The sequence below is a fragment of the Garra rufa genome, chromosome 1, assembly GCF_049309525.1.
Source record: "Garra rufa chromosome 1, GarRuf1.0, whole genome shotgun sequence".
Classification (NCBI taxonomy): Eukaryota; Metazoa; Chordata; class Actinopteri; order Cypriniformes; family Cyprinidae; genus Garra; species Garra rufa.
In genome coordinates this window covers 21873762-21990790 of record NC_133361.1, presented here as the reverse complement: position 1 = coordinate 21990790, position 117029 = coordinate 21873762, and the positions used below count along the sequence as shown (strand labels likewise).

Below are 117029 nucleotides of genomic sequence, written 5' to 3'. Positions count from 1 at the left end.
TCTTCATGCTAACAGAAGATTTATCTTGGTTTAGTGGCAACCGCACATCCTCATACTTAAGTATTGTAAAGTGAAGTATCTATCTCCAGCAAAGGACCAGCATAAACCAGCTAAAACCAGCATCCCAGCACCAAACCATACCTAACCAGCATATGCTGTTTTTTTCAGCAGGGCTATCTATCTACCTTTAGTTCTACCTGTTGGAAATGACATCAGGTAGCTCTGCTTCAGCTCAGAGCTTACATAATACTAGAAGACAGGTAAAGAAAGCCAAAGAGGATGGCAAAGAATATTAAAGTGAGAGAATGGGAGATCTTTGAGCCTGTAGCCTGGCTCTGATTTAATCCAGCTCTACTACATGTACTCATGGTCAATGGGTTGGGTCAGAGTGACTGTGTGTGTGTGTGGATAACTTTTACCAAACATGGTCACACAGAGGCTCACTGAAATCTCCCCTGGTACCCTCACACACACAAAACACTACATATCATAGATCTACAGTACTGCTGCCTGTGACATTTTGATTGCCTCACACAGAGCTCAAGCATGTACTTTTCACTTTGCTATGAGCTGCGAGAGATGGTTTTCAACTCATCGTGTACAGTATAAATTTACTGTATATGCAAAGAAAACTAAAACACTTCAAATTTCAAGTGTCTGATCTGATATTAATTCCACTGTATAGCACAGATCTTTAAAATAATGTTCATATGCAAACTGAACTGCACTCAGATATTCATCTTGAAGTTGTTCCCAGACATAGATTTGCATTCCAGACGCTCTATGATCTTTATATAGCTGCATTTATGAGGCATTAAAGTTGTTCGAGGGTCGTATTGTCTTTTCTAATCAGCGCTGTACAGAACATCAAGCAGCTTTATGATGGCATTTGCTTGTTTACAATAGTCGTCTGTACATTTTGGTTTGTGGGTCCAGGATACGGATGACTACTGTGTGCAGAAAACCTGCCCGTGGCTGTTATATCTCCAGAGCAGCCTACTGAATTCCTTTAAGCTTTGTAGGTTGAATGAGCCATCGACCATAAATAGGCAGACAGACCTATCCTAGAAAGGAGAGAGGGAATCAGGGAGAGCAGGGAAATCTCTGGAACTGGCGCTTTCAGAAGCTGCTGTAAATTTTCTGTTTTTCTCACAGTTTCTCCGTCCTTCTTGACTTTTCTCTGGCTCATTTGAGTCCATAAACACACATACAACCATTTCTGAGTCTGACACTGATGAGTGCCAAATGCTCATTCACATAAAACTGCAGCTGTTTGTTTTTTTACAATCAATATTGTCAGCTTTTCCTTTGACTCTTTTTTTTTTTTTTTTTTTTCATTCAGGAGTATTTTTGTCCCCCTTTAGTTAGAGTTTTTTTCAAAATCTCTAAGCAAAGTCCACTGTTTCTAAATGTAAGTCATTTTATGATGCCCACTACATGTACACATTAGCAATAGTCTAATGCCTTAGTAACTAGTAGAATAGATACACAAAACTTTCAGCAACTGCCTAGCAACACCTTAATAACCAGTTTCGCAAACCTCTAGCAACTGCCTTGCAACACCAAGCTTCTAAAACGTCTTGCAACATTCTAGTAACACCTTAGTAACCATCTTCACAAACCTGTAACAACTGCCTATTAACACCTTAGTAATCACCAAAACACCTTTGCAAACCTCTAGCAACTGCCACTGTCCACTGTTTCTAAATGTAAGTCATTTTATGATGCCCACTACATGTACACATTAGCAATAGTCTAATGCCTTAGTAACTAGTAGAATAGATACACAAAACTTTCAGCAACTGCCTAGCAACACCTTAATAACCAGTTTTGCAAACCTCTAGCAACTGCCTTGCAACACCAGCTTCTAAAACGTTTTGCAACATTCTAGTAACACCTTAGTAACCATCTTCACAAACCTGTAACAACTGCCTATTAACACCTTAGTAATCACCAAAACACCTTCGCAAACCTCTAGCAACTGCCTTGCAACACCATACTACCCAGCTACTGAAACCTCTTGCAACTTCCTAGTAACACCTTAGTAACCAGCTTCACAAACCTGCAGCAACTCCCTAATTACACCCTAGTAACCAGCTTTACAAACCTCTAGAAACTGTCCAGCAACACCTTAGTAACCACCAGAAGACCTTCGCAAACCTCTAGCAACTGCTTAACAACATCTTAGTAATCACCAGAACAACTTAGCAATCCTTTAGCAGCTGCCTAGTAACTATTTAGAACACCTTGACAATTTTCTAGCAACATCTTCGTAACCGCCAGCTTTGCAAACCTCTAGCAACTGCCTAGAAACACCTTAGTCACCACCAGAACACCTTAGAAACTCTCTAGGAACTGCCTAGCAATGCCATAGTAACCACTAGCTTCATAAACCTCTAGCAACTGCATAGAAACACCTTAGTAACCAACAGAACACCTAATAAGCTCTCTAGCAACTGCCTAGCAATGCCTTAGTAACCGCCAGCTTCACAAACCTCTAGAAACTGCCTAGAAACACCTTAGTAACCAACAGAACACCTTAGAAGCTCTCTAGCAACTGCCTAGCAATGTCTTAGTAATCACCAGCTTTGCAAACCTCTAGAAACTGCCTAGAAACACACCTTAGTAACCAACAGAACACCTTAGAAGCTCTCTAGCAGCTGCCTAGCAATGCCTTAGTAATCACCAGCTTTGCAAACCTCTAGAAACTGCCTAGAAACACACCTTAGTAACCAGCAGGACAACGTTGCAAACCTTCAGCAACTGCCTAGCAATACCTTACTAACCACTAGCTTGGTAAAGCTCTAGCATATGCCTAGTAACACCTTAGTAACCACCATCTTTGCACACCTCTAGCAACTGCCTAGCAACACTTTACTAACCACCAGCTTCACAAACCTTCAGCAACTGCCTAGCAATACCTTACTAACCACTAGCTTGGTAAAGCTCTAGCAACTGCCTAGTAACACCTTGGTAACCACCATCTTTGCACACCTCTAGCAACTGCCTGCCAACACCTTGCTAACCACCAGCTTCACAAACCTCTAGCAACTGCCTTGCAACACCTTAGTAACCACCAGGACAACGTTGCAAATCCTTCAGCAACTGCCTAGCAACACCTTACTAACCACTAGCTTGGAAAGTTCTAGCAACTGCTTAGTAACACCTTAGTAACCACCATTATTGCACACCTCTAGCAACTGCCTAACAACACCTTACTAACCATCAGCTTCACAAACCTCTAGCAACTGCCTTGCAACACTATAGTAACCACCAGGACAACGTTGCCTAGCAACACCTTAGTAACCAGCTTCTTAAACCTGTAGCAACTGCCTAGCAACACCTTAGAAACCACCAAAACACCTTAGAAATCCTCTAGCAACTGCATAGCAATGCCTTAGTAACCACCAGCTTCTCAAACCTCTAGCAAGTGCTTAGCAACACCTTAGTAGCAAACCTCTAGCAACTCCAAAGCAGCCATTCAAAGCAACTTAGCAACTACCTAAAAATGCCTTAGAAATTACATGAAGCACACCTCTGCCAAGTGCCTGGCAATTACTTAGAACCAGTCCAATTGACACTTCAAAAATATAGGCAGTTTAAACGGCAGCTGCATAATAAATAATCATCTGCTGCCATCTTTTGGTTATATATTGGTTAATTCCCTATTATTTTAGCCAAAAAATAGACGTTGTTTTCCGTGAAAAGTCATTTTTTCCGATGCCGTTTTTATGAATGAAAAGTGAGTCCTTGAAGTACATTTTATTTGACAGCTGTAGAGTTAGAAAATAATAAAGGCTTTAAAATATTGCAAAATTTTAAAAATGTGTTCATGACTATGAAGGCAATCAGTGATGATCAAGAATACGATAGCGGTTATGCGCAACATTCTTCCGGGTTCTACAAAACAGCCGTAACTACTTCCGGCCGTCAGCTACTGGTACAGCGAAGTTTTTGGCTGTATCCGAAATCGCCCCCTATACCCTCAAATAGGGCACTATTTGAGGGGACAGCCATTTTTAGTGGTGTTCGAAACCATAGTGGACATTCCCGAGTGCACTCATTCAATCCCACAATGCACCGCAAAAACAAGTGTACAACCCATAGACATAATAGAGATAGACGCCACATTGGCTGCTGGAAACGAGAAATGCGGCCGCCATCTTGGACCGGTCATACTCTGGAATTCATTACATCGCGTAGCAGCAGCAAAAGTGAGAGAACATGCCTGAACACTGTGTAGGATAGGTGTGTGTGTGTGTGTGTGTGTGTGTGTGTGTGTGTGTGTGTGTGTGTGTGTGTGTGTGTGTGTGTGTGTGTGTGTGTGTGTGTGTGTGAGCGAGAGAGAATGAAATACTCCAAGTAGACTCTAATGTAATATAGTATTTCTTCAACTCATTAAAATACCTTTACCGTCACTATCTGTTTCTGCTTCTCTATCATATTTATAGTGTGTGATTTGCAAAATTCCTATCATAGCCTACACCTCATATGGTTATGGTTGCGCTTTTGTCCAAAGTGACATAAATACAAAACAATATAATACTTAAATTTAACAGGGAACAGATTGAGATGTCAGATTATAGGCTAGCTAATAAGGAGAATAGCAAAAATGAACAACGTCAATTCAGTCAATAGCATAATGAAATAAACAATAAAAATGAGGGAAAACAGCAATAATCAACAATGTCAATTCAAGCAAAATATTAGTGATGTGACGTTAAACACCGAAAGCTTCGAAGCTTGTATCAAAAGAACGAAACATCTCACAGTGAAGCACTGTACCCACGTGACTGCTTCATATTCTGATTAAAATAACGTGTTTCAAGTGTCATTCGCTTTTTGTTAAGAATGCATCATAATACGAATAAATATGTTATTTACAGATTAATTCAAGTAAAATTACATTTATTTTTTATTTTTTATTTCTGACAGTTTTCGTAGCACAAATTGATGTATTTGATGAAACTGTCCAAAATCGCTTTGAGATCTGGGACGCAAAGGCAACTTTTCCCACCTTTGAACACAAGATGTCATTAGTGTGCAACGTGTTGAAAAGCTTCGAGTAATGAATCTTTTTACGATACAGTTGAGGGGAAAGCCTCAGTGCTTTGAAAAGCTTCATTTTACCATCACAACAAAATATAATAACAGCATGGTAAGACTACATTAAGGAGAATATCAGTAATGAACAACAATGTCAAATGAATAAACAGCCAAGTGAAAATAGAATAAAACTATACAAACCATAACGCATTAGAAGTGCTTAAGTCCATGTTGTAAGTCTTTAGACCCTCTTAAAAGACCTAATACTATCACAAGAACGGAGATATTCATTATATTACTGTTAAGCTCACTATCAATATTAAAATATGCCAAACCATGTGTCATGTTTCACAGCTATATTTATGACCTTTGCAGCTAAAAAAAACCGCGTGAAAATCAGTTCGATATTCCGTGAGGTATGATTAATTAAATGCGTTGACAGCTCATTACACCTGCCAAACAGATTACACTGAGTGGAGCGGGTGACCGGTCCAAGATGGCGGCCCCACGTCTCGTCAGCGCCAGTAGGGAGTATCGGTCGATGGGGCGTCTACTCTCTATATATGTCTATGGTACAACCGATGTACGCTCAACAGCTAGAGATAACCCATAATGCACTGTGAGAGTCGTGCGCCGACTGAATTCCCGCGTCTCGCCAGACGATGGCGCCCGCAGCTGAATCACCCATCTATTAATTTTACAACGCGCTCGTCCACTGCGTAATACAGCGTACAGCACAGGTACAAATTTGTTGTAAATTGATTATTAAATTGTTTAACCAGGTTTTATACGTAAACTCCTTGACATAGTTCAAAATAAATCCTTTAATCTTACTACTCCAACTGTCCGTTTTAAATTATTGTTAAACAATAAGCAATACTATGCAAAAGCTGCAGTCCTTCCGGTGCACTTAGTGCCCGAATTCACTCACTCGTTTTCATTCACTCCTTCAAGTGAACTGTACGAGTGGACTAATGTAGGGAATAGTGAATAGGGTATAGGGGGCGATTTCGGATACAGCCATGGTCACCTTCTAAGCCGGTGTTTACAGGAGCTACCACAAATAACAATTTCGGATGTACACCTTATATGCAAACGGACGTCCGGAGCCCCGAGTACTCAGTTAGATAAGGGATTTAACTCGGACCGCAAAAAAAAAAAAAAAAAGGAAGAAAATATGTTTAATATTTGCGACTGACAGCAGCGATTATATGTGGCTATGCGGTGGAGATGCGTTCACTGTCAAACATCATTCGGCATTAATTAGGTAATTTTGTCAAAAGAAATGTTCTTGATTACAAGAAAAATACAGATTGTTCTTGTTGTGATTTATTTTGTCTTTCCTTTATACAGATTTAAATAGTTTTGTTTTCGAAGTACTCTAAATTATGTCAGTGATTCTCCGATGTTAAATATCAAGAATTATTTTATTTCGATCTACAGTGTAGTAAAGGTTAACAAAAAGATTAGCCTATAGCCCTAAATATATATAGACTACAAGCTAATTCCTTTTTTTCCTTTTTTTAACCTCTTCTAAAAATTATCAAGAATATTAAATCAACTTAATAGGCTTTTCTTATACAAACATAACGAATGCACTTCAAAACGAAGTTTTCATATATAAATTCAGGAATCACGAATATGACAAAATAATATTATTTTATATATAAATTAATTGTATAGCTATAATAGTTGTATCAAATGAAGGAATGAGGCAAATGAGGAAATTATAGTTCCTTGAATTTATTAAGTAATGTTTAATTTCGTTCGGTTCGCTCTCTGGAAATGTGAAGAAAAAAATACAATTTTTACTTGGAATTCGTTTAAACAAGCATATACATGAGATAATTTATATATTATTGCTTGAATAAGCGTTTAAAAATAGTGCTAAGAATTGTATAATTAAGGAAATGAAACAGACCTAGGCATTTGAAAAGACAGAGTGAACTGTGTCTAATAATTCCAAAAAGAAAGAGAAGCATTGGACATAATCTAAATATTCGAGACATTTATTAGGAATACCATTTTCTTAACAATCAAGATGCTGCATGTGTTTATCCAGTCTAATCGAAGTGTGCGTCTTTCCCCCGACTTTCCCAACAAAAATCCCACCCCCTCTCAGAAAATACATAAAGCTGACATTACTGAGCTATATGCGTTTAGAAGTAGCCAATTACAATGGTACAATGGCGTTGCTCAGTTCAACGTGTTGGAAATCGGGCATTTTGTCCCACATCAGCATTTATTCAACCGTTAATAACGCTCAACATTCAAAGGGTAAATATTATTCAGCCAATAAAGTGTAGGTCTATGTATTTCATAGAAAATTGTGTCTAGTAGGCTACTATATAAATTACAAAGGTTTAATTAGCATCTTTATTTCAACCGTCGTCGACCCCTTCAATTATATCTTCTGTCATAAAATGCCGAATGCAGACAGTGGTGTGTCTCCTTATAACGAAATTATCACGTCTAATATTTTGGACCCAAATCGTCCTGACTAATTCATCCTTTGGGAACTGGTGGAAACTTACCCCTGAGTTAATTTTCCCCGAAACAGAGCATCTCGGCACACAACAAAAACTGCTGTTCGGATGTTCCCGTTTCTGATATTTTAACATTCGTGACATTTTAATTAAACCAAATAGCCTACACAAAAGTTTGATCACAAGTAAGAAGTGTATTAAGAATTAAGCGAAGCGAAATTTAACAGTAACATCAGCGATCACCTAGGCTACTGCTGCAGCTGTGTAACGTTACAGAAGTGAGAACTTGAGAAGCGGAAATGATTAGTCCTGTTTTCCGGTTCGAACGCTGGGCGCTTCGCATAACCCGAATTAAGATATCCTTGAAGAGAAGTATGGCTAGCTAGCTAAAGTTAGCATAAACAGGTTATGATAGTGTTTAGCTGTCAGCATTTAAATGTACAACTATGCAGATACAGAGAGTACGGATTACCAGGCTTTAAATTATGTTGTTAAATAATATGAAACTGAATGTTCATGCCGCTAACATTGTTTATAATGTTGCAATTATAATTTTCCTCAGTTTCTGATAAGAACAAGGCAGTAGATGAGTCTCAATTTCCACCTAGTATATTTCACATGTAAAATGAGCTTCAGCGGAAGTTTACGAGCTGGCTTATCTTTATGCGGAAGTTCTAAAGAATGCTCTGTGCATAAGGTCAATTGCTACTCAAAACTTCAACCAATCTGTGGACTAAAATAAACAACCCACAGCAACAATGTAAAAGTAGCCCATTTCCACAGGAAATATGCTGAATTAGCAACATTGTTAGGAATGCCTTAGTAAACACCTCTAGCAACTGGCTAGCAACTCATTAGCAACCACCAAAACACCTGCGTAAGCCATCACCAAGTACTTTTTTTCTAGTTTGAAACCTGTCTACCTTTGTGTCTTTTATTTGCTTATCTTTGCTAAAGCTGTTTGACAGAGCAGTGGGCGATTTACATCTCACGCTGACATGTGCGCTGAGTAAGTTACTATGGATGAAGAGTGACAAAAACAACCCTTTAACACAGAACAGATCACCAGATCTAAAAATGGATGCAGCTAGTTAAATGACACCAGCATTACAAAATAATGAATTAAGAAATATGGAGATAGATGTGTTTGGATTAATTTATTGTGTGCTTCGTGAAGTCCAGCTGAATGTGAAATCCTCTCATGAAGTTGTGAATGTCAGAGCTGTGCAGCATGAACACCTCTTCGTCTTGACCCTCATAGCAGGGTGATTGTCTGCCTCAGTCATGACCAAATAAAGCGTCCAAATTCCTCCCCTGCTCTTTTTCAACCCCTAGAATGTTTACAAGAACGTTGGATCAGGCTGCACTCCGAGTGACTCCCTGCCTGGGACTCTAGCTACTGTATGAGAGCATCACAGAGCTGCTTTTAGAGATGTTACACACTAATCCTAATGACTAAATGACATCATCCATATACTCCAGACTGTCCCTTTCAGTAAAAGTAGATTTGGAGATAAAATGCCATTTTTGGATTACTACATCTGGTTTGATTTTTACTGATATGGAAAAAAAATGTTCAAATATGTTTCAATGATGTCTTAGATCAAACAAGATCAGATCATTAATAGACTTAACCGTGTAAGGCATGGAAATTGCCAAAAAATAAAACGTTTTGCTTATATATTTTGTTTAATAACATTTGTTTCTTCCCCCTATTATTTCTATTTCTGTTCAAATTTATAGAAGAGCTAGATAGATAGATAGATAGATAGATAGATAGATAGATAGATAGATAGATAGATAGATAGATAGATAGACAGACAGACAGACAGACAGACAGACATACAGACAGACAGACAAATATAACTATATATTTTAGGTATCCAATAAAATAATTCCATGTCCTTTTCGTGTGATAATGATTTTAGTTATCATGACTAAAGGCCATTTTGTCCTTTATTTAAATCTATATTTCACTCAGTTTAATCAACCTTCACACTGATCTTTCATTTCAGCACTTTTAACAAATCTTAATTAGCCATATTTCTTACCGTTTGTGAGTCTGCGGTCAGATAAGCAATGGATTACAGTGCTGGATGACAAGCACCTGTGTAAATGTTAGCACCATCATTCAGACCCTGTTCTTTCGTATCAGCACTTAGAACTATGCTTTATGGGACATTTTTACTGAGATTTGTTGAAAAGAATTCAAGATCCAAAGCTGCGCTTCTGCTTTTTTTGATTGAGCACTCAGAGTACAGTATCTGATGTAGAATATTCCAAACTAGCCTAGCCTGTTATTAAAATACCATCTTTCATAACTCTGAATGAGTGTGCGATCAAATAACATTAAAAACAGATTCTATAAACTGTCAAAACATCAACATCATGCCGAGTTTCATTCCTATGTGCGATCTCATGATGACATCATAGAGCTGTGCTGATGGATCAGGAGGTTTTACCAGCTTATGTTCTCTGACTGGACAACAAACTCCTGGCCCCACATTCCTACGGCTTGTCATCTGTTTCAGAATAACACAGTGGAATGAAAAAGGAAAATCAGCTCATCTGCATCAAAGCATAACAGAGACACTAAAAAAAGTTAATTTCTTTTTTTCTTAATCCTTTTTTTAAAATTCATATTTTAGTGTTTTATCCTCACGCTTCTTTACATAATCAAAATGATTGGAGATATGTGACCCTGGACCACAAAACCAGTCTTAAGTCGCTGGGGTATATTTGTAGCAATAGCCAAAAATACATTGCATGGGTCAAAATTTTTGATTTTTCTTTTATGCCAAAAATCATTAGGAAATTAAGTAAAGATCATGTTCCATGAAGATATTTTCTGAAATTCCTACTGTAAATATATCAAAATGTAATTTTTGATTTGTAAAATGCATTGTTAAGAACCTAATTCGGAGAACTTTAAAGGTGATTTTCTCAGTATTTTGAATTTTTTGCACCCTCAGATTCCTGATTTTCAAATAGATGTATCTGGGTCAAATATTGTTCTATCCTAACAAACTATGAATCAATAGAAAGCTTATTTATTGAGCTTTCATATGATGTATAAATCTCAGTTTTGTAAAATTTTACCTTATGACTGGTTTTGTGGTCCAGGGTCACATATATAAATAATTAATTTCATTATTAATCAGGATGGACGGACAGACAGACAGATAGATCTCAAAAACAATATTCATACTTTGAAATCTGATGAAAAGATGCCCACGGACGGACAGACGGACAGATAGATAGATAGATAGATAGATAGATAGATAGATAGATAGATAGATAGATAGATAGATAGATAGATAGATAGATAGATAGATAGATAGATAGATAGATAGATAGATAGATAGATAGATAGATAGATAGATAGATAGATGACTAGGAAGATGCCCATTTTGTGACGGATGGACAGATAGATAGATAGATAGATAGATAGATAGATAGATAGATAGATAGATAGATAGATAGATAGATAGATAGATAGATAGAGGGATGGATGGATGGACGGACGGACAGACAGACAGAAAGATCTCAAAAACAATATTCATACTTTGAAATCTGATGAAAAGATGCCCATTTTATGGCGACGAACAGAAGGACGGACAGACAGACAGACAGACAGACAGACAGACAGATAGATAGATAGATAGATAGATAGATAGATAGATAGATAGATAGATAGATAGATAGATAGATAGATAGATAGATAGATAGATAGATAGATAGACAAATGGATGACTAGGAAGATGCCCATTTTGTGACGGACGGACAGACAGACAGATAGATAGATAGAGGGATGGATGGATGGACGGACAGACAGACAGAAAGATCTCCAAAACAATATTCATACTTTGAAATCTGATGAAAATATGCCCATTTTATGGCGACGGACGGACGGACGGACGGACAGATAGATAGATAGATAATATTAATTCTTTAATTCAAAGAATCATTTGTACTGTTTGATTTTTGCACTTTTTGACATATTCAGTGCTGTGTTGTGTCGGAGCTTGATGTCCACTGTCAAATCAAAAAGCAAAACCAGCTGAGATTGCCTGATCTAGACAAATCAGAGGCATCCCTAATTCACTTCAAAGTGGAAAAAGTGACATGGGACGCGTTTAATGCCATGCCGGTGACATCATTTTAACAGAGCGGCGTGACGTCGCAATTGGACGTCGGCCCCGACCAATCAGCGCTCGCTCCGCGCACGCACAGATGGGAAGAGTTTAAAAAAGATTGTGGAAAAGAAGATGTGGCCCAAACCTTCCCACATGATCGGACAGTTGGACTGGAGATTCCAGATCTAACGTTATATCGCCATCCTCTCGTCTGAATCTGGTGAAAAGCGCAATGTCAACGCATTTCAAGAGCGGACCTGCTTTCGGACTTTCTGCGGAGGTCAAGAGCAAGGTAGGCATCTGTTTTGATTGACAGCTGTCAAAGATGCGCAGGCAGCACCTGCGCTACTGAAGCTAAAACGTTTACAGAATCATTTGTTCTGTATTTATAGCCTACACAAGGAACTTTTTAACTTAATTTTTAAGTGTTGACATCATTTCAAATGTCAACAACAGGCTGTGAATTATGAGAGGTTTATGGGGATCCAAACCAACTCATTATAGTCTGCACCAAAGTGCTCAAAACAAATGGTTAAGAAGGAAAAGGGCTCTTAAAAGTGTAATCCTTCCAACATCTATTCGAAAAAACTTTATAATACTTTAAAAGTGAATACGGTCGAGTGTAAATAAAATACATTTCGTCAAAAAATGTGCAATAATAAAGTGGTGACATCCGTAAACAGACTGAAAACCACAAACTCGCCTCAACTTCCAGCTAAACTTTACGAACTTAGAACTTTATCAAAGCACAAAAATATTGTCATTTTGACATCTAGCATTCATTATGAATAGTCATGAATTCAAGTACAAATTGATGTTTAGTTGATTTTAGTCAAATTTGCACATTGTTTTGGTGAAGTTGCATCTATAAAATGGCAAAAAAAAAACATTTTAATAATATGGAAATATTTGATAGCTTGCTTGTAATCATCCCTCAGTTATAGATTTGTCCTTCATCATATGTAACCCTGGACCGCAAAGCCAGTTATAAGGGTCAATTTAAGCTTTCAAAATAAGCTTTCCATTGATGTATTGCTTGTTAGGATTGGACAATATTTGACCGAGATATAACTATTTGAAAATCTGGATTCTAAGGGTGGAAAAAAAAAACATCTTTGAAGTTGTCCAAATGAAGTTCTGATATATTTAAAAGTTTTGATATATTTAAGGTAGGAAATTTACAAAACACCTTAATGGAACATGATTTTTACTTAATATCCTAATGATTTTTGGCATAAAAGAAAAATCTATAATTTTGACCCACACAATGTATTGTTGGCTATTGCTACAAATATACTTATGAAAGGTTTTGTGGTCCAGGATCACATATAATTCTGTTCTAAAGTAATGTACTGATGTGCCTTATGTTATAGTTGATTCCTCATTTCTTCCCATCATAGTCTTCGTGGTCCACTTTTAAAAATAGGCTACCTGAAATTTTGGCTTTTTGCCTTTAGCTGTCATTGATATCCCGCTTCCTGCGTAGCACACATATCTGTATTCTCTGGTACACCAGAAGTCATGCTGCACAATTTCAGTTGTCACACTGTGAATTTTGTGTGTCATTGCTATTATGTCAGGAGTGTCTTCCTGAGCACTAGGTATGCAGTTTTCGGACCCCATATAAGGAAGAGTTGTGTTCACTTACAATATCTGAGAAGAGGAGCATGTTGTAAACAGTTTAGAATAAGGAGGAGCATTGTTGGACATCCTACCCTAATACTGGAAGATCATCCTTGTTCCAGGCAACAGGGAACATTTGCAGAACTTTCTGGCAAGGTTCTCTTAAAGTTTTGAACAAACAGTGTTGTAGTTACATTAATAGAACACTAATTCAGTTATCTGGTCTTTCACAACATTCTTAAAATGTTAGCAAAAGGTTTATACATTTTTCTAAAACATTTTAGTTGGACGTTTATCAAAGATGGTTTAGAAAATGTTCAGAAGTAACATGTCTACAAAATAATAAAATAGAATGCTAAAACATTTGATGTTTTAAACATTTATAGAACATTCTGAATTAATGGTTTTATAACTTAATGAGAACATTAACAAATCACTCTTAAAAATGAAGGTTCTTTTTGGCATCTGTAGTTTCATGAAAAACCTTTAAGATCTGTGGAACCTTTCCAATAAATAAAAGGTTTTATAGTGGGGGAAAAAAGATACAAAGGTTCCAAAAGATGCCAATTTTTTTTTTTTTTTTTTTTTTTTTTTTCTCATAGTGATGAAATAGAAGGACCATTCTCGGTTCCCAAAAAGCATTCAGTTAGTTCTTTAAAAAGCATTTGACATCTGAAGAAACTTTTTTTGTGCAATAGAAAGGTTCCATGGATGTTAAAAAAACCATTGGATGTTCATTGAGCCACTGATGGCAATAAAGAAATGTGACCCTGGATCACAAAACCAGTCTAAAGTAGCACAGGTATATTTGTAACAAAAGCCAAAAATACATTGTATGGGTCAAAATGATCTTTCTTTCTTTTATGCCAAAAATCATTAGGATATTAAGTAAAGGTCATGTTCAATAAAGGTATTTTGTAAATTTCCCACCATAAATATATTAAAACTTAATTTCTGATTAGTAATATGCATTGCAAACTTCACTTGGACAACTTTTTTTGTGCCTTCAGATTCCAGATCTATTTCTATGTCTACATCAATGGAAAGCTTCTTTTTTCAGCTTTCAAATTATGTATAAATGTCAATTATAGAATGGTTATTTGAGGGTCCAAAAATGTTTTTTCTATGGCAAAAAAAAAAAAAAAAACACTTGGAACTTTTATTTTTAAGAGTGTGGAATATATTTTTGGTAGCTGGTGTGTACCTCAGCTAACCATTGGTCATTTCAGCCAGTGCTGATACTAGGACTATGGCCTTTTCTTTATATAAATATCAGAAAATTACATTGCACTTTTGTCTTTTTGTCCCTCTTTATGCGTTAATAAAAAATAAAGGTTTAAAAAAGAGGTTTTTGTTGCAAAGCCATAAAAGAACCATTTTGGGTTCCAAAAGAAGAACGTTTTTCCTGAACGCAGAAGTAAGTCCGACTCTTAACTGAAAGAATTCTTTGCATTTCCGGTCTCCAGTGTTTCTAGTCAAATTAGCGTATATTCCGAGTTTATAATCTAAAGTTAAACATATTAAAATGTTTTTAAATAGCACATGGCTCCATAGCGCCATCACTTTGCAATGTCGCAATGACCGTCATTTGTCAGTGCCTCACTTTAATGAGTGTGTAGACGACACGAAGCTGCAGACGTTAGCTACATTAAAAACAGATGGACGCTATTTGAATGGGTTCCTATGGAGACCGGAACAGAAAAGCATTCCATCTGACGTTAGAATGCTAATGGCGGCGCTCATCGTTTACTCCGGAAAAAGGTCTATAGCAAAAAGATTCCATGAATCTTAAAGAAACCATGGAATCATTGGATGTTGGTGGCAAAAAAGAACCATTACTTTTAAAAATGTAGATTTTTATAATGTTCTTCATTCTTTTAAGAACTAATCACTGAAAGGTTCTTTGAGGGACTGAAAATGGTTCTTCACTGGCATCACTGCACGAAAACCTGTTTACATTTTCAAATGTTATTTTTGGTAGCTGGTGTGAACCTCATTGGTCATTTCAGCCAGTGCTGATTCTAAGACTATTCCCTATTTTCTTTTTGTCCCTCATCATGCACTAATGAAAAACCTAAAATGTTCCAAAAAGAGGTTTTCGTAGCAAGGCCATAGAATAACCATTTTGGGTTCCAAAAGAACAATTTTTTCCAAGTGTGAAGAACCTTTTAATAATCTAAAGAGCCTTCTTCCACTGTAAAGAATCTTTGTGTAATGAAAAGATTCCATTGATGTTAAAGGAACCATGGAACCATTTGATGTTCATGGAACCACTGATGGCAATCATTATGTTATGGTTCTTCTATGTCATCACTGCAAAAAAAAAAAAAATATATATATATATTTTTAAATTTTATTTTTGGTAGCTAACCATTGGTCATTTCAACCAGTGTTTATTCTAGGACTACGGCCTATTGTTTATATAAATGTGAGAAAATGACATTACACTTTTGTGTTTTTGTCCCTCATTATGCACTAATGAAAAACCTTAAAGGCTCCAAAAAGAGTTTTTTGTAGCAAGGCCATAGCAGAACCATTTTGGGTTTGAACAGTTCTGAAAAGAACCATTTTTTCTAAATGTTCAGAACATTTTAATAATGTAAAGAAACTTTTTTCTGCTATAAAGAAGCTTTTGCGCAATAGAAAGGTTTCATGGATGTTAAAGGAACCATGGAACCATTGGATGTTCATGGAACCACTGATGGCAGCCATTATTTTTAAGTGTGTAGATTTTTAAATGTTCTTCAGACTAAAATTAAAACGATTCTTTTAAGAACTGATCACTGAAAGGTTCTTTGAAGAACCAAAAATGGCTCTTCTATGGCATCACTGCAAAAAAAAATAAAAAATAAAGCTGTTTTTAAATTTTATTTAAAAACAGCTGGTGTAAACCTCAGCTAACCATTGGTCATTTCAATTAGTGCTGATTCTAGGACTATGGCCTATTGTTTATATATATATATATATATATATATATATATTATATATTATATATTATATATATATATATAATGTCAGAAAATTACATTACACTTTTTTCTCTTTGTCTCTCATCATGTGCTAATGAAAGACCATATCATTCGTAAAAAAATTAAAAGTTTCCAAAAAGGGGTTTTCGTTGCAATGCCATAGGAGGACCATTTTGGGTTCCAAAAGAACCTTTCAGTGAACAGTTCTGAAAAGAACCATTGCTTTTTCTAACTGTGAAGAACATTTTAATAATCTAAAGAACCATTTTCCACAATAAAGAACTTTTTTGTGCGATGGAAAGGTTATATGGATGTTAAAGGAACCATGAATCCATTGGATGTTCATGGAACCATGATGCCAATAAAGAACCATTATTTTTTTGTTCTTCAGACTAAAAAATAAAAAGGTTCTTTTAAGAACTGTTCACTAAAAAGTTTCTTTTAGGAAACAAAAATTGTTCTTTCATGGCATCTAAAGAAACATTTTCCACTATAAAGAACCTTTTGTGCAATGGAAAGTTTTCACGTTTGTTAAAGGAACAATGGAACCATTGATGGCAACTATTTTTTTTTATTTTATTGAATCTTTTTTTTTTTGTGATTTTCGTGCTTTTTTTTAGATAACAGGACAGTGAAGACTGACAGGAAAGTGTTGGGCAGAGAGGCAGGGAGTGGGATCGGCAAAGGTCCCTGGGTCGAGATTTGAACCCAGGCCGGCCGGAGCACAGTTTCCTTATATGCCAGTGCGCTAACTACTAAGGTGCTTCACGATGCCATAAAAGAACCTTTTTTGTCTAAATGGTTCCATAAAGAACCTTTAACATCTGAAGAACCTTTCTGTTCCACAAAAGGTTATTTGTGGTGAAAGAAGGTTCTTCAAATTATAAAAAGGTGAGAAAGAGATGGTTCTTTAAAAGGTTTTTTGTGGAATCAAAAATGGTTCTTCTATGGCATCGCTGTGAAGAACCTTTTAAAGCACCTTTATTTTTAAGAGTGTAGGCACTGACAACCATTATTTTTAAGAGTGTAGATTTTTAAATTGTTCTTCCGACTAAGAATAAAAAGGTTCTTTTAAGAACTGATCACTGAAAGTTTCTTTCAAAATTCCAAAAATGGTTCTTCTATGGCATCACTGCAAAAAAATGTTATTTTTACATTTTAAAATGTTATTTTTGGTGGCTAGTGTGAACCTTAGCTAAACATTTGTAATTTTAGCCAATGCTGATACTAGGACTATAGCCTATGCTTCATATAAATGTCATTACACTTTTGTCTTTTTGTCCCTGTTTATGCAGTAATGAAAGACCTCGTTCTTAAAAATAAAGCTTCCAAAAATGGTTTTTCGTAGCAAGACCATAAAAGAACCATTTTGGTGTGAAGAACATAATAATATAAAGATTTCCTGACCTTCTTCCACTATAAAGAACCTTTTGTGTAACATAGACGTTAAATGTTCTTTACACAATCATATGTCCCGATAAAGAACCTTTATTTTTAGGAGTTAGGAATCATATACAATGTAACTGCTAAAAATAAATGTCAATGTACAACATGCAGGTATTTCTAGTATAACCACGGGTATAAAGGAATGTTATCCAGGCAGTCTGTGACAGAATTCCTGCTTTTTAAAAAAAAATCCAGTCTTGGCCCAGCCTCTATAGAGTTAGACTGAGGTCTGTTCCAGATGTCCAGAATGAGAGAAAAACAATAAATCAAGCTCTGAGCAGAATTCCATTGAAGGTTATGAGTGCTATCGAGCTTGGCGTTCTTTTATCGGACACATTTAGCGTGTACTAACTACGTCACTTCACATGAGCAGACAGGAGCAAGAAAAAACCATAGTCAGGAGGAACTGAAAATCAGAACGGAGGCCTGATCGGATGAGACACGCAGATGTGGGTGGAGAAGTGACATGGAGGACAGAAAAGAGCGAGATGGCCAACAATAACACTGATTTAAAGTTACAGCGTTTGTTTGGCTTCCACACCAGCGCACCAAACTTGGGAGTAACAGCTCTCTCAGATCTCTCGCTCTCTCTCTCTTCCTTTTTTTCTGTCCGGTTCTTCCTTTATTAGAAATACTTGAAGAGTGAAAGACCAAGATCTGTTGCGTAGCTCTTGAGAGTAAATATTTTGCAAACGCTGCAATACAATGAAGGAGACAATCCAAGTTTTTGCTTGCAGGAATGTCCCCAGCATTCCCAACCTTATATTTTATATTCCACTGCTTCTTTTCCCTTACAACTCAGTCAGCCACAGCCAAAATGTTTCATTTTTAAGAATTCCATCTGTCTGAGGAACTGAGACAAAGGGAAACATTATAAGTTATGGAGTTTATTTGGATGAAACATGCTAGAAAATGGTCATTTTCATCAAGAAAATATTTTGGATCAAGAGCAAATATGCGTGTCTTGTCATTAATCTATTTTTAATCACCATTGAGATTTGTTTTTCTTTTGAAAGAGATTAGTACTTCATAAAACATGCTAAATGTTAAGCAGCAAAATGGTTTTCAATCATAAAAAGTGTTTCTTGAGCAGTAAATCAGCAGATTAGACTGATTTTTGAAGGATCACGTGACACTGAAGACTGGAGTAATGAAACTGAAAATTCAGCTTTGCATCACAGGAATAAATCACATTTTGTTATTTTAAATTCTATTTGATAATATTACATTTCCCCCTCTTTTTTAATAAAATAAATTCAAATAAATGCAGCCTTGTTGGGCATAAGAGACTTAGTAGTGTATATTCAATTGTTTATTTCATATTTTCACATATTTTAGACAAATGAATTAAAAGTTATATGTGTAACAAGACTTTAAAAATGTACTGTAGAGTATATAAATTCTGCAGAATTGACATGTATAGTAATGTTTTGATCTTTGACCTCCAGCTGGCCCACAAATATGACCCCCAAAAGGAGGACGAGCTAAGATTGTGGATCAATGAGGTCACAGGCCGCAAACTTCCTGAGAACTTCATGGAGGGGCTGAAAGACGGAGTTGTACTGTGCGAGTGAGTAATTCCTGATTGATTCATCCACATCTGAAGATCATCTAAAGTCACTCATTTCTTCATGTTTATTTTCTGAACAGGCTAATCAACATTCTCCAGCCCGGTTCTGTAAGAAAGATCAACAACTCTCCTCAAAACTGGCATCAGGTGAGCAAGAATATCACATTCTCATGCATATCTGGCATTTGGATGTTCCAGTTCAGGTCCAGTAGGAGGCGCTGACACTGTAATATCTGATCTGCATGGGAAATCAAAGGAAACCCTGTTGAAAAAAATAGCTGGTCATAGCTGGTCAGCAGGCTGGTTTTAGAGGGGTTTTGGCTACTTTCCCAGCATGGCCAGACTGGTCTTAGCTGGTCAGGCTGGGAGACCACCAGCTAAAACCAGCCTGGCCAAGCTGGGAGACCAGCTAAAACCAGCTACTTCCAGCTTAAACCAGCTAAGCCTAGGCTGGTTTTAGCTGTTTTTTCAGCATATTCCTGTCTTCAGTATTTATACTCTGGAGGTCTCAAACTAAATTCCTGGAGGGCCTCAGCTCTGCAGAGTTTAGCTCCAACCAGTTCCAACTCACACCTGCTTGGAGTTTTTAGTAATTAGCCTTTTTCACACTTCCGTGTTTTTGGCTTCTGGATTGGCGCTTGCAGGGTAAAAGTTTTTCCGGTGACAGCACTCAACAAGAGTAAGTTCGGGAATCAAAGTTTATTTTTACAAAGTAGATACTATGATATATATATGTCTATTTGGTGCTGGCTGTGCATTATGACTTTTTCGCGATTATTATTATTATTATTAAAATAATATTGTATTTTCTACTTGCTCTTCTTTGCATTATTAACATGACGGTGTAAATGTACGTTGTATAATGTGCTCAGGGATATACATAATAAAATAATATAAGACTAAAGAAGAGATGCCTTCGATTAATGCTTTATTCCACTTGGACTGGGATTACATTGTTGTAGTAAGTTTATGCATTAACCGAACTCAGAATTGTTTCATTGGAAAAATGTACATTTGGATATAAATGCTGTCATAATTTATCAGGATGTAGTGATTAGAGGGAAATGAAATACATTGAGAAAATACGCTCAAATATATACCAGAGATGGCAAACAGAAACCAGCCGGCACTATGTTTAGCATTTTATTTTAACGAGACAGCGGTCTGAGTGGCCATATAAATTACAAACAAGTAAAATGTTGTTTCTTTGTTGATTATATAACAACAACTTGGAAAACAGATAAAACAGAAAAGGTAACCCTGGTGAAAAAACAGCTAAAAGCTGCCTGGGCTTTAGCTGGTCAACCAGCCTGGTTTTAGCTGGTCATAGCTGGTCAGCAGGCTGGTTTTAGAGGGGTTTTCGCCACTTTTCCAGCCTGTTCAGGCTGGTCTTTAGCTGGGAGACCAGCTTAAACCAGCTAAGACCAGCCAACCAGCCTAGGCTGGTTTTAGCTGTTTTTTTGTTCAGCAGGGAAGAAGCATTATTTGAGACAAGGACATACTAATATAATAGGCGCAGAGCTGTAGCGGAACTAACTTTACCCTGCGTTGGCGTAATTTTCGATTTTTGTGAAAAAGGCTAATCCTAAAGTCCTTGGATATCTGGATCAGGTGTGTTTGATTAGGGTTGGAGCGAAAATGTGCAGGGCTGTGTCCCTCCAGGAATTGAGTTTGAGACCCCTGATTAAAGCCTGACAGTTGAAGAAAGTAAAGAAAGTTCAGGGCTGGGCAACTGGAGGGCCACTGTCCTACAGAGGCTCCAAGCTAATCAATGTCTTCAAGATCACTGGAAACCTACAGGCAGCTATGTTTGATTAGGGTTGGAGCTAAACTCTGCAGGACAGTGGCCCTCCAGGACCGAAGTTGTCCAGCCCTGGTTTAGATGTTTGAGTGAAAACCAAGTAGTAAAATAGTTACAGGATTAATTCACTTCCATGTCATCCAAGATGTTCATGTTTTTCTTTTCTTCAGTCAGAAAGAAATTAAGGTTTTTGAGGAAAACATTCCAGGATTTTTCTCCATATAGTGGACTTCAATGGGAGCCATCAGGTTAAGGGTCCAAATTTCAGATTCAATGCCGCTTCATGATCCCAGTCGAGAAATAAGGGTCTTATCTAGCAAAACAATCGGTAATTTTCATGCACGGCTAGTTCTTTATCTGTGTACTCTGGTTCAAAAAGGTAGGGTAGGGTAAAAAATATATATAATTTTCTCCTCTAACTTCAACATCGTCCGCCATCGTTGTTTTACTTTTTTTTTTGTAAAGGGCATTTGACATTCTTTGTATATATTTTTTTTGATTGTTTGTTGCAGCACTTTGGCCGGTACCCTGAGGTCTGATTGTTTAGCATGCAGTCCAAAATGTCTATGTGAGAAGAGAGAGATACATAGCTTCGAAGTCACGTAGTGATGCCTGGGTTAGCTACATGCATATCTGCTTAATCTATTAGGATGCGTTGGGACTCCTCATTTCAGGCAGCTATTCCTTTTTAGATGCTTCTTTATTAATAACATTGCTGTATCATAATCATAATTTCATTATGATTAAGATAACTGGAAAACTACAGGCAGCTATGTTTGATTAGGGTTGGAGCTAAATATATATATATATATATATATATATATATATAATTTTTTTTTTTTATAAAATGACCGATCGTTTCACTAGATGAGACCCTTATTCCTCAATTGGGATCATGTAGAGTCCTTTGAAGCTGCAGTGAAAGCTGCAAATTGGACCTTCAACTCATTGATCCCCATTGAAGTCCACTATATGGAGAAAAATCCTGGAATGTTTTCCTCAAAAACATTGATTTCTTTTCAACTGAAGAAAGAAAGATATGAACATCTTGGAAGACTAATCTTTTAATGTGGGTATTTTTGGGATTCTATTGTATATTCAAATGTGACCTGCAGTTTACACAGTTACTAGACCGTTGCAAACTAGAATACTTGTGTCATTCTATATATCTAATAACTGCTGATCTTCTGTTTCAAATATAAACAGGGTTTCTGCTGCTGAACTTTGTTCCTGTGGAATCAGTTGTGCATGCTTTCAGATTTTTGACAAATCACAGAGCACGTCACTTTATTCTTGGTTTGGCCTTGTTTGTTGCAGCTGGAAAATATTAGTAATTTCGTCCGAGCCATTCAAGAGTATGGACTGAGGCCACATGACATATTTGAGGCCAACGACCTGTTTGAGAACGTCAATCACACTCAGGTCCAGTGCACGCTTATTACACTGGCTGGGACGGTGAGTCACACATTATGAATTTTAATGTAGAAATGATAAGCACTAACTCAAGGCTCAAGACTTCTGTAATATTTATACTTTTTTATTCTACATCTTAAAAGTTCATAGTAAGGAGATTCATATGGGAGTGTTTAGCTGTTAGCAAAGAGATTAACATCAAAACATGTGGTGTCTGAGCTGGAAGATCAGTAGGCTTTCCACAAACCAACAATCAAAGCAAACACCAAAAAAGGAATCTCTCTTGTCTTTGTGTGTTTAGCTTATAAGACGTTACAGCACATGTTTGTTTTAATATGAAAGTATCCACTTCCTAAATGTAAAATGTCTGGTTCCTTTACATATTATTAATTTATCATTATTTTGAAATGCAGGCAAAATCTAAAGGCGTCCATTCCAAATATGACATTGGAGTGAAATACGCAGAGAAACAACAGCGCAAATTTGCTCCTGAGAAACTAAAGGAGGGACGCAACATTATTGGTCTGCAGGTCAGTAGTTGTTCAACTGTAATCACATTTATTTTTTGTATATACTGTAAGACAGCAAATCAGCATATTAGAATGATTTCTGAAAGATCATGTGACACTGTAGACTGCAGCAATGATGCTAAAAATTCAGCTTTGATCACAGGAATAAATTACATTTTAAAATATATTAAAATAGAAAATACATTTTTACAATATAACTGTTTTTACTGTATTTTACATTATAAATGCAGCCCTGATGAGTCTTTTTTTAAAAACAAAACTATTTCAAAACTCTAACCTTTATTACAGTTGAGATCAAAAGTTTACATACACCTTGTTAATTATTTTACCAAAATAAGAGGGATCATACAACATGCATGTTATTTTTCCACAAAAGAAAATAATAGTTAAATTTATAAAAACGACCCCGTTCAAAAGTTTACATACACTTGATTCTTAATACTGTGTTGTTACCTGAATGATCCACAGCTGTTTGTTTGTTTTTTGTTTAGTGATAGTTGTTCATGAGTCCCTTGTTTGTCCTGAACAGTTAAACTACCTGCTGTTCTTCAGAAAAATCCTTCAGGTCTCACAAATTCTTTGGTTTTTCATCATTTTTGTGTATTTGATCCCTTTCCAACAATGACTGTATCATTTTGAGATCCATCTTTTCACACTGATGACAACTGAGGGACTCATATGCAACTATTACAGAAGGTTCAAACACTCACTGATGCTCCAGAAAGAAACACAATGCATTAAGAGCCAGGGGGTGAAAACTTTTGAACAGAATGAAGATGCATACACTTGTCTTATTTTGCCGAAATGTTATATTTTTTTCATTTAGTACTGCCCTTCAGAAGCTACAGAAGATACTTACATGTTTCCCAGAAGACAAAATAAGTTAAAATTTACCCTGATGTTTAAATTCAAAAAGTTGCCTAAAAGCTCTTAATGCATTGAGTTTTCTTTCTGAAGCATTAGTAATAGTTGCATGAGTCATTGCATACAGTCATTGTTGAAAAGAGTTCAAATACACAAAAATGCTGAAAAACCAAAGAATTTGTGGGATCTAAAGGATTTTTCAACTAACAACTATCACTAAACAAAAAAACAACAAAAAAACAGTATTAAGCATCAAGTGTATGTTAACTTTTGAACAGGGTCATTTTTATAAATTCTACTACTATTTTCTCTAGTGGACTGTATGTAAACATCTTTTAAGAGACTTTTTAATAAAAAATAACATGCATTTTGTATGATCCCTCTTATTTTGGTAAAATAATTAACATTACTTTTGACCTTGATTTTTAATTTGACAAGACATTCTTTAACTTTAACATTTTCACAGTTATTTATTTTTCACTCTTTTGCATTTTCAGATGGGCACCAATAAGTTTGCCAGTCAAAAAGGCATGACATCTTACGGCACACGGCGTCACCTCTATGACCCAAAGACAGGTATGGAGAATCCTGTGGACCAGTCAACAATCAGCCTGCAGATGGGCACCAACAAAGGAGCCAGTCAGGTAACAGTTTTTATATTCATGCTCTTATTCTGTTTTACAGTGACTAGTACTATTCATAAATTGCCAAAGATATTGCTCATTTCTTTTCTGTTTCCTCTTCCGTAGGCCGGCATGACAGCCCCTGGCACAAAGCGCCAGATCTTTGATAAGAAGCTGGACATGGAGGTGTGCGACACCTCTGTCGTCTCACTGCAGATGGGCACCAATAAAGTGGCGTCCCAGACCGGCATGACGGTGTACGGTCTGCCGCGTCAGGTGTACGACAGCAAGTACTGCTCCAACCCTAATGAATGCATCAACAACGGCCAGGACTCAGAGATGGATGGATATCAGTATTCCGACTAGGATGAACAGACAGCTGCCAGCACGCTGCTTTTTCAGAAATTCACCTGCACTATTTTTGATATTCCAAATTCTTGTCGACCAGTAGGACCAGCTTGAACTGTTTACTGACATCACAGCCACTGATTATCAAAGCTGAGTACTTCAGTGACTGACCGTTCGTAGAAGACAAAATTAGGAGGAATTTCTTGGGCTTTTTGGGTTTTACACACAGGCTTTTCCTGCTTCTCACTTATGTAGTTTTATTATTCATATTTTTGAGTGTGCCATTCTCCCATCTACCGCATGGCCCAATTTTCTTAGATGGAAAAATTATGCAGATGATGAATGTGGAGATATTATTTATGATGCCTCATAGTTACATATACACTCCTGGTCAAACGTTTGGAATCATTTACATTTTTTTATGTTTTTGAAAGAAGTCTCTTCTGTCCGCCTTTAGATCAAAAAATACAGTAGAAACTGTAAAATTGTGAAATAATACAATACGCAAAGCTGAATTTTCAGCGTCATTACTCCAGTCTTCAGTGTCACATGATCCTTCAGAAATCATTCTAATATGCTGATTTGCTGCACCGCTATTATGAATTATTACTGGTGCTCAATTATTAATAATGGCTCTTGTTATTATCATGTTTGTGCTGCTTACTATTTTTCTGATACATTTTGTTGAGGTTTTTTGATGGATAGGAAGTTAGAAAGAACAGCATTTATTTTAAATATTTTTAACACTGTTCATTTTTTTACTCTCACTTTCAATCAATTTATGAATCCTCATTTAATTTTTTTTTTTTAAAAATCGCACCCTAAATATTTGAATAGTAGTGCATTACTGTTAAAAAATGATAATATAAAAAATTTAAAAAACAGCACAACTTCAAAATGTTTTTTAAGGAGCAAATCAGCATATCAGAATGATTTATGAAGGATTTACTCTGAGGACTGGAGTAATGATGCTGAAAATTTTGCTTTACAAAATTACATTTTAAAATATATATCTAAAAAAAATAATTTGAATAATATTTTACAATATGATTGTTTACTATATTTTTATACAGCCGTAATGACTTCCTTAAAAAAAAAAAACATTTAAAATAAGATCTTCCATCTTATTCCAAACATATGACCCGTAGTGTAATTTTAAGTGGATTTGGTTTGAGTAGGTTCCATGATGCTCTTTTGTGATTGGACGGAGGAAAAGAAAATCCACCAAAGATGCCCACTACTTCCCAATCAGATCAATTTCCTGATGAAAAACGGGACTGTACTTAACTACTGCTTCCAAGAGATTATCTGGATTTTTTAACAGGAGTTGGTGTTCAACTATAAGCCTCAAATTGACATTTAAATAATGTCAAAAGATAATGCTGATTGTGCATAATTGTTTGAAAGGGCGTAAACCCGGCTCCAGCACACCTGCTTGTAATTCTCAAGTAATTCTGAAGCCATTGATTTAGCTCATTTAGTTATGTTAAACAGAGTTGTAGGAACCTGAGATTGAGGAGACCTCTGTCCAAAAGGCAGATTCACTGACAAGAACGCAAATGGAAGATGTTGATCCAGGACACATCCTCATGTCATTTTGGGGTAAACACATTTCGCTTATTCATTCATCGCTAAAGCAAATGAGAAAACCTAAAACAGAAAAGCGAAAATCTCTGTATTAAGTGAATGAAATGAGAAGTACATGACTTTCATACTGCAGAATAGTATTTCACCAAGTTACAGATTGCCCACAAAGCAGTTTATTTACATTATTTAGTGAATTTAATAGAGGGTTTGCACTTATGTGACGTTTGGTCAGTTACACCGATTCGCGATACTCGGATGTAAACAACAGCATTGATAGCATGGTTAATGTACTACTGAATGCATTGTTCTGCTCATTTATGCACAGGGAAAAAACGTGTGGAAGCTGCTAAACCACATAGAGGTCGTAGTAAAGCAGAAAAGAGCGCAATAGTTTAACAAACTAAAGTTAATAAGTGGTAAGAATAGGTACGAGCAGTATTAATTAAGATATTAGCCTAATATTTCACAAACACGAATGTTGTAAGGATTCTTGCCCTGGAAATCCTCGTTCAGTTTGGCCAACCGCAAGCACCTTTTGTTTGCTCAAACAGCACTCTGCTCTCTTCTCCTGGATTTTTTTTTTATTTTTTATAACTTTTGGCAGTCTATAGTACTCCAAATGTTTTTTCCGGTCCGACCGGTTAGTACAGCAATGGCTAGCAGCAATAATCGGTCAAATTTGCGAGCTCCGTTCGGTTCAGCGGCTTTGTTTACATTCAGTTCCGCCTATATGGCCGATTGATGAGGCGTCGTGAAAACACTCTATTAAGTATAATTGACATTTCAAAACTTAAGCTAGTATAATAACTGTTTATACGGAGGATTTGGGCAGTCTGGACTTGAAAGTCTGTCACAAAATGATTCAGTTTGTCCTTCATAAAAGTAATTAGACAAAGATAACAAGGGCAAATGCAGAACAAACTACTGTTAAAGAATGATTTTGTGTTATTACCACATCATACTGTGAAAAATCATGTGAACCAAAATGGCACTTTTAAGAAAAATAACTGTCACTCCCTATGGCTATATAGAGGTTATTCAGTAAATTTGCATGTATGCAAGCATGACTATTCCTTAGCCTTCCAAACATGATAATTATTAAAGTGACCGATTGTGTGAAGAAATATAATTATGCAAAAACACAACAGGCTAGACCTGCTCATGATTTAGGATGCTTGTGAGTCTTCAATGTGCAGAGTTAATATATTTAGCTATTTTTAAAAATTAGATAGACTTGCCCTCACGTAATTCCATTAATAAAGATATAACAGACTTATAAATTTCATTTATATCAATGTGTGTTAAGAAACTTCATTGCCGCTGGGAACAGCTGAACACAAGATCATAAAACAGTGCAACTTACTTTTGTTTCTCACCGACGGTGATGTAGTGTGTCCCTCTTGCATTATTGCTTCTAATGTCTTTATTTATGAGGCTTACCAACAATGGCTGAGCAAGTGAAAAACTAATAAATCACTATTTTCAACTATTTGTCTTTATTTTCCACAAATACTGACTGAAACTTGTTACAAACATTACATTTCAAATGATTCCACAACAGAAACAGACCACAGTTTTCCACAGGAGAGAATGTGCTAATGTTTTATTGGTCTTATAAAAACCTAAATTGTAAAATAAACAAGACAAACTAAAAGATTAGAAACAAATGAAAACAGCTATTTTGAAAGTAATGACATTGCATTTTCTCAGCATTTGTGTAACACTAAACAAAAGGGAAAGGCTGAATTTTAAACCATCATCATTATCATCTCCATGTTGCCTGAACCTCCATCTGTGGCTTTATTAGATCGTTCTTTCAGCTTCATTACAAGATTGAACAGCGACTCAATACAGGAGTTTAAAACAAACAAATAAACAAAACAAAGTGTATTTGGTCGTCTGTGACATGTGACCCTACAAAAACTACTGATTGGCCGCTTCACAAGCGTCTATCCAATCACTGTACACGTCCACCGGCTCTGAGAGATCTGAGATTAGTGATTAAGGACAAGAAACAATATCACATTAAACAAACAATTCATCCAAAAATAAAGATGTACTTACTAAGATATAGAGGAGCTTGTTTCTTCATCTGACCAGATTTGGAGAAATGTTCCATTGCAGTGAATGGGTGCCATCAGAATGAGAGTCCAAACATCTGATATAAACTTCACAATCCACACCACTCCAGTCCATAAATTAACATCTTATCAACAAAAAGCTGCGTGTTTGTAAGAAACAAGTACATCAAGATGTTTTTAACTTCAACCTGTTACTTCCAGCTAAAAAAAAACAAGCCCTTTATACAAGAATTGCTTTCTTCAGTGAAGTAGTTGTCTCATCTGAACCACGAGAGAAATTTCACTAGAGGATGGACGTTTTGGCCAAGAGTTTAGATTTAAAGTTCTTAATCTTAAAGGAGCAGTTCACTTTCAAAACAAAAATGTACAGATAATGTCCTTGATACCTTGCCATCAAAGATGTTCATGTTTTTCTTTCTTCAGTCATAAGGAAATTATGTTTGAGTAAAACATTTCAGGATTTCTCTCCATATAAATGGACTTCTATGGTGCCCCCCCGAGTTTGAATTTCCAAAATGCAGCTTCAAAGGGCTCTACACGATCACAGCCGAGGAAAAAAGGGTCTTATCTAGCAAAATGATGGGTTATTTTCTTAAAAAAATAAAAAATGACAATTTATATACTTTTTAACCTCAAATGCTTGTCTTGTCTAGCTTGGCAAGACGAGCGTTTGAGATTAAAAAGTGTATATAAGTTGTAAATGTTTTTAGAAAATAACCGATCATTTCGCTAGGTAAGACCCTTCTTCCTCGGCTAGGACCATTTAGAGCCTTTTGAAGCTGCATTTGAATTGCATTTTGGAAGTTCAAACTCGGGGGCACCATAGAAGTCCATTATATTGAGAGAAATCCTGAAATGTTTTCCTCAAAAAACATTTATGACTGAAGAAAGAAAGAAAGACATTAACATTTTGGATGATAAGGGGGTGAGTACATTATCTGTACATTCTTGTTCTTTAATATATTTGTTTCTTACAAACGTGCAACTTCTCACTTCACAAGGCATTAACTGATGGACTTGAGTGGTGTGGATTATTGTGACGTTTTTATCAGCTGTTTGGACTCTCATTCTGACGGCACCCATTTACCACAGAGGATCCATTGCTGAGCAAGTGATGAAATACTAAATTTCTCCAAATCTGTTTTGATGAAGAAACATCTCATCTACATCTTGGATGACCTGAGGGTGAGTAAACGGAGCAAAATTTAATAAAACACATTATGCAATAAATACATTTACTCAATCTCATAATTTATCAGATTTTGAGAAGGATACAGGTTATCGGAGTCTGGAATTCCTCTAGACACACAGTACATGATATTATCCCCGTATTTCGACTTCGTTCCCTGGAATACAGTAGGATTGTTGTGCATTAGTGATTGATTTGTTAAAGATCTTTAAGCAAAACTTAGAGTTTTATTCTTACATCTTAACGTCGCATGATTTCTCATGGTTACAGAAAGGGCAGGTAAACTGGGTGTCCAAATTTCCTGTCATCTTTTTCTTGGGAGGGGGTTTTCTCTTTGACTTTCTGCGTCCCATTTTTTTGCTTCAAAGAGGAAAAAGCACAAATAATCAAATCTTTAAAAAACAAAAATCAACGGAAGGAGCTGCTTGTCAAAAATACACAATGAACAGAAGCAACAGGCTCTTGCAACCATGAGGTTTACAATTTAAACAATCAAGGTAACCTTTATGTAATAACATTTAGTATATCTAAAAATAGTATAAAATTCATGCTCATTCTTTCTGACATAAGAGTAAAACCACGTTGACTGCATTTTGTCTTCGAACCGAGCAAATAATAATACAAATTTATATTTAAACCTGCGTATATCTTAGGAGGTATGTTACTAATGTTTATTTTGATTTTGATTTAACATTATGATTTATAGAGGTGCTCTAAAAGCTTAAAGAGTGTAAAGTAAGGCAACATCAACACAGAAAAACAAACACAATTAGTGTAATTGAAATACAATGAAAATCCGCGCAAACCATATGGTAAAACACACACGATATAAACAAGCATTTAATCACTTAAGAAAGACATTACGCGTTCATTATAAAACAAATCTCTTACCAAACTGCGTTTAATGTGAGAAGACCCTCAGAGAAAAACGAGCACACACCGCCTACAAAGAATAAACAGAAGATTTACTTCCGCTCGGTCAAATGGCCCTTCAGTTTAAAAGCGGGTCGCCCTCTAATGTTAAACACCAGAACTACAACTACAGCTCAAAATTGAGTTTATTTAGTGAGAGAAAACAATGTACAATATCAGTGAATATCACTGTGTGCATTATTAAATCTTCTATGCTCCTGTAAACGCTTGGTCAAATGTTCCTTCGGTTTAAATGAGGATCAGCTCTGACTCCTGCCGTTGCACATCAGAACTGCTATTTTATACATTGTTATGTGACTATTAACATAAAAAACATCATTTATTTGATATGATTTGATATATTTATTATATATAAATAAACACACATGCAGTATTTTAACATAATTTTCTTACAACAGTGCCCTCCACTAATACTGGCACCCTTAGTAAATATGAGCAAAGGTGACTGTGAAAATAAATTTGCTTTGTTTATCCTTTAGATCTTTCATTCAAAAAAAAAATCACAAAATGATAACCTTTCGTTGAAGTAAAACGATGGAAAACGGGGGGGTTCACGTCTCTAGTTCACGTTGGCCACAAGTATTGGCACCCCTAAACATTTGTCTAAGTAAAATATCTCTTAAGTATATTCCCATTAATATTACAATATATCTATTAGCACACCAGGGTGGCTCAGAGTATAAAATTGTCCAGTCATGAATTTCTTTTCCACAGGATTATAAATATGAGGAACACAAAAGAACACTTAATCATCCATCACAAGTAGTAAAACCAAAGAATGTAGTTCTGATGTGCAGAACAAGTTTGCTGAGTTTCACAAAATAGCAAGTGTCTGTAAGAAAAGAGCTAAAGCATTGAAAATCCCCATTCCCACCATCAGGGCAATAATTAAAAAGTTCCAATCAACGAAAGATGTTACAAATCTGCCTAGAAGAGGACGTGTGTCTATATCATCCGCATGCACGATAAGGAGGAGAGTTTGAGCGGCCAAAGACTCTCCAAGGATCACAGTTGGAGAATTGCAGAGAATTGTTGAGTCTTGGGGTCAGAAAGCCTAAAATAAAATGATCAAACAGCCCCTACATCACCACATGTTGTTTAAGAGGGTTTCAAGAAAAAATCCTCCTGGCTCACCCAAAAACAAACTCCAGCATATTCACTTGTCAGACATGATTGGAACTTCAAACAGGACTGGCTTCTATGGTCAGATGAAACTAAAAATGAGCTTTTTGGCAGCTAATCCTCTGATGGTTTTGGTGCAGACAGGGATAAAAAAGTACCCCATGCCCACGGTTAAAAATACTGCTGGGTCTTTAATGTTGTAGACCTATTTTTCTGCCTGAGATCCTGTTTAGATACATGGCTTCATGGATTCTATCAAATATCAGCAGATAAAAAATCAAAACCTGACTGTTAGAAATCTTATAATGGGTCATGGTTGCATCTTCCAGCAGGAGACAGTGTTGGAGAAAACCAGTATTAGTGGAGGGCACTGTACATAATAAATATACACATATATAAACAAAAAAATATTATTTTGATCGTGATTAATCACGATTAATCGTTTGACAGCACTAAATAAATTTACTAATTCTATATCATTCTCAGAAAAGTACTTATTATAGGCTTATGAACAAAAAGCAAATTCCTAACATTAAAATATTTTGAATTATAATTATAAATATTCCTTTCAAAAACATCTCGACAAATTATGAGTGTTGGTATTTTTAACAAAAGCTATTACATAAATCTTATATGTGTGTGTATATATGTATATGTGTGTGTGTGTGTGTGTGTGTGTTTGAAGAGTTTATTTGCAAAAACTGATAACTTTTTTTCAAAAATCATGTTTTTTTATTATGTTTTTGTTTTATTTTGGAGTTATCTGTTTTTGTAAATTATCTCTTACAGTTTTTTACAGACACTAGGACACATTTCTCAATACTTAGGTCACTTTTGCAAAACTCTTCACACAGTGAGCACAACAGAAGTCTATGTGGGCTAAACTGAGGATCAATTATCATTGTTTTGGCACAATATGCATTCAATGACTAAATCTCTCAAATTTCATGAATTCTTTTCTCACTCAGACACAACAACTGGCAAAAATCTTTGTACGTACAGCACATTTTGCACATGCTTATATGCTGTTTTCAAAACTGTTAAACTTATGTTCCAAACAATAACATCATGCAAAACTGAATAAAACAGCAAAATTCAACAGCATTATTTTATTGAAACATATTTCAATGCAGTAGATTAGCATTACTTTTTTATCTGTATCAGTGGATGGTGTGTGTACAAATTCTTGTATTTTGGAATTACTTAGTAACAAAAAAAATAAAAAATAAATAAACAACATAAAATATTGACGAATTCTGCATCATGTCTGATTCATTCCAGTAACATATATTGCGGTTATAAATAATATATATTGCAATTATAAACAGATGTTTCCTTGTTTTCCACAAGAAAACACTGTAATGCTACATGTTGTTAGTGTTTTTTAGCTCATTGCTTTGTGGCTGACAAAGTGTGTTTGTGAGCTGTCAACCTTTGCTAGTGTTCTGGAAGAATAAGTTTATTTGAGACCTGAATAAAGTGTTTTGGTAGTTGTAGTGCATTTTGAATGTGAAATGAACTGCTTTGCCAAGCTGAAAGTCAGTTAGGAGAATTGTGTGAAGAGTTTTGCAAAAGTGACCTAAGTATTGAGAAATGTGTCCTAGCGTCTGTAAAAAACTGTAATATACAGCCTATAAGTTTAAGTACTATAATTACTCAAATTGAAATAAGTAAAAAGTAAATAAGAATATTTCAAAAATATATATAAATGACAGTCACATAACAATTTAAAATTAATATGAAAGCTCAAAATATAGAAATTAAAGCTCAACATATTAATAAATACTATACTAATATATGAATTATACTAAATAGATTTAGTGCTATAATGTTACTTACTTGCTAGAGTTAATAAGTGACAATTTTGGATCGATATTAAAAAAGACAAGCAGCTCCTTGCATCATGATTGGTTGACATTCGTCCATGTATTTGAATAGTAGATCGTGATTGGATGGTGTGATCAAGAGGGCGGGACTAACAGTGTAGGCTTGACACCGAGCCATAGGAGCAACTGAAATTTTGTGCAGAAGATAAGCAACAGTTTTTTTTTTCGAAAGTGATTGTGGAAAGGCCTCCAACAAGAGACTCAAAACTCGGGTACGTGTTTTCCAAAAACCTGCAGAATTCACACTGAGAAGGAAATTGCTTCAGTGTGTCACTGCTTGCGTAAGTAGCAGAGAAATTGCGTGAACGACTATCACGGAAGTCTTGAAACGTGCTGTTGTCATTTTTAATTAACGGGACAAGTAAGCAAAGTGATAAAAAAATATATATATATCAGTGGATCTAAAAACATAACCGATTAGGATCACCGGTAAGGTTTTAGGCGTAAAAACAAATTTGTTTAGGAATAGTATGTACCTCTCGGTTTTATCAATATTAGTCCATGTACAAAACTCTTATCTATACTGACACACTTTAAATGTATGTGCACGTATTATGCATGTTATGTATTATTTGTTAAATGTCTTGCAAGATGAGACTGTGACTCTTAATGTATTCTGATGCTGATTTTTTTGTGACCTCTTTATTTATTTTGATTATGATTAACGTTATTCACTTTTCAGAAGTTAATTATGGCTACCGAGGGAGACCCAACTCACTTTGTGAAAGTGCTTCACCTTCTAGTGATTTCCTTCACCTGGGGAATGCAGGTGTGGGTGTCTTTCATAGCAGGTAAATTAATATGCACAAATGTTATGATAATTATATCATCATATGTGGCCCTGGACCACAAAACCAGTCATAAGGATCTTTTTGATAATGTATGGTTTGTTAGGATAGGACAATAATTGGCACAGATACAACTATTTGAAAATCTGGAATCTGAGGGTGCAAAAAAAAAATCTAAATATTGAGAAAATCACCTTTAAACTTGTCCAAATGAAGTTCTTAGCAATGCATATTACTAATCAAAAATTAAGCTTTGCTATATTTATGGTAGGAAATTGACAAAATATCTTAATGGAGCATGATCTTTACTTAATATCCTAATGATTTTTGTCATAAAAGAAAAATCTATCATTTTGACCCATACAGTGTATTTTTGGCTATTGCAACCAATATACTCGTGCTACTTAAGACTGGTTTTGTGGTCCAGGGTCACATATAACATGCCATATGTAGGCTACTTCTAATTCCTCTTTATGTTTTAAGGTTTCGTGCTGGTCACCCAGGTATCCATGCACACATTTGGCCTTGTGCAAAGTAAATTATTCCCATTTTATTTCTACTGTCTGCTGGGTGGTAATGCAGTTAGTCTGGCCATATATGCTGTGTACCACCCTAGAGAACTGCTGGACTGGCATGAGGGCATACAGGTGACTAATTAAAACGTTATGCATTCTGCATGATTAACTATAGTTAATCTAATGAAAATGTACTCTCAGGCCATCCAAGATGTAGAGGAGTGTGTTTCATCTGAACAGATTTAGAGAAATGTAGCATTACAGTACATCACTTGCTCACCAATGGATCCATTGCAGTGAATGGGTGCCGTCAGAATGTGAGTCCAAACAGCTGAGAAGAACATCAAAATAATCCGCAAGTTATCCTTACTACTCCAGACATCATTTAATGTCCTGTCAAGTGCAAAGCTGTGTGTTTGTAAGAAACAAATTCATCATTTAGACATTTTTAACTTTAAACAATCTACAGACATGTTAACTGGACTGGAGTGGTGTGGATTGCTTCTGTGATGTTTTTATCAGCTGTTCTGACAGCACCCATTCACTGCAAAGGATCCATTGGTGAGCAAATGATGTAATGCTAAATTTCTCTAAATTGGTTCTGATGAAGAAACAAACTCGTCTACATCTTGAAAGGCCTGATGGTCAGATTTTCATTTTTAGATGAACCGTTCCTTTAAATGTCACTGTCACACTCATTTTTTTTTACAGATGACTCTGTTCTTTGTGGCCGTGATCATGGCCGCTCTGAACGCGCAGTGGTTTGGTCCGTCTGTGACTGAGAATATGCAGGTCATGCAGGAGATTGAGAAGGAGCACGGTCTGGGGAATCAGGTGGGTATGCGCTCCAATAAGGAAGGATACACCAAACTACGTGAACAGGACCCGAAATACAAGGAGCACAGGGCCACCTTTTACCGCTATCATGGTCTGTCCAGCCTCTGCAATCTCATAGGCTTTTTCTCCATTACCATCAATCTCATTTACCTGGCCCTCCATTTGGGATCTATATGAGTGTGTTGTGGGTCTTTGAGGAAAAGTACAGGCAGAGAATTATCTTGTGTATGTTTTCTTTCTTCTGTCAAGACTGTTTTGTATAACAATAATGCTTCTAGTTTTTATACAAGAGTGTTTAGTGTTCTTTAAGGTTTAAAGAACAAATCCAGACCCCTTGAACTAAGCCAAAAGTACTCTGTCCCTAAAAGTGGATTCAGATCTGATTTTAGTCCATTTTATTTGTGACTGGGTTTTAGTCCATTTCAGTCCAATTTGTCCATGACTTTCTTTCGGACTTCCCCAGCCATATTAAATTATATTATTATAGATGTTAACAGTATTTCTCTCTACTTTATGATGCTTCAAAGTGGGTAATTGCACTAAATCTTTTGTTTATAATAAACAGGCTGTAAACATACAGTTGAGGTCAACAATTTACATACACCTTGCATAATCTGCAAAATGTTAATTATTTTACCAAAATAAGATGGATCATACAAAATGCATGTTTTTTTTATTTAGTATTGACCTGAATGATATTCAGGTCACATAGAAGACATATACATATAGTCCACAAGAGAAAATAGTAGTTGAATTTATAAAAATTACCCCGTTCAAAAATTTACATACGCTTGATTCTTAATACTGTGTTGATACCTTGTTGTTGTTGTTGTTGTTGTTTTTTGTGATAGTTGTTCATGAGTCCCTTGTTTGTCTTGAACAGTTAAACTGCCTGCTGTTCTTCAGAAAAAATCATTCAGGTCCCACAAATTCTGTGTGTTTTCAGTATTTCGTGTATTTAAATCCTTTCCAGCAATGACTGTATGATTTTGAGAACCATCTTTTCACACTGACGACAACTGAGAGACTCATATGCAACTATTACAGAAGGTTCAAACGCTCACTGATGCTCCAGAAGGAAACACGATGTGTAAACTTTTGAACAGAACAAAGTGCGTACTTTTTTTTAACTTTTTTTTTTGCTTAACCCCTTAGCATTCCTGTTAAACTTAATTTAATGCAAAACATTCCACAGGTGGAACGTCGCCTAAATATCTTTTTTTTTTTCATTTAGTACTGTCCTTCAAAAACTACAGAATTTATTTACATGGTTCCCAGAAGACAAAATAAGTTAAGTTTACCCTGATCTTCAGTCACCTCTGGCTCTCAATGCATTGTGTTTCCTTCTAGAGCATCAGTGAGCGTTTGAACCTTCTGTAATAGTTGCATATGAGTCCCTTGTCCTCAGTTAAAAAAGATGGATCTTAAAATCATACAGTCATTGTTGGAAAGGGATCAAATACACAAAAATGCTAAAAAACCAAAGAATTTGTGGGACCTGGAGATTTATAAACAACTTATATATTTTAAGTTATTTATAAACAAGACTCATAAACAACTATTACTGACAACTATTAAAACATTTTGCAGATTCTTCAAGGTGTATTTAAACTTTTGACCTCATCTGTACTTAAGTGATATCATAGATGTTTATGATTGTTTAAAAATGTTATGTGCTATAATTCTTATCTGCTTTTGCCTTCACAATGTGAACAATACATGTATTTTTCCACTAGAGGGCTGTTTGTGGAAGGGATTGTGGAAATGAGAGGACCAATTTTAGGATTGTCAATCATAAAATGCTTTTTACATTTCCTATAGAATGAATGACACTAAAATGTCAATTAAACTAAGGAAAAGCAATGAATAGTAAATGAACCTTTTGATAACCTTTGTACACATGATGTTTGAGCAGCAAAGTAAACTTCCTTTTATCAGTAGACATAAGAGTGCTGTTGAAGACGTAATGACATGCAAATGTGATTTTGTAGATGTTTCTGCTTATTCAAACCTTTGCTGTGAAGAATAGGTTTTATATCTTTAGTGTTTCATAACGTTTTTATTGTATTTTTTCTTTTAATTTGAGAAAGCAAACTTTATACATGTGTTTCTGTGTTCATTAGGAATCTTGATCATTTTTAGAAAGCAAACTGACAGTTTTGCTGGTTTGTTATTGCTCCTGAACAAGCATCTATTCAGTTAAACAAATATGAAACACTTACGCATGTTGAGTTTCAATTAAAAAATAAATAAAATTTACGTTAAGTACTCTGAAAGAGTTGTTACAGACATCTAGTAACAAGCGTTAGTGTCTTTATTTGCATTTACTGCTTTCTTTCCGCAGGTATACAAACATGCTGACCGGGCTTCAGTAACATATATGAGAAAGAGATTCAAAGTGCAAAGGCTGTTGAAAATGGTCAAATATTGTCATGTTTTGGGCTGTACTAATCGGTCAGACCAGGAAAAACATTTGAAGTACTATAGACTGCCAAAAGTTATAACAAATCAAGGAGAAGGGTGCAAAAACTGTCTGAGGAACAAAAGGCATTCGTGGTTGGCCAAACAGAACTAGGATTTCCAGGGCAAGAATCTTGACAACATTCGTGTTTATCATTTTTATCAAGTTTATAATTTCCAGTCAGGTAGGTGAAATATTAGGCTAATCATTAATACTGCTTGTGCGTATCTTTACCACCTATTCACTTATTCATCAAAATATTGCATCCTTTACTGCTTACTAAGTCCTTCTCTATATGACTTAAGAGCTTACACACGTTTTTTCCTCCATGGTTTAGCATAAATTAGCAGGAAAATGTATTTATTAGTATATTAACTGCGTAATCCATGCTGTTGTTTACATCCGAGTATCTCTAATATGACCGCGCGTCTGGGTAAAATTCTAACTGTGCTCCGGTAAAAACCACCGGGACTAAAACTTAATAAAACTCCCAAACGTATTTTTTTTTTTTATTGAATTAAAAGTTAAAAGGCATTTCCGATTTAAAAGAGAGAGATTTGATTTTACATTTTCTATATTCTTAGCAAGAAAGTATATGCTTATATTTGCAGAAAAGAGTGTAAAGACGAAAAAGAAAAACTGAGTTCGGGACGGAGCTGGAAGCTGCTGTGTAAACACACAGATCCGGGAGCTCCGTCACTCATGCGCGCACACGCACACTCACACACACAATCACACACACCAACCGAGTTTGTTACATTCGCGTTTTCACGCGAGGAAGTCCCGGTGGTTTTTACCGGAGCACGAGATAAAGCGTCCAGTATCCGTGTGAAGGTAAGAACTTGATTGACTTGAGTCTTTGCGTGTGAGAATCATTTTGACCCTCATACACACCTTTCCTGTTTTTGGAAGGAAAACGTTTTATGAAGTTTAGGTCATGCAGGACATGAACTGTTCACTCTTCATTGTGCCATCGTTGATTATGTGTTTGTTTGTATGCAAAATAATTTAGAACGCCAGAGAGAGAAGATTCGAATTCAATCCAGATTGAGGTTGAGAACTAAACAGCTGCAAAAAAAAAAAAAAAAAAAAAAAAAACTACCGTGGTACACATACAATGGCACTATCACGGTATTCTTCCTTCCTCGGTAGTCTTCTGTGGAATACGATGTAAATACCATGGTACGCTTCAAAGTATAATCTGCTACTGGTACCTTTTGTTAGGAAGAAAGTTCTTATGTTGTTCCTGCATGCATGGATTAAACAAGTTCTTTAGTTGCATTTATAAAATTATATTTCTTTTATGAAATGCACTGTAGGTGTGTGATTGTCATCTTTGAATCAGCCTGCTGTGAATGAAAGCAATCTGTGTCTTGTTTAATTCCATTCAACTGGAGCACAGTTTGTGGACATCTGCCAGACGATCAATAGACGGATCAGTACCATGGTAACCAGAGACCCTGGCCCTCAAAAACACCATTTGGCTCTTTGGTGTAAGTGCTGAAGTCAGGTGTTACAGATGATACACTGATGTATAGCAAGTCTAAGAAGGACAATTAAACCAGTTGAGGTGAATTTTGGTCTTGCGGGCCAGGGAGTAGAGATCTGATATTCTATAAATTGCTCATTTATTTATTATTTATAAAATAAGTTGAAATAAAATGTTTTTTTTTTTTTTTTAGATTTTATCATTTCAGTGTTGTAACTGTAAGATAATAGACTGAAAATACATGCACAGCGAAACACTTACAGTGGAAGTTTATGAGGCAAGATATTCCTTAAGATTTAATGCAGAACAGTGTTTTTTTTAGTGTTCTTTGTTCACACTATTATAGTTTTTGTTGATATTGAATTATTGAATATTTTATTTCTACTTTTTTGGTACATTGACACAACTATGTGTCAAAAACAGAAGTTTTTCCTTTAAGTTTATTGCATATAGAAAAAGTTGTCGAAACGTTCCCCGTTCCAATGTTTTGGTAGTTTACGTGGAGATATCATTATTATTTTCAATAACTTACAATTTGAAACACATTTTCAAAAGTTTGGGTTTTTAGTCCTCCATTGTAAACTAATAACCAAAACGCTTAAAAAGTTGTCAGTTTTTAGTTGATAGTGCTGTTGTGTAATTGATTTGATTTAGAGGAAACTAAACTAAACTAAAAACTGTTATGCATTTTGGCTATTTGTTTACACGACAGTGGTGGTTTGGTGACCTAAAAAATGCTACGTTTTTTTAAACAGGTTTCGAAGTGCACGTTTTTGTAAATGATATTGTTATCATCTCAATGTAAACTACAAAAATATGTCATAAACATGCGTATTATGTGTTTTTTTAAAAAGTGATATCGCCTACTACTGGCCTGGCATGCATAATACAACGTTTTATGTCATTTTTGCAGATCCCTGTGTGCAAAAAAGCTTTTTTTTTTTTTTTTAGCACATCATTGTTGTGAAAACGTATCCTAATTTTAGCAAAATTTTAGTTTTTGTCATTTTTAGTAGTTTTTCTAAAAATATATCTATGTAGTATTTATGTACTTCGGCCTAAACTATAATGCAAACTAGCTGAAATAAAATGTGTTTTTGTTTTTTTTAGTTTCAGTTAATGTTTATTTTATTTTAAATAATATACTTTTTTAAAGGTTTTAGTTGAACCCTGAAGGTAAAGGGTGAAGCTTGTTTTTTACTAAAAGCATCTTTTTTATGTATTTATTTTGGCCAGATCATGCATAATTTACAGTGTTTACTGTTTATCATAACGTCTTATTGAAACTAAAGAAAGAAGACTTGTTTTAAAGTTTTTGTTATAAATGTACAGTATAACTTTTGCTATGGTTAATGCATGTTGTTTACACTGCTCTGGTGTTTTTGACCCTAGAAAAAGGAGATTTACGAAACCGATGCAGACCCTGTGTAAACATGGCTGCCCACATTCGTGCTGAAAAAGAAATTACAGTATTTTTACACCCAAAGGAAAAACAGTCAATTATATTACGGTTACTTCTCTTATATAAAACAGCCTTGATGCCGTATGCAGCCTGAAGTTGTGTAGTGTAGACAGAGACCGTTTCTGAAATGCAGTGAAAACACCAGTGTAGACTGGTTTTCATTTTAAAACACTGTTTTCAAGCTAAAACGCACTAGTGTAAACAGGGCCTGAAACACAACCTTGAAGTTTACAAATTGAAATTGGTTTTTGCAGCGTTTTCGAAAATCATTTTCAAGGGCTGAAAATGCCAGAGTAGTGTAAATTACAGGTGGAACCGCAGCAAAAGTTATGCGTTTTAAAACCAAAACGCACTAGTGTAAACACAAAATAGTTTCTGGGGAAAAAATGGTGGTAACTTTGGTATTACTTAATGTTTTAGTAGGTCTATATTAGTAGTGTGAAATATTAAGCTCTGATTCTGTGAAGATTGAAGTAATGTTAATGGGGGGAAGGGGTTCCACACAGTCTATAGCATTATTGATTTGTGTCTCTCGTGGGACAAGTGGGATGAGATTCGGTGTTCGTACTAATGGACAGAGAGCTGTTCTAAGTGCTGTTTGGTATAAAACCATTAAATTGAGCCGTAAAATGAATGGCGAGCAATACATTTCATCATGTCGTCATGTCAGGTCTGTTTTATGGTGTTGTTTTAGGGTTTCATCTAGATACGCATCTGAACTGCAGAAATTATATTAAATGAAACGCAGTAGCTACCGGGTGTCTTGTGGTTGAAGATCATGGACTAAAATCCACTTTCATTGACATATTTGGCCTCAGTTTTAGTGTTGGAAGACCTCATGCTCAACATGTCAACAAAATGACAGGACTTTTTAGGGAGCTTAAGATCCCTTGAAAAAAAATAAGACCTTAGAAAGTCGTTTTACTCTATTTTAATGTTTTATTTGAACAGTGAAGGCAATAGCAGCAGGTGAACATATTGTTTATTTTAAAAGTAGGTATTTAATTTTTGCATATAACTTTATATGGATATAATTGTGAAGCAAAAGAGTTATTGTGATTTATTTTGTCCATTTAAATATTGTTTGCAAAATTACTTCAAGTAATGTAATTGGCTTTAGAGTATGTTTATGATACTCATATGATGGTCTTCTGCTCACCTTTTTTAAATACAGTAAAATCAGTAATATTTTGAAATGTTATTACGATTTCAAATAACTGTTCTCCATTTGAATATATTTTATAATGCAATTTATTCCTGTGATGCTAAGCTGAATTTTCAGCATTGTTACTCCAGTCTTTGGTGTCACATGATCATTCAGAAATCATTCTAACATGCTGATTTGCAACATTTCTTATCATTATCAATGATGAAATGATGATGGCTGCTCAATATTTTTCCAGGAACTGTGATGCATTTTCTCAAGATCCTTATTAGAAAGTTAAAAAACAACATTTGTTTGAAATATAAATCTTTTGTAACATTATAAATGCCTTTACTATCACTTTTGATCAATTTAATGCATCCTTGATGAATAAAAGTAATTATTTCTTTAAAAAAAATCCCTTTAACAAATTCTGTGCTTGTTTTATTAGAGCGATTTTCATCAGAAAATAGGAAGACGTTTCAAAACCTCTCAAGTGTTACTTGTTGCCTTGCCCAATGATTTTGCAACCCTACCCTACACTGTAAACCTGACCGTTAAGATTAACCACCAGTTACAAACTTCTCAAAGCAGCGTGCACATGATCATCAGACTCATTTTTCACCAAGAATGTCTCTCCACGAGCGAGCGATGTGCCTCCTCCGACCCACAGACTTGCTGTTCTAAATTACTATTGCAGTTGAGTTCAAAAAGATACTGCCTAACAAGAGCTCTCGTGTCCTCGAGACAATAGGCGCTGTGGGCAGCCACTCTCTTTGTTGTGTCATTTCTACCTCTGGAGAGGAGTGGTGTTTGGAGCACTCCGCTCGCCTTTTAATAGGTCTGTGCGCTTTGTTCTTGGGCCCGTCTCCATAGAGACCCTCTCCATCAGGCCCGTGAGGGTCTGATAGATCAGCTGGATGGTGGAGGGGTTTTATTTCCATTCCCAGGAGTTTGCCTGTTAGTTTGAGCTTTTCTATCGGTGGACATGGCTGGTTCTGAAGGTTGTACTCCGAGGGTAATCAGACGTGTGTTTTAGACCAGAATAAGTGACGAAATGGCATTCGCAAACTTCCGAAATGTGATGTATTTCAGCCTGAAACAGGATATTTGATGAGAAAACAATGTTTTTTTTTTTTTTATGTGTGTGTTAAAGTAAATAGAACCAGTTTTGTTGAGAAACCAAATTTAATTGGAGATAGTTCAGTAAAATTCCATATACATTTTTGTATTTAAATGTATCCAAATAAAATTTAAGATCATAAAATAAGCTAAATTTAATTTTGAACTTACCGGGTTTTGAAATTTTGAACTTAAATGTGAAATACTAATTTTGTCTCTTTCAGATGGCATCGGTGACCGATTCGCGTCTCCAGCCGTCACAGAAAGACGCAGCTGACCAAAACTTTGATTACATGTTCAAACTTCTCATCATCGGCAACAGCAGCGTCGGTAAAACCAGCTTCCTGTTTCGCTACGCGGATGATTCCTTCACTTCAGCTTTCGTCAGCACGGTGGGGATCGACTTTAAGGTCAAAACCGTTTTTCGCAATAACAAGAGGATCAAACTACAAATCTGGGTAAGTTTGGTTGTCACTTTAAACTAATATGTGACCCTGGACCACAAAACCAGTCATAAGGTTAAATTTTACAAAACTGAGATGTATACATCATATGAATACTCAATAAATAAGCTTTCTATTGATGTATGGTTTGTTAGGATAGGACAATATTTGGTCGAGATACATCTATTTGAAAATCAGGAATCTGAGGGTGCAAAAAAATAAAAATACTGAGAAAAATCACCTTTAAAGTTGTCCAAATTAGGTTCTTAACAATGCATATTACTAATCAAAAATTACATTTTGATATATTTACAGTGATAATTTTACAAAGAATCATCATGGAACATGATCTTTACTTAATTTCCTAATGATTTTTGGCATAAAAGAAAAATCTAAAATTTTGACCCATGCAATGTATTTTTGGCTATTGCTACAAACATACCCCAGCGACTTAAGACTGTTTTGTGCTCCAGGGTCACATATGAGAATTTATTTTTTAAATAAATTATGAGTTTCCTGTCATGTGATATGCTGTTTTCCACCTACGCAATTATTTGATTAATTTATATTTATATTTGATTAATTATTACACTACTGTTCAAAAGTTTGGGGTCAGTAAGATTTTTTTAGTTTTTGGAAAGAAGTCTGTAATGCTCATAAAGGCTGCATTTATTTGATCAAAAATACAAAGAAGTAATATTGTGAAATGTTTTCACCATTTAAAATAACTTTTCTATTGAAAAAGATATTTTAAAATGTAATTTATTTCTGTGATGCAAAGTTGAATTTTCAGTCATCATTACTCCAGTCTTTAGTGTCACATGATCCTTCAGAAATCAGTCTAACATGCTGATTTGCTGCTCAAGTAACATTTCTTATCATTATCAATGTTGAAAACAGTTGTGCTGCTCAATATCTTTCCACGAACTGCGGTACGTTTTTTCAAGATCCTTTCCTAGAAAGTTAAAAAACAGCATTTATCTGAAATATAAATGTTTTATAAAATGATAAATGCCTTTACTGTCACTTTTGATCAATGTAATGCATCCTTGCTAAATAAAATTATTAATTTCTTTTTTTTTAATTAAAAGCTAAGAGTAAACAATCCATTTAAGACATTCTGTGCTTGTTTTATTAGAGCAATTTTCGTCATAAAATAGGAAGACGTTTCAAAACCTCTCAAGTGTTACTTGTTGCCTTGCCTAAATTTTTTTGATAAAATACTGCAAAATACGTAATATTGTGAAATGTTTTTACCATTTAAAATAACTTTTCTATTGAAAAATATATTTTAAAATTTAATTTATTTCTGTGATTACTCGGGTCTTCAGTGTCACATGATCCTTCAGAAATCAGTCTAATATGCTGATTTGCTGCTTAAGAAACACTTCTTATTATTAATTATTAGTGTTAATAACAATGCATTTGATGGGATTCTTTGATAGTTTTTTTTTCTTATATAAAATTTAAATATTTTTAAAAATTAATTTGTCATACCACAGGACTATTAAAATTAACTAGAGAAGCATAAACACTGATTAAAAATGGTGTAAAGCACAAAAAAAAAGGTGAGCACTTTCATACTATTATAACCTAAAATATTGATGTTGATTAAAAAATGAGCATATTATATGTCCACTACACACATTTTTGTTTCCTTTTGTGAACTTGGTGAATTGTTTAGAGACGATAATTGTGTACTTTCGCAGTGAAAGGACTATCCAGGTTTTGTGAATGATTGGATATTATAGGGTAGAACTATGTATTGATAGCAACATAAAGATGCCTTTTCTAACTGTGAATTCAAACCTCTGAATTTGAAGAGTTTACAGTTTCGAAACTGTTTATGTGGTTTAAACTTGTCATTTCACAATGTTTTAGGCCTAGGCTTTTGCCCATCACCACACATGAAGCCACTAATGTGTACTGTTGTTATTTGTGTGTGGAAATGAAATTGTGAAATCATGAAATTGTGTTTTAAGCCTGGATATATCATGTAAATTAATTAAACTCTGAAAAAAGTCATGAAGAATGCACCTGAAGATATGTTTTTGCAGTTATATATTTAGCTCTAAAATTGTAATTTCTTTAAAACCACACCTTTTTAAAACCCTAATCACAAATTTCCAAAAAAGTCATTCATTAATTAAAAAGTGTGGCAGCCGTGGCATTATGAATCATGAGGACATGCATGTCTGTGTATCATTTAGTGGATCATGTATTTTTGTGGTATAAAACTAGGGTGGCAATTTCAAAAGCCAAATGGTTTAAAGGATAAAGGTATGATGACTAACAGAAACCTCTGAGCAATTTGTGTTTGGTTTGCATGTGAGCCTTAGGCTTTAAGTTTTAGCCTCAAAAACTGTAGGTCAGATTACAGGTGTTATTAAAAAAACATCTCAGAAAGCCATAATTATCAGCTGCAGATGGGTGTGTAGATGTGCTGTAATGTCAGCCGCCGGCTGGTACCGTACTGTGAATGGGAGTGAAGTCAGTAAATTCCTTCACAGCAGATATGCTGCAATGATTTCTAAAGCTGGCGATTAGCCTTTTGTCCAAGTGCTAACTAGCTGGGATACTAGTGTGCTGCTAACTGCAAATGAAATGTCAACAACTGCCTACTAGGGATGTAACAATATCAAAATCTCACAATACGATAATAAGTGTTGGGGAAAGTTACTTTTAAAAATAATGCATTAAGATAAAAAAAAAGTAACTTTTACGTTACTTGGTTACTTTTTATGGAAAGTAATGGGTTGCGTTACTTTTGCGTTACTTTTTAAATCTGGGCAGGGCTTGCTTGTTTGTTTTTAATATAAAAAGTTATATTTTTTGCAAATGTAAAAGCCTTTTCACACCAAAAGCCTCAGGCTTAGAGAAAAGTAAAACATGTCTGTACAGTAGACTGCAGAAGAAAAAATGTCAACTCTTCCGCAATTAAAAAAGAAAACAAATGTTAGATCATCTTGAGTAATTTTTGCTTGTTAGTAAGGATGAATTGAATCATCGAACGTCGGCAGCAAAGACATTGGTTAATAAAATAGGATTAAATACATAAAGTATTTGTATTATTTCACATTTAGTTATTTAGTTGAATTTCACTGTTTTTATTCATTTTGAGGAATACTGTATCTTTTTAGGTTTTTTTTAGTGAGTGAGATGAATTAATGCATGTTCACGTTTATTCTAGAACTAAATTAACATCTTACGATTTCTCTCAACATGGGGACAGTATAGAGCTTTTAATCGATAAATGGGGGGAAAAAGTAACTGGCGTTACTTATTTGAAAAATATATTTTTTTGTCAATTAAACAGTAATACGTTACTTTACTAGTTACTTGGAATGCGCAGCCTTACCCCCAATAATATCACAATATGAAGTCCACAATGTGATTTTTAATGCAATATTTGAGCAAAAAAAGACAAATGAAAACATTTGTACATTTTAAAGTTAATTCTTTTATCTAATGCACTTTGAGAGTTCAAAATTAAGAGCGCCAACCGATGTTCTTAACTAAGAAAACTTAAACCGCTAGCTGTCAGCAATTCATACTGCACTTTTAAGATTGTATTTATGATGGAAAACTCCAGCTTCAGTGAAAACAGGCTTACTAAAACGCATCTTACTACAGATCTAGTTAAATGCTGTAATCATCTGCCGTAAAAATAAAGCATGACTGTTGCATTCCCAAATGCACGCTTAACTCACAGCACATACAATAAACAAGTTCACTGCATTCACTGTGAACTGAGCCGTTCTGAGGAGTGGAAAACACCGGATCACGAGTTGATCTCCTGTACGAAATACTTGGCTTTGAATTAAACCATATTGTGCTTTCAGTTTTAGTTCATTTGACAGATACTGTGTCAAAGCATAATGGCCCCAAATACAATTTTAAAGAACTGTTATGTTAGAATAAGAAGTTTAAATATATTTTAAAAAATACACGTTTTGCCTGGAAGACCTATCATTTCATTTCGTCATATGACCACGATAATATTTAAACTGTTTTGCTATCGCAATACCACAATATTGATAAGTATTTAAATTCATTTTTATTTTCTATTTTCATTATAATTTTAAAGTTTAGGCACTTTTGTTGTGTTTTTGTCGTTTTAATTTTTTTAATGTCTATATAGTGTTATTTAGTTTTAGTGTATTTTAGTATTTAAACAAAATTTAAACTAAATAATGAAGTGTTCCCTTGACAGCTATATTTTTTGTTGTTGTTTTTTGTTTTAGCTAATGCTTATTTTATTTCTATTATTTTTTATGGTTTTATCACATTTTTATGGTTTTAGTTCATAATGACAACCCTGAAGGCAAAGGGTAAAGCTTGTTTTTGACTTAAAGCATCTTTATTTTACATGCGTAATTTACCATGTTTACTGTTTGACATTTTTATTCATTATTTTTATTTCAGTTTTGGTTTTAGTTATTTTAATATTCAGTTCAATTCAAGTTGGTGCAGTGCGTCGTGGGATACAGTATTTCACAAAGTGCAATGCTGTGTGTTGTAGTTTATTAGCTATTATTTGCATTCAGAACATTTGCATACTGCTCATACATACTAAGAGTAGTATGCTATTCTAAATATTATATTAGTAACTGGAAAAAAAATCACAAAGAAATTACAAGTAAGTTCTAAAGTAGCTTTGGCTTAGGGAGGAATGTGAGCTGGATGGCTGAGTTCTCAGCAGTGTTTTTCGTCTTAATGTGCGCTGTGGCTCTGATCCAGTAGCAGAAAGGCTTGTGCTTCTGATAAAAGCTCCTCCTGGCCATGCTCAACCTCTGCATCTGTCAGCCTTTCACTGTCTGTTTGACAAGACCTTGAGCTTTGAAAGAGTTTTGCAGATGCACTAAAACACTTCTGTTACATAAAAAGGTTGCAGTGCATTTTTTTCTCATGCATAATTTCGATATAGAAACAGGCTATTGGTTGAAGAGCCTTTAGAGGTTATGGGTACAGATCCTAAAAGGGGAGAATATAGTGATATAGTGGATTATGCCTATGATTCATAAAGAATACAGTCAGCTGGATAGAAAATGATTGCATTTGTTTAACATTACCTCTTGTCTTTTTGTATTTTGGCTTTAGAAATGCTGTAATTAATTCTGAGCAAGAGAATAGTAATTGTCCTTGCATAATTATTGATATAAATAAATAATCATGAAGGGCACATGCTTTTTTTTTTTTTTTATTTCACTGCTGTGTGTTCTGAGAAGTCTCACAGGTTTTTTTTTTTTTTTTTTGTCCAACTGGCTCTAGACTAGAGCTCATCTCTGCTGTCTGTCACTCTTGCCAAGCATTAATGGATCGTGTGTAAACCTGTGTGAGCCACTGGTTGCCCAGGCAACACGTTCTCTCCTCCCTCTCTAATGATGGGATGGCTCTTCGTGCAAATACGTTTAGCCAATAGCAGGTTTCTAAGCGACAGTGCATAGTTGATTTGACAGCCCAGGCTAGTGGTTCTTAGACTAGCTCTAGAAGAAAAACAACAACTCTGCCATCTACTGGTCATCATTGGTAATAACACCATGAAGACTGTGTATCTCCTCACTAGCCTCACAGCCCAGGATGCTGTGTCCCTGTATATAATTAGGATTATTGTAATGATTATGTTGTTCAGGACACAGCTGGACAGGAGCGCTACAGAACCATCACTACAGCATATTACAGAGGAGCCATGGGCTTCCTGCTAATGTACGACATTACAAACCAGGACTCATTTAACGCTGTTCAGGACTGGTGAGTGACACACACACATGCATCTGTATATTAAGTGTGTATTGAGTGTTTAATGTTTACATCCTGCATGTTTGGCTCTTAGGGCCACGCAGATAAAGACATACTCTTGGGACAACGCACAGGTGATATTGGTGGGCAACAAGTGTGACCTGGAAGATGACAGACTCGTCCCGACAGAGGACAGTCAGAGATTGGCTTACGAACTTGGTGAGAGGATGCACATTACAACTTATTTGAGCCTTTTTGCCTATTTTATATGTGAACCTGGACCACAAAACCAGTCATAAGGGTCCGTTTTTTAAATTGAGATTTATACATCATCTGATATATATGTAAATATATATTAGTTTTAGCTATTTTAGTACATCAAGTTAAGCTAAATAAAATAAACTTTGCCTTGGCCACTAGCTGAAATGGACGTTATTTTATTTCAAGTAACAGAAATGCTTTTTTAATGCTATTAAGTTTAGTTTCAGTAAACTATAATGTAATATTTCCTCAGGTTTCCAGTTTTTCGAAGCCAGCGCCAAAGACAACATCAACGTGAAGCAGGTTTTTGAGTGTCTGGTGGACGTGATATGTGAGAAGATGAATGAAAGTATGGACGGAGACGGTCAGGTGTCCGACCACAAAGACTCCAGTCTGCAGGACACGTCCCCTGAGGGACACAGCGGCTGTGCCTGCTAAAACAGACTCTCAGTCTTTATCACGTTGAGAACTTCTCTTCACCCATTCACTAGTATTTGGGTTAATCTTTGCTTTTCTTCTTTTAACCCAAACACTATCTGTTAAACGCATTGAGTGTTGTTGGTTGACGTGGATAGTCAAGATAGGACAGCGTGGATTGAAATCTGACTGCACTAGTGATCTACGTGATGCCCCGTACGTTTTCATGCATGTATGTGCAGACAAATCAAACAACTGGAGATACTGCACAGCGTTTAGAGGTCCATTCACATCCCGTTCTCCATCTTTTCTATGTTTTTTCCTCAAAATAGCCATGTTTCGATGGATCTTTGTGGTTTTAGCTGTGTCCAGATGTCCAGAGCACTGAGCAGGCAGCTTCTGTATTGTCTATCTGGGTGTCCATCTGCTTTAAATTAGAGTCCTAACTGCTCATTCAGCACTATTATGGAGATGAATGCACTGTTTTATTCTGATATGTGCAATCATGGGCTGTAGTTTGAAACGTATGTGCATTACACGCTGAGAAATATCTCTCACTCAAATGAATGTTTTACTGTTAATTTTTTGGAATAAACATTTTCTTAAATTATAAGATAGCAAATAAACTATCTGCAACCGAAAATGACATGTACGCTGCCACAATAATTTACAATATCTTGTTGTTGTTCTTTTGGAAAGTACTTATAGGTTTACTGTATCTGAACATGAAAATCTGCAGAAAATGCACTCATTCTCAGGCCACCGTCTTACCGGGTGATTCTTGTCAGGGACTCATTAATTGTTTACTGTATAGCAATATATAAAAAATACCAGCAAAAAAAAATCATTATTTACGTCATTGACATACTACTATAGAGTTCATGTAAAAAGTTAACATAACAGATCGAATTTGCAAAATTATTATTTTACCAAAATAAGAGAGATGACCCGAATAAGACATTTCACATAAAAGATAGAGTCCACAAGAGAAAATGATAGTTGAATTTATAAAAATATTCATGTTCAAAAGTTTACACACCCTTGATTCTTAATACCATGTTGTTACCCGAATGATCCACAGCTGTGTTTTTTTTTTTCTTTTTCTTTTTCTTTTTATAATGATAGTTGTTCATGAGTCCCTTGTTTGTCTTGAACAGTTAAACTGCCTGCTGTTCTTCAGAAAAATTTTTCAGGTCCCACAAATTCTTTGGTTTTTCTGCATTTTTGTGTATTTGAACCCTTTCCAACAGTGACTGTTTGATTTTGAGATCCATCTTTTCACACTGAGGACAACTGAAGGACTCATATGCTACTGTTACAGAAGGTTCAAACGCTCACTGAAAACTTTTGAACAGAATGAGGATGTGTACATTTCTCTTATTTTGCCTAAATACAAGTATCTTCTGTAGTTTCTGAAGGGCAGTACTAAATGAATATATATATATATATATTCATTTAGTACTGCCCTTCAAAAACTACAGAAGATACTATATTTCATATATATATATATATATATATATATATATATATATATATATATATATATATATATTACCCAGAAGACAAAATAAGTTACATTTATCCTGATATTCAAATTCAAAAAGTGTTCACCCCCCCTGGCTCCAACTTTTGAATAGTAATGTATATGCAATTATTTATACAGTTGAGGTCAAATGTTTTCACTCCCAGCTTTTAAAGCATCATTTTTCCTTCCGAAGCATCAGTGACCGTTTGAACCTTCTGTAATAGTTGCATATGAGTCCTCAGTCCTCAGTGTGAAAAGATCGATCTCAAAATCATACAGTCATTGTTGAAAATACACGAAATGTTGAAAAACCAAAGAATTTGTGGGACCTGAAGGATATTTCTGAAGAACAGCAGGCAGTTTAACTGTTTAGGATAAACTAAGGAACAACCATCACTAAACAATAAAAACACAGCTGTGGATCATTCAGGTAACAACACAATATTTAGCATCAAGTGTATGTAAACTTTTGAACGGGGTGTTATTTTTTTATAAATTCAACTATTAATTCTTCTGTTGTGGACTATATGTAAATGTCTTTCAGGTGAAATATTTCATTTAGGTCAGTACTAAACAAAAAATAACATGCATTTTGTATGATCCCTTATTCTGCAAGGTGTATTTATAATTTTGACTTCAACTGTTCCAACAATTTTTTTTACATTTTTCATCTTTATTTTAATTGCAGCCATTTTTAATTGTAGTCATTAAAGTAATTTTTAGTAGGGCTTTTTCTAATTATATGTCTGTATATTAGGGGTCGATCCCATTATCGGCCAATATTATGCATTTTTATGGTTATCGGTATTGGTCATTTTCAAAACTGATTTACTGATAAAATAATTTAAAAGCATTTAAAGAGCCCTTGTTATTCTTAATTTCTACATTAATTTTATATCTATTTGATCTGTAATAATCGGTACCGACATCGTCATGCTGTGAAAATGGCATTTCAGTCGGCCCTTACTATATATATTTTTATTCATTTTTATTTCAGTTTTAGTTATTTTGGTACATCAAGTTAAACTAAATTAAATTAAGAAATGTTGCAGTAACTATTTATATTTTCAGTTTATGTTTTGTACAATTTAGTTTTGCCATGGACTAATGGGAATTGAGTGGGGGAAATCTTTAATGATCCTAAAACTAGGTCCCATTTAATTTCTTATGAATTTGGAGACATGCTCTTGATCAGTTTTGTAAGATTCCTCCATATGCAGTACAGTGGACATAGCAGAAATGAGTTTTGGCTCTCTAAAATACTCTTTCGTCTATCTCTGTTTTTGCACACTCTCCTGGCTGTCCGTTACATTCAGTGTCTCTTAAGAGTAGAAAGATAGTGGCCTTGCCTTCTGTACTGAAGGTTTTTCCCGCGTGTTTTTGTCCTGTCGGATGATACTAAGCCAAGTCACTGTTCTGTGAACCAGTGACAGGTTAACCCCACTTAGATGTCTTTGCAAAACTCTCCCATGCTTTATTAAAAGACCCCTATATATACAGTATACGTTGTCATATGTGCATCACAAATTGATCTGTAAAAATGTTGATTAGTTTCCTTTTGTAGCTTCTCCCTTTCCTGTCCCTTTATACCAAAAAAAATGTTTATCTTATCGTTTTTTTTATTTCAGATTCATTGAAAGGCACCGATTGTGTTCATTCAAGACTAATAACACTGCATTTTTAAAGCTTGCCTGTTGCATAACTAGGGAGTCAGTCAGAGGTTCGAATGGTTAGAACATTGTAAAAATGATTGTTGCAGTTAGTTATCACAAAAAAAAACGTAAACCTAAAATTTAGTGTTCAGTTTTTTTTCCTGTTTAAACCTTTCCTTAAATCTTTAAAGTCTGATCACTTAGCACAAGTAGCACCTTAGAAGTTTACCACAGTGTTTTCCAGGGACCATTGTGTTCCAGTACCTAAAAATAATGAAAAACATAAGCCTGTAAAACACTAATTTACACTCAGCTTGAGGAACTGAAAGCTCTAGTTGTCTTTGCACAAAAAGGAAAGTGACTTTGTGCACTAGCTGGAGTTGATAGCATCTGTAATTTACAACTTTATACCCATATCTCTGCCAACTCCTCCGCTTTTATCTGCCTACCCAGAAAACAATGAGAAAGGGACTTCCTGAATTTCATTTTCCTGTTACACACCGCTAACCCACAACCTCCAGAGCCAGAGGAAACAAAGGAAATACATGCACAGTTGACCTGAGTGTTTTTAGGGGTCAACAGTATCTAAAAAAAGGAGACCACAAAAGTAAGCGTTTGCGTGTTGTTTATTATGGAAGGCAGACAGGGCCAAAATCCTTTAAATGGAACATAAAATTTGACTGTCAACACACAGCAGCCAGTGAAACTGCTGTATTTAATACTCTATTTGCATATGTGCCCTCAACCAAAAAATACATTTTATGGGTCAAAATGATCGATTTTCCTTTTATGCCAAAAACCATTAGGATATTAAGTAAAGATCATGTTCCACAAAGATATTTTGTAAATTTTCCTACCGTAAATATATCAAAGCTTAATTTCTGATTAGTAATATGCATTGCTAAGAACTTCATTTGGATAACTTTAAAGGCGATTTTCTCAGTATTTATTTATTTCTAATTTTTTTTGCACCCTCAGATTCCAGATTTTTTTCAGCCAAATATTGTCCTATCCTAACAAACCCAACATCAATGGAAAGCTTATTTATTCAGTGTTCAGATTGTTTAGTTCAATGTTCTTTCTCAGGTAGAAAAGATTAATATGTGAGTAAATCTGCTTTAAAAAGCATTACATGTTCGAACACAGCCAGAATGTGTGTGCGCTGACAGACATGTACAGACTTATGTACATGTGCATAAGACAATCGCTCATCGTCAGAACACAAATGAAGATATTTTTGATGAAATTCGAGAGCTTTTCTCTATAGACAGCAATGGAACTACCACTTTCAAGACCCAGAAAGCTAGTAAGTTTGTGTTCACAATCACCCTACAATGATAAAAATCCACCCAGTGGCATTTTTTTTTAATCTTTAAAAGTAATATCCCCTTTTTAAAATCAGGGCATTCTCAGCTTCTTGTCGGTGTGACGACACACAGAGGCCACTCCCACGATAGTTGATTGACATGAGCACCTTACCTTAGACCCGCCCTCACCGAGCTGAAACAGTCCATTGTGAGACTCAGGTGCAGGGGAGGACAAGAATGTCTCAGATTGAGCAACTGAGGGGTTCTGTTGGTAGATGTAATAATGAACATAGCAGTCATCATTTACTCCCGACATCTGAGCCACTGAAGATGCAGAGGATTAACGTTACTTTCGTTTTTGAAAGGAAAGCGCCAATTCCGATCTATATATGCGTCTACGTTTGTGTGAATCATTTGTGATGCAGCTTCACCCACAGCAGAAGTGAGTATAAGGGTTTTTTATGCATCTTTGCAAATGGCCTTTCTAAATAATGTGCTAGTAAGCAAGCTTCGCAGCTAAACGCAGCTAAATGCAGCTAAAGTAAACATTACGGCTCATCATCCCACGGAAGAGAGGGGTGGGGCGAGCAGAGCTCATTAGCATTTAAAGGAACATGCAACAGAATAGCTCACTCTAAAAAGGGCTGATTTTGACCAGTGTTTTTTACACCACACTTGAGAAATTTTAACCAAAGTATGTTGTAGACTTCTCATTAAAGGGATAGTTCACCCAAAAATGAAAATTTGATGTTTATCTGCTTACCCCCAATGCATCCAAGATGTAGGTTACTTTGTTTCCTCAGAAAAACACAAACGAAGATTTTTAACGAAAACCGGTGCAGTCTGCCAGCCTTATCATGGAAGTGGATGGGCACCAAACCTTTAAAAGTAAACAAAGACATGCACAGACAAATCCAAATCACACCCTGTGGCTCGTGATGATACATTGATGTCTTAAGACACGAAACGATCGATTTTTGTGAGAAACTGAACAGTATTTATATCATTTTTTACCTTTCATACACAGCTACGTCCATCTGTCATGTGCACGAGTTTGGCATCAGTCACGTCACATGTGCACGCGCTTCTGGCGTGGAATACGCAAACGCCGTAAGGGGAAATCAGTGAAAAGTCCCGGATGAGTTTGCGCAAATCTTTTAGCTTTAAATCGGTTTAAACAATCAGGATACGCGCAAGTAATTACCATTTTGAATAGCCGCTATACCCACAATCTCTGTGCTCTGTGTAAACAATGAGTGTCTTATACATGCGACAGATCGCTTCCGGCGTTTGCGTGTTCTACGCCAGAAGCGCGTGCTCATGTGACGTGACTGATGCCAAACTCGTGCACATTACAGATGGACGTGGCTGTGTATCAAAGGTAAAAAAATGATATAAATACTGTTCAGTTTCTCACAAAAACCAATCGTTTCGTGTCTTAGGACATCAATGTATCATCACGAGCCGCAGGGTGTAATTTGTATTTGTCTGTGCATGTTTTTGTTTACTTTTAAAGGTTTGGTGCCCATCCACGTCCATGATAAGGCTGGCAGACTGCACCAGTTTTCGTTAAAAATCTACGTTTGTGTTTTTCTTGGGAAACAAAGTAACCTACATCTTGGATGCATTGGGGGTAAGCAGATAAACATCAAATTTTCATTTTTGGGTGAACTATCCCTTTAAGATCCTAAAGAATCATATCAACCTGAAAAATGGGCATCCGATGACCCCTTTAAATTTTTCTTTAAAAAATTCTACCTTAATTATACTTTTGTGCACAAAAGAAAACAAAAATAACGACTTTTAATAAAGTCATTATTTTTGGTTTCTTTGCGCACAGAAATACTCTCATAGCTTCATACAATTAAGATTGAACCACTGAAGTCACCTGGACTATTTTTAACATTGTCCTTATTACCTTTCTGTGTCTTGAACGTGGTAGTTACTTTGCTGTCTATGCAGGGTCAGAAAGCGCTCAAAAATATCTTAATTTGTGTTCCGAAGATGAAATAAGCTCTTACAGGTTTGGAACGACATGAAGATGAGTAATTAATGACAGAATTTTCATTTTTGGGTGAACTATCCCTTTAACATGGCCAGGATGTGTGTGTCTACACATACAAATGCATGTTGACATGGTCAAATTTAGCAACTTTTGGCCCCGTCTGCCTTCCACACTGTCACACATTCATTTCAGACAATGACAAGGATGGAGGATTAATTGACGAGGGACTGAGGAAGAATATTTAGAGAATTACAGGCCAGAGAAATCACTGATGATGGTTGGGGATGGAAGCATATCTTCAAAGCGAAGCGCTGAATCATAAATGATTCAAAGCGGCCATTGTTAATATGATTTCTAGGCTTCATTCTCATTTATCTCTCAAACAAATGCACTTCATGAACTTCCTCTTTTACACACACACAAACTGTGTTGATGCTGTTTCGGGTGAGAAACTGAAACCACACCTAAACAAGCCAGACAAATACAGATGCACATCTTACACCTTTTAATGACCTTATATTTCTTTCATATCCATATAATGTAACACATGTCTCCTGAATACTCTGATTGGGTGTCCAAGACATCATTTCTGTTCAGTGCACATAAAACAAATTTTTCTGTGTATGATTAACCACCTGTGGGCCTAATCAGGTGTCACATTTCCCTATTTAACAATGTGTCCCGGGTTGAAATAACGGTACAGTCCTGTCGTAGTGATAATGGGCAGTGAGCTGCAGGCTGACTGGATTGGCTCGCAATGCTTGCGCTTATCTGTGCGTAAGAGGAGCTCAGCGCTGAGCTGATAACGCAGGTTGAGCATAAAAAAACAAGAGTGTGAGGCTGTGATAAAAAAGAACCGGTTACTGTGTGCAGATCAACACCAGTGCAGTTTGCACATTTAAAAACACTTGTAACTAAACACCTGTTGGCTGCACCTCACATAATGAACATGCATCCGTTGCTAAAAGTGTTTTAGACCCATTAAAAGTCATTATTACTTATTTGAGCCTTAAGGACCGTCTGCATGTAATGTTGTGTCTTAAGAGTGAAGACGGAGCACTTCAAACAGTCATCACAGCATGTCCTAACTCAGGCTCCTCCCAGTAAACAACACTTTTTTTGGCGCTCCACCTCCAAATAGTAAAAAAGAAGTAAACACATTGAACACACTATCAGCTTATCGGATGAGATTAACTGTCTGTGTTGTCCTCAAAACAATTTGGACGGAAAGCCCACCTGGAAAGGAGGATACACCTTTCGGGATCGTTACGCTTTGTAATGTAAATGGGTGACAAAAATGAGCAGCGACAGGTTGAAAATAGTTTTTGTGTTGTGTCTTGCTTTCGTCACTACAGGAGGGCAACATTTTGAAAGTAAAGGTAAGGAAAGCCACTTTTTCTTTCAAACCTTTCTGTTGTTTCTCGGTGCATATTTCATGACTTTCTAAATTCAAAACCAAAAATGTGGAGGTGTAATTAAAAATGCATATAAAGTATACCGTTTTTTTAATCAATATACCAAGGCTACATTTAATTGATCTAAGATGCATTAAAAAACATACAATATTATTACAATTTAAAATGACTGATTCAATTTAAAAATATTTTAAAATGTAATGATCAAAGCTGATTTTTTTAGCATCATTGCTCCTCTTCAGTGCCACATGATCCTTCAGAAGTCAAACCTTTTATTCAGGAAGGATGCATAAACTGATCAGAAGTGACAGTAAAGACATTTATAATGTCACAAAAGATTTCAATTGAGAGTTGGGAGTGAAATTTCTTTTATATAAAATGTAATATAATCTATCTTTTTTATTGAATGCTTATTACAAAATAAATAGTCTTTTTATGATGTTAACAATGCTTGCAACTGAATGCGATCTTATTGTTCAGTGGCCCAGTTGCTCCAAGACGAAACCGAAGATATTAAATGTTTTGTGGAGGGAAAGGATCTCACTTGCTTTTGGGAAGAGGAGGAAGAGAGGAGTAATTTACACAATCAATATTCCTTCACATATTCATATGAGTAAGTGACTGATGAGGCCCAAAGCTCAAATTTGTCTTTTTATTGTTGTTTGTTGTCAATTTATCCAAATTATCTTTGTCTCTTTAAAACAGCATAAATTATATTCACATTACCTTAGTTCAATTATCCTGTGAAAAAGTCAATCAATGTCATTTTTGTCTTTTCTTATGTCTTCAGGAATAAGAAAAACATGGCTTGTGTGGTTTCATCTCTATCGTTACTGGCTAGTAACAAAACCGTCTTCTTCTGCAAACTGCCCAAAACCCCGTTCTTCGCAACTCTTGACGTGAAGGTTTTTCGTGATGGACAGATGCTCTACAGTCGCAGCCTCAATGCTGAGAATTTCTGTAAGTCTAAAGCTTTACAACACTAATAAATGAAGAAACGGGCAGTGAAATCCTCACTAAGCAGTCCAGCAGACTGCCTGGGCTGGGTAGTAACTGATATGTAATCTGGACTCTGTAATCAAATTCCAAAAATGAAAGACTTGTAATTAGATTATATTATGTTTTAAGCTGCTCAGACGATTCAAGATTCCTTTACTCGCTTTTTTTTTTTTTTTTTTTTTTGTTATTTACATGTATTTTTTCATTGATATGTAGGTAAATATATCCTTTATTTATTTATCCTTTATAAATTTATCCTTTATAATTTTTATTAATTATTTTATTTATTTTATTGTCTATTATATACAACTGTTTTAGTCAGATGTCAATTTAAAAAAAAAAAATCTAAGATTATGTGATTTATTCTCATCATGTCAGCTTTATTTTTTCATTTTGACTTTATTCTCGTAATTTTGACTTTATTCTCTAAATATTTTGACTTTATTCTCGTAATTTTGACTTTATTCTCTAAATATTTTGACTTTATTCTCGTAATTTTGTCTTTTCTCGAAACATTTCGACTTTATTCTGGTAATTTCGACTTTATTCTCATAATTTCGACTTTATTCTCAAAATATTCAGACTTTATTCTAGAAACATTTTGACTGTATTCTCTTATAATTTCGACTTTATTCTCGTAATTTTGACTTTATTCTCTAAATATTTTGACTTTATTCTCGTAATTTTGTCTTTATTCTCGAAACATTTCGACTTTATTCTGGTAATTTCGACTTTATTCTGGTAATTTCCACTTTATTCTCATAATTTCGACTTTATTCTCAAAATATTCAGACTTTATTCTAGAAACATTTTGACTGTATTCTCTTATAATTTCGACTTTATTCTCGTAATTTTGATTTTATTCTCGTAATTTTGACTTTATTCTCGAAACATTTCGACTTTATTCTTGTAATTTCGACTTTATTCTGGTAATTTCGACTTTATTCTCATAATTTCCACTTTATTCTCAAAATATTCAGACTTTATTCTAGAAACATTTTGACTGTATTCTCTTATAATTTCGACTTTATTCTCGTAATTTTGACTTTATTCTCAAATTGTCTACTTTATTCTCATAATTTCAACTTTATTCTCGTAATTTTTACTTTATTCTCAAAACATTTCGACTGTATTCTTTATTGTCAGAATTTCGACATTATTATAATTTCAACTTTATTCTCGGAATTTTGACTTAATTCTTGAAAAATTTCAACTGTGTTCTCTTAATATTCCGACTTTATTCTCAAAATGTTGACTTTAATTCTCGTAATTTCGACTTTATTCTCATAATTTCCACTTTATTCTCAAAACATTTCGACTTTATCCTTGAAACATTTCGACTTTATTCTTGAAACATTTTGTCTTTCTTCTCCAAACATTTCGACTTTATTCTTAAAATATTTAGACTTTATTTCTCGAAATTACGAGAATAAAGTCGAAATTTTCAGAATAAAGTCAAAATATTTTGAGAATAAAGTCGAAATTATGAGAATAAAATCAACATTTTTAGAATAAAGTCAACATTTTGAGAATAAAGTCAAAATATTTTGAGAATAAAGTCAAAATTTTCAGAATAAAGTCAAAATATTTTGAGAATAAAGACAAAATTACGAGAATAAAGTCAAAATTATGAAAGTAGAGTCAAAATTTTCAGAATAAAGTCAAAATATTTTGAGAATAAAGACAAAATTACGAGAATAAAGTCAAAATTATGAAAATAGAGTCTAAATTTTCAGAATAAAGTCAAAATATTTTGAGAATAAAGACAAAATTACGAGAATAAAGTCAAAATAATGAGAATAAAGTCGAAATTACAAGAATAAAGTAAAAAAAATTGAGAATAAAGTCAAAATATTTAGAGAATAAAGTCAAAATTAAGAGAATAATGATGGAATTCTCATGATTTTTAGTAACAGACTACAATCTACTGTGCACTCTGCTTGCAGTCCTCTATAATTGTTTTACAATGCTTTTTCTCTTACAGTGTTTCTAGATCCTCCCAGAAACCTCACGGTCATGAGCTCAGGGAAGGAAGGGCAGTTGAACGTGAGCTGGCTGCCTCCTGCGCTCAAATACATGGATGACAGTATGATATATGAGGTCAGATACGCCGTGGAGGGAAGTAACATGGGCAAGGTATTGCACTTCATGAGACCGTTAGCGCTACTTGAATTGTAATTTGAGCTGTTGTATTTTGCTTCTTGCTCAAACTCACCGGTGAATTATCTTTTGAAGGTGGAGGTCATAAAGGTCAGCACGATGCTGGTTTTGCTTGGCTTACAGTCTGACACCAGATACAAGGTGTGGGTCCGCGTAAAACCCGATGGTGTTGCCTACAAAGGCTACTGGAGTGCTTGGACCGAGCCTGTGTTTGGAGTCACACCGCCAACCGGTACATGCTTTTTAACACTGTTTGAAAGTATAAATCAATGTATAAAACATTTCAAATAAAGTTCAATTCAATTCAATTACAATACACATTGTTTTAACACATTCATGATGGTAAAGTTTATAATATCGTAATATTTTCACACCATATAATCGCTTTTAGCAGATTAGAGCTTGGCGAAAATATAGAGGGTTTGCACTTAAATAGAGAAGGACTTAGTAAGCAGGAAAGGACGTGATATTTTGACAAACTAAATATAATAGGTGGTAAAGATATGTACAAGCAGTATTAATTAAGATATTAGCCTAATATTTCACCTACATGACTGGAAATTATAAGAACAAACATGAATGTTGTCAGGATTCTTGCCCTGGAAATCCTGGTTCAGGTTGGCCAACCACAAACGCCTTTTGTTCCACAGACAGTTTTTTTGCACTTCTCTCCTTGATTTGTTATAACTTTTGGCAGTCTATAGTACTCCAAATGTTTTTCCTGGTCCGACTGATTAGTACAGCCCAAAACATGACAATAATTTACCATTTTCAGCAGCGATAACTGCAAGTTTTGTTCGGTTCAGTGGCATTGTTTACATTTAACACTCTACAGTTTACATGTAGTTACCATGTAGTTCTGATTTGCTATATAGTATACATTATATCGTCCTGTTATGTATCCAACTTTATATCAAGAGCTAGACTATAACATAATCACATGTTGTGGTGAAGAAAAAAAACAGGCACATTCAATTGAAATTTGCTAAGATTTTGTAAACATGTCTTGAACACTGGGAGGAACCATATAAACACATAGAATGGTGAAGTAATGCTGCGTTCCAGGCAGTGTTGTTTTTGACAACCATCTTAGATTTAGGCCCAATCCCAATTCTATTTTCTACCCCTTCGCCTACCCCTCGCCCCTTCCCCTTGTCCCTTGAAACAAAGTGTAAAGGGGAAGGGCTAAAATATTTCCCCTAAGAAATGGGACACCACTACAACACTGTTATACGTCATCATACGTTGTCGCTAGTTCCTAATGTTACGTCAGAGGACATGCGCAGATGTTTATCACTCATTCCAAGATGTCAAAATGTTGTCATGTTGCAATAAGTACAAATGTACGGTGTACGCACCGTTCATTCACATGTGGCCGTAAGCAAAACAAACAACGCATTATCACATGCGCGGCAAATTGCTAATCAGTGTAGTGGTGCCTGGAGAAGTATATATGCTTCATTTGTGAATTTCGTTTTGAACTTTCTATTTGAACGCATTCGTTTTCTGGATCCTTGGACTAAAATGTTTACAGGGGTTCACTGGTTTAAGAAATTTCTGATCGTAAAAATCAGCTTCTTTTTATTTGTAAGGAATCGTTTTTATTATTATGTACTGATTTAAATTACTGGTGCGGTGAGTGGGCGCAGGTGCATTAGGCGCAATCATCAAATACATTTCAAAGCAAGCCGGCTCCACGGTCCTGACTGCATCATCACTGCCTTTATTGGGTGTTTTAGCGAATATTTACATTTATTCACATGACTGAATGTGGTGGACTGCCATGATTTTGGCGAATGCAGGACAATGAATAATGCGCATCAGAGGGGATTTAAAAAGTGAAAGTGTGTATACACCGTATACCTGCGTACACCATCCACTACACCACCGTTGCAAATTGCCGTGCCACTGGTCTTTCATGTTTCTAACATGCAGTCAAGTGTATATGACATAAAAATATATTTTGTAATATCGTGCAATCAGTGCTATCTGCTAGCAAACTTTAGCGATTTTTTTGCAAACGTTTATTTACAAAACAACACCATAAACACAAACACAAGATTGAAGGTAATATACATATAATGAAACATTGTCATCAAAATCCTTATTAAAGGCAAAATTTACTTATATTTACGAGTCTGCTTGCTCGAGTGAGCAGCCATGTTGGAAATTTCTCTTAGCCCTTCGTTTGAAGTGAGGTCCTGAAAAATCTTCGTTTAGAGGGCTATCTGGCCCTTCCCCTTACCCCTACCCCTCCAACCAAAAGAGAAATGAGACACCCCTACCCCTTCACGTGAACGCGCCAAACGGAGGGGTAGGGCTAAGTGTAGGGGTAAGGGGTAGAATTGGGATTGAGCAGTCTTTTGGACTAAAATGCTTATTAGTTTTAGTCAAATTTTAGTCACTTCTAAATGTGATAGTTTTAGTCCAATTTTAGTCGATGAAAAGTCAAAAAGGTTTTAGTCTAGTTTTAGTCAAAAAAGGGGGGAAAAGTCTTTTAACAAATTAATGTAGGTCAGTAAGTATTTTGCTGTTGGGTAGTGTCACTTATAAGTTGTGAAAATAGCAGATCTATAGTTCAACACAATGTGAGCTTCCGGATCGACTATTTTCACCAATAATTACAATAATGAAGGAATGGTTTTAGACATAAAAGACATATATTTGAAATACACCCATAGCAGTGTTGTTTTTGACAACCATCTTAGATTTAGTCTTAGTCTTAGTCTTTTGGACTAAAATGCTTCTTAGTTTTAGTCAAATTTTAGTCACTTCTAAATGTGATAGTTTTAGTCCAATTTTAGTCGACGAAAAGTCAAAAAGGTTTTAGTCTAGTTTTAGTCGACGAAAAGTCAAAAAGGTTTTAGTCTAGTTTTAGTCAAAAAAAGGGAAAAAAAGTAGTCTTTTAACAAATTAATGTAGGTCAGTAAGTATTTTGCTGTTGGGTAGTGTCACTTATAAGTTCTGAAAATAGCGGATCTATAGTTCAACACAATGTGAGCTTCCGGATCGACTATTTTCACCAATAATTACAATAATGAAGGAATGTTTTAGAACATAAAAGATAAAAAAGGATGGAATGCTAAAACGGCTTGCCATACTAGTATAGCAAAGAGTATTTAATGCTAAAACGGCTTGCCATAGCGTCAGATACTGTTTAAGTTTTAATTGGCATGCACAATAAGCGGAAATGTCATGCATTTTAAACGTCTGACGGACCACCCACTAACATTTTCGTCTATTCTCGTCTCGTCAACGAAAACTCACACACGTCTCGTCATGTTTAAGTCATCAACGAGCCATTTTTATCTCGTCATCGTCTCGTTATCGTCATGAAAAAAAGTGGCGTCAACGAAATGATTTCGTCATCGTCATCGTTGACGAAAACAACACTGACCCATAGGTCCTCTCACCGTTTGCGACCACCCTGTGTGCAAACTGCCGCCATCATGGTTAATCGTCTGTCTGTCTGAGTGACAACAATGTGACGTGTTGAGCGTAACCAAACAAGGATAGAATGCTAAAACGACTTGCCATACTAGTATGGCAAAGAGTATTTAATGCTAAAACGGCTTGCCATAGCGGCAGATACTTTTTCGGTTTTAATTGGCATGCACAATAAGCAGAAATGTCATGCATTTTAACGTCTGACGGACCACCCACTAACATTTTCGTCTATTCTCGTCTCGTCAACGAAAACTCACACACGTCTCGTCATGTTCTAGTCATCAACGAGCCATTTTTATCTCGTCATCGTCTCATTATCGTCATGAAAAAAAGTGTCGTCAACGAAATGATTTCGTCATCGTCATCGTTGACGAAAACAACACTGGTTTCAGGCAGGTTTTTTAACTGGTAAATCACCACTTCAAACCACGACTTACGACTTTGTAGCGTTCCAGGCAAGTCACGCCAAACTGCCTGGGCACATTTATGAATTACTATTATTTTTATATTATTATTAATTTGATTGCAACGTTATATTGTCCTAAGCTCTATTTTTCCACCGTGTGCCACTTGCATAAACACCGCACGCATTAGGGCTGACTTTGTTGTTTCGCGGGCTATGTTATGTCAGAACTGGTAACTGGGAGTCCATCGATCTAGTACGAGTTCACGAGTGGGAAGTCACGGGTTTGACTGCCGTTCCAGTGCACTTTCACTGGTAGAAGGTCGGAAAAACATGAGTTACGGTGTGTTCACACGGGGCGTCAGCGTCAACGCTTCCCATTGATTTTGAATGGGTGACGTCAAGCGTTGCCGAAAAGAATTGTGGATCCGTCGGCGGCGCTTACAACTTCTGCCGCGAGCAACTCCAGTGAAGCCGACAGAAGCTTCAGCCAATCAGGATCGCTCTATGCAAATACAGTAGCCAGGCAGCAGCCAATCACGTTCCTGTCTAATTTCATTGGCTGACGCTGCTATGATCATGGCGTCAGCCACGCCTTCCGTCAAGCGTTGACGCTGACGCCCCATGTGAACACCCATTGACTTTGAATGGGTGACGTCAAGCGTTGCCGAAAAGAATTGTGGATCCGTCGGCGGCGCTTCATTTGCGTTGCTCACGGCAGAAGTTGAGAATTTTTGTTGAGAATGTTGAGAAAGTTGAGAATCACTGGTTATTACTGTCACTCATTTCACAATTCTATCGTAAAAAAGTTGTCATATTTAATGTTTGGCTATTTCCATCATCTTACCTTGTTCTCTTTCAGCGTTAACGCATTCGAATTCAAATGTGCATTTCGCGCTGTTTCTGTCAACAGTGAACCCCGCCTACTTTGATTCGATTGGCCATCTCTGTTGCTTTGACATTGACGAACGTTGCTAGAACACGGAGGCAGAACAATTATTTTTGTTTCTCTTTTTTCAAACAGACATGGATCCGCTGATCGTGGTACTGGTGCTTTTCATCGGACTGATCCTCTGCCTGCTGTCTATGACTGTGATTCTGTCCCACCACAAGTCAGTTTTCACTAGCAGACACCTTTACTAGTTATCTAAATGAGGATAAATGTATACATACTGTTATGAGGGACACATTTGAACATAGTTCAGTAAAGGACGATTGTAAGGTTGGTTATGCATGTATGGCTAGACAAAGAAACATGTAAGCTATTAAAACAATTACATGCGATGTAACTGTGGAAAAGTTGTATTTTAAAAAACAAATTCACAAACTTTACTTTCTAATATTGAACAGTTTCTGTGCACTTCACAGGTTTCTTCTTAAGAAACTCTGGCCTGATATCCCAACACCAGAACACAAGTTTCCAGGTCTTTTTACTGTCTACAAAGGCGATTTCAAGGTAATTTTTTTTAACATTGTCAATATATGTATCATTTACAAAGTACCATATACAGTCAAAACGAAATTTATTCAGACATTTTTTCACATTATCAAAGTTTATTTGCTATAGTTTAGAAAATGGTAATAAAATATGACAAGAACTCACAGTTAAACTGTGTCAAAACAAATTAATCTTGATAATGTAAGATCATTTTGATAGAAAGGTAGGCTATGTATGACAATATTTACAATATTGAATATTATAACTATCAGTACTTTGTTGACCACCAAGCAATGCTTAATTGTGTTCAGTCTGTGGTGTAAAAAGGTTGCATTAGCAATTAAAGAAAAAATACTTTAGCAAAGCATGGTCAAAGTGTTTTACTGGTAGTCCATTGTATGAAGATTTTTGGGGATAATATGTCACACTTTACTTTTTTATTTTTGCTATCCTCACTTACATAAATTACCTATAATGTCCTGCACTCACTAGTAAAAAATATCAAAAATTATATCTGGTGTCTGAATAATTTTTGGTGTATGTTTAGTTTAACCAAAATGATGACTGTTGAATAAACAAGTTTTTAATGAATACTTTTATTCAGCAAAGATGCATTAAATTGATCAAAAGAGACCATAAAGACATTTATAATGTCACAAGAGTCACTTGTCACTTCTATTTCAAATAAATGCTGTTCTTTTTAACTTTCTATTAATCAAAGAATTCTGAAATTGCAGTTTCCACAAAAAAAATGAAGGGAGAACAACTGTTTTCAACATTGATAATTAAATTAAAAGAATTAAATTGATCAAAAGTGACAGTAAAGGCATTTATAATGTTACAAAAGATTTATATTTCAAATAAATGCTGCTTTTTAACTTTCTAATAAGGATCTTGAGAAAATGCATCACAGTTCCTGGAAAAATATTGAGCAGCCCAACTGTTTTCATCATTGATAATGATAAGAAATGTTGCAAATAGGCATGTTAGAATGATTTCTGAAGGATCGTGTGACACTGAAGACTGGAGTAATGATGCTGAAAATTCAGCTTTGCATCATAGGAATAAATTACATTTTAGAACACAAAAGAGTTATTTTGAATTTTAACAATATTTCTTAACATTACAGTTTTCACAGGGAACAGAGTTACTAGCCAATGTCAGTCATTTCAAAATAGCCAAATAATGGCTTAGTAAATGTCCTGGTTAATATCAGTCTATAATAACATAAGCCACAATCCGACTTCGTTAATTCAGTGTTTTAACCAATACAACAAATTAATGTTCATTAATAAATAAATGCATTGCAATGTAGGACAATACGTTACCCTTGACCACAAAACCAGCCATAAGGGTAAACCTTTATTTAAATTGAGGTTTATACATCATCTGAAAGCTGAATAATTGATGGATGGTTTGTAAGGATAGGCCAATATTTGGCTGAGATACTCCTACTATTTGATAATTTTTAATAACATCACTTTTAAAGTTGTCCAAATGAAGTTCTTAGCAATGCATATAACTAATCAAAAATTAAGTTTTGATATATTTCTGGTAGGAAATTTAAAAAATATCTTCATAGAACATGGACTTTACTTAATATCTTAATGATTTTCGGCATAAAACAATACACCCATGGGCGACATTAGGGGGGGGGGCAAGGGGGGGGCAGTTGCCCCCCCTGTGGTTAGTCATGGAATCCTCGACAGCCCCGCTGCAACTGCTTTAGCCAAGCTTAGGCTCGGTTGTACTTGGGAACTAGACGGTGCTATATAACCCTCAAACGAAAGCAAAGCAATTGAAGATCTGGCAAACTATCCAACGTGTTTTAGAGCGTTGAGCAATGTAGCCAATCACAGACATATCTGTTGTTTCCGAACAATTAGAAACACTTGTCAGAATTCACTCACTGCTGAAAGCGCCTGATCGGTTTTTATTAAGTGCCGTTTTGTGCGCTCGTGAATCATCTTATGAGTGTAGACGCGATGTAAATAAAATATTAATTGTGTAGTTTAGAGAGCTTTATTAATTATAACGGAATTTTGTGAGATCTCTATGAACTTTTAGTGATAATAAGGGGAGCGTGCTTTGCACTTTCCAGGCTATAATCCATTTAGAATTTGTATGAAACTTTCGTTTTTCGGCACATGCAAGCTGATATGTTTTGGGAGCGACATTTGCATATTTACGCTGGGTTTATTCTCGAAATAACGGTGAAGCAATAGACGGGATAAAAATATATTTTCCCCTTCTCCCAAAACAACTTACTGTTTCAGCTATAAAATAGTTTAGTTTTGTATGTAATGGCAAAATGTTTATATTTAGTTTCGTTTTTTATTTAGCTAATTTAGAAAAACGCTTGGAGCATTTTTTATTCGTTAAATATATATATATTTACCGAACAGCGCCCAGCGGAAGACTGATCATAGTCTGTTTGATCAGTTTGCCTTCTCAAATCATCACGACTTGCCTAAAATGAAATCTATAGATATAAAACAGTTCAAGTATAAAACAATGGTAGTTTAAACGTTACAGATAAATGTGCGCTATATGCGCATATTTGTGCAGAAAGTGAAAGCTAAAGCTTGCAGGACATCGAGGCACCAGCGCGATCACTTGCATTTTTTTCATTGGAAGCAATTTAAAATTATCCGTCATTTTTGCTCACAAAGTACGAGTAATACATCGAAAAAAAACGTTACAGCATTTTTATAAAATAAAGAAAACAAAAATGATGTGCTTTCTGCCGTCTGGTTCTTGAACAGGAGTGCTTAACAAAATGAAGCGAAATGCATGCCTCACAGACATAATAAATACATTTATAGAAAGCTTTAAATTATTACTTAACGAAATAAAACAAATCAAAAGCACAAACTCTTTCATGTAATCCGTAAAGATGAATTTCTCTCTAAAGGCGCGTCCAAAAAGGAGATTGCGAGTCAGGATCTTTGCGACACTGACTCAGAATACACAAATTAATTAATAAATAATTCATTTATGTCCTTACTCTTTCCTCGACACATTCATTGTTATTTATTTTTGCCAGTGCTTGGGGCAAGTTTTAGCCTATTGTGTGCGCTTGAACGTGGATTCAGCTGCGCTAAAGCACACTAAATGGTGTCTGAGTCGGTCTCAAAAGTGAAAGCGAAAGTGAAGTTTCGTGTTGTTTCCACCAGCGCGGCATTTTTTTTCTTCACCATAATTGATGGATGTCTAAATTATGAAAATAAGGAGAAGCCTAAAACAGGCCCGATGCCGGCCGGGGTCTGAACTATGACGTGAAAATTGGCCCGAAGCCGTAGCCCTGGGGTGTAAAAAAAAGTCAGGGCCCATCGGCCCGGGCTGAAGTGCAGCGCTTTAATTGACTGCTTTGATGTGCTGCAATACCGTAGGGCACTGTTTTAATGCTTACATCTGATTTTTTTTTCCCCCCCCGACTCAAGAGTCAAATGTCGCCCATGAATACACCCATGCTATTTATGACTGGTATTGTGGTCCAGGGTCACATATTTGCTGTCAACAACTGTGAGTTTTGGTAGAAAAGCTGATTAGAATTCAAAAGCCACTAAAAATGAAATCGTTACTAGTGCTAGATGTCTAGTAATTAACCATTTTGTGTTTCCTCGGCTTTCAGGAGTGGATGAGCCAAAATAATGGCAGCATGTGGAGCAGATCAGTCCATGTGTACGCAGAGGAGCTTCCTTCACCGCTGGAGGTTTTATCCGAGGTTTCCGTGACCAGCCACGCCACGTCCCAGAGAGAGGAGAGGAAACCTGCGGAGGAGGAAGAGGAGAAAGACAGCGAGCGTTCGGACTCCAGGTTAACAGACAGATGGCGAGAACCTCCTCACGCTCACTGGCTCATGGAGCAGCTGAGGGCTCTTCAAGACAACCCCGAATCTCTTTCCCAGTCATCGGTACTGCAGTCACATGACACTTACGTCACTCTCAACCAACGAGACAATGAGCGGCAGGTGGACAATGTCTTCGAGGAGACGTTACCACTCCAGACGCTCTTCACCACCACAGGGACGTCATCCTTGAATACCTCGCACTCCGATCTCGGATCACTTCAGCAGAGCTCGGGTTCGGGTAGACTGTCGTCGCAATCCAGCTTTGAGTATCCCAATCACACGTGGCCTCCGAAAGGGCCGGGATATGCCTACATGGCGGTCGCAGACTCAGGGGTCTCCATGGACTACAGCCCGATGAGCTCCAGCAGGATCGCAGAGCTCGGGAAACACAGGATGTACACAAATGATTACAAAAACGAGATTTTTCCCCACAAGTGGCCACTCTCTGGTCAACAGATTAAATCCGGATCAGGGTAAACCCGCAATACTTTGTGGTGAATATTCTGTCATCTTCTTTCTTTCTTCAGTGGAACATAAAAAGAAGATATTTTGACGAATGTTGGTAACCAAACAGTTGCTGGTAGCCATTGACTTCCATTGCTTTTTCATCCATACAATAGAAGTCAAAGGGAACCGATGTGTACAGGACGTGATTTGGATACTACCACTACAAATTCACATCAGGATCTTACTTGTTTCTGTTTGAGACGTTACTTTGAAGGACATATGAAAACACTAGGATCACACTAGGAAAACATACTCCATGAAATACAGTTGAAGTCAAAAGTTAACATACACCTTGGAGAATCTGCAAAATGTTAATTATTTGACTAAAGTAAGAGGGATCATACAAAATGCATGTTATTTTGTTATTTAGTACTGACCTGAATAAGTTATTTCACATGAAAGACGTTTACATATGGTATACAAGAGTGAATAATAGGTGAGACCCTGTTTAAAAGTTTACTTATGCTTGATTCTTAATACTGTGTTAATACCTGAATGGTGTTCATGAGTCCCTCGTTTGTCCTGAATAGTTAAACTGCCGCTGTTTTTCAGGAAAATCCTTCAGGTCCCACAAATTCTTTGGTTTTTCAGCATTTTTGACTGTATGTTTGTGAGATCCATCTTTTTTATGTTAAAGACAACTGAGAGACTCATATGCAGCTATTACAGAAGGTTCAAACACTCACTGATGCTCCAGAAGGAAAAAACGATGCATCAAGAGTCAGGGGTGAAAACTTTTAAATTTGAAGATTAGGGTAAATTTAACTTATTCTCCTTCTGAAGGGCAAAAAAAGAGAGTACAGATCTTCATTCTGTTCAAAAGTTTTCACTCCCTGGCTCTTAGTGCATATTTTTTCCTTCTGAAGTATCAGTGAGTGTTTGAACCTTCTGTAATAGCTGCCCTAAGTGTGAAAAGATGGATCTCACAAACATACAGTCATTGTTGGAAAGGGTTCAAATACTCAAAAATGCTGAAAAACCAAATAATTTGTGGGACCTGAAGGATTTTTTCTGAAGAACAGCTGCCAGTTTAACTATTCTAAAACAACCCAGGAACTCATGAACAACTATATCTATAAAAAAAAAAAAATATGTGGTACATTCAGGTAACAACACAGTATTAAGAATAAAGCATGTGTAAACTTTTGAACAGGGTCATTTTTATAAATTCAGCTAATGCAACGAACCATATCTTATTCAGGCCAGTACTAAATAAACAACATGCATCGTGTAAGATCCATCTTATTTTGGTAAAATAATTAACATTTTGCAGATTCTGCAAGGTGTATGTAAACTTTTGACCTCAACTGTAAAATAAGCTAATATTATAATATTACTATGGCAGCTGTTGATGAAACATTTTTGTACAGTATACCACTAAACTACTTGTGGGGAGTTCATTTTTTTAATAGATGTTTTTGTCTTTGATTATACATTTTCAGACTTTAATTGGTGGCACTTTCCACAAATAGGGTTCATTTGGCAGTCCCATTAAATTTTATTAAGGATTTATTAAGGTTGTAGTGAGATAATAAGTTGGATAATTGTTTCATTTAAATTTAATGAAAAATGACATTGTAAATGCATCAACTTTCTGTACAAAATATTGTTAAAGTACAAACTTTATATAAAATAAATGTGAAACAATTTTTATTTTGCCCTCATGAGCTTCATTTTCAACATTTTGAAACAAATCTTTTTTTTGTTCCCCTTTTTGTGGAAAGTACCTGATGGCAGGTCATATATCATTCAGTTCTGGGTTTCCCAAGTCTGGATCTGTCTTGTAAATAGTACTTTTTTTATGTAAATAACAGTTTTCTACTCTGTTTTTTGTTGTTGTTGTTTTAAGTTACTTATCTTTCAGATCTGTAAAGCATTAAAGCCTAAAGGAGGAAGTCAGACTGAACAACCATTAGACCTTCTTTATTGGTCAGCTGAGTTACATGAAGGATAATTCACCTATCCATTCTTAGTTCTTCTGGTGCATTCTGGGAAGGCTTGTGTGGTTGATTTAGAACAGACCATTTCTTTTAAAGTCACCATGATGTTTTTGACATTTGCAACATATTTTACTTTCATAATGTGATTTCAGAGAAAAACAGAATATTGTAAAGCAATATGAAAATGTCGCAGGGAGACTTGATTAGATCGAGAACAGTGGGCGTTTCATACAAGCTTGTGCAGTTGATTATGGAGGGCTACACCCTTCCTGAAACAACACTAGCCCCCCAATAGTTGAAACTGAACCAGCTTTGCTTGCATTAACTGAAACTTTCAACAGTCATTTTTATTTTTTGATAAAATATTGCAGATTTTTTTTTCTATTAAATAATGTGCACTGATAAATCATTTGCAATTAGACCAAGAACATGTATTGAGAAAGTTTTGTACATTAGTTTGTAATAAGCAGTATAGTCAAATTACTGTACCGAAACCTCAAGCGTCAGTTTTTTCTTTAGTTGTCTGCTTTAGTTTGTGTTCTGTATTCTGTAATCCATATAACCATATGAACCAAATATTTTGTATCTGTGAACACCTATGTGTTAACCAAGATTCATTGGTAATCCCATTTTTAGTATCAAAACTTATAAAAAAAAAAGAAAGATGTTTATGCCATTTTTGACATGCAATCCTGTCTATTCAATGGTGCGATCACTGAGTGTTGTTTTATTTCATAATTGCATTGGTAGTAAGATTAAAAATCTGTTTCTAAACAACTATATGTCTTTTTCTATCAGCAATAAAGCTCCTATTTTGTTCTAGAATGAAAAGGATTTTTATTTATAGCATAAACAGACAAGATCATCCATTTCAACAAAGTCTACTCAATTCAAACTCAGTCCATTGTCATCCAAGATGTTCATGTCTTTCTCTCTTCAGTCGTAAAGAAATTGTTTTTTGAGGAAAACATTCAATATAATGGACTTCTGTGGTGCCCCCGAGTTTGAACTTCCAAAATGCAGTTTCAACGCAGATTCAAAAAGCTCCCAGCTGAGGAAGAAGGGTGTTATCTAGTGAAACGATCAGTTTTTTTTCTAAACAAATTGACAATTTATATACCTTTTAACAATGTAAATGCTCATCCGGGTCAATATAGTTAGGGCATGTCAAAAAAATTCCATCTTGTTTTTGTCTTCAACTTCAACAAAATCATCCTACATTGTTGGTTTACCTTTTTTTTATCTTCTTTGTATGTTCACTTTGTAAACACTGGGTCGATACTTTTGCAGCTATGTAGGATCATTTTGGAAGATGGGGAACAAAACAAGATGGGAGTTTTTCGACATACTCTAACTATGTTGACTTGGATCACACAGACTATGCATGCGCATTGCAGAGATGAGACAAGATGAGCATTTGAGATTAAAAAGTATATAAATTGTCAGTTTGTTTAGAAAATAACTGATCGTTTCGCTAGATAAGATCCTTCTTCCTCGGCTGGGATCGTTTAGAGCCCTTTGAAGCTGTGTTTAAACTGCATTTTGGACGTTCAAACTTGGGGGCACCACAGAAGCTGAAAGGTTTCCCTCAAAAAAACGTAATTTCTTTACGACTGAAGAAAGGAAGACATGAACATCTTGGATGACAAAGTGGTGAGTACAAAAAGAATGTTTGGGTTTTTGATGAAAACATTCCAGGATTTTTCTCGAGGTTGAAGGTCCAAATTACTGTTTCAATGCAGCTTCAAAAGGCTCTACACATTTCCAGACAAGGAATAAGGGTCTCATCTAGTGAAACGATAAGTAATTTTCTAAAAAAAAAAAATTATATACTTTTTAACCACAAATGCTCATCTTGGACTAGCTCAACTTTCATTACGTAGTCACGTTGTTTACAGAGCGAACGTGCAAAGAAAGTCAAACGCACTTTACAAAAGAGGTAAAACAAAGATGTTGGGCAATTTTGAAATTGGAGGGAAAAATGAGTTTGACTTTTCATGTCCTACCCTACCTTTTTGAACCAGAGAACATGGACATGCATCAGATTTTGTGCGTGATGAGCATTTGTGGTCAAAACACTATAAGACCCTTATTCCTTGGCTGGGATTTTGTAGAGCCCTTTGAAGCTGCATTAAAACTGCAATTTAAACCTTCAACCTAATTGAAGTCCACTATATGGAGAAAAATCCTGGAATGTTTTCCACAAAAATCTAAATTGTTTTGACTGAAAAAAGAAAGACATGAACAAATTATCGGGATTTTTTTATTCTGCAAGTGAACTAATCCTTTAATGACTGACTTCTGCTTCTACTTTTTGCGTAGCCTAGTTTCAGAGAAAACAGAAACTGGCAATGAAATCAAGTTTTTAATCGTTTAAACAGGGTCTTATATAAAACCTTAAAATTTAAAACAAATTAAATCATGTACTCCATACTCATATAATACTTCGTTTGACATCCTGAGCTAGACAGCATTTTTCAAAAATAAACTACTAAAACAAATTATACTTAACTAATATGCAAACTTTATACATTAAAATGTATTTATTTTTTACACTGCCAATGCTATATTAATGCTGCAAGTATGATTGACTACCCATCTGTATTTAGTCAAGAGAAGTTTACATTCAACCAAACAAGTTAATATTAACTTATCCTACTGATTAAGTATGGCTTGTCAAACTAAGCAACAAAATAGGTTGTATTGCAATATGAGCATTTATTGGCCATCTCCACATCTTTGATTTTCCTGTTTGCAATCATCCGGCTGCTCCAGAATCTGCTGTTCTTCTTCAATGACTGTATTGAACTCCAGAGCACCCCCTGCCCGCAGCATCATGTGCCACTGCTGTACCCGTGAAGGACACATGGCTGACAGATACACCTGCCACTCGTTCTGCCCGGCCCCCCCTTCACCCTTGACTTCATCTATCGTGCACCTCACCTGCAGGTAACGGTCCAGCACAGAGAGGAGAAGCTCAGGTGCCAGCGCTTCATTGTCTCGACTGCCTTCACTTTCAGAGTGAAAGGAGACCATGACCCTGCACAGGCCCTGGCCATCTGCTCTGTTCTGCAGGAATTGGGTGATAAAAGCAGCGGTGTCATGCAGGAGGGCCGCCACGTGGGCCACGGGGCTCAGGTCGTCCTGTAGGGGTCCAACTCGAGACCCGTGCAAATAATGATCCAGACCGTCCACGATAATCAGAGAGGGGGGAGACGTGGCCTCAGATGCCAGCTCATGGAGGGACGCAACATCCTCAACCAGCTCCTCCAAAGTCTTCACATATACAAACTTGACATTCTGTGAATGAACATGGATCAAAACGAGAATTAGGTTACTTTTATTCAGATTCAGATTTTATATTTGCCATTTTCCAAATTGCGCTGTTTGGAAAATACTTTTTCTGGAGCTGTATTTTTAGCATGTGGACATTACTTTTTCTTTGTTTATCATATATGTGACCCTGGACCACAAAACCAGTCTTAAGTCGCTGGGGTATATTTGTAGCAATAGCCAAAAATACATTGTATGGGTCAAAATGACTGATTTCTCTTTTATGCCAAAAATCATTAGGAAAATGAGTAAAGATCATGTTCCATGAAGATTTTTTGTCAAATTCCTACTATAAATATATCAAAATGTAATTTTTGATTAGTAATATGCATTGTTAAGAACTTAATTTGGACAACTTTAAAGGTGTTTTTCTCAGTATTTTGATTTTTTTGCACCCTCAGATTCCAGATTTTCAAATAGATGTAACTCGGCCAAATATTGTCCTATCCTAACAATATCATATATCAATAGAAAGCTTATTTATTGAGCTTTCATATGATGTATACATCTCAGTTTTGTAAAATTTAACCTTATGACTGGTTTTGTGGTCCAGGGTCACATATAATGATATAATGAGAATATGGAGTGCATACTTGACCAAAAATACGCAATTTGGTGCAGATGCCAAATTATGGCAAAAAAGATGAAATTCTGATAACTTACGTAAATTAAGTTTAAGTGTTTTTACGACGTGTAATCTTTCAAGCCGTATTGGTGGCACAGAATGGAAACAATGCCACTGAACCGAACAAAACTCGCATATTTTGCTGATTATTGCTGCTGAAAATGGTCAATTATTGTCATGTTTTAGGCTGTACTAAATTGGTCGGACCAGAAAAATCATTTGTAGTACTACAGACTGCCAAACAATCTAACAAATCAAGGAGAAGAGTGCAAAAAAGATAAGACTACGTTTGTGGTTGACCAAACTGAACCAGGATTTCCAGGGCAAGAGTTTTGACAACATTTGTGTTTGTTCTTATCATTTCCTTCTTGTTAGCAGAGCAACATATTCAGTAGTACATTAACCATGCAATCCATGCTGTTGTTTACATCTGAGTATCTCCAATATGGCCACACATAACTAAACAACAGGTGAGGTAAGTGTAAACCCTCTATATAAATATAATTTGTTGATCATTTTGAGGCCTAGGAAATGAATGTATCAAACATCACACAATAGGTTTTACCAGGTTTAAGGCATTTCTGACTGAATTATTTATTATTAATTACCTTGACGTTCAGTAAACAAACCATTATTATTACCTTTAGACTTTCTAGTTTTAATCCAGGTATGGAAGCCCTCAAAGACACCGGTAGAGACTGAAAAGGGGTTTGTGTGAAAAACAGCACTTTAAGCCCCAAATCTGTGGCAGCTGTTACAGCTGCAAGAAATAAGACAGATCTACTGATATTTACATCTCCAAGCACCAGTGTGTTTCCTTCTATGTGAGAGGGAAAAATTAAATCACTTCCTGATGCGAAACGTCTGAAAACGACTTCTAAAATATCAGCCATAACAGTTTTGATGCAAATTTAATGTAAGTATGATTTGTCTACAGCTACTGTACAAACTGAAGGCATGCTGCTTCTCCCGCGAACTTGTCGAAGCAATGCCCGCTGTTGAAACGACGCATCTGATTGGCTAGTGCCAAAGAGTGCTCACTGTTGATTGGTCGAATCCAAGTGTCGGTTCAAATACACACAATTATCCTCCTTTTAAAAGCTTAAAAATTATTTTACTGTAAATTTTGCGCATTGACATCGTCGTAAAAAATATCTGGACTTAAAAAATCTAGCTGAAATAAAACGCGGAATTAAATAAATAAATAAAAAATCCACTTCCTTTAAGGCCACACACGGCACTTCCCTTTAAGACAAAACATAACAACTCAACAGCTGATGCGAAACATGGCGGCGGTAAACACAGACTCCAAAGCCACCGGAGAGCATATCAAAGCTATTTTACGCCGCTGCAGGGGTCGACCGAGACTGACAGACGCGGACCGGGCTCAGCGACGGCTCGAGTCGCGGAAGAAGTACGATGTGCGGCGGGTTTATCTGGGAGAAGCGCATCAGGTCTGGAGCGAGCTGCGCCGGCGGACGAGCCTGAGCGACGCGGGTCTCGCCGAGTATTTAATCCTGCTCAATTCCGTATATGGAGAAAAATACCAGCAGAAATACGGCAAGTATGTATTCAGATATGATGAACGCCCTATTTGATCATGCATCAATCCAAATCACTGTGCAGTATGTTGCATAATTGCAGTGCATACATGCTTGGACTGTGTGCACAAATATTCCTGTCTGATACAACAAAATCAAAATCCTTTATCTTTTATAACTTCCAAGTGTTCTTTGGCAACCCGATGCTGGTCTACCTTATTGATTTAGGTCTACCTTATTGATGCATTGCATTGTTTCTGTTTATATACATATATAAAGTACCAAGCATCATGTTATTGCCATGTATTTTTAATTTACATTTTTAGAAAGATACTGTACTATAATAGTACCATTTTATTTTCTGAAGCATCAGATATACACACACATGCTACCAGTCAAACATTTTTGAACAGTAATGTTTTTTTAAAGAAGTCTCTTTTGCTCACCATGCCTGCGTTTATTTGATAAAAAAATACAGCTAGTTTAGTAATATTGTGAAATATTTTTACTATGTAAAATAACAGCTTTCTGTTTGAATATATTGTAAAATGTAATTTATTCCGGAAATGCAAAGCTGAATTTTCAGCATCATTACTCCAGTCCACGTGATCCTTCAGATTCAGAAAACATTCTAATATAATTATTTGCTATTCAAGAAACATTTATTATTGTTATTATTTTTTCAGAATTCTTTGAAGAATAGAAAGATCCAAAGATCAGCATTTATCTTAAATAAAAAGCTTTTGTAACTTTATATACTCAACCATTCAAAAGCTTGGAGACAATATAATGGGGGGAAAATATAATCTAGAAATTATTACTTGTATTTAGCAAGGACACTTTAAATTGATCAAAAGTCATCATAAAGACATTTATAATGTTATAAAAATATTTATTTCAGATAAATGCTGTTCACTATTACATTTTAAAATATATATTCAAATAGAGAACAGTTATTTTAAATACATTTTATTGTATTTGCTGTGCTTTAAATCAAATAAATGCTGGCTTTATAATTTACGTTTTTCCAAACCCCAAATATTCCTGTCTGATACAACAAAATCAAAATTCCTTTATCTTTTATATCTTCCAAGTGTTCTTTGGTAACATGATGCTGTTCAGGGTCTACCTTGTTGATTTATTGCATGGTTTTTGTGTATTTATATGTATAAAGTACTAAGCATTATCATGTTATTGTCAAGTATTTTTTTGAAAGATACTGTACTATAATAGTACCATTATATTTTCTGAAGCACCTTAAAGTATCATGTATTATATGTATATACACACTACCAGTCAAAAAATTTTGAACCGTAAGATTTGTAATGTTTTTTTAAAGAAGTATCTTCTGCTCACCAAGCCTAAATTTAATTATTTTAAAATACAGTAAAATTGTGAAATGTTTTTACTATTAAAAAAAGTGATTTCTATTTGAGTATATATAAAAATGTAATTTATTTCTGTGATCTACACTAAATTTGAGCATCATTACTCCAGTCTTCAGTGTCACATGATCCTTCAGAAATCATTCTAATATGCTGATTTGCTATTCAAGAAACATTTACTATTATTATTACTATTTTTTTAATAATTATGAATAGAAAGATCCAAAGATCAGCATAAAAAGCTTTTGTAACATTTATATACAGTATACCATTCAAAAGCTGTAAGTAAATATAATGGGGGAAGACATTCTAGAAATTATTACTTTTATTTAGCAAGGATGCTTTAAATCGATCAAAAGTGATGATAAAGACATTTATAATGTTACAAAAAAATTCTATTTCAGGTAAATGCTGTTCTTCTGAACTTTTTATTTATCTGAGGAACCTGAAAAAATTCTACTTAGCTATTTTTAACGCAATAATAATGTTTTTGAGCACCAAATCAGAATATTAGGACGTTTTTGATGGGTTGTGTGGCTGGAGCAATGATGCTAAAAAATTCAGCTTTGAATTCACAGGGATACATTAAATTTGAAAATATATTTTCAAATAGAGAACAATGATTTTAAATACATTTTCTGTTTTTTGCTGTACTTTGGATCAAACGAATGCAGGCTTTGTGATTTAGGCTAAAATAATTTGTGTTTTTCCAAACCCTTCTTGTAAAAAAAAAAAAAAAGAAGATATTTAGCAGAAAGCTATTTTCAATACAATGAAAGTAGAACCATAGAAGGCTGTGGTCTTTAGTCAGCTTGTAGCATGTAGCTTTTCTTTTAACAGAAATGTTGTAACATGTGTCTTGTGTCGTGATGGACAGGCAGAACAACCTTCCTGAACAATGCAGCAGTCACAGAAAAGGTGAGTAATATTTATATTTGCATAATTTAGCCTAATTAATAATCAAAAAGTGTTTCCCTAAGCCTTTCTAACAATATAGGCCCTACATTATTGTTAAAAAAGTTTAGGGATGTTTTTGAGTATTTTATGCTTAGTAAAACTGCATTTATTTGATCAAAAATGCTGTAATATAATTTTAAATATTATTACAATTTAATATAGCTGTTTTCTATTTGAATACATTTTAAAATGTAATTTATTCCTGTGATGCAAAGCTACATTTTCAGCATCATTACTCCAGTCTTTAATGTCACGTGGTCCTACAGAAATCATTCTAATATGCTGATTTGCTGCTCTTACTATTGTCAAATTTAAAAACAATTGTTAATTTCCATCTTTATGCAGGGAAGAAGGTGTCTGCCACCAGCTTGCAGGCTGTGGTGAGCTGGTATCAAAGTCACTGTCAGTCGTGCCAGCATGAGCCTGAGCTGCGTGCGGTCGAACCCACTGTGGGTTTATCTACATCTGCGATGTGGCAATGTGTGGCGGGTCATTCGTTTGTGCAGTACCTGCCCTGGCCTGCAGGAGGCGAGTCTGAGTCAGACATGGAGGACAGTGTTATGGAGAAAGATGAAGAAGACAGGCGTCTGGAGAAGAAAGCTACTGTCAATGAGAGTATCAACACCAAAAGGAGTAGACTGCAAAACCACGGACAGCTGCAGGGTATGAAAGTCTTACACTGTGTTCATGTCGTGTAGTAGGGCTTCCCAAACTAATTTTTATCAGCCCGAAAACCTTAGATGTAAAATAAATTATTAAATAAATGTAAACAAATTTCTTCAATAAATGAACAACACATTTGCATTTCCACAGGTCTCTGATAATCGTTAATGGTAACATGACATGAAACAGGGTTATTATCATTAATTAAAACTAAAACCATAAAAACGAGGCGATTTTATTTATTTTTTATTTGTTATTTTTAATAATGAAATAAATACTTTAAATACAAAAAATGTTTAGTTGAAGTACTAAAATAACTATAACTAAATAATAAAAACAAATAATAAATATTATATACTGTAAATACCGTACATTCTATACATACTATGTAAATACTATACAAATGCTATTAAAAAAACAATAAAATAATACAAATTACGCAAAAAACACAAAAACCTTAAAATAAAACGTGAAAATAGAAAATTCAAAAATAACTTACTATTCAAAATACTTACAAAATATTATTTCAGTGATACTAAAATAACACTGCATGCAAGTAAACAACTAAAATATTTAAGCTTTTTATGTTTGTATCTTTTTATATATGATTTATATCATCATTCATATTATTTATGTGTAATATTTTACTTTAATTATAAAAGTAATAAGACTAAAAGATACTGTTGCACATTATTTTAAATTTATCAACTTCAAACCCTCATACTTTTAACATTTAATTATATTTGCTTTTTTGTGAAGCTCTCTTTATTTTAATTTTAAATTGATTTTATTCATTATTTGTATGATTACATTCATTTTTTATTTTCTTCTGCTTACTAACCCCTATTTTTGTGTCATATTTATTTAAAAGGGTTCATGACATGTTTGTTTTTTTATTCGTTTAATATGTTCCTTGAGGTTTGCTTAGAATGTTAATAACGTTTTTTGCACTAAAAATGATTTTTTTCAACCCTCATTCTGACCCTGTGTCTAAAATGAACCTGTTTTAAGGGGCAGGTCTTTTAAGGCTTGTCAGTAATCAGCCACTGTTTAAAAAAAAAAAAAAAAAAAAGTTTTATCAAGAAATTTACTTACCGTTTGTGATGCAGCTGCAGTCAGATCAAGTACCGCTTCACCTTTCAACAAATGTTTCTTTGTGAACTCTCCATGACACTGTACATCATTGACAAAACAAAATGCTCCAAACAATCATCAGACCGATCCGGGATGCCATTAAAATAAACTATCCACTCACTATGGTGAAAAGATGACTATTCGTTGATTTGTTGCTCTGGAGGCAGTGTTTATGAAATGTTTGTGCCCAGGTGACGTCATCTCGCATCTCACATCCAAACAAGCCGTTTTTGAGCTTTATTTAAATAAATATTTTGTTTATGATGAGAAGGAGCTTTTAAGCTATGAAACTTGCAGGATGTTTTAATGTTACAAAGACCTCTTATATGCCAAAAGATCAAGGCAAATTTGATTTCTCATGTCATGACCCCTTTAACATGCAACATTGAATTCTCTTACAGACAGCATCAATGACTTGGAAGATGATGATCATCCTTCCCATGTGGAGCATCAGATGACATGCACATCCCTCAGTGATCTCCCAGGATCCCCCGCGGCCCACAGCAGTCCCCCCGCCTCGGAGCGCTGTCTGACCAGCCAGGCCGAGTGGGAGATGGAGGTGCTCATGGATCGAGAAGCCCAGGCCACCCTGGGTGAGTCCGATGGAAAAGCCTCGAGTCAGGATGTGGCAAGAGAGACTGATCCTGTCAGGGAGCAGACGGATGCTTCCAGAACTTTAGAGAAGGCAGACGGTGGAGGCGGCTTGACGGAGAGTTTCGAATGCGTGGTTGTCACAGCGCCCTTGACTGACAGGCAGGAGAGGGAGGATGGAGTCAATTGTTCTAGAGAAGGCGGGGTGGAGAGCGTCCCGTCGTTGGCGGCCGCCCCAGCACAGGGACAACTGTTTGAGAGTCAGGACCTGCAGACGGTGATGGGTGGATGTGAGCTGCCGGATCAGCGTTCCACATTGGAAGGATCTCAGGTTGGTCAAAGTGATCACAAGAGACCCGCTAAGAGGTCATAAGAGTAAAATAAAACAAAATATGCTTTTAAATAAAATGATGCATATATGTATTACGTGTTTAAAAAAACATTCATTGCAAACAACTAGAAAAGCTGTTTAAAATTAAACCAGAGATCATTACTCCAGTCTTCAGTGTCTCATGATCCTTCAGAAATTATTCTAATATGCTGATTTATCAATATTGAATATTTTTTTTGGAATACTTTTTTTAGGATTCTTTGATGAATAAAACATTAAACAAAACTGCTGTTATTTTTTAATGAAAATGTTTTGTAATAATATACAATTTTTGGGGTCAGTCATTTTTTTCTTTCTTTTTTTTTGAAGGAAATTAATACTTTTATTCAGCAAGGATGTGTTAAATTGATTAAAAAAAAGTGATAGTAAAGGCATATATTATTAGAAAAGAGTATATTAGAATGATTTATGAAGGATCATGTCACACTCTATATAAAAGTATATTAAAACTGTTATATTAAATTGCAATAATATTTCATAATATTACTTTTTTCCTGTATTTTTGATCACATAAAAAAAAACATTTCAATTTCTAATAGTTAAAAAAAATGATACCATAAAAAATCTTTATTTAAAATAAAACATTAACTGAAATTAACTGAACATCAACTAAAAAAACAAATAAATTAATAAAAACTATACAGACATTGAAAAAATAAATAATAATAATAATAATAATAATAACAAAAAACACTACAAATTAAGTAAATGTAAAATTAAATTAAAATCTAATTCAAATCATTATCGAAAACTAGAATAGTTTATTAATTGTACTAAAGTAAGACTAGTGTAAACTTTATTGTAACTTTTTTATTTTTTTATTTTTGTTATAAATATAAGTTTTATAACATTTGTATAAACACTTCAATATTTAATTAAATTCCTAGTCTCTAAGAAATACTGCTGCAAATAGCATACTACTTTTTACTGTTTACTATTTCTAAATTTCATGCTGAAAAATAAAAAATAAAATATTTAAAAGCCTTTATTTACGTGTTATTCAAATTTGAAAAAGTATTAATATGTTGTATTTGTTGTAGTTGCTTTAGTTTATGTTAATTTAAATTTAAAGTTACAAATTACAAAAAGAATTGCAAAAAATATTTTAGTTTAGTTTAGTCACCAAAAAGTGAAATGGGCACAACTTCACCATCCATTTCATGTTATGTATAAAACGGAAGTAATATAAGCAGCAATATCAACAGAAATTAGATTTTTACATGCAGGTGGACTAAAAATGCGAAACTATTTTTTAATTTCTGTTGATAACTGGATGCCTTTTACTGGACATGACTACTGAAGTTTAAAATTATTGCATAATGTGCTTAGTTTCACATACTAGCAGTATAAAGCACATTCTGGACGGTATGCATTAAACAGTATGATGCTGCTCAAAGCTGTTTTACAGTTAAGGTGTTTTCTAGTGTTGCATTGTGAGTCACACAAGTTCCTTATTGCTTCCTTATTGACATGTAAATAAGTCCCCTATGGAAAGGGAACATCCAGGTGACCATTTGCATATCTGATGTATCCACTTTATTCTTCCCGTAAGAGTGGGTATATTTTATGGGTTTGGCTTCCAGTCTCATCCACATCCAGCTATTTTTAGCTGTACAAAACGGCTAGTTTGCTGCTTGATATTGCAAATTGGTATGTCTTACCATATTATTTAAATGTATTATCTTAATTATGAACACACTGGTTTGTAGCATAAACAGTTTTACCGTTTACTGCACGCTATTGTTCTTCTCCTTCTCCTTCTGTTTAACAGAATTGCATTTCTCATAGCTGTATAGTGATATTTTCAATTTATTAAGCCTTTATTAAATTGTTATTATTGTGTTCTAAACCAAACCAAAATAAATGAATGGTAATTTGCAGTTTTATTTTGTTAGTTTAGCAGTTTATCAAACTACAAAAAGCACCATAAAAATACAATTAAATTGTAATAAAACTGTAATTGTATTAGAAGATTAAAATTAAGCCTTTCCAATTTACATAAATGTACAATTCAGAGCTTTTGAATATTGTTCTTTTGTTTTCTCTAGCTGCAGTGTTAGTTGAGTTTTTCAGTGGTTTTCTAATTTCTAAGTTTTAGTGCTTTATGGCTGTCAATGTGTTAAATATTTTAAACAGAAATGCATTTCTCACAATTGTCTGCTGACATGTACATTCATTAAATCTATAAAATGTTATAAAAATCTGTAAATATGTTTCATAGGTAGTAAAACTGCAAAAAATCCAATAAAACATGACTTGAAAAAGCTTAAATTTGAACTGTTTGTCATACCGCTATCATATGACTTCGGAAAAGACCGTTATATCCGGGGAAAAAAGTTTTATGGACTGTTTTTATGATACTTTTTTAGTCTTTTTTTACTTGATTGTACCACTGATTGTTCAGGATATTTAATTTTTGTGTTCAGCAGAGGAAAGAAATTAATTCGTTTTACACAGAATTCCCAAACTTTGACCAATTCTAATCTTTTTGGATTACCTAATTACCTAATTTTCTCCCCCCTCTGACCTTCCCGCAGCTGATCATAATTACGGGTCCCAGTTACGAGGCTCTGACGTCTGAAGGCATTCAGCTGAACGTGGGTGGCGGTGATGTTGAAGAGGTCACATGTACGCTGATCGGGGACGTGTCGTACAATCAGATGTGTCAGTCCGGAGCCAGCTCACGTCCCACCACTGGTATTGGTTTCCCTGAAATCACTCTCGTCAATGGCCACTGTTTTGACCTGTCCTGTGTTTCAGCTCTTTAACGTGACTCATAAATCAGTCATAATGTGTGCTTTGAAACAATTTAACCACTTTTAACTACTTCCTTATGAGTTTAGTGTCAGTTTAACTAGTTTCAGTAATATGCGCTATTTTTAAGATGTTGCCCTTTAAAAAAATCATGTCCTGAAGACAATCTGTTGATGTTTAATGATTCCAGATCTGGCTGAGAAGCGGTTATTGGATCCCAGTGAAGAAACGCACTGTTCGAAAGAGCTTCAGCAGTCTCTCAGTAGGTCAGTCAATGTGGACCTATAGTTTTTCACAGTAGCCACAGTTTGTATATGTAGATATTTTTCTTTTCATCTGATACTCCACCATTTAAAACTCACCATTTGACTCAAGGTGTCAGCAAGATTTTATTTTATTTTTAAGAAAATCACACTTTTTATTCAGCAAGGGTGTTTTAAATTGATCAAAAATTACAAAAGATTTCTGTTTTAGATAAATGCTGTTCTTTTGAACTTTATATTCATCAAACAATCCTGAAAAATAAAACGTATCATATTTTCCACAAAGATAATAAGCAGCACAAAATGTTTCTTGAGCATCAAAACAGCTTATTAGAATCATTTCTGAAGGATCTTGTGACACTGAAGCCTGGAGTAATTATGCTGAAAATTCAGCTTTTTGTACATTTTACATTTTACAGTATATTCAAATAGAAAAGGGATATTTTTAAGTCTAATAATATTTTACAATATTACTGTTTTTACTAAACAAATAAATGCAGTTTTGGTGAGCCTAAGTGACTTCTTTCAAAAACTGTAAAAAAAAAAATCAATAGTTTATATTGACTCAAATTCTCTGACATAAGACTCTTCTGAATGACCTAATTTTGTACACACCTTAACCATTAACTGTTACACCTTTTCACATGCCTGATTTCCCAATTTAACAACTCTTTATGATGGAAAATTGCAGAAAGTAATTTGTCAGCTTTTTGTTGTTGAGTTGGGTTGGGTTTGGTTTGTACATGACGTCTAACACATCAGATTAAACAATGGAAATAATTAAAATGTTTTAATACCTAGTTCTGCCATCAAACTCTAGATGACGCAGGCTGACGGATTATTAACATAACTGATGATATCACAGAGTTATACTTGGCACAAGCTGATTGGTTCATGTTGATTTACTTTATTTAAAAAATTCACAACATTTTATACATATTTTGGACTATGGGGAGCGCCATTATTTCAGTGGCATGAAATGGATGCACTCTGTGAGCTACTGGCACTACTTCTTGCTGATTTTAAGCTTAAACCAAATGCCGTACCATCGTTTTTAGGGGTTTTTTTCCCCACAAAGACTCTAAACGCCCTCTGATATCAAGTGAAATCTGCACTAAAAAACTCCAGCATTGGCATGTTTACATCCTGCCAGGATGGCATCTAGCGTTTCTTGTCTCTGCCATTTGTAAGCTCTTTCAGTAGCTGTTGTCTACTAAAAGCCTCAAAGGCATCAGGGCTAAAGTGGAGAGAACAAAGACGCAGGTCTTTAGGAAGTTTTATTCGTTCACAGGCATCTTTCCATTCTTTTCCTTTTTTTCCTATCGCTGGGAAAGCAGTAAAGACTTGCATCGCTTCTCGTTGCCCTCCAACTGAAAATTTAACTCAGAAACATGTGGCATCGTATCAGTATTTTATTTTCCGAGTTGTGTTGTGGTAAAAATAGCAACAGGTAGCGCCGGTAGCTCACCAAGTGCAACCATTTTTCATAAAAAATAATGCCCCCCCCCCCCCCACAGTGCAGTAATAAAACAATGTTTTTTTAAATAACGTAAATCTTTAGTAGGTTTTCTACTACATATTTCAGTAAAGGACGTTAAATTAAAGTAGTTCACTTTCAGAACAAAAATTTACAATGTACTCACCCCCTTGAGTTTGAACTTCTAAAATGCAGCTTCAAAGGGCTCTAAATGATCGCAGCCAAGGAAAGAAAGGTCTTATTTAGCAAACGATCGGTTATTTAAAAAAAGATTACAATTTATATACTTTTTAATCTCAAATCCTAGTCTTGTCTAGCTTTTTGTGTACTCTGTGTATTCCAGTTCACGAAAGTTAGGGTATATCGAAAAACTCCCATCTCATTTTTAAAATGTTAAAATTGTCCTACATCGCTGTTTTACCTTTTTTTTTTGTAAAGGGTGTTTTGATCTTCTTTGCACGCTCACTTTGTAAACACTGGGTCGGTACTTTTGCAGCGAAGTCGGACAATTTTGATGTTGGAGGAGAAAATGAGATGGAGGTTTTTACCCTAACTGTCATGAACTGGAATACACGCAGAGCTAGGCAAGACAAGCGTTTGAGGTTAGAAAGTATATAAATTGTAAATGTTTTTAGTAAATTACTGATCGTTTCACTAGATAAGACCCTTCTTTCTCGGCTGGTAACATTTAGAGCCCTTTGAAGCTGCATTTTGGAAATTCAAACTCGGGGGCACCATAGAAGTCCATTATATGGAGAGAAATCCTGAAATGTTTTCCTCAAAAAACATTATTTATTTACGAGTGAAAAAAAACATGAACATCTTAGATGACAAGGGGGTGAGTACATTATCTGTACATTTTTGTTCTGAAAGAGAACTACTCCTTTAAGCCGCATAAGTCTTAATAATCCTCACAATGTTTCAGTATGTCATGCTTTACCAATTTGGTCTCAGTTGAGTGGTGTGTGTTTGTGTGTCAGGTCTAAACGGAGCCGACGGGGTCCAGTAATCGAGGCGGATGGCATGCTTAAGATGTTTCACTGTCCGTATGAAGGCTGTAGTCAGGTGTATGTGGCCATTAGCAGTTTCCAGGTGAGCTCATGTGTGTCATGCATTTCTAATGAGACTGCGGCTAGAGAATCCCTGAAAGCACAAACCAATGCCACAACACAAACGGTTAAAAATAGAAGCTGGAAAATTATATGCTGTTAAATACATTGACGTCAACCTGACCAGCCAGGCGCTTTGTCCATTTTATTGTTTTAGGTCAAGGGAAATGTTCTAATGCCTCTTAATTGTTTGCTGCACCTTAGTAACAGGAAATAAAATGTCCCCTGCAGAGTGGGTTAGATATTGTAAACATTGGAATGGAAATCTGCTTAGTATTTATAGAGTTGGTTAATTTTTGTTTGTGATATTAATCGCATTGATAACGCTGACCTGCATCATGTTGAATGAAATCCAGTGCTTTTTTCTGACTAATTTTGAGGTGCTGATTGCACATTACAGTATGCATTTTGACTGGTTTTATGCCTTAATCACCAGAAAACTGCCACAAAGACATACGGGAATCTGAGGGTGCAAACAAAATCAAAATATTGAGAAAATAGCCTTTAAAGTTGTCCAAATTAAGTTCTTATCAATGCATATTACTAATCAAAAAATAAGTTATCTTTATCCTAGTGATTTTTGGCATAAAAGAAAAATGTATCAATTTGACCCATACAATGTTTTTTGCTATTGCTACAAATATACCCGTGATACTTAAGCCTGGTTTTGTCGTCCAGGGTCATATAGTGAAAATATTGAAATCAGCATCATCAAATTAGCTAATATTGGTCTACTTTTGCAAACCTGCTGAATTTTTTGTCAAGATGCAGGGCTGATAATAAATGCATAATTAATTACAAATATGTATCAGCTAATTTCTTAGACATTTTGTAACTTGTATTACATAAATCAGGTTAAAGTAATATCCTAACACAAGACTCAAGTGCAGGATCTCGTTGAGCTTGTATTGTTCTGTCAGCAAAAGTTGTAAAGTACAGCTAAAAATCAGACTGTCTGCTTCTGGTTAAAAGTCAAATCATGATTTCTAAAGATTTTTTTGTACGTTGGATAGAATCATGTGAACCTGGTGCACAGGAAGGGCCGCACCAAAGTCTGTCCTCATCCAGGCTGCGGGAAGAAGTTTTATCTGTCCAACCATCTTCATCGGCACATGATTATACACTCAGGTACAGACATATTAGATTTTACATGTGCTTGTGCCAGTGTTATTTTAGTATCAGAGTTGTAATGATATAGTTTTTATTATTTTGAATTTTTTTCAGTTTTTATATTTTCTCTTTTCACTAAAAATTATTTTGTATAGTTGAGTTTTTGCCATTTTTATTAGTTTATGGCTGTCAAAGTTAATGTTTTAACTGATATCATTTAAATATTTTTCCATCATTGCTTTTCTCACAGCCATAATACATTTGCAATACATACACAATTTTACAATTTATTGAAGACAGGTTATACAATTTTAAACTTTTGGAATGCACTGTCGTATGAAATGAATTCAGAATTTCATTTGTTTATTTTAGTTTATCTGTATTGATCTTATTTTTTATATACAATTCTTTATATAATATCTGTTATTTGTTTGTGGAAATGTTTTAGTACAAAATTGTTTCAAGACATTTATAAAAATGCTTTAATTTTAATTGTCATGATGACACTGACTGACATTAAAATGCACACATTATTAATCACAGCTATAATATAAAAATATTTACGTCTTACTTTAATTGCTTGATTTTGTTTTTTTTAATCCACTAATGATATATAATTTGTATTTTTGTATGTAATTAATTTTCTTTTCTTTTTTTCAAAAAGTATTTTTTTTTTTCAGTTTTTCTTTTTTTACAAAAATGTTTAAAAAAAAATCTTTCAAGCCATTTACAAAAAAGTTTATTAATGATTTAGTTTTCATTAATAACACTGGATTGCACTCATTATTAATCATTAAGTTATAATATAATATGTAATGTAATATACCAGTCAAAAGTTTTTGAACAGTATAATTTTTTTAGTTTAAGAAAGTCTCTTCTGCTCACCAAGCCTGCATTTATGTGATCCAAATTACAGCAAAAGCAGGAAAACGTGTGAAATATTTTTACCATTTAAAATAATGTTTTCTACTTGAATATATTTTAAAATATTAATTTCAAAGCTGAATTTTTCTCCAGTCACATGATCCTTCAGAAATCATTCAAATAATGTTTTGATTTGCTGTTTAAAAAACATTTATTATTATTATTATTATTATTATTATTATTATTAATAATGTATAAATATGTAAAAAAAATACAAGCTTTTGAATGGCATAGTGTGTAATGTTACAAAAGCTTTTTATAATAAATGATGATCTTCCTATTCTTCATATAATCTTAAAAAAGTGTACTCATCTGCTAGTAAAAGTATTTCACAATATTATTGCTTTTGCTGTACTTTGGATCAAATAAATGCAGGCTTGGTGAGCAGAAGAGAATTCTTTAAAAATCTTACGGTTCAAAAACTTTTGACTGGTGGTGTAAAAAGTAATATAATATGAAAATGTGTTTTTAAGAGTTTTTAGTTTTGTTTTTAATCAACTAATTCTATTTACTAATCAAAAAACTACATTCCCTCACACAGGTGTGCGAGACTTTATCTGTGAAACCTGTGGAAAGTCTTTCAAACGCAAGAATCACTTAGAAGTGCACAGACGAACACACACGGGAGAGACGCCGTTACAGTGAGTTCAGCTCAAGAACCACGATTCATTTAAGCACAAATGTCACTTCATAAGTGTTTTTTTTGTACTCTCCCTGTAGATGTGAGATATGTGGGTATCAGTGTCGACAGCGTGCGTCACTCAACTGGCACATGAGGAAACACACATCTGAAGCGCATTTCAACTACACGTGTGAACACTGTGGCAAACGCTTCGAGAAACTCGACAGCGTCAAGTTCCACAAACTCAAGAGCCATCCAGACAAACAGCCCACCTGAACGACACTTAAAGAAAAAATCATGAGTATGTGAAGAGATTTATTAAAGAGATAGTTCAACTAAAAATGAAACCTCACCCTCAAGACATCCTAGGTGTATATGACTTCCTTCTTTCAGACAAATACAGTCTGAGTTATATTAATGAAATGTCCTGGCTCTTCGTAATGGCAGTGAATGGCTGTTGAGATTTTGAAGTCCAATAAAGTGCATCTACCCATGATTAAAGTGCTCCACATGGCTCCAACAGTTAGCAGAAGCTAAAGATTATGGTTTATAAAGATTTAAATATAGATATTTTTCTTACACAAATGCATCAGTTTGCTTCAGAAGTCTTTTATTATCTCCCTGGAGCCAGGTGAAGCACTTTTTATGATGGATGGATGCATTTTATTTCACATTAAAATCTCAACAGCCATTCACTGCCATTATAAAGCTTGGAGGAGGCAGGACATTTTCAGTATAACTTTGACTGTATTCGTCTGTAAGCAGAAAATCACATACATCTAGAATGGCTTGAGGCTGAGTAAATCATGGGGTCATTTTCATTTCATTTTGGTAAACTGTCCCTTTTAATACTGTGGAACAAAGTGTTTATTTAGCAGTAATTGCATTTTGTGCACTTTTTAGGTGTATTTTTATAAAAAAAAAAAATCTTTTTGTACAAATCAAGACCTGGTATTTACCTAAAATATGCTTGATGGATAGACAAATAGTGGAAAAAGGACATACAAAAACACACAGAGACATTGATCGATTGTGTTTTTTGTTCATTCCTGTGCTGGACACAGAAAAACAAAACTGCACTTCTGCTGACACTGTATGAACAAACATTAATGTTTACACCAGATTTTTCTTAATCCAAGTTCTTAAAGGAGTAGTTCACTTCTGGAACAAATATTTACAGATTATTTACTCACCCCTTTGTCAGCTGAAATGGTCATGTCTTTCTTTCTTCAGTCGTAAAGAAATTATATTATAGTGGACTTCGATGGTGCCCTGTGTTCGAACTTCCAAAATGCAGTTTGAATGCACATTCAAAAGCCTCTAAATGATCCCAGCCAAACAAATTGACAATTTGTATGCTTTTTAACCAACACTTGTCTTGTCTCGTCTCTGTGTGATCCGGATCAATACAGTTAGGGTATTTCGAAAAACTCCAATCTTGTTTTCTTCTTCAACTTCAAAATTGTTCTACATCGCTGTTTTACCTTTTTTTGTAAAGGGCGTTTGATCTTCTTTGTATGTTCATTTTGTAAACACTGGATTGGTACGTCTGCAGCGATGTAGGACAATTTTGAAGTTAGGGGAAAAAACGAGATGGTAGTTTTTCGACATACCCCAACTGCTTGGAACTGGAAAAAATTGTCCACCCAGACGTTGACAAGACAAGCGTTTGAGGTTAAAGTATTTAAATTGTCAGTTTGTTTCGACAATGACCGGTCGTTTTGCTAGATGAGACCCATCTTCCTAGGCTGGGATCGTTTAGAGTCTTTCGAAGCTGTATTTCAACTGCATTTTCGATGTTCAAACTTGGGGCACCATTGAAGTCCATTATATAGAGAGAAATCCTGAAATGTTTTCCTCAAGACACATTTCTTATCCACTGAAGAAAGAAAGACATGAACATTTGGATGAGAAGGGGGAGTAAATTATCTGTAAATTATTGTTCTGGATGTGAACTACTCCTTTAATCTCATGATCCAAATCAGGGTGATATAATTATGTCTGCTCTTCCTTGCAAAAACCCATATTACTGCTTCATTAAAACTTCAATTTGTTTACATTGCCTTGTCCAATCCACATTTTTAATAACTTCTGTTTCTTATGTGTAGCCAGAAATATTCCTAGTCACCTATTGTATTTATTGTTATTTATAATTTAAGATACAACGCAGCTTTGATGGCTGTACAATTGCCACACATACTTACATTTTAAGTATGCAAGTATCAACACATTAGTTTTTTACTAAATGTATCCGTTTATATCAGTCCTTTCCTATCCAAGATGTAAATGAGTTTATTTCATCAGAACGGATTTAAAAATAATTCAGCATTACATCACTTGCCCACCAGTGGACCCTTTGCAGTGAATGGGTGCCATCAGAATGAGAGTCCAAACAGCTGATTAAAACATCATTGTAATCCATAATAAAATTTTTACCAGTAATCCCATTTTGTCCTGTCACATTAACATCCACTGACATTTTTTTTTTACTTGTAAACAGTGCTTAATCTGTGCATATTTCTCTAGACAATCAAACAAGATTACTTTTTCACTTGAGGAAGCAATATTACGGATTTCGGACTTGTATAGTAGCCAAAAGCAATGATTTGAAGTTAAAAACATCTTACTGATGGATTTGTTTCTTACAAACATGCTGCTTTTGGCTTTACAAGACATTAATTGATGACCTGGAGTGAATTACTTGTGGGTTATTGTGATGTTTTTTTATCATGTTTGGACTTTATTCTGACGGCACCCATTCACTGCAGAGGATCCAATGGTGAGCAAGTGATAAAAAGTGCTAAATTTTTCCAGAACTGTTCTGATGAAAAAAATAAACTGGATACTTTGGATGGCCTGATAGTAATTTTTCAGCATTTTTTGGGGGGGTGAACTGTTCCTTTAAAACACAGGTATTAAATTTAGTTCCTGGAGGGCCACAGCCCTGCAGAGTTTAGTTCTAAACCTGCTTCAACAAACATACCATGTAGTTTTTAAATAAGCCTGAAGCAGAGATTGCCTTACTATTTGTATTACTTACTGTTGGAGAAAAGTGTAACGGCTAACTTGGATCAAGTGTCCCTTAATAGCCAATCACATTACAGCCTTGACCTCATTGAATTTCAGTCAGTTATGCAACACTCAATGACTGTTTATGGATCCCATAGGAATGATTAGCAGATCGGCTGTTGCTTTATTAAATAAGATGTTTCCTCTAAAAAGCTGTTTATTCAGCGTATTAAAACCTTCTCTCCATTGACATCCATTAAATTAAAAAAATGAATTTTTAGTTTTTGTGTCAGCTATCCCTTTAAGTGTTACCAGTTTATTTTTTATCATATGAATGCTTACATTTGTGGATTCTTAGTTGGTGGTGTTTATAATATCAACCTTTCCTCGTGCATTTTTCTCTTTCGGTTCATTACTAAGTCAACGGTCATATTTCACCTGTAGCTATTTTAGTTCAAATGTCTACATGTAAACATTGCAAAAACACAACATACACACAATCAATCAGAATATGTGCAATAAAACAAGAAAATCGTGTCCATGGAAGCAGCCTATAAGACCAATGCATTTATCTAAAAAATGTGTATATACAGTTGAGGTCAAAAGTTTACATCCCCCTTTCAGACTCTGCAAAATGTTTATTTTACCAAAATATGACTTAACATATAAAAAGCATGTTATTGTTTAATTAGTACTGACCTGAATAAGATATTTCAGATAAAAGATGTCAAAATGAATTTATAAAAATTACACTGTTCAAAAGTTTACAAACACTTGATTCTTACTACTGTGTCGTTACCTGAATGATCCACAGCTGTTAATTTTTTTGTTTTTTTGTTTAGTGACAGTTGTTCATGAGTCCCTTGTTTGTCCTGAACAGTTAAACTGCCTGCTGTTCTTCAGAAAAATCCTTTAGGTCCCACAAATTCTTTGGTTTTTCAGCATTTTTGTGTATTTGAACCCTTTCCAACAATGACTGTATGGTTTTGAGATCCATCTTTTCACACTGAGGACAACTGAGAGACTCATATGCAACTATTACAGAAGGTTAAATGCTCACTGATGCATTAAAAGCCAGGGGTGAAAACTTTTGAACATTTTTCATATTTTGCCTAATTTTTTTTTTTTTATTTTTTTTTCATTTAGTACTGCCCTTTAGGGTCTTACGTGTTTCCTAGAAGACAAAATAAGTTAAATTTACCCTGATCTTTAAATTAAAAAAGTTTTAACCCCCTGGCACGAGTATCAGTGAGCATTTGAACCTTCTGTAATAGTTGTTTATGCATCTTAGTCCATGAGAGGCGGGAAGCCTGTAATGCTTGAATGCTGAATTCATGAGAATGGCTCACAGGGAAGTGTTATTGAATACTTCAACTCTCAGGTAAAAAAAAAGTTCCCCTTATGTCGTGTTCATTTGAATTTTTTTTTGTTAGTTTTTTATGTAAATGTCTTGTTTTAATCCTTTGTACATTTATATAGTTCCTACATTTTTCAAAGTTCCTGGAAAACATTTGATTAAGTACAGAAGGATTCTGTGCAGTGGTTCTGGATAGATGCATTAAAACGGCGACTGAAAGCACAATGACCTTGTTTGAAGTGTTATGTGAGGCGGTTGAGTCATAACTGCACATGAGGCCTTGAGTTTTGTCTAAGACTGTCAGGAACAGTGACGGCTGCCTGTTTAATTGGCTGGTTGAGGTTGGGAAAATGCCGGTTTGTCTGCAGGTGGAACACTGACGTCATTGTTTCTTTTAATAATCCACGGTTTCTACCTGCATTGACTGCCTACACTCTTAAAAATAAAGGTTACAGAAAGAGGGTTTTTCATAGCGATCCAGAAAAAAAAAACAGATAAACATTTCATTTCTTACTGTGAAAAACTTTTTCATAGTCTAAAAAAACCTTTTGAATGAAAATGTCCAATGGATGTTAAAGGTTCTAACCCTTTCAACTTTTATTGAACAAGCTTTTTATGTGATCTCTTTCCTTCCATAACTTTTTCACTTTGGAACTTTTTTTTTTTTTGAGATTTTGGATGTTGAATTATTTAACTGTTTAATCTGAGGTCTGTTTAACTTAACTAATACATTCTATCTTTTTTCAGGCTTTCTTTGGAATTTTGAACTATTTTATGAACTTTTTGTTTTTCTTTTTTAATTAATGGTGATGCATTTTCTTCTCAAAAGAAAGGTTTTTAAACTCTATAAATGTCTTTATTGCCTTTTAAAGGGATAGTTCACCCAAAAATGAAAATTTGATGTTTATCTGCTTACCCCCAATGCATCCAAGATGTAGGTGACTTTATTTCCTCAGAAAAACACAAACGAAGATTTTTAACGAAAACCGGTGCAGTCTACCAGCCTTATCATTGACCTGGATGGGCACCAGACCTTTAAAAGTAAACAAAAACATGCACAGACAAATCCAAATTACACCCCGCGGCTCGTGATGATACATTGATATCCTAAGACACGAAACGATCGGTTTTTGTGAGAAACTGAACAGTATTTATATCATTTTTTACCTTTGATACACAGCCACGTCCATCTGTCATGAGCACGAGTTTGGCATCAGTCACGTCAAATGAGCACGCACTCTGGCGTAGAATACGCAAACGCCGGAAGCGATCTGTCGTGTGTATACGACACTCATTGTTTACACAGTGCACAGAGATTGTGGGTATAGCGGCTATTCAAAATGGTAATTACTTGCGCGTATCCTGATTGTTTAAACCGATTTAAAGCTAAAAGATTACGTTAGTTTGCGCAAACTCATCCGGGACTTTTCACTGATTTCCCCTTACGACGTTTGCGTATTCTACGCTAGAGCGCGTGCTAATGTGACGTGACTGATGCACATGACAGATGGACGTGGCTGTGTATCAAAGGTAAAAAATGATATAAATATTGTTCAGTTTCTCACAAAAACCGATCGTTTCGTGTCTTAAGACATCAATGTATCGTCACGAGCCGCGGGGTGTAATTTGGATTTGTCTGTGCATGTTTTTGTTTACTTTTAAAGGTCTGGTGCCCATCCAGGTCAATGATAAGGCTGGCAGACTGCACCGGTTTTCGTTAAAAATCTTCGTTTGTGTTTTTCTGACTAAACAAAGTAACCTACATCTTGGATGCATTGTTATATATATAAATAATATATATATATATAACTTTTTTTTTTCAGGCTTTTTGTTTGGGAATTCTGAATTTTGATCAATTTTATTAACTTTCTTTTTTATTTTAATTCAATGTTTTTTTTTTATTAATAGTGATGCATTTCCTTCTCAAAAGAACAGTATTTATTTAAAACAGAAATGTTTTAAAACTTAATGTCTTTATTGGCACTTTCGATCAATTTAATGCATTATTAATTTCTTTAAAAAAAAAAGTATATATATATATATATAAAAAGTTCTATCTTTTTTCAGACTTTTTGTTTGGGAATTTAGATCAATTTTATAAACTCTCTTTTTTCATTTTAATTCAGTTTAATTTAATTTTTTTTTTTTTTTTAATTAACGGTGATACATATGTATCTCAAAAGACCAGTGTTTGTTTTGAAACCTTATAAATGTCTGTATTGCCACATGAATAATAAATAATAATTGCCATTATTCATTTAATGATTAATGAATCCTTGCTGAACAAAAGCATTAATTTCCTTCCCAAAAAAAAAAAAAAAAAAATCTAAATATATTTATATAGTCCAGTGATTCCTCAAATAAGGAAGAGGCTTAAACTGATTTTATCTTTATTTTTAAGGAACTGTTTAATATAATTTATGAAATAAAAGTATCTTTTTTTCAGGCTTTCTTTGGAATTCTGAATTTTTTGCAATTTTATAAACTTTCTTTTTTTAATTTTAATTAAATTAAATTTAATTAGCTTTTTTTTGTTTTTTAATTAACATATTGATAGTGATACATATTCATCTCAAAAGAACAGTGTTTGTTTTGAAACCTTATAAATGTCTTTATTGCCATATGAATAATGAATAATAATTGCCATTATTCATTTAATGAATAATGAATCCTTGCTGATCAAAAGCATTCATTTCCTTCCTTCCAAAAACATATTTATATAGTCCAGTGATTCCTCAAATAAGGAAGAGGCTTAAACTGATTTTATAATTATATTTAATGAACTGTTCAATCTAATTTATGAAAAAGTATCTTTTTTCAGGCTTTCTTTGGAATTCTGAATTTTTAGCAATTTTATAAACTTGTCTTTTTTTATTCTATAGTCCAGTGATTCCTTAAATAAAGAAGAGCTTAAACTGATTTTATCATCATATTTAATGAACTTTTTAATCTAATGTAGCCTATATATAAATAGGAAACAAGCTCTTTCTATATTTCAGGATTTCTTTGGAATTTTGAGCAATTTTATGAATTTTCTTTTTTATTTTAAATCAATTTAATTGTATAGTTTTTAAATTACTTTTTTGATTGCTAATTGTTTTGTCCAACATCAGACTTTCGTTTCCTTTGTTCCAGTTGTCTATTGCGGTTTCATGTTCTTGACTTTCTTGTCTTGTGATCCAGAATTATGACCTCAGTTTTATTGTTTGCATGAATCTTTTGTTGCTTTCGTGTGGTGTCATAATTTCCTCCTAGATCTTTTTCCTAATCCATAATTACACTCCTACTCATAACCAAGCATTAGTACAAAATAGCCTAAATATATCCCTCCTAATATTTTGCTTTGTGTCTGCCAACACATTTTCCATTTGTCACAAAGTTAGTTGTGTTGATCAGGCGCCTCCGAGAATTAAACCCAGGTGATTTCACGAGTCTCCGTGACTACAGATGCATTACACCCACTCTCTCCCTCTCTAGAGAGGAGGAGGAGTGGTGTGTCACTCCCACCTGTTCGCTTCATCCCTCCTCTCTGTAAAAACCATCTTCACATGAGCAACAGAACAGAGAAGAGAGAAAACAGAAGCCGCGAATAACCGCTCTTCGCCTAATTGATAGTCAGTCAGTCACTTACTCAGGGATTTACCGAATTAGCAAACCTCAAACATTTGACTAAAGGTAAGAGATTCTCCTTACTAAAGCTACTCTAGGCTATATATCGTAAAAATATCTTGAGGTAAAGAACTTAAACATGTGCTTTGAAGCCCACTGTAAATATCAGTGCATATAATTGTGCTTGCTCATCCAGGCTGTTGTTTAATAAGTGTTTTGAACAGCTCTTAATGTGTAATGTTTGTGAGGAAGGTGTGCTCGTGCGATGTTCGCAGCTTCAGGACGGTGTCCGCTCGGAGATCTCAGGAGAGACTCGTGCTGTTTTGATGTTTTTTTTTTTCCTCGCTTGTCCTGAGTCATTGTTATGCAAAGCCTGAGTGTGACTGTAATTAACGCTGCATCACTTCTACGGTGGTTGTCGCTCACATTTTCCTTACAAACAATGTCAACTTCCCTTTTGAAACACTTCTGTCAAAAAACCATGGTAGGCTACTCTGATATACTGTACACAGATTCGTTTAAAGTTTTGGCGTCGGTATGGCATTGATATGTTTTTGAAAGAAGTCTCGTATGCTCACCAAGGCTGCATTTATTTGGTCAAAATGCTATTGTGAAATATATTATTGCAATTCGAAATAACAGGTTTTATGTGAATGTTTTTTTTTAAATGTAATTTATTCCTGTGATGCATGAATTTTCAGCAACATTACCGCAGTTTTCAGTCGTGTGATCCTTTAGAAATCATTCTAATATGCTGATTTGCTGTTGAAAATAGAAACCTTTTGTAACATTAAACATTATAAACAGTGTTGGGGTAACGCATTACAACTAACGTGATTTCATTTACGTGATCAGATTACTTTTTTCAAGTAACTAGTAAAGTAACGCATTGCTTTTTAATTGACAAGAAAATATCTGAGTTACTTTTCCAAATAATACATTTTCCCCAGTTATTGCCTGAAAACCCTCCTGTCCCCATATTGAGAGAAATCAGGAGTAAGATGTTACTTTTCAGGATTCTTTGATGAATAGAAAGTTCAAAAGAACAACATTAGTTTGAAATAGCAATGTTGTAACATTATAAACAGTATTGGGGGTAACGCATTACAAGTATCGCGAGTTATGTAATCAGATTACTTTTTTTCAAGTAACTAGTAAAGTAACACATTACTTTTTAATTTACAAGAAAATATCTGAATTCGCCAGTTACTTTTTCCCCAGTTATTGGTTAAATATGTATTCATCTCACTTACAAAAAACACATTCAATATTCCTCAAAATGAATTAAAACAGTGAAATGCAACTCAGAATATGATGCAAACCTGCAATGATTAAATATGTTAAGTAATATCTTTTATGTATTTAATCCCATTTTATTAACCAGTGTCTTTGCCTCTGACCTTTAATGATCCAATGCAACCATACTAATAAGCGAAAATGACTCAAAATTAAACTAAAATTTGTGTTTTGTTTTTTTCTCGAAGAGTGTTGAACTCTTTATTTATTAAAATATTTCTGTTTATTTAAAACAGAAACGTTTTGAAACTTTATAAATGTCTTTATTGCCACTTTTGAACAATTGAATGCATCCTTGCTGAATAAAAGTATTATTTATTTATTTAAAAAATCTAAATATATTTATAAAGCCCAGTGAATCCTCAAATAAGCAGAGGCTTAAGCTGATTTTATAATTATATTTAATGAAATCTAACTTTAATCTAATTTATGAAAAAAGTTCTCTTTTTTCAGGCTTTCTTTGGAATTCTGAATTTTTAGCAATTTTATAAACGTTTAATTTAAATTCGATTTAATTTAATTGTTCTTTAAATTAAATTTAGATTTGTTTTAAACAGAAATATTTTTAAACCTTAAAAATGTCTTTATTGCCTCTTTGAATTTAATGCATCCTTGGTTAACAAAAGCAATCTTTTGCTCAAAAAAAATCTAAATATATTTATGTAGTCCAGTGATTCCTCAAATAAGGAAGAGACTTATATTAAAACTGATTTTATCATTATATTTATTAAGCAGTTTAATCAAATTAATATTTAAATTTGTCTTCTGAGGTCTACTTTACAGACCTGAATTTATTTTTCCTTCAGCCTGAGGCTTTTGGTGTGAAAGGGCTTTTACATTTGCCAAAAAATATAACTTTTTATATTAAAAACAAACAAGCAAACACTGCCCAGATTTTAAAAGCAATGCAAAGGTAATGTAACGCATTACTTTCCATAAAAAGTAAAAGTAAGGTAATTAGTTACTTTTTTAGAAAGTAACTCTATTGTAATGCATTACTTTTAAAAGTAACTTTCCCCAACACTGATTATACATTTCTTTTTTGTCACTTTTGATCAATTGAATGCATTATTGCTGAATAAGAGTATTGTCAGTATTAATATTTACGCTATACTCCTGTCAAAAGTTGTCCAAATGAAGTTTTTAGAAATGCATATTACTAATCAAAAAAGTTTAGATATATTTACAGTAGGACATTACACAAAATATCTTCATGGAACATGATCTTTACTAACTAGTTTTGTGGTCCAGTGTATTTTAAAGAATACTATGGTATTACCACCATGATAGTGAAGGAAAATCACGGTAACACATGGTAGTGTTTGTACGTAAGCTTGCAAATATTAACTTAACCCCAATAATGACAGGAGCAATTGAGAACAAATCAATACGTAATTTTGTCAAAGTAAACCATTAGACTTCAAATAGGGATCCTGTGATACAATGACTGATTTTATCTTGTTTTAATATTTTTGCTAAGTGTGTATTTTTAAATGAGGTGCATTATAAGTTAAAACAGTAATGTTTAACTGGACATGGATTGGAAACAGTCTCTAATTTATTATGCTTCCTACTATAAAATAATACAAATGTAGGTTACATATTGTCCATCTCTCACGGAAATAAGCAGACAGTTCTCAGAAAGACAATGTCCCATGCTCTCTCATTGCTGACCAACACAAAGCCTGCTTTATCTTCATTGCATCTGCTTTTGCCAAGCACTGTTGCCTTTGATTTACCTCTGAAATGATGCCAAAATGAGGAAACCCGATATGCTAGCTGATTGTTGATTTTCAGGGGTTCCAAAACCGGATTAATGATGCAAAACACAGAGAGTAAACATTAACACACCCCTGTGAATGATTTTCATGTAGGGAAAACATGCATACCTGTGTATGCTGCAGGCTAAATGCACCACAAACGTCTGTAGAAAGCATTTTCATTTCAAAGACTCAAGGCTCTTTTGTATAGCGCTGTTTTTTTGTAACATGCTTGTCTCAATGGACTCTTAAATATTCATGTGAGCAGGTTAAGAATAGTTTAGAGACTTAAATCTCTGTCATATGGAAGCAAACAGCTGATTTTGTTAGATTGTGAAACAAAAAGGTTTTAGTTTTATTTTGGAAGAATTTTAGATGACCAATTCAACACATGAAGAATCAACAGACTGATAAACATTGACCAGACTTTTGACCTTTTGTTGTTAAAATCATTATGACAGTATCTCATCCTAAGTTTGTTTAGATGACTTGTACCGTTTCTTATGCTTACCAAGGCTGTTAAAAAAATACAGTAAATTTAGTAATATTGTGAAATATTATTACTATTTAAAATAGCTGTTTTCTATTCTAATATATTTTAAAACATAATTTATTTCTGTGATGCAAAGCTACTTTTTTAGCGTCATTACTCAAGTCTTTAGCGTCACATGATCCTTCAGAAATCAATTCGAATCATTCTGTTGTTTAATATTTTTGGGGCACTTTTTTCAGGATCCTTTGATGAATAGAAAGTTCAAAAGAACAATATGAACAACAAGAACTATTTGAAATAGAAATCTTTTGCAACACTATAGTCTTTAGTGCCAATTTTAATCAATTTAATGCATCCTTGCTGAATAAAAAAATGTAAATATATTTTATAGTTCACTTCAGCTGACTTGAAGTCTAGTCATGCTATAACTATTCAACTGTTATTGGCACATTTGGCAGTAACTGTCAGTCTGTAATTGCGAAACACATTGCATCAATAGTACCTTATTGATGGTTTTTTAATGTTTATCTCATCTGTCTTTGGACAGTGACCCGATCAAAACCTTCTGTTCGTCTTAAACTTAAACGAACTCTGACCTCAGATCAAAAACTTGAGTTTTTTACGAAGCGCTGTTTTACTTGGGGTTAAATGCAGCACTTTCAGTATGAACAGTGCGTAATTTCGAGTTACAAGTGGCGTTTAAGGTTTATAGACGGTATGATCAAACCAATTTAAAGAACTATAAAGGTATAATAAGTGACCTGAGCTCATAGCAGGAAGGGATGCGTCACCTGACAGCACCAAATGTTGTGGACAATAAGCAGAAGTATAGCTTGTTAAATGACGTTAAATGTGTTCAGAGGTGATCAGGTTACAGTTAAGCCTCTCTGAAAGGTGCAGACTGTTCTCCCGGACTTTATATTGTGCTTTATTCCCCTCACCTTGTTTCCATAGAGTCACTGGCGGTAATTGTTTTCGCAATGCAGTCTAGCATTAATAATCAAACAAACGCGAATAAAGATGACAATTTAAATTAAATTAATGTTTTTGCAGTTACAAGCGTATGTGTATACATGTATGTGACAATTAATTTAAATTATGTGTGTGTGTGTGTGTGTGTGTGTGTGTGTAAAATTATGTAACTAACGATTATTTCGGTTATTGAGTAATCGATCTTATTGAGTGATCTACTCCTTGTTTTTATAGTGACTAAACAATATTTAATTGAAATGTCCACCTAATCTTTGATATTTGGCTATTTCTTAACAACAGAAATGCTACTTTCACTGTAACTTTCTCAAATATGTGGACACCAAAACACTTAAACTTAGAGTGAGGGTTTGAGCTTTTATTTTGAAATCACAATAAACATTTAGCTTTCGCTTAATACCGGCATTACTTTTTATTTTATTTCCGTATGTTTGGACCAAAATCTGACCATCCCAAACTCAATGTCAGTCATTTTCTTGCATTTTGAACAGTGACCTAGAATAGTGCAGAATCTTGTTATTTCTTATCTTAGACTTTTGGACCTCGCTGCATGTGTGGAAAAGTAAAGAACGGTTTTTGTCTCTCCCCCATTGTGTCCTCCACAAAAAGCTGCTTCAAAGCCTCTTTAAATATTAGCTCAGGTCCTTTGGTCTATTCACATCTCTATTAAAACACGGATCTGACCTTAAAGAGAACTGTATATGGCGTATGTTTGTAGAGCGTCGTATTGCATTTGTTAGAATTACACACCTTGTTGGAATTAAATTTGTTGACCAGTCCTTAGTGTTGAGCAAGGGCTGAGTTCAGGTACTTAGAATGAGGCGTATTCTTGGAGTGTGACGATATTTTAGGTTTACTTTTCAAGCTCATTAAAGAGTTTGTGTGGTTCGCATGAAGTTTTGACCTGTAAGGTAAGCGTTTTGGGTTTAACGAGAGTTGTTGTTAAATTATTTACTACTGCAAAACCACCATCTTGCCTTACAGTGTACTTTGTCTCACAAAATCATCCAAGCAATGGTTCTATGTTGTTGATTCTTGTTTATTGTATTTTTTAGGTGTCATATCCATCCAATAAAAATGGGTTGCTTTGGATTTTTGAAAGCGATGATGTTCCTCTTCAATGGTATCATCTTTGTAAGTAAAGCTCATGTTTGTTTGATAATGTTTAAATAGATTTTTAAATAGAGCATATTTGCAACCAAAGTCAGTCATCTAAGGTTTGCCTGCTTGAATGTCCTGTGACTGTGCGGCTGTGTTTTGCATAAAAACAATGACGCATCTGCTGTAAATAGTATATCTCACTCCAAAACATCTATTTCCATTTGCGTTCTCAGCTGCTATTTTCTCACTATGTATTGAATACCAAGTGTGATAAGTGTTGCCTTTTCTCCAAATCTAAGTAAGAAACAAACAAACAAGCTGGGAAGCTTTATCTGGGATGCATGCAAATCGTATTGCTACAAAACTTATAAAAACACGCTTAATAAAATCTTTTTAGGGTGTTGTTGATATGAGTTCCATGGCACATGTTTAAATCAAATCTGTCTGTGTTTTTGTTGCGCAGCTGGCAGGAGCAGCTATTCTGGGTGTGGGGATCTGGGTGAAGGTGGACAGTGGATCTATCCTGGGTCTTTTGCAGAATATAGATGGAGCTCCAAGTGAGCTGGAGCAGGTGCAGAACGTGGGATACCTCCTCATCGCAGTGGGCGCTGTGCTGCTCATCTTGGGCTTCCTGGGCTGCTGTGGAGCGATCAAAGAGAGCAGGTGTATGCTGCTGATGGTACGTCACAGCACACTGAAACCACACATAATGAGGTTCCCACAGTGTGAACAGCCTTAAAGGGGTAGTTCACCCAAAAATGAAAATTCTGTCATTACTAACTCTCATGTCGTTCCAAACCTGTAAGACCGTTCATCTTCGTTCAAGGCCCAGAAAGGTTGTAAGGACATGTACCATAATCAATGTGACATCAGTGGCAATTAAATGAAGCTACAAGAACACTGTTTGTGCCCACAGAAAACAAAAATAACTTTATTTAACAATTTGAGTAACTGATGACAGAATTTTCATTTTTTGATTAACTAAAATAAAAGTGCTTTATGGTGAGACCTAAATGGAACATTTTCATTGCACAAAAGGTTCTTTAGATTATTAAAATGTAAAAAAAATGGTACTTCAGAGAAATTAAAATATAAAACAAAATACAACAATATATATATTTTTGCACTGTTTAGCTTTTCATTTATATTTGAAGTACTGTATAAATGTCATAGATAGATAGATAGATAGATAGATAGATAGATAGATAGATAGATAGATAGATAGATAGATAGATAGATAGATAGATAGATCAAAGTCAAAATTTTGAGATAACTTGCAATTTTTACTTTTTTCAGAAATTATTGATAAACTCACAATTGCAAGTTATAAAGTCAGAACTTCAAGAAACAAATTCTTCTTTTGTCACAAATGTGATCTTGCAATTCTCAAATTTTCTCCCACATACAAGTTTGTTTCTCGCAGTTCTCACTTTTATTCTCAGAACTGCATGATATAAACTCGCAATTGTGAGTTATAAAGTCAAAATTGCGAGTTATAAATTCTGACCTTTTTTTCACTAACGGGAGTTTGTATCCCAAAATTATTTTTATCAGATTTGCAAGATATAAACTCGCAATTGTGAGTTATAAACTTGCAAATATGATGAATTAAGTCAAAATTGTGAGAAATAAACTAAGATTTTTTGATCGAGTTGATTGTGATTATTTTGATTCATGATTGATATGAAAAAAATTCTTGTAAATTTCTCAGAATTGCATGATAGAAACTCGCAGTTGAAAGTTACAAAGTCAGAATTGCAAGATAAAAAATTTGCAAATGGAGTTTGTATCTCACAATTATGACTTTTTTTCTCAGATCTGCAAGATATAAACTCCGAATAAAGTCTGAATTGCCCGATTTTTCTCGCAAATGTGTTTGTATCTTGCAATTCTGAGAATTTTTTCAGATTTGCATGATATAAATTCACAATTATGAGTTATAAAGTCAGAATTCTAAGATAAAATTCTGACTTTTTTTTCTCGCAAATGCGAGTTTGTATCTCACAATTCTGACATTTTTCTGAGAATTGCATAATATAAACTCACATTTGACAGTTATAAAGTCTAAAGTTTAAAGAAAAAATTCAGACTTTTTTTCTCGCAAATGTTTGTATCTTGCAGTTCTGCCTTTTCTCCAACTTGCAAGATATAAACTTACAATTGCGAGTTAAGTCAGAATTGTAAGATAAAAACTCACAATTTTCAGAAATTAAATTATGACATATAAACTCACACTTTTTTCAGAAATGACTGATATAAACTTGCAATAAAGTCGGACTTTTTTTCTTGCAAATGTGAGTTTGAATTTTGCAATTCAATTCACATTTTACTTTTTTTTCTTACAAATGCAAATTTATATCTCATCATTCTGACTATTTCCTCAGAATTGCAGTTGAGACTGCAAGATAAAAGTTCTGACTTTTTCTAGATAAACTCACAATTCTGAAAAAATAAAGTCTAAATTATGAGACATAATTCCACAATTTTTTCTCAGAAATGCAAGTTTGTATCTCACAATTTTGAAATATAATTGTTAACAGTTATAACAGTTCTGAGGGGGGGAAAGACTGAACAATTCTGAGAAAAAAGTCAAAATTGTGATTTTATATCTCACAATTCTGACTTTCTTTTTGACTTATTTTTGACATAGCATGCAATAATGACTTTATAACTCACAATTGTGAGTTTGTATCACACAATTCCAAAAAAAGGCATGTAAACTTGCAATTGTGAGGAAAAAAGTCTGAATTGTGAGATAAAAAGTCACAATTACATTTATTATGTTTTATTTACTTGCAGAAACAGGCTTCATTACTATATACTGTGGTGGACTGTAGTTCCATCGTTCATTCATTAATTGAACTGTCATTCTTTCTCCTCAGTTCTTCGTCATTATTCTGATTGTGTTCATTGCTGAAGTCGCTGGAGCGATTGTGCTACTGGTCTTTAAGCCTCTGGTAAGTGTGCACACACCATATATAAAATACTCCTTTGTCTGTACTGAACCCAAAGACATGCTCAAACCTCCATATTTGCATATTTCAGGCTGAAAACCTGATAGATAAGTTCGGAACCGAAGTTGTGGAAAGCATCAAAAAAGATTTTGGAAAAAATAAGGATCTCACTGGACTATTCAACACGACCATGACCACGGTTTGTAACAATTTAGTTCATAAAGAAGGAGATACGAGTTATTATTGTTATTAGGTTATCATTATTATTTTGAGTAGTAGTTGTACTATGATTTTTATTATAATTGCTATTATTATATATCCTAAAATTGTGTACCACAACACTTGAGCAAGTAGATGAGTATTTGTATGTTAACATCCAAGGTCAGAAAAATCACTTCAAGTACATTTGGCTGAATTTAGCTGATGTCAAAACTTTTTCCATCTCTCCTTTAGCTGAATTGCTGTGGATTTTACAACTATACAGATTTTGCCGGTTCTCCCTTTGTGAACGATTTAAATACTTACCCAGAACAGTGCTGTGAGAACAACCTGCCTGTGTGCACTGAGAACATAGCTTATTTATCGGTGAGTTCATCTCTTAGCGTGTTTATTCCTTGAATCAATTCTAGTTTGCATGTTTTTATTTTTATATCACATAGCATATAAATATCATAAACTTTTATCTATTTTTTGTTTGTTTCCTCAGAAAGTGCCAGGTTGTTTCCCAGCACTAGTGAAGCTAATAGATGATAATTCAGTTATCATCATAGCTGTAGCATTGGGCATCGCTGCTCTTGAGGTACCAGACATGCTTTCTTTCTGTCAATCATTGTGCTCGCATTTTAGAAGCCAAGATATCAATTGTGCACACTTTGTACAGTATGTTTGATGTACACATTTGCTTAAAATGTACTCACTCAACAATTCAAGATGAGGTTGTTACTTCATCAGAAAAGATTTATAGAAATTTAGCATATCCCTTGCTCACCAGGGAATGGGTGCCGTCAGAATGAGAGTCCAAACAGCTGATGAAAACATCACAATAATCCACAAGTAATCCACATCACTCCAGTCCATCAATTAACATCTTGTGAAGTGAAAAGCTGCTTTGTAAGAAACAAATCCATCATTAAGCCTTAATAAAAACCATTGCTTCCAGCTAAAACAGTCCTCTAGCCATAATATTCCTTTCTTCAAAAAGACATCTTGTCTGAATCAGGAGAGAAATATTATGGATTATGTACAATTATAGATAATGAACTCATATTTTAATCAGAAGTAACAGTTTGAAGGTAAAAACGTGTTAATGATGGATTTGTTTCTTACAAACATGCAGTTTTTCACTTCACAAGATGTTAATTTATTGGACTGGAGTTATGTGGATTACTTGTGGATTATTGTGATGTTTCTATCAGCTGTTTGGACTCTCATTCTGACGGCACCCATTCACTGCAGCGGATCCATTGGTGAGCAACTGTTGTAATGCTGAATTTCTCTGATGAACAAGCAAACCTTGGATTGCCCTCAGTTAAATTGTTAGCAAATGTTATTCTTTTTAAGAAAATAAATAAATCTAGGGCTGCCACTAATGACTATTTTTATATTGATTAATCTATAGACTAATTTATTGATTAATCTAAACGACTAAATTCTTCAAAAATCAACAATTTTACTTATTTTATTTTTAATAAAATAAATTATTTGGAGATGATTTTGATTATTCAAATTTAATGGAATCCAGAAAAGAATTTGGTAAAAATAAAACTGTAAAACTAACTTAATTAGACAGGCTTTTTGATTTAAATAGAAAAAATGTAACCATTAAAACAGAGTATAGAAAAATTTAAACAGAAAATATTTATTTGGAAATAAAACTGATTTTATATATATATATATATATATATATATATATAATTTTTTTCCTTTAAAATGACTTAAAATACATATATAATAGCAGAGGCAAAAAAAAAAGTTCCAATAAAGAATCAAAGGCAAGAAATCATATGGTTTTATTGGACAAAACTGTTGAAATACATAACGTATTATAAACAATAGAGCTAATGTACATTACAAATTACAAAAAGGCCTGCAGAGGGCGCCAACGGCCAGACGATTGTTTTTACACTGCGCCATCTAATCCTTGTTTAATACTGACTAAACAACATTTAAGTCAAATGTCCAATAATCTAATTGTAAGGTATAGGGCTTCCACTAACAACTATTTTATATTGATTAATCTATTGACTAATTTATCGATTAATCTAAACAACTAAATTCTTGCAAAAAAAAAAAAAAAATCTACAATTTTACTTAAGAACATTTTATTTTTAATAAAATCAATTATTTGGAGATGCTTTTGATTATAAAAATTTAATGGAACAATTAAAATGGAATCCAGAAAGAATTAGGTAAAAAATAAAACTGTAAAACTCAATTAACTAGACAAGCTTTTTGATTAAAAAAAATAAATAAATTTAACCATTAAAACAGAGTATAGAAAAATGAAAAAGGAAAAAAATAATAATTTGGAAATAAAACTGATTTCATAGAGCCCTTTATTATATATCTATATTTATAGATATTTATCTATATCTATATTTTGGTAATAAGAATGGATGTAGCATTTAAAATGACTTAAAATATGTATATAATAGCAATGGGGCAATAAAAGTTAAATGAAAGTAGTTGAAACACATAATGTATTATAAACAATAGAGCTAATGTAATTACGCATTACTACAAATGCCTGCAGAGGGCGCCAATGCCCTGACGATTGTTTTTACACTTCACTGCACAATCGAATCCTTGTTTAATATAGACTAAACAACATTCAAGTCAAATGTCCACTTAATCTTTAATATTTGGCCATATCTTTACCACATAAATGCTATAGCCACCTTAATTTAATGAATATGTGAACATCAAAACGAAAAAAAAACTTTTGAGTTTGCATAGGTTTATAAATGATTTACCTTACAGATTTACAAATCTGATGAAATGGCGCATGTTGTGTTCCTAGATGAATGTTATAAGTAACCCAAACTCACAACAATATGCAGAGATGGAGTTCAAGACACTCCACACGCATGTAAATAATTGATGCACATATAATAAACCTGCATTGCATATATTTATTTAACTGATTAATTATGATTTTTAAACGAGTTTATTATATAACGCAGTCTTGGACAACAGTCTAATAATGTTTCATGGATTCTCGTTCGTAAAATGCACCATTTCCAGGATTTAACTGGTTATTTGATGCAGGCAAAAAATGAAAGCGAGGATTTTTAAAACAATTTTGTTTGTGATATGTTTGTGCTGTGACACTAATGCTTTTTATTTCAACTCAAAATTATTTCTCTCTCTCTGTTTTCATGCTCAGCTTGCGGCGATGATCGTCTCCATGGTCATGTATTGTAAGATCGGATCAAAGCGGGATTAACGTCTCTACTTTATTTTAAATATCTCTCTAATGACTCCTCTGGGATACTGAGGACGAGGTGGATCATCTGTTTTAATATCACTGTGAATTTTATAGCCATTTCAAATTGGATCAAACAACATGAACCACAAATCCACAATGAAAAAGAGGTAAATTCGGACTGATGAGCCTGACCTTTGACTGCAAACATGAGTTTTGTCTTTTAAGAGATCCCATTTTAGTTATGTTAAAACGACCTGATTTAGCTGTTTTAATGCTTAATGTATCTTAGACTGATTTTCATTTTTTGTTTACTTTTTTTACTTTGCCTATGCAAGATGTGTTTTCCTATTTAAAAACAAAACGCATTGTTTAATTGCAAGGCAATATTTTGTAATTATGATCACGCTGAGGGCTTTTTCCTACTGACATTACATGTGCAATGACCAAAAAATGGCCAAATGTTTTCTAGCAGATGTTGATGATTGTAATTTATTGTAAACTTTTTACAAACCAAAGCCATTTTAAAAAAACGTGCCTGTTTGTATGATAAAGCACAAAGTTTTATTTTAAAATCTGTGATGTATAAAGTATTTTACATGAAAAATTTAGATGATATCGTGTTGCTAAAATGTTAATGTAAGATGTCTATTTTGACAATAATTATAAAGGCAATATTTCAACCAGTTTGTAATGGGCTTTTCTTTATTAAGATCTTCAACTTTAACTCCACTAATGTACATTCAGCCTGAATCAACCCTGACAGGATGACCTCCCTGCTGAAAAAAAAAACCCACCTAAAACCAGCCTAGTCTGGTTGGCTGGTCTTAGCTGGTTTTGAGCTGGAAGTAGCTGGTTTTAGCTGGTCTCCCAGCCTGGTCAGGCTGGTTTTAGCTGGTGGTTCCCCAGAAAGAGGCCAAAAACCCTCTAAAACCAGCCTGCTGACCAGCTAAATCCAGCCAACCAGCCTAGGCTGGTTTTATGTTTTTTCACCAGGGCTTGCATCACATTTTGTGTCCTGTAACAGAGTTGATTTTATAAATTGAGATGAATTTACTTGGGAAGAATTTGAGAAGTAAATACCCAAACTTAATATAAAAAAATGAAAAACATCATAATGTACTCACCCTTGTACTGGATTTTTGACTAGGCTACTAATTGAACAGCTGTTTAATTCTACTACACTCTTAAAATTAAGGTTCCAAAAGGGTGTTTTTGCAGTGATGCCATAGAACAACCATTTTGGTTCCCCAAAGAACCTTTCAGTGAACAGTTCCTAAAAGAACCATTTTGAAGAACATTTTAAAAATGTAAAGAACCTTTTTCGACTACAAAGAACCTTTTCTACATTTGAAAGTTTCCAAGGATGTTCAAGGTTCTAAACAGAACTACTGATGGATGCCAATCAAGAACATTTATTTTTAAGAGTGTACTATCGTCCTTCACAGACGTTTAGCTCTCTGGCGGCGGAGCAGCTTCATGTCTCATTGAAAACAGATATTAACTCTACTGCCATCTTGTGGTAGAAAGTTACTATGCCGCCAAACGACTGGCAGTAGCAGTTATTTTCAAGTACTGCTTTGTAAGGGGCTCAATGTATAAGCCTACGTGAATTGACGTCTAACCTTGAACGTACTATGGGATAAACTGCCTTTTTGTTTTTCTCAAAACTTTGTCTAGATTTTCTGTCTGTCTATACTTAAAAACATTTATAACAATAAGATTAACAAGTTCATTAAGAATCAGAAAAGTCCGAAAGATATTCATTGAAATATTGCGTTTTTCATTATTTTGGAAAAAATCACTTTTTGGTGCTGCCGATCATCTAAAGGAGTGTGATAAACTATTTTAATTAATTTTATCCACCTTATTTATTGTACATCTTATAGGTCTGGCTTCTGGTCTCATCTGCGTCAGCTAGCCTATTTTTAGTACAAAACAGCTCGTTTTCCTGCTTGATATTGCAAACTGATTTGTCTTATTATATTATTTTGATGTATTGTCTTAATTATGAACACATTGGTTTGTAGTGCAAACAGTTTTACCGTTTACTGCACCTTTTTATTCTTGTTATTTTCATACAGCGGCTAATTTCCGCATTAAGGTGGATATACTGTATTTGGTCATTTTTTTACAGGCCTAAAAACTTTAAGAGTACTAAATATTAGTGAATTATTTATAGGCCTATATGTGCTATTATTAAATCAATGTTCTTTTTTTGATAGTTTTGTTTCTCTTCGAAAAATACCATATATGTTCATTCATACGACTTATTTGTTTCTTTGTTTGCACATGGTACAACACACACAGTAAATAATAAATTATATATATATATATATATAAAAAAAATAGATATAATTAAATGTATGCGTTTTTAAAAGGGTTGGTAAAAAAAGGCCAATTAAAGATTTAAAATAAATAAATTACAATCAAATGAAGTAAATAATTTATCTACAAACATATAACTCATGCATCATAAGAAAATTACTCCTTTACCTGATTGTGATTTGTGAATAACTTAATAAATAAATACATTAATAAATATTAGATATAATCAAACATATGCATTAAAAAAGTTATGAAAAAATGACCAATCAAAGATTTAAAATAAGTTACAATAAAATTAAGTAATTATTTTACCTACAAACATAGCCTATAACTCCTGCATCATAAAAATCACACCTTTACCTGATCGTGATTCGTGAATAAATTAATAATTAAATACATTAACAAATATGACATGCATGCATTTAACCCTCATGTGGTGTTCATGTCATTTTTGACTGGAGAAGATTTTCTTTTTCCTGAAAATACTAGTTAATGTTATCGCATTGAACTGAAACTTAGTGACTTTGTTCACAGAGACTATAACAACTTGTCCACATTTTTTATTTATTTATTTTTTACTTTTTTGTGTTGTTTTTTTCACCTTGTTACACCTATGGTGTTCCCGGTCAAAAATGACAGGCCTACACAAAATAGCTTATAAATCCCTCGTTATGCTATATTATCCCCAAAAATTGGATTCAATCTTTTTGTCAACTTGCTTTCTTTCAATTAGGACTGGTTTTGTATTCAATTTTCAAACAGTTTAATTGTAGGAGTCATTTATCCGAGCTTATGCACCTCAGTTTTTGAGTGAAAAAAGCATTATTTGTTAATAATTTTGGCAATATTGAGAAAAATATGAAAATAAATTGCACTGTTGATCACACTAGTATACTTTAATGTTTAACCAGGAAATTTCTTTTGAAATGCTTTTATTTTGTACAAAATGACACAGAGTCACACTTGTGGTGTTCCCGGTCAAAAATGACGAGCCTACACAAAATAGCTTATAAATCACTTGTTATGCTATATTATCACCAAAAATTGGATTCAATCTTTTTATCAACTTGTTTTCTTTTAATTAGGACTGGTTTTGTATTTCATTTTCAAACGGTTTAATTGTAGGAGTCATTTATCCGAGCTCCTGGTCATTGAAAGTGAATGGGGGAGACTGAAAATTAGAGAAAAATTTAGTTGTCACGAGCATGTTTATCATGTTCACATATGTATATGTGTGCGTGCAGACATAGAGCCATTGGACATGTGCATGCATGGATACATGTATGCCACACACACACACAAACTATTTTCTGAAAGAAACATTCTTTTTCACAGTGATAATTTTTTTAAATCTAATATCCATTCATCAATCTGACATTACCACATTCGAACACACACTCACACACCTAAACTCACACTCACGCACAAACTGGCTGTGACTGCAGTGACCCTGCTTCAAAATAATCTCTCTTTCATGTTCTTGTTTCATCACACCTTCCAGACAAAATATTATGACATTTTGTTTTGGAACTGTGATGTTCTCATTTTTTTACTTAAAAAATTAGATGCCTACTCTCAGATAAATGAGGCCCACAATTAATTAGATGCAAATAGAAATATAAAACCAGTCCTAATTGACAGAAAACAAGTTGACAAAAAGATTGAATGCAAGATTGGGTGAAAATGTGGTTAAATGAGTAATTTATAAGCAATTTTTTATAGGCCTGTCATTTTTGACCGGGAACACCACAAGTGTGACTATGTGCCATTTTTTACAAAATAAAAGTTTTTCAAAACAAACTTCCTGGTGAACCATTAAAGTAGACTAGTGTGATCAACAGAACCAATATTTGTTCATATTTTTTTTAATATTTCCAAAATTATTCAAAAATAATGATTTTTTTACTTAAAAAATTAGATGCCTACTCTCAGATAAATGAGGCCCACAATTAATTAGATGCAAATAGAAATATAAAACCAGTCCTAATTGACAGAAAACAAGTTGACAAAAAGATTGAATCCAAGATTGGGTGAAAATGTGGTTAAATGTGTGATTTATAAGCTATTTTTTATAGGCCTGTCATTTTTGACCGGGAACACCACAGGTGTAATAGGATTTTGAACACCACATGAGGGTTAAAAACAAGTTTGGTAAAAAATAACCAATTAACGATTTTAAATAAATAAATTACAATAAAATGAAGTAAATAATTTACCTACAAACATACAGGTTGTGCGTCATAAAAATCACATCTTTACCTGATCGTGAATAAATGAATAAAGAAATACAATATTAAATATTAGATATAACCAAATGTATGCATTAGTTTTTAAAAGTTTGGTAAAACAATCAATTAAACACAGATTCAAAATAATAAAATTACAAATCAAATAGAGTAAACAATTTACTTACCTAGTGCGTCATAAAAATCACTCCTTTACCTTATCCTGAATACATTAATAAATATTAGATATAACTAAATGCATTGTTTAAAAGTTTGGTAAAATGGTCAGTTGAACAAACATTCAAAATTAATAAAGTACAAATCAAATAGAGTAAACAATTAGTGCGTCATAAAAATCACTCCTTTACCTTATCCTGAATAAATTAATAAATAAATACATTAATAAATATTAGATATACCCAGTGATGGGGTATTTAAAAAAAATAATGCATTACAATATTGAGTTACTCCCTAAAAAAGTAACTTATTACGTTACTTAGTTACTTTTTATGGAAAGTAATGCGTTACGTTACTTTTGCGTTACTTTTTAAATCTAAGCAGGGCTTGCTTGTTTGTTTTTAATATAAAAAGTTCAATTTTTTGCAAATGTAAAAGCCTTTTT

The 117029-nt window shown here is 34.5% G+C and overlaps 8 protein-coding genes across 9 annotated transcripts; 6 read left to right on the top strand and 2 right to left on the bottom strand.

Annotated features, from left to right (window-relative positions):
• The first annotated feature begins 11820 nt into the window (after positions 1-11820).
• cnn1b (calponin 1, basic, smooth muscle, b) lies at positions 11821-27928 on the top strand. The gene is made up of 7 exons (XM_073837398.1): positions 11821-11960; positions 19155-19276; positions 19357-19423; positions 22395-22532; positions 22904-23020; positions 24382-24528; positions 24634-27928. The coding sequence occupies exons 1-7, from the start codon at positions 11901-11903 to the stop codon at positions 24871-24873; spliced, it is 891 nt and encodes a 296-aa protein (XP_073693499.1). The 5' UTR covers positions 11821-11900; the 3' UTR covers positions 24874-27928.
• A 102-nt stretch (positions 27929-28030) lies between these two features.
• elof1 (elongation factor 1) lies at positions 28031-30701 on the bottom strand. Its single transcript, XM_073837410.1, has 4 exons — positions 30604-30701; positions 29950-30072; positions 29799-29869; positions 28031-28430 (listed from the first exon to the last, which is right to left on the bottom strand). Exons 2-4 carry the CDS (start codon positions 30063-30065, stop codon positions 28366-28368), a joined length of 252 nt encoding a protein of 83 aa, XP_073693511.1. The 5' UTR covers positions 30066-30072; positions 30604-30701; the 3' UTR covers positions 28031-28365.
• Positions 30702-33736: 3035 nt separating this feature from the next.
• tmem205 (transmembrane protein 205) lies at positions 33737-38082 on the top strand. 2 transcript variants are annotated; one of them, XM_073848830.1, is made up of 4 exons: positions 33737-33865; positions 34336-34444; positions 34925-35088; positions 35668-38082. In XM_073848830.1, the coding sequence occupies exons 2-4, from the start codon at positions 34345-34347 to the stop codon at positions 35968-35970; spliced, it is 567 nt and encodes a 188-aa protein (XP_073704931.1). In that variant the 5' UTR covers positions 33737-33865; positions 34336-34344; the 3' UTR covers positions 35971-38082. The 2 variants fall into 2 exon arrangements, with proteins under 2 accessions (XP_073704931.1, XP_073704939.1); XM_073848838.1 differs by lacking the exon at positions 33737-33865 and adding an exon at positions 33945-34082.
• An 872-nt stretch (positions 38083-38954) lies between these two features.
• Positions 38955-51402, top strand: rab3db (RAB3D, member RAS oncogene family, b). The gene is made up of 5 exons (XM_073837378.1): positions 38955-39088; positions 43696-43929; positions 49547-49665; positions 49748-49872; positions 50168-51402. The coding sequence occupies exons 1-5, from the start codon at positions 38957-38959 to the stop codon at positions 50350-50352; spliced, it is 795 nt and encodes a 264-aa protein (XP_073693479.1). The 5' UTR covers positions 38955-38956; the 3' UTR covers positions 50353-51402.
• A 6712-nt stretch (positions 51403-58114) lies between these two features.
• Positions 58115-71643, top strand: epor (erythropoietin receptor; the record flags this gene model as incomplete). The annotated part of the gene is made up of 8 exons (XM_073837388.1): positions 58115-58199; positions 58716-58848; positions 59026-59195; positions 61219-61370; positions 61470-61626; positions 66269-66356; positions 66613-66700; positions 70317-71643. Coding segments are annotated over 8 exons (1569 nt in total), but the record flags the coding sequence as incomplete, so codon positions are not given.
• Positions 71644-75414: 3771 nt separating this feature from the next.
• Positions 75415-77855, bottom strand: swsap1 (SWIM-type zinc finger 7 associated protein 1). The gene is made up of 2 exons (XM_073833983.1): positions 77582-77855; positions 75415-76282 (listed from the first exon to the last, which is right to left on the bottom strand). Exons 1-2 carry the CDS (start codon positions 77831-77833, stop codon positions 75701-75703), a joined length of 834 nt encoding a protein of 277 aa, XP_073690084.1. The 5' UTR covers positions 77834-77855; the 3' UTR covers positions 75415-75700.
• Positions 77856-78226: 371 nt separating this feature from the next.
• On the top strand, positions 78227-94166 carry znf653 (zinc finger protein 653). The gene is made up of 10 exons (XM_073827538.1): positions 78227-78504; positions 80744-80784; positions 81169-81486; positions 83022-83542; positions 86140-86299; positions 86547-86622; positions 89077-89188; positions 90219-90333; positions 91781-91880; positions 91960-94166. The coding sequence occupies exons 1-10, from the start codon at positions 78227-78229 to the stop codon at positions 92135-92137; spliced, it is 1899 nt and encodes a 632-aa protein (XP_073683639.1). The 3' UTR covers positions 92138-94166.
• Positions 94167-99746: 5580 nt separating this feature from the next.
• On the top strand, positions 99747-112537 carry tspan34b (tetraspanin 34b). The gene is made up of 8 exons (XM_073848818.1): positions 99747-99902; positions 105431-105509; positions 105940-106155; positions 108359-108433; positions 108522-108629; positions 108884-109015; positions 109137-109229; positions 111816-112537. Exons 2-8 carry the CDS (start codon positions 105453-105455, stop codon positions 111873-111875), a joined length of 741 nt encoding a protein of 246 aa, XP_073704919.1. The 5' UTR covers positions 99747-99902; positions 105431-105452; the 3' UTR covers positions 111876-112537.
• The last annotated feature ends 4492 nt before the right edge of the window (positions 112538-117029 follow it).

Coding starts and splice junctions, on each gene's coding strand:
- elof1 (XM_073837410.1), bottom strand. CDS start 30,065: ATGGGACGCAGAAAGTCAAAGAGAAAACCCCCTCCCAAGAAAAAGATG. Junction 29,870..29,949: donor AAATCATGCGACGTTAAGAT/GTAAGAATAAAA, acceptor ACTGTATTCCAG/GGAACGAAGTCGAAATACGG. Junction 28,431..29,798: donor ATTCCAGACTCCGATAACCT/GTATCCTTCTCA, acceptor CACTAATCTCAG/ATCTCTCAGAGCCGGTGGAC.
- tmem205 (XM_073848830.1), top strand. CDS start 34,345: ATGGCTACCGAGGGAGACCCAACTCACTTTGTGAAAGTGCTTCACCTT. Junction 34,445..34,924: donor GTGGGTGTCTTTCATAGCAG/GTAAATTAATAT, acceptor TTATGTTTTAAG/GTTTCGTGCTGGTCACCCAG. Junction 35,089..35,667: donor ACTGGCATGAGGGCATACAG/GTGACTAATTAA, acceptor TTTTTTTTACAG/ATGACTCTGTTCTTTGTGGC.
- rab3db (XM_073837378.1), top strand. CDS start 38,957: ATGCGCGCACACGCACACTCACACACACAATCACACACACCAACCGAG. Junction 49,666..49,747: donor TTTAACGCTGTTCAGGACTG/GTGAGTGACACA, acceptor TTTGGCTCTTAG/GGCCACGCAGATAAAGACAT. Junction 49,873..50,167: donor GAGATTGGCTTACGAACTTG/GTGAGAGGATGC, acceptor ATATTTCCTCAG/GTTTCCAGTTTTTCGAAGCC.
- znf653 (XM_073827538.1), top strand. CDS start 78,227: ATGGCGGCGGTAAACACAGACTCCAAAGCCACCGGAGAGCATATCAAA. Junction 80,785..81,168: donor ATGCAGCAGTCACAGAAAAG/GTGAGTAATATT, acceptor ATCTTTATGCAG/GGAAGAAGGTGTCTGCCACC. Junction 91,881..91,959: donor ACGGGAGAGACGCCGTTACA/GTGAGTTCAGCT, acceptor CTCTCCCTGTAG/ATGTGAGATATGTGGGTATC.
- cnn1b (XM_073837398.1), top strand. CDS start 11,901: ATGTCAACGCATTTCAAGAGCGGACCTGCTTTCGGACTTTCTGCGGAG. Junction 22,533..22,903: donor TTATTACACTGGCTGGGACG/GTGAGTCACACA, acceptor TTTGAAATGCAG/GCAAAATCTAAAGGCGTCCA. Junction 23,021..24,381: donor GCAACATTATTGGTCTGCAG/GTCAGTAGTTGT, acceptor TTGCATTTTCAG/ATGGGCACCAATAAGTTTGC.
- swsap1 (XM_073833983.1), bottom strand. CDS start 77,833: ATGGCTGATATTTTAGAAGTCGTTTTCAGACGTTTCGCATCAGGAAGT. Junction 76,283..77,581: donor TAAAACTAGAAAGTCTAAAG/GTAATAATAATG, acceptor GTTCATTCACAG/AATGTCAAGTTTGTATATGT.
- tspan34b (XM_073848818.1), top strand. CDS start 105,453: ATGGGTTGCTTTGGATTTTTGAAAGCGATGATGTTCCTCTTCAATGGT. Junction 105,510..105,939: donor TCTTCAATGGTATCATCTTT/GTAAGTAAAGCT, acceptor TTTGTTGCGCAG/CTGGCAGGAGCAGCTATTCT. Junction 109,016..109,136: donor AGAACATAGCTTATTTATCG/GTGAGTTCATCT, acceptor TTGTTTCCTCAG/AAAGTGCCAGGTTGTTTCCC.